We start from the raw sequence: 144,179 nt of genomic DNA, 5'->3' as shown, positions 1-144,179 counted from the left end.
GCGACGCAATTTCCGTGTGAATTCGTCAATGTGTGGGAGTGAGGGATGCAGTAAAGAAGGATTAGTGGATCGGAAATGTGATTGTCGTATCCCAAAAGAAAATCCTGTCGTTTCCATAGGAACGTTACTCGATTCAGAAGGAAATGTCTTAGAACACATAGTACTCGCATTTCATAGCGACGCAATTTCCGTGTGAATTCGTCAATGTGTGGGAGTGAGGGATGCAGTAAAGAAAGATTAGTGGATCGGAAATGAGATTGTCGTATCCCAAAAGAAAATCCAGTCGTTTCCATAGAAACGTTACTCGATTTAGAAAGAAATGTCTTAGACCACAAAGTATTTCATAGCGACGCAATTTCCGTGTGAATTCGTCAATGTTTGGGAGTGAGGGATGCAGTAAAGAAGGGTTAGTGGATCGGAAAAATGATAGTCGTATCCCAAAAGAAAATCCTGTCGTTTCCATAGAAACGTTACTCGATTTAGAAGGAAATGTCTTAGAACACATAGTACTCGTATTTCATAGCGTCGGAATTTCCGTGTGAATTCGTCAATGTTTGGGAGTGAGGGATGCAGTAAAGAAGAATTAGTGGATCGGAAATGAGATTGTCGTATCGCAAAAGAAAATCCTGTCGTTTCCATAGAAACGTTACTCGATGTAGAAGGAAATGTCTTAGAACACATAGTACTCGTATTTCATAGCGACGGAATTTCCGTGAGAATTCGTCAGTGTTTGGGAGTGAGGGATGCAGTAAAGAAGGATTAGTGGATCGGAAATGAGATTGTCGTATCCCAAAAGAAAATCCTGTCGTTTCCATAGAAACGTTACTCGATTTAGAAGGAAATGTCTTCGAACACATAGTACTGGTATTTCGTAGCGACGCAGTTTCCGTGTGAATTAGTCAATGTTTGGGAGTGAGGGATGCAGTAAAGAAGGATTAGTGGATCGGAAATGTGATTGTCGTATCCCAAAAGAAAATCCTGTCGTTTCCATAGATACGTTACTCGATTTAGAAGGAAATGTCTTAGAACACATAGTACTCGTATTTCATAGCGTTGGAATTTCCATGTTAATTCGTCAATGTTTGGGAGTGAGGGATGCAGTAAAGAAGGATTAGTGGATCGGAAATGTGATTGTCGTATCCCAAAAGAAAATCCTGTCGTTTCCATAGAAATGTTACTCGATTTAGATGGAAATGTCTTAGAACACATAGTATCTCATAGCGACGCAATATCCGTGTGAATTCGTCAATGTTTGGGAGTGTGGGATGCAGTAAAGAAAGATTAGTGGATCGGAAATGAGATTGTCGTATCCCAAAAAAAAAGTCCTGTCGTTTCCATAGAAACGTTACTTGATTTAGAAGGAGAAGTCATAGAACCCATAGTAATTCATATCGACGCAATTTCCGTGTGAATTCGTCAATGTGTGGGAGTGAGGGATGCAGTAAAGAAGGATATATGGATCGGAAATGCGATTGTCGTATCCCAAAAGAAAATCCTGTCGTTTCCATAGAAACGTTACTCGATTTAGAAGGAAATGTCTTAGAACACATAATACTCGTATTTCATAGCGACGCAATTTCCGTGTGAATTCGTCAATGTATGGGAGTGAGGGATGCAGTGAAGAAGGATTAGTGGATCGGAAATGTGTTTGTCGTATCCCAAAAGAAAATCCTGTCGTTTCCATAGAAACGTTACTCGATTTAGAATAAAATATCTTAGAACACATAGTACTCGTATTTCATAGCGACGGAATTACCGTGTGAATTCGTAAATGTTTGGGAGTGAGGGATGCAGTAAAGAAGGATTAGTGGATCGGAAATGAGATTGTCGTATCCCAAAAGATAATTTTGTCGTTTCCATAGAAACGTTACTCGATTTAGAAGGAAATGTCTTAGAACACATTGTATTTCATAGCGACATAATTTCCATGTGAATTCGTCAATGTGTGGGAGTGAGGGATGCAGTTAAGAAGGATTAGTGGATCGGAAATGTGATTGTCGTATCTCAAAAAAAAATCCTGTCGTTTCCATAGAAACGTTACTCGATTTAGAAGGAAATGTGTTAGAACACATAGTACTCGTATTTCATAGCGACGCAATTTCCGTGTGAATTCGTCAATGTGTGGGAGTGAGGGATGCAGTAAAGAAGGATTATTGGATCGGAAATGATTGTTGTCGTATCCCAAAAGAAAATCCTGTCGTTTCCATAGAAACGTTACTCGATCTAGAAAGAAATGTCTTAGAACACATAGTATTTCATAGCGACGCAATTTCCGTGTGAATTCGTCAATGTTTGGGAGTGAGGGATGCATTAAAGAAGGATTAGTGGATCGGAAATGTGATTGTCGTATCCCAAAAGAAAGTCCTGTCGTTTCCATAGAAACGTTACTTGATTTAGAAGGAGAAGTCATAGAACCCATAGTAATTCATAGCGACGGAATTTCCGTGTGAATTCGTCAATGTGTGGGAGTGAGGGATGCAGTAAAGAAGGATTAGAGGATCGGACATGTGATTGTCGTATCCCAAAAGAAAATCGTTGTGTTTCCATAGAAACGTTACTCGATTTAGAAGGAAATGCCTTAGAACACATAGTACTCGTATTTCATAGCGACGCAATTTACGTGTGAGTTCGTCAATGTTTGGGAGTGGGGGATGCAGTAAAGAACGATTAGTGGATCGGAAATGAGATTGTCGTATCCCAAAAAAAAGTCCTGTCGTTTCCATAGAAACGTTACTTGATTTAGAAGGAGAAGTCATAGAACCCATAGTAATTCATAGCGACGCAATTTCCGTGTGAATTCGTCAATGTGTGGGAGTGAGGGATGCAGTAAAGAAGGATTAGTGGATCGGAAATGTGATTGTCGTATCCCAAAAGAAAATCCTGTCGTTTCCATTGGAACGTTACTCGATTCAGAGGGAAATGTCTTAGAACACATAGTACTCGTATTTCATAGCGACGCAATTTCCGTGTGAATTCGTCAATGTGTGGGAGTGAGGGATGCAGTAAAGAAGAATTAGTGGATCGGAAATGAGATTGTCGTATCCCAAAAGAAAATCCAGTCGTTTCCATAGAAACGTTACTCGATTTAGAAATAAATGTCTTAGAACACAAAGTATTTCATAGCGACGCAATTTCCGTGTGAATTCGTCAATGTTTGGGAGTGAGGGATGCAGTAAAGAAGAATTAGTGGATCGGAAATGAGATTGTCGTATCCCAAAAGAAAATCCTGTCGTTTCCATAGAAACGTTACTCGATGTAGAAGGAAATGTCTTAGAACACATAGTACTCGTATTTCATAGCGTCGGAATTTCCGTGTGAATTCGTCAGTGTTTGGGAGTGAGGGATGCAGTGAAGAAGGATTAGTGGATCGGAAATGAGATTGTCGTATCCCAAAAGAAAATCCTGTCGTTTCCATAGAAACGTTACTCGATTTAGAAGGAAATGTCTTAGAACACATAGTACTCGTATTTCATAGCGACGCAATTTCCGTGTGAATTAGTCAATGTTTGGGAGTGAGGGATGCAGTAAAGAAGGATTAGTGGATCGGAAATGTGATTGTCTTATCCCAAGAGAAAATCCTGTCGTTTCCATAGAAACGTTACTCGATTTAGAAGGAAATGTCTTAGAACTCAAAGTACTCGTATTTCATGGCGACGCAATTTCCGTGTGAATTCGTCAATGTGTGGGAGTGAGGGATGCAGTAAAGAAGGATTAGTGGATCAAAAATGTGATTGTCGTATCCCAAAAGAAAATCCTGTCGTTTCCATAGAAACGTTACTCGATTTAGAAGGAAATGTCTTAGAACACATAGTATTTCATAGCGACGCAATTTCCGTGTGAATTCGTCAATGTGTGGGAGTGAGGGACGCAGTAAAGAAGGATTAGTGGATCGGAAATGAGATTGTCGTATCCCAAAAGAAAATCCTGTCGTTTCCATAGAAACGTTACTCAATTTAGAAAGAAATGTCTTAGAACACATAGTATTTCATAGCGACCCAATTTCCGTGTGAATTCGTCAATATTTCGGAGTGAGGGATGCAGTAAAGAAGGATTAGTGGATCGGAAATGTGATTGTCGTATCCCAAAAGAAAATCCTGTCGTTTCCATAGAAACGTTACTCGATTTAGAAAGAAATGTCTTAGAACACATAGTACTCGTATTTCATAGCGACGGAATTTCCGTGTGAATTCGTCAATGTTTTGGAGTGAGGGATGCAGTAAAGAAGGATTAGTGGATCGGAAATGAGATTGTCGTATCCCAAAAGAAAATCCTGTCGTTTCCATAGGAACGTTACTCGATTTAGAAGGAAATGTCTTAGAACACATAGTACTCGTATTTCGTAGCGACGCAATTTCCGTGTGAATTTGTCAATGTGTGAGAGTGAGGGATGCAGTAAAGAAGGATTAGTGGATCGGAAATGTGATTGTCGTATCCCAAAAGAAAATCCTGTCGTTTCCATAGAAATGTTACTCGATTTAGAAGGAAATGTCTTAGAACACATAGTACTCGTATTTCATAGCGACGCAATTTCCGTGTGAATTCGTCAATGTGTGGGAGTGAGGGATGCAGTAAAGAAGGATTAGTGGATCGGAAATGATTGTTGTCGTATCCCAAAAGATAATTTTGTCGTTTCCATAGAAACGTTACTCGATTTAGAAGGAAATGTCTTAGAACACATTGTATTTCATAGCGACATAATTTCCATGTGAATTCGTCAATGTGTGGGAGTGAGGGATGCAGTAAAGAAGGATTAGTGGATCGGAAATGTGATTGTCGTATCCCAAAAGAAAGTCCTGTCGTTTCCATAGAAACGTTACTTGATTTAGAAGGAGAAGTCATAGAACCCATAGTAATTCATAGCGATGGAATTTCCGTGTGAATTCGTCAATGTGTGGGAGTGAGGGATGCAGTAAAGAAGGATTAGAGGATCGGACATGTGATTGTCGTATCCCAAAAGAAAATCGTGTCGTTTCCATAGAAACGTTACTCGATTTAGAAGGAAATGCCTTAGAACACATAGTACTCGTATTTCATAGCGACGCAATTTCCGTGTGAATTCGTCAATGTTTGGGAGTCGGGGATGCAGTAAAGAACGATTAGTGGATCGGAAATGAGATTGTCGTATCCCAAAAAAAAGTCCTGTCGTTTCCATAGAAACGTTACTTGATTTAGAAGGAGAAGTCATAGAACCCATAGTAATTCATAGCGACGCAATTTCCGTGTGAATTCGTCAATGTGTGGGAGTGAGGGATGCAGTAAAGAATAATTAGTGGATCGGAAATGTGATTGTCGTATCCCAAAAGAAAATCCTGTCGTTTCCATTGGAACGTTACTCGATTCAGAGGGAAATGTCTTAGAACACATAGTACTCGTATTTCATAGCGACGCAATTTCCGTGTGAATTCGTCAATGTGTGGGAGTGAGGGATGCAGTAAAGAAGAATTAGTGGATCGGAAATGAGATTGTCGTATCCCAAAAGAAAATCCAGTCGTTTCCATAGAAACGTTACTCGATTTAGAAAGAAATGTCTTAGAACACAAAGTATTTCATAGCGACGCAATTTCCGTGTGAATTCGTCAATGTTTGGGAGTGAGGGATGCAGTAAAGAAGAATTAGTGGATCGGAAATGAGATTGTCGTATCCCAAAAGAAAATCCTGTCGTTTCCATAGAAACGTTACTCGATGTAGAAGGAAATGTCTTAGAACACATAGTACTCGTATTTCATAGCGACGGAATTTCCGTGTGAATTCGTCAGTGTTTGGGAGTGAGGGATGCAGTGAAGAAGGATTAGTGGATCGGAAATGAGATTGTCGTATCCCAAAAGAAAATCCTGTCGTTTCCATAGAAACGTTACTCGATTTAGAAGGAAATGTCTTAGAACACATAGTACTCGTATTTCGTAGCGACGCAATTTCCGTGTGAATTAGTCAATGTTTGGGAGTGAGGGATGCAGTAAAGGAGGATTAGTGGATCGGAAATCTGATTGTCGTATCCCTAAAGAAAATCCTGTCGTTTCCATAGAAACGTTACTCGATTTAGAAGGAAATGTCTTAGAACTCAAAGTACTCGTATTTCATGGCGACGCAATTTCCGTGTGAATTCGTCAATGTGTGCGAGTGAGGGATGCAGTAAAGAAGGATTAGTGGATCAAAAATGTGATTGTCGTATCCCAAAAGAAAATCCTGTCGTTTCCATAGAAACGTTACTCGATTTAGAAGGAAATGTCTTAAAACACATAGTATTTCATAGCGACGCAATTTCCGTGTGAATTCGTCAATGTGTGGGAGTGAGGGACGCAGTAAAGAAGGATTAGTGGATCGGAAATGAGATTGTCGTATCCCAAAAGAAAATCCTGTCGTTTCCATAGAAACGTTACTCGATTTAGAAAGAAATGTCTTAGAACACATAGTATTTCATAGCGACCCAATTTCCGTGTGAATTCGTCAATATTTCGGAGTGAGGGATGCAGTAAAGAAGGATTAGTGGATCGGAAATGTTATTGTCGTATCCCAAAAGAAAATCCTGTCGTTTCCATAGAAACGTTACTCGATTTAGAAAGAAATGTCTTAGAACACATAGTACTCGTATTTCATAGCGACGGAATTTCCGTGTGAATTCGTCAATGTTTTGGAGTGAGGGATGCAGTAAAGAAGGATTAGTGGATCGGAAATGAGATTGTCGTATCCCAAAAGAAAATCCTGTCGTTTCCATAGAAACGTTACTCGATTTAGAAGGAAATGTCTTAGAACACATAGTACTCGTATTTCATAGCGACGCAATTTCCGTGTGAATTCGTGAATGTGTGGGAGTGAGGGGTGCAGTAAAGAAGGATTAGTGGATCGGAAATGTGATTGTCGTATCCCAAAAGAAAATCCTGTCGTTTTCATAGAAACGTTACTCGATTTAGAAGGAAATGTCTTAGAACACATAGTATTTCACAGCGACGCAATTTCCGTTTGAATTCGTCAATGTGTGGGAGTGAGGGATGCAGTAAAGAAGGATAAGTGGATCTGAAATGAGATTGTCGTATCCCAAAAGAAAATCCTGTCGTTTCCATAGAAACGTTACTCGATTTAGAAGGAAATGTCTTAGAACACATAGTATTTCATAGCGACGCAATTTCCGTGTGAATTCGTCAATGTTTGGGAGTGAGGGATGCAGTAAAGAAGGATTAGTGGATCGGAAATGAGATTGTCGTATCCCAAAAAAAAGTCCTGTCGTTTCCATAGAAACGTTACTTGATTTAGCAGGAGAAGTCATAGAACCCATTGTAATTCATAGCGACACAATTTCCGTGTGAATTCGTCAATGTGTGGGAGTGAGGGATGCAGTAAAGAAGGATTAGTGGATCCCAAATGTGATTGTCGTATCTCAAAAAAAAAATCCTGTCGTTTCCATAGAAACGTTACTCGATTTAGAAGGAAATGTCTTAGAACACATAGTACTCGTATTTCATAGCGACGCAATTTCCGTGTGAATTCGTCAATGTGTGGGAGTGAGGGATGCAGTAAAGAAGGATTAGTGGATCGGAAATGAGATTGTCGTATCCCAAAAGAAAATCCTGTCGTTTCCATAGAAACGTTACTCGATTTAGAAAGAAATGTCTTAGAACACATAGTATTTCATAGCGACGCAATTTCCGTGTGAATTCGTCAATGTTTGGGAGTGAGGGATGCAGTAAAGAAGGATTAGTGGATCGGAAACGTGATTGTCGTATCCCAAAAGAAAGTCCTGTCGTTTCCATAGAAACGTTACTTGATTTAGAAGGAGAAGTCATAGAACCCATAGTAATTCATAGCGACGGAATTTCCGTGTGAATTCGTCAATGTGTGGGAGTGAGGGATGCAGTAAAGAAGGATTAGTGGATCGGACATGTGATTGTCGTATCCCAAAAGAAAATCCTGTCGTTTCCATAGAAACGTTACTCGATTTAGAAGGAAATGCCTTAGAACACATAGTACTCGTATTTCATAGCGACGCAATTTCCGTGTCAATTCGTCAATGTTTGGGAGTGGGGGATGCAGTAAAGAAGGATTAGTGGATCGGAAATTAGATTGTCATATCCCAAAAAAAAGTCCTTTCGTTTCCATAGAAACTTTACTTGATTTAGAAGGAGAAGTCATAGAACCCATAGTAATTCATAGCGACGGAATTTCCGTGTGAATTCGTCAATGTGTGGGAGTGAGGGATGCAGTAAAGAAGGATTAGTGGATCGGAAATGTGATTGTCGTATCCCAAAAGAAAATCCTGTCGTTTCCATAGGAACGTTACTCGATTCAGAAGGAAATGTCTTAGAACACATAGTACTCGTATTTCATAGCGACGCAATTTCCGTGTGAATTCGTCAATGTGTGGGAGTGAGGGATGCAGTAAAGAGGGATTAGTGGATCGGAAATGAGATTGTCGTATCCCAAAAGAAAATCCAGTCGTTTCCATAGAAACGTTACTCGATTTAGAAAGAAATGTCTTAGAACACAAAGTATTTCATAGCGACGCAATTTCCGTGTGAATTCGTCAATATTTGGGAGTGAGGGATGCAGTAAAGAAGGATTAGTGGATCGGAAATGTGATATTCGTATCCCAAAAGAAAATCCTGTCGTTTCCATAGAAACGTTACTCGATTTAGAAGGAAATGTCTTAGAACACATAGTACTCGTATTTCATAGCGACGGAATTTCCGTGTGAATTCGTCAATGTTTGGGAGTGAGGGATGCAGTAAAGAAGAATTAGTGGATCGGAAATGAGATTGTCGTATCCCAAAAGAAAAACCTGTCGTTTCCATAGAAACGTTATTCGAAGTAGAAGGAAATGTCTTAGAACACATAGTACTCGTATTTCGTAGCGACGCAATTTCCGTGTGAATTCGTCAATGTGTGTGAGTGAGGGATGCAGTAAAGAAGGATTAGTGGATCGGAAATGAGATTGTCGTATCCCAAAAGAAAATCCTGTCGTTTCCATAGAAACGTTACTCGATTTAGAAGGAAATGTCTTAGAACACATAGTACTCGTATTTCATAGCGACGCAATTTCCGTGTGGATTCGTCAATGTTTGGGAGTGAGGAATGCAGTAAAGAAGGATTAGTGGATCGGAAATGTGATTGTCGTATCCCAAAAGAAAATCCTGTCGTTTCCATTGAAACGTTACTCGATTTAGAAGGAAATGTCTTAGAACTCAAAGTACTCGTATTTCATGGCGACGCAATTTCCGTGTGAATTCGTCAATGTGTGGGAGTGAGGGATGCAGTAAAGAAGGATTAGTGGATCGGAAATGTGATTGTCGTATCCCAAAAGAAAATACTGTCGTCTCCATACAAACGTTACTCGATATAGAAGGAAATGTCTTAGAACACATAGTATTTCATAGCGACGCAATTTCCGTGTGAATTCGTCAATGTGTGGGAGTGAGGGACGCAGTAAAGAAGGATTAGTGGATCGGAAATGAGATTGTCGTATCCCAAAAGAAAATCCTGTCGTTTCCATAGAAACGTTACTCGATTTAGAAGGAAATGTCTTAGAACACATAGTACTCGTATTTCATAGCGACGGAATTTCCATGTTAATTCGTCAATGTTTGGGAGTGAGGGATGCATTAAAGAAGGATTTGTGGATCGGAAATGTGATTGTCGTATCCCAAAAGAAAATCCTGTCGTTTCCATAGAAACGTTACTCGATTTAGAAGGAAATGTCTTAGAACACATAGTACTCGTATTTCATAGCGACGCAATTTCCGTGTGAATTCGTCAATGTGTGGGAGTGAGGGATGCAGTAAAGAAGGATTAGTGGATCGGAAATGAGATTGTCGTATCCCAAAAGAAAATCCTGTCGTTTCCATAGAAACGTTACTCGATTTAGAAAGAAATGTCTTAGAGCACACAGTATTTCATAGCGACCCAATTTCCGTGTGAATTCGTCAATATTTGGGAGTGAGGGATGCAGTAAAGAAGAATTAGTGGATCGGAAATGTGATTGTCGTATCCCAAAAGAAAATCCTGTCGTTTCCATAGAAACGTTACTCGATTTAGAAAGAAATGTCTTAGAACACATAGTACTCGTATTTCATAGCGACGGAATTTCCGTGTGAATTCGTCAATGTTTTGGAGTGAGGGATGCAGTAAAGAAGGATTAGTGGATCGGAAATGAGATTGTCGTATCCCACAAGAAAATCCTGTCGTTTCCATAGGAACGTTACTCGATTTAGAAGGAAATGTCTTAGAACACATAGTACTCGTATTTCGTAGCGACGCAATTTCCGTGTGAATTTATCAATGTTTGAGAGTGAGGGATGCAGTAAAGAAAGATTAGTGGATCGGATATGAGATTGTCGTATCCCAAAAGAAAATCCTGTCGTTTCCATAGAAACGTTACTCGATTTAGAAGGAAATGTCTTAGAACACATAGTACTCGTATTTCATAGCGACGCAATTTCCGTGTGAATTCGTGAATGTGTGGGAATGAGGGATGCAGTAAAGAAGGATTAGTGGATCGGAAATGTGATTGTCGTATCCCAAAAGAAAATCCTGTCGTTTCCATAGAAATGTTACTCGATTTAGAAGGAAATGTCTTAGAACACACAGTACTCGTATTTCATAGCGACGCAATTTCCGTGTGAATTCGTCAATGTGTGGGAGTGAGGGATGCAATAAAGATGGATTAGTGGATCGGAAATGAGATTGTCGTATCCCAAAAGAAAATCCTGTCGTTTCCATAGAAACGTTACTCGATTTAGAAGGAAATGTCTTAGAACATATAGTATTTCATAGCGACGCAATTTCCGTTTGAATTCGTCGATGTGTGGGAGTGAGGGATGCAGTAAAGAAGGATTAGTGGATCTGAAATGAGATTGTCGTATCCCAAAAGAAAATCCTGTCGTTTCCATAGAAACGTTACTCGATTTAGAAGGAAATGTCTTAGAACACATAGTATTTCATAGCGACGCAATTTCCGTGTGAATTCGTCAATGTGTGGGAGTGAGGGATGCAGTAAAGAAGGATTAGTGGATCGGAAATGAGATTGTCGTATCCCAAAAAAAAGTCCTGTCGTTTCCATAGAAACGTTACTTGATTTAGAAGGAGAAGTCATAGAACCCATTGTAATTCATAGCGACGCAATTTCCGTGTGAATTCGTCAATGTGAGGGAGTGAGGGATGCAGTAAGGAAGGATTAGTGGATCGGAAATGTGATTGTCGTATCCCAAAAGAAAATCCTGTCGTTTCCATTGAAACGTTACTCGATTTAGAAGGAAATGTCTTGGAACACATAGTACTCGTATTTCATAGCGACGCAATTTCCGTGTGAATTCGTCAATGTTTGGGAGTGAGGGATGCAGTAAAGAAGGATTAGTGGATCGGAAAGTTGATTGTCGTATCCCAAAAGAAAATCCTGTCGTTTCCATAGAAATGTTACTCGATTTAGAAGGACATGTCTTAGAACACATAGTACTCGTATTTCATGGCGACGCAATTTCCGTGTGAATTCGTCAATGTGTGGGTGTGAGGGATGCAGTAAAGAAGGATTAGTGGATCGGAAATGTGATTGTCGTATCCCAAAAGAAAATCCTGTCGTTTCCATAGAAACGTTACTCGATTTAGAAGGAAATGTCTTAGAACACATAGTACTCGTATTTCATATCGACGCAATTTCCGTGTGAAGTCGTCAATGTTTGGGAGTGAGGGATGCAGTAAAGGAGGATTAGTGGATCGGAAATGAGATTGTCGTATCCCAAAAAAAAGTCCTGTCGTTTCCATAGAAACGTTACTTGATTTAGAAGGACAAGTCATAGAACCCATAGTAATTCATAGCGACGGAATTTCCGTGTGAATTCGTCAACGTGTGGGAGTGAGGGATGCAGTAAAGAAGGATTACTGGATCGGACATGTGATTGTCGTATCCCAAAAGAAAATCCTGTCGTTTCCATAGAAACGTTACTCGATTTAGAAGGAAATGCCTTAGAACACATAGTACTCGTATTTCATAGCGACGCAATTTCCGTGTGAATTCGTCAATGTGTGGGAGTGAGGGATGCAGTAAAGAAGGATTAGTGGATCGGAAATAAGATTGTCGTATCCCAAAAGAAAATCCTGTCGTTTCCATAGAAACGTTACTCGATTTAGAAAGAAACGTCTTAGAACCCATAGTAATTCATAGCGACGGAATTTCCGTGTGAATTCGTCAATGTGTGGGAGTGAGGGATGCAGTAAAGAAGGATTAGTGGATGGGACATGTGATTGTCGTATCTCAAAAGAAAATCCTGTCGTTTCCATAGAAACGTTACTCGATTTAGAAGGAAATGCCCTAGAACACATAGTATTCGTATTTCATAGCGACGCAATTTCCGTGTGAATTCGTCAATGTGTGGGAGTGAGGGATGCAGTAAAGAAGGATTAGTGGATCGGAAATGAGATATTCGTATCCCAAAAGAAAATCCTGTCGTTTCCATAGAAACGTTACCCGATTTAGAAGGAAATGTCTTAGAACACATAGTATTTCATAGCGACGCAATTTCCGTGTGAATTCGTCAATGTTTGGGAGTGAGGGATGCAGTAAAGAAGGATTAATGGATCGGAAATGAGATTGTCGTACTCCAAAAAAAAGTCCTGTCGTTTCCATAGAAAAGTTACTTGATTTAGAAGGAGAAGTCATAGAACCCATAGTAATTCATAGCGACGCAATTTCCGTGTGAATTCGTCAATGTGTGTGAGTGAGCGATGCAGTAAAGAAGGATTAGTGGATCGGAAATGAGATTGTCGTATCCCAAAAGAAAATCCTGTCGTTTCCATAGAAACGTTACTCGATTTGGAAGGAAATGTCTTAGAACACATAGTATTTCATAGCGACGCAATTTCCGTGTGAATTCGTCAATGTTTGGGAGTGAGGGATGCAGTAAAGAAGGATTAGTGGATCTGAAATGAGATTGTCGTATCCCAAAAGAAAATCCTGTCGTTTCCATAGAAACGTTACCCTTTTAGAAGGAAATGTCTTAGAACACATAGTATTTCATAGCGACGCAATTTCCGTGTGAATTCGTCAATGTGTGGGAGTGAGGGATGCAGTAAAGAAGGATTAGTGGATCTGAAATGAGATTGTCGTATCCCAAAAAAAAATCCTGTCGTTTCCATAGAAACGTTACTCGATTTAGAAGGAAATGTCTTAGAACACATAGTACTTCATAGCGACGCAATTTCCGTGTGAATTCGTCAATGTTTGGGAGTGAGGGATGCAGTAAAGAAGAATTAGTGGATCGGAAATGAGATTGTCGTATCCCAAAAAATAGTCCAGTCGTTTCCATCGAAACGTTACTTGATTTAGAAGGTGAAGGCATAGAACCCATTGCAATTCATAGCGACGCAATTTCCGAGTGAATTCGTCAATGTGTGGGAGTGAGGGATGCAGTAAAGAAGGATTAGTGGATCGGAAATGTGATTGTCGTGTCCCAAAAGAAAATCCTGTCGTTTCCATAGAAACGTTACTCGATTTAGAAGGAAATGTCTTAGAACACATAGTACTCGTATTTCATAGCGACGCAATTTCCGTGTGAATTCGTCAATGTGTGGGAGTGAGGGATGCAGTAAAGAAGGATTAGTGGATCGGAAATGAGATTGTCGTATCCCAAAAGAAAATCCTGTCGTTTCCATAGAAACGTTACTCGATTTAGAAGGACATGTCTTAGAACACATAGTACTCGTATTTCATGGCGACGCAATTTCCGTGTGAATTCGTCAATGTGTGGGTGTGAGGGATGCAGTAAAGAAGGATTAGTGGATCTGAAATGAGATTGTCGTATCCCAAAAGAAAATCCTGTCGTTTCCATCGAAACGTTACTCGATTTAGAAGGACATGTCTTAGAACACATAGTACTCGTATTTCATGGCGACGCAATTTCCGTGTGAATTCGTCAATGTGTGGGTGTGAGGGATGCAGTAAAGAAGGATTAGTGGATCGGAAATGTGATTGTCGTATCCCAAAAGAAAATCCTGTCGTTTCCATAGAAACGTTACTCGATTTAGAAGGAAATGTCTTAGAACACATAGTATTTCATAGCGACGCAATTTCCGTGTGAATTCGTCAATGTGTGGTAGTGAGGGATGCAGTAAAGAAGGATTAGTGGATCTGAAATGAGATTGTCGTATCCCAAAAGAAAATCCTGTCGTTTCCATAGAAACGTTACTCGAATTAGAAGGAAATGTCTTAGAACACATAGTATTTCACAGCGACGCAATTTCCGTGTGAATTCGTCAATGTTTGGGATTGAGGGATGCAGTAAAGAAGGATTAATGGATCGGAAATGAGATTGTCGTATCGCAAAAAAAAGTCCTGTCGTTTCCAAAGAAACGTTACTTGATTTAGAAGGAGAAGTCATAGAACCCATTGTAATTCATAGCGACGCAATTTCCGTGTGAATTCGTCAATGTGTTGGAGTGAGGGATGCAGTAAAGATGGATTAGTGGATCGGAAATGAGATTGTCGTATCACAAAAAAAAGTCATGTCGTTTCCATAGAAACGTTACTTGATTTAGAAGGAGAAGTCATAGAACCCATTGTAATTCATAGCGTCCCAATTTCCGTGTGAATTCGTCAATGTGTGGGAGTGAGGGATGCAGTAAAGAAGGATTAGTGGATCGGAAATGTGATTGTCGTATCCCAAAAGAAAATCCTGTCGTTTCCATAGAAACGTTACTCGATTTAGAAGGAAATGTCTTAGAACGCATAGTATATCATAGCGACGCAATTTCCGTGTGAATTCGTCAATGATTGGGAGTGAGGGATGCAGTAAAGATGGATTAGTGGATCGGAAATGTGATTGTCGTATCCCAAAAGAAAATCCTGTCTTTTCCATAGAAACGTTACTCGATTTAGAAGGTCATGTCTTACAACACATAGTACTCGTATTTCATGGCGACGCAATTTCCGTGTGAATTCGTCAATGTGTGGGTGTGAGGGATGCAGTAAAGAAGGATTAGTGGATCGGACATGTGATTGTCGTATCCCAAAAGAAAATCCTGTCGTTTCCATAGAAACGATACTCGATTTAGAAGGAAATGCCTTAGAACACATAGTACTCGTATTTCATAGCGACGCAATTTCCGTGTGAATTCGTACTGTGTGGGAGTGAGGGATGCAGTAAAGAAGGATTAGTGGATCGGAAATGAGATTGTCGTATCCCAAAAGAAAAACCTGTCGTTTCCATAGAAACGTTACTCGATGTAGAAGGAAATGTCTTAGAACACATAGTACTCGTATTTCATAGCGACGGAATTTCCGTGTGAATTCGTCAGTGTTTGGGAGTGAGGGATGCAGTAAAGAAGGATTAGTGGATCGGAAATGAGATTGTCGTATCCCAAAAGAAAAACCTGTCGTTTCCACAGAAACGTTACTCGATGTAGAAGGAAATGTCTTAGAACACATAGTACTCGTATTTCATAGCGACGGAATTTCCGTGTGAATTCGTCAATGTGTGGGAGTGAGGGATGCAGTAAAGAAGGATTAGTGGATCGGAAATGAGATTGTCGTATCCCAAAAGAAAATCCTGTCGTTTCCATAGAAACGTTACTCGATTTAGAAAGAAATGTCTTAGAACACATAGTATTTCATAGCGACGCAATTTCCGTGTGAATTCGTCAATGTTTGGGAGTGAGGGATGCAGTAAAAAAAGATTAGTGGATCGGAAATGTGATTGTCGTATCCCAAGAGAAAGTCCTGTCGTTTCCATAGAAACGTTACTTGATTTAGAAGGAGAAGTCATAGAACCCATAGTAATTCATAGCGATGGAATTTCCGTGTGCATTCTTCAATGTGTGGGAGTGAGGGATGCAGTAAAGAAGGATTAGTGGATCGGACATGTGATTGTCGTATCCCAAAAGAAAATCCTGTTAATTCCATAGAAACGTTACTCGATTTAGAAGGAAATGTCTTAGAACACAAAGTACTCGTTTTTCATGGCGACGCAATTTCCGTGTGAATTCGTCAATGTGTGGGAGTGAGGGATGCAGTAAAGAAGGATTAGTGGATCGGAAATGTGATTGTCGTATCCCAAAAGAAAATCCTGTCGTTTCCATAGAAACGTTACTCGATTTAGAAGGAAATGTCTTAGAACAAATAGTATTTCATAGCGACGCAATTTCCGTGTGAATTCGTCAATGTGTGGGAGTGAGGGAAGCAGTAAAGAAGGATTAGTGGATCGGAAATGAGATTGTCGTATCCCAAAAGAAAATCCTGTCGTTTCCATAGAAACGTTACTCGATTTAGAAAGAAATGTCTAAGAACACATAGTATTTCATAGCGACGCAATTTCCGTGTGAATTCGTCAATGATTGGGAGTGAGGGATGCAGTAAAGAAGGATTAGTGGATCGGAAATGTGATTGTCGTATCCCAAGAGAAAGTCCTGTCGTTTCCATAGAAACGTTACTTGATTTAGAAGGAGAAGTCATAGAACCCATAGTAATTCATAGCGACGGAATTTCCGTGTGAATTCGTCAATGTGTGGGAGTGAGGGATGCAGTAAAGAAGGATTAGTGGATCGGAAATGTGATTGTCGTATCCCAAAAGAAAATCCTGTCGTTTCCATAGAAACGTTACTCGATTTAGTAGGAAATGTCTTAGAACACATAGTATTTCATAGCGACGCAATTTCCGTGTGAATTCGTCAATGTGTGGGAGTGAGGGATGCAGTAAAGAAGGATTAGAGGATCGGAAATGAGATTGTCGTATCCCAAAAGAAAATCCTGTCCTTTCCATAGAAACGTTACTCGATTTAGAAGGAAATGTCTTAGATCACATAGTACTCGTATTTCATAGCGACGGGATTTCCATGTTAATTCGTCATTGTTTGGGAGTGAGGGATGCAGTAAAGAAGGATTAGTGGATCGGAAATGTGATTGTCGTATCCCAAAAGAAAATCCTGTCGTTTCCATAGAAACGTTACTCGATTTAGAAGGAAATGTCTTAGAACACATAGTACTCGTATTTCATAGCGACGCAATTTCCGTGTGAATTCGTACTGTGTGGGAGTGAGGGATGCAGTAAAGAAGGATTAGTGGATCGGAAATGAGATTGTCGTATCCCAAAAGAAAAACCTGTCGTTTCCATAGAAACGTTACTCGATGTAGAAGGAAATGTCTTAGAACACATAGTACTCGTATTTCATAGCGACGGAATTTCCGTGTGAATTCGTCAGTGTTTGGGAGTGAGGGATGCAGTAAAGAAGGATTAGTGGATCGGAAATGAGATTGTCGTATCCCAAAAGAAAATCCTGTCGTTTCCATAGAAACGTTACTCGATGTAGAAGGAAATGTCTTAGAACACATAGTACTCGTATTTCATAGCGACGCGATTTCCGTGTGAATTCGTCAATGTGTGTGAGTGAGGGATGCTGTAAAGAAGGATTAGTGGATCGGAAATGAGGTTGTCGTATCCCAAAAGAAAATCCTGTCGTTTCCATAGAAACGATACTCGATTTAGAAGGAAATGTCTTAGAACACATAGTACTCGTATATCATAGCGACGCAATTTCCGTGTGAATTCGTCAATGTTTGGGAGTGAGGGATGCAGTAAAGAAGGATTAGTGGATCGGAAATGTGATTGTCGTATCCCAAAAGAAAATCCTGTCGTTTCCATAGAAACGTTACTCGATTTAGAAGGAAATGTCTTAGAACACAAAGTACTCGTTTTTCATGGCGACGCAATTTCCGTGTGAATTCGTCAATGTGTGGGAGTGAGGGATGCAGTAAAGAGGGATTAGTGGATCGGAAATGTGATTGTCGTATCCCAAAAGAAAATCCTGTCGTTTCCATAGAAACGTTACTCGATTTAGTAGGAAATGTCTTAGAACACATAGTATTTCATAGCGCCGCAATTTCCGTGTGAATTCGTCAATGTGTGGGAGTGAGGGATGCAGTAAAGAAGGATTAGAGGATCGGAAATGAGATTGTCGTAACCCAAAAGAAAATCCTGTCGTTTCCATAGAAACGTTACTCGATTTAGAAGGAAATGTCTTAGAACACATAGTACTCGTATTTCATAGCGACGCAATTTCCGTGTGAATTCGTACTGTGTGGGAGTGAGGGATGCAGTGAAGAAGGATTAGTGGATCGGAAATGAGATTGTCGTATCCCAAAAGAAAAACCTGTCGTTTCCATAGAAACGTTACTCGATGTAGAAGGAAATGTCTTAGAACACATAGTACTCGTATTTCATAGCGACGGAATTTCCGTGTGAATTCGTCAGTGTTTGGGAGTGAGGGATGCAGTAAAGAAGGATTAGTGGATCGGAAATGAGATTGTCGTATCCCAAAAGAAAATTCTGTCGTTTCCATAGAAACGTTACGCGATGTAGAAGGAAATGTCTTAGAACACATAGTACTCGTATTTCATAGCGACGGAACTTCCGTGTGAATTCGTCAGTGTTTGGGAGTGAGGGATGCAGTAAAGAGGGATTAGTGGATCGGAAATGAGATTGTCGTATCCCAAAAGAAAATCCTGTCGTTTCCATAGAAACGTTACTCGATTTAGAAGGAAATGTCTTAGAACACATAGTACTCGTATTTCGTAGCGACGCGATTTCCGTGTGAATTCGTCAATGTGTGTGAGTGAGGGATGCTGTAAAGAAGGATTAGTGGATCGGAAATGAGGTTGTCGTATCCCAAAAGAAAATCCTGTCGTTTCCATAGAAACGATACTCGATTTAGAAGGAAATGTCTTAGAACACATAGTACTCGTATATCATAGCGACGCAATTTCCGTGTGAATTCGTCAATGTTTGGGAGTGAGGGATGCAGTAAAGAAGGATTAGTGGATCGGAAATGTGATTGTCGTATCCCAAAAGAAAATCCTGTCGTTTCCATAGAAACGTTACTCGATTTAGAAGGAAATGTCTTAGAACAAATAGTATTTCATAGCGACGCAATTTCCGTGTGAATTCGTCAATGTGTGGGAGTGAGGGATGCAGTAAAGAAGGATTAGTGGATCGGAAATGAGATTGTCGTATCCCAAAAGAAAATCCTGTCGTTTCCATAGAAACGTTACTCGATTTAGAAAGAAATGTCTAAGAACACATAGTATTTCATAGCGACGCAATTTCCGTGTGAATTCGTCAATGATTGGGAATGAGGGATGCAGTAAAGATGGATTAGTGGATCGGAAATGTGATTGTCGTATCCCAAGAGAAAGTCCTGTCGTTTCCATAGAAACGTTACTTGATTTAGAAGGAGAAGTCATAGAACCCATAGTAATTCATAGCGACGGAATTTCCGTGTGAATTCGCCAATGTGTGGGAGTGAGGGATGCAGTAAAGAAGGATTAGTGGATCGGACATGTGATTGTCGTATCCCAAAAGAAAATCCTGTCGTTTCCATAGAAACGTTACTCGATTTAGAAGGAAATGCCTTAGAACACATAGTATTCGTATTTCATAGCGACGCAATTTCCGTGTGAATTCGTCAACGTGTGGGAGTGAGGGATGCAGTAAAGAAGGATTAGTGGTTCGGAAATGAGATTGTCGTATCCCAAAAGAAAATCCTGTCGTTTCCATAGAAACGTTACTCGATTTAGAAGGAGAAGTCATAGAACCCATAGTAATTCATGGCGACGCAAATTTCCGTGTGAATTCGTCAATGTTTGGGAGTGGGGGATGCAGTAAAGAAGGATTAGTGGATGGGAAATGTGATTGTCGTATCCCAAAAGAAGATCCTGTCGTTTCCATAGAAACGTTACTCGATTTTGAAGGAAATGTCTTTGAACACATAGTACTCGTATTTCATAGCGACGCAATTTCCGTGTGAATTCGTCAATGTGTGGGAGTGAGGGATGCAGTAAAGAAGGATAAGTGGATCGGAAATAAGATTGTCGTATCCCAAAAGAAAATCCTGTCATTTCCATAGAAACGTTACTTGATGTAGAAGGAAATGTCTTAGAACACATGGTACTCGTATTTCATAGCGACGGAACTTCCGTGTGAATTCGTCAGTGTTTGGGAGTGAAGGATGCAGTAAAGAAGGATTAGAGGATCGGAAATGAGATTGTCGTAACCCAAAAGAAAATCCTGTCGTTTCCATAGAAACGTTACTCGATTTAGAAGGAAATGTCTTAGAACACATAGTACTCGTATTTCATAGCGACGCAATTTCCGTGTGAATTCGTACTGTGTGGGAGTGAGGGATGCAGTGAAGAAGGATTAGTGGATCGGAAATGAGATTGTCGTATCCCAAAAGAAAAACCTGTCGTTTCCATAGAAACATTACTCGATGTAGAAGGAAATGTCTTAGAACACATAGTACTCGTATTTCATAGCGACGGAATTTCCGTGTGAATTCGTCAGTGTTTGGGAGTGAGGGATGCAGTAAAGAAGGATTAGTGGATCGGAAATGAGATTGTCGTATCCCAAAAGAAAATTCTGTCGTTTCCATAGAAACGTTACTCGATGTAGAAGGAAATGTCTTAGAACACATAGTACTCGTATTTCATAGCGACGGAACTTCCGTGTGAATTCGTCAGTGTTTGGGAGTGAGGGATGCAGTAAAGAAGGATTAGTGGATCGGAAATGAGATTGTCGTATCCCAAAAGAAAATCCTGTCGTTTCCATAGAAACGTTACTCGATTTAGAAGGAAATGTCTTAGAACACATAGTACTCGTATTTCGTAGCGACGCGATTTCCGTGTGAATTCGTCAATGTGTGTGAGTGAGGGATGCTGTAAAGAAGGATTAGTGGATCGGAAATGAGGTTGTCGTATCCCAAAAGAAAATCCTGTCGTTTCCATGGAAACGATACTCGATTTAGAAGGAAATGTCTTAGAACACATAGTACTCGTATATCATAGCGACGCAATTTCCGTGTGAATTCGTCAATGTTTGGGAGTGAGGGATGCAGTAAAGAAGGATTAGTGGATCGGAAATGTGATTGTCGTATCCCAAAAGAAAATCCTGTCGTTTCCATAGAAACGTTACTCGATTTAGAAGGAAATGTCTTAGAACAAATAGTATTTCATAGCGACGCAATTTCCGTGTGAATTCGTCAATGTGTGGGAGTGAGGGATGCAGTAAAGAAGGATTAGTGGATCGGAAATGAGATTGTCGTATCCCAAAAGAAAATCCTGTCGTTTCCATAGAAACGTTACTCGATTTAGAAAGAAATGTCTAAGAACACATAGTATTTCATAGCGACGCAATTTCCGTGTGAATTCGTCAATGATTGGGAGTGAGGGATGCAGTAAAGATGGATTAGTGGATCGGAAATGTGATTGTCGTATCCCAAGAGAAAGTCCTGTCGTTTCCATAGAAACGTTACTTGATTTAGAAGGAGAAGTCATAGAACCCATAGTAATTCATAGCGACGGAATTTCCGTGTGAATTCGCCAATGTGTGGGAGTGAGGGATGCAGTAAAGAAGGATTAGTGGATCGGACATGTGATTGTCGTATCCCAAAAGAAAATCCTGTCGTTTCCATAGAAACGTTACTCGATTTAGAAGGAAATGCCTTAGAACACATAGTATTCGTATTTCATAGCGACGCAATTTCCGTGTGAATTCGTCAACGTGTGGGAGTGAGGGATGCAGTAAAGAAGGATTAGTGGTTCGGAAATGAGATTGTCGTATCCCAAAAGAAAATCCTGTCGTTTCCATAGAAACGTTACTCGATTTAGAAGGAGAAGTCATAGAACCCATAGTAATTCATGGCGACGCAAATTTCCGTGTGAATTCGTCAATGTTTGGGAGTGGGGGATGCAGTAAAGAAGGATTAGTGGATGGGAAATGTGATTGTCGTATCCCAAAAGAAGATCCTGTCGTTTCCATAGAAACGTTACTCGATTTTGAAGGAAATGTCTTTGAACACATAGTACTCGTATTTCATAGCGACGCAATTTCCGTGTGAATTCGTCAATGTGTGGGAGTGAGGGATGCAGTAAAGAAGGATAAGTGGATCGGAAATAAGATTGTCGTATCCCAAAAGAAAATCCTGTCATTTCCATAGAAACGTTACTTGATGTAGAAGGAAATGTCTTAGAACACATGGTACTCGTATTTCATAGCGACGGAACTTCCGTGTGAATTCGTCAGTGTTTGGGAGTGAAGGATGCAGTAAAGAAGGATTAGTGGATCGGAAATAAGATTGTCGTATCCCAAAAGAAAATCCTGTCGTTTCCATAGAAACGTTACTCGATTTAGAAGGAAATGTCTTAGAACACATAGTACTCGTATTTCGTAGCGACGCGATTTCCGTGTGAATTCGTCAATGTGTGTGAGTGAGGGATGCTGTATAGAAGGATTAGTGGATCGGAAATGAGGTTGTCGTTTCCCAAAAGAAAATCCTGTCGTTTCCATAGAAACGATACTCGATTTAGAAGGAAATGTCTTAGAACACATAGTACTCGTATATCATAGCGACGCAATTTCCGTGTGAATTCGTCAATGTTTGGGAGTGAGGGATGCAGTAAAGAAGGATTAGTGGATCGGAAATGTGATTGTCGTATCCCAAAAGAAAATCCTGTCGTTTCCATAGAAACGTTACTCGATTTAGAAGGAAATGTCTTAGAACACAAAGTACTCGTTTTTCATGGCGACGCAATTTCCGTGTGAATTCGTCAATGTGTGGGAGTGAGGGATGCAGTAAAGAAGGATTAGTGGATCGGAAATGTGATTGTCGTATCCCAAAAGAAAATCCTGTCGTTTCCATAGAAACGTTACTCGATTTAGAAGGAAATGTCTTAGAACAAATAGTATTTCATAGCGACGCAATTTCCGTGTGAATTCGTCAATGTGTGGGAGTGAGGGATGCAGTAAAGAAGGATTAGTGGATCGGAAATGAGATTGTCGTATCCCAAAAGAAAATCCTGTCGTTTCCATAGAAACGTTACTCGATTTAGAAAGAAATGTCTAAGAACACATAGTATTTCATAGCGACGCAATTTCCGTGTGAATTCGTCAATGATTGGGAGTGAGGGATGCAGTAAAGAAGGATTAGTGGATCGGAAAGTCCTGTCGTTTCCATAGAAACGTTACTTGATTTAGAAGGAGAAGTCATAGAACCCATAGTAATTCATAGCGACGGAATTTCCGTGTGAATTCGCCAATGTGTGGGAGTGAGGGATGCAGTAAAGAAGGATTAGTGGATCGGACATGTGATTGTCGTATCCCAAAAGAAAATCCTGTCGTTTCCATAGAAACGTTACTCGATTTAGAAGGAAATGCCTTAGAACACATAGTATTCGTATTTCATAGCGACGCAATTTCCGTGTGAATTCGTCAATGTGTGGGAGTGAGGGATGCAGTAAAGAAGGATTAGTGGTTCGGAAATGAGATTGTCGTATCCCAAAAGAAAATCCTGTCGTTTCCATAGAAACGTTACTCGATTTAGAAGGAGAAGTCATAGAACCCATAGTAATTCATAGCGACGCAAATTTCCGTGTGAATTCGTCAATGTTTGGGAGTGGGGGATGCAGTAAAGAAGGATTAGTGGATGGGAAATGTGATTGTCGTATCCCAAAAGAAGATCCTGTCGTTTCCATAGAAACGTTACTCGATTTTGAAGGAAATGTCTTTGAACACATAGTACTCGTATTTCATAGCGACGCAATTTCCGTGTGAATTCGTCAATGTGTGGGAGTGAGGGATGCAGTAAAGAAGGATAAGTGGATCGGAAATAAGATTGTCGTATCCCAAAAGAAAATCCTGTCGTTTCCATAGAAACGTTACTCGATTTAGAAGGAAATGTCTTAGAACACATAGTATTTCATAGCGACGCAATTTCCGTGTGAATTCGTCAATGTTTGGGAGTGAGGGATGCAGTAAAGAAGGATTAGTGGATCGGAAATGAGATTGTCGTATCCCAAAAAAAAGTCCTGTCGTTTCCATAGAAACGTTACTTGATTTAGAAGGAGAAGTCATAGAACCCATAGTAATTCATAGCGACGCAATTTCCGTGTGAATTCGTCAATGAGTGGGAGTGAGGGATGCAGTAAAGAAGGATTGGTGGATCGGAAATGTGATTGTCGTATCCCAAAAGAAAATCCTGTCGTTTTCATGGAAACGTTACTCGATTTAGAAGGAAATGACTTAGAACACATAGTACTCGTATTTCATAGCGACGCAAATTCCGTGTGAATTCGTCAATGTGTGGGAGTGAGGGATGCAGTAAAGAAGGATTAGTGGATCGGAAATGAGATTGTTGTATCCCAAAAGAAAATCCAGTCGTTTCCACAGAAACGTTACTCGACTTAGAAAGAAATGTCTTAGAACACATAGTATTTCATAGCGACGCAATTTCCGTGTGAATTCGTCAATGTTTGGGAGTGAGGGATGCAGTAAAGAAGGATTAGTGGATCGGAAATGTGATTGTCGTATCCCAAAAGAAAATCCTGTCGTTTCCATAGAAACGTTACTCGATGCAGAAGGAAATGTCTTAGAACACATAGTACTCGTATTTCATAGCGACGGAATTTCCGTGTGAATTCGTCAGTGTTTAGGAGTGAGGGATGCAGTAAAGAAGGATTAGTGGATCGGAAATGAAATTGTCGTATCCCAAAAGAAAATCCTGTCGTTTCCATAGAAACGTTACTCGATTTAGAAGGAAATGTCTTAGAACACATAGTACTCGTATTTCGTAGCGACGCAATTTCCGTGTGATTTCGTCAGTGTGTGTGAGTGAGGGATGCAGTAAAGAAGGATTAGTGGATCGGAAATAAGTTTGTCGTATCCCAAAAGAAAATCCTGTCGTTTCCATAGAAACGTTACTCGATTTAGAAGGAAATGTCTTAGAACACATGGTATTTCATAGCGACGCAATTTCCGTGTGAATTCGTCAATGTGTGGGAGTGAGAGATGCAGTAAAGAAGGATTAGTGGATCGGAAATGAGATTGTCGTATCCCAAAAGAAAATCCTGTCGTTTCCATAGAAACGTTACTCGATTTAGAAGGTAATGTCTTAGAACACATAGTACTCGTATTTCATAGCGACGGAATTTCCGTGTGAATTCGTCAATGTTTGGGAGTGAGGGATGCAGTAAAGAAGGATTAGTGGATCGGAAATGAGATTGTCGTATCCCAAAAGAAAATCCTGTCGTTTCCATAGAAACGTTACTCGATGCAGAAGGAAATGTCTTAGAACACATAGTACTCGTATTTCATAGCGACGGAATTTCCGTGTGAATTCGTCAGTGTTTGGGAGTGAGGGATGCAGTAAAGAAGGATTAGTGGATCGGAAATGAGATTGTCGTATCCCAAAAGAAAATCCTGTCGTTTCCATAGAAACGTTACTCGATTTAGAAGGAAATGTCTTAGAACACATAGTACTCGTATTTCGTAGCGACGCAATTTCCGTGTGATTTCGTCAGTGTGTGTGAGTGAGGGATGCAGTAAAGAAGGATTAGTGGATCGGAAATAAGTTTGTCGTATCCCAAAAGAAAATCCTGTCGTTTCCATAGAAACGTTACTCGATTTAGAAGGAAATGTCTTAGAACACATGGTATTTCATAGCGACGTAATTTCCGTGTGAATTCGTCAATGTGTGGGAGTGAGAGATGCAGTAAAGAAGGATTAGTGGATCGGAAATGAGATTGTCGTATCCCAAAAGAAAATCCTGTCGTTTCCATAGAAACGTTACTCGATTTAGAAGGAAATGTCTTAGAACACATAGTACTCGTATTTCATAGCGACGCAATTTCCGTGTGAATTCGTACTGTGTGGGAGTGAGGGATGCAGTAAAGAAGGATTAGTGGATCGGAAATGAGATTGTCGTATCCCAAAAGAAAAACCTGTCGTTTCCATAGAAACGTTACTCGATGTAGAAGGAAATGTCTTAGGACACATAGTACTCGTATTTCATAGCGACGGAATTTCCGTGTGAATTCGTCAGTGTTTGGGAGTGAGGGATGCAGTAAAGAAGGATTAGTGGATCGGAAATGAGATTGTCGTATCCCAAAAGAAAATCCTGTCGTTTCCATAGAAACGTTACTCGATTTAGAAGGAAATGTCTTAGAACGCATAGTATATCATAGCGACGCAATTTCCGTGTGAATTCGTCAATGATTGGGAGTGAGGGATGCAGTAAAGATGGATTAGTGGATCGGAAATGTGATTGTCGTATCCCAAAAGAAAATCCTGTCGTTTCCATAGAAACGTTACTCGATTTAGAAGGTCATGTCTTACAACACATAGTACTCGTATTTCATGGCGACGCAATTTCCGTGTGAATTCGTCAATGTGTGGGTGTGAGGGATGCAGTAAAGAAGGATTAGTGGATCGGACATGTGATTGTCGTATCCCAAAAGAAAATCCTGTCGTTTCCATAGAAACGATACTCGATTTAGAAGGAAATGCCTTAGAACACATAGTACTCGTATTTCATATCGACGCAATTTCCGTGTGAATTCGTACTGTGTGGGAGTGAGGGATGCAGTAAAGAAGGATTAGTGGATCGGAAATGAGATTGTCGTATCCCAAAAGAAAAACCTGTCGTTTCCATAGAAACGTTACTCGATGTAGAAGGAAATGTCTTAGAACACATAGTACTCGTATTTCATAGCGACGGAATTTCCGTGTGAATTCGTCAGTGTTTGGGAGTGAGGGATGCAGTAAAGAAGGATTAGTGGATCGGAAATGAGATTGTCGTATCCCAAAAGAAAAACCTGTCGTTTCCACAGAAACGTTACTCGATGTAGAAGGAAATGTCTTAGAACACATAGTACTCGTATTTCATAGCGACGGAATTTCCGTGTGAATTCGTCAATGTGTGGGAGTGAGGGATGCAGTAAAGAAGGATTAGTGGATCGGAAATGAGATTGTCGTATCCCAAAAGAAAATCCTGTCGTTTCCATAGAAACGTTACTCGATTTAGAAAGAAATGTCTTAGAACACATAGTATTTCATAGCGACGCAATTTCCGTGTGAATTCGTCAATGTTTGGGAGTGAGGGATGCAGTAAAAAAAGATTAGTGGATCGGAAATGTGATTGTCGTATCCCAAGAGAAAGTCCTGTCGTTTCCATAGAAACGTTACTTGATTTAGAAGGAGAAGTCATAGAACCCATAGTAATTCATAGCGATGGAATTTCCGTGTGCATTCTTCAATGTGTGGGAGTGAGGGATGCAGTAAAGAAGGATTAGTGGATCGGACATGTGATTGTCGTATCCCAAAAGAAAATCCTGTTAATTCCATAGAAACGTTACTCGATTTAGAAGGAAATGTCTTAGAACACAAAGTACTCGTTTTTCATGGCGACGCAATTTCCGTGTGAATTCGTCAATGTGTGGGAGTGAGGGATGCAGTAAAGAAGGATTAGTGGATCGGAAATGTGATTGTCGTATCCCAAAAGAAAATCCTGTCGTTTCCATAGAAATGTTACTCGATTTAGAAGGAAATGTCTTAGAACAAATAGTATTTCATAGCGACGCAATTTCCGTGTGAATTCGTCAATGTGTGGGAGTGAGGGATGCAGTAAAGAAGGATTAGTGGATCGGAAATGAGATTGTCGTATCCCAAAAGAAAATCCTGTCGTTTCCATAGAAACGTTACTCGATTTAGAAAGAAATGTCTAAGAACACATAGTATTTCATAGCGACGCAATTTCCGTGTGAATTCGTCAATGATTGGGAGTGAGGGATGCAGTAAAGAAGGATTAGTGGATCGGAAATGTGATTGTCGTATCCCAAGAGAAAGTCCTGTCGTTTCCATAGAAACGTTACTTGATTTAGAAGGAGAAGTCATAGAACCCATAGTAATTCATAGCGACGGAATTTCCGTGTGAATTCGTCAATGTGTGGGAGTGAGGGATGCAGTAAAGAAGGATTAGTGGATCGGAAATGTGATTGTCGTATCCCAAAAGAAAATCCTGTCGTTTCCATAGAAACGTTACTCGATTTAGTAGGAAATGTCTTAGAACACATAGTATTTCATAGCGACGCAATTTCCGTGTGAATTCGTCAATGTGTGGGAGTGAGGGATGCAGTAAAGAAGGATTAGAGGATCGGAAATGAGATTGTCGTATCCCAAAAGAAAATCCTGTCCTTTCCATAGAAACGTTACTCGATTTAGAAGGAAATGTCTTAGATCACATAGTACTCGTATTTCATAGCGACGGAATTTCCATGTTAATTCGTCATTGTTTGGGAGTGAGGGATGCAGTAAAGAAGGATTAGTGGATCGGAAATGTGATTGTCGTATCCCAAAAGAAAATCCTGTCGTTTCCATAGAAACGTTACTCGATTTAGAAGGAAATGTCTTAGAACACATAGTACTCGTATTTCATAGCGACGCAATTTCCGTGTGAATTCGTACTGTGTGGGAGTGAGGGATGCAGTAAAGAAGGATTAGTGGATCGGAAATGAGATTGTCGTATCCCAAAAGAAAAACCTGTCGTTTCCATAGAAACGTTACTCGATGTAGAAGGAAATGTCTTAGAACACATAGTACTCGTATTTCATAGCGACGGAATTTCCGTGTGAATTCGTCAGTGTTTGGGAGTGAGGGATGCAGTAAAGAAGGATTAGTGGATCGGAAATGAGATTGTCGTATCCCAAAAGAAAATCCTGTCGTTTCCATAGAAACGTTACTCGATGTAGAAGGAAATGTCTTAGAACACATAGTACTCGTATTTCATAGCGACGTGATTTCCGTGTGAATTCGTCAATGTGTGTGAGTGAGGGATGCTGTAAAGAAGGATTAGTGGATCGGAAATGAGGTTGTCGTATCCCAAAAGAAAATCCTGTCGTTTCCATAGAAACGATACTCGATTTAGAAGGAAATGTCTTAGAACACATAGTACTCGTATATCATAGCGACGCAATTTCCGTGTGAATTCGTCAATGTTTGGGAGTGAGGGATGCAGTAAAGAAGGATTAGTGGATCGGAAATGTGATTGTCGTATCCCAAAAGAAAATCCTGTCGTTTCCATAGAAACGTTACTCGATTTAGAAGGAAATGTCTTAGAACACAAAGTACTCGTTTTTCATGGCGACGCAATTTCCGTGTGAATTCGTCAATGTGTGGGAGTGAGGGATGCAGTAAAGAGGGATTAGTGGATCGGAAATGTGATTGTCGTATCCCAAAAGAAAATCCTGTCGTTTCCATAGAAACGTTACTCGATTTAGTAGGAAATGTCTTAGAACACATAGTATTTCATAGCGACGCAATTTCCGTGTGAATTCGTCAATGTGTGGGAGTGAGGGATGCAGTAAAGAAGGATTAGAGGATCGGAAATGAGATTGTCGTAACCCAAAAGAAAATCCTGTCGTTTCCATAGAAACGTTACTCGATTTAGAAGGAAATGTCTTAGAACACATAGTACTCGTATTTCATAGCGACGCAATTTCCGTGTGAATTCGTACTGTGTGGGAGTGAGGGATGCAGTAAAGAAGGATTAGTGGATCGGAAATGAGATTGTCGTATCCCAAAAGAAAAACCTGTCGTTTCCATAGAAACGTTACTCGATTTAGAAGGAAATGTCTTAGAACACATAGTACTCGTATTTCATAGCGACGGAATTTCCGTGTGAATTCGTCAGTGTTTGGGAGTGAGGGATGCAGTAAAGAAGGATTAGTGGATCGGAAATGAGATTGTCGTATCCCAAAAGAAAATCCTGTCGTTTCCATAGAAACGTTACTCGATGTAGAAGGAAATGTCTTAGAACACATAGTACTCGTATTTCATAGCGACGGAACTTCCGTGTGAATTCGTCAGTGTTTGGGAGTGAGGGATGCAGTAAAGAAGGATTAGTGGATCGGAAATGAGATTGTCGTATCCCAAAAGAAAATCCTGTCGTTTCCATAGAAACGTTACTCGATTTAGAAGGAAATGTCTTAGAACACATAGTACTCGTATTTCGTAGCGACGCGATTTCCGTGTGAATTCGTCAATGTGTGTGAGTGAGGGATGCTGTAAAGAAGGATTAGTGGATCGGAAATGAGGTTGTCGTATCCCAAAAGAAAATCCTGTCGTTTCCATAGAAACGATACTCGATTTAGAAGGAAATGTCTTAGAACACATAGTACTCGTATATCATAGCGACGCAATTTCCGTGTGAATTCGTCAATGTTTGGGAGTGAGGGATGCAGTAAAGAAGGATTAGTGGATCGGAAATGTGATTGTCGTATCCCAAAAGAAAATCCTGTCGTTTCCATAGAAACGTTACTCGATTTAGAAGGAAATGTCTTAGAACAAATAGTATTTCATAGCGACGCAATTTCCGTGTGAATTCGTCAATGTGTGGGAGTGAGGGATGCAGTAAAGAAGGATTAGTGGATCGGAAATGAGATTGTCGTATCCCAAAAGAAAATCCTGTCGTTTCCATAGAAACGTTACTCGATTTAGAAAGAAATGTCTAAGAACACATAGTATTTCATAGCGACGCAATTTCCGTGTGAATTCGTCAATGATTGGGAGTGAGGGATGCAGTAAAGATGGATTAGTGGATCGGAAATGTGATTGTCGTATCCCAAGAGAAAGTCCTGTCGTTTCCATAGAAACGTTACTTGATTTAGAAGGAGAAGTCATAGAACCCATAGTAATTCATAGCGACGGAATTTCCGTGTGAATTCGCCAATGTGTGGGAGTGAGGGATGCAGTAAAGAAGGATTAGTGGATCGGAAATGAGATTGTCGTATCCCAAAAGAAAATCCTGTCGTTTCCATAGAAACGTTACTCGATTTAGAAGGAAATGTCTTAGAACACATGGTATTTCATAGCGATGCAATTTCCGTGTGAATTCGTCAATGTGTGGGAGTGAGAGATGCAGTAAAGAAGGATTAGTGGATCGGAAATGAGATTGTCGTATCCCAAAAGAAAATCCTGTCGTTTCCATAGAAACGTTACTCGATTTAGAAGGAAATGTCTTAGAACACATAGTACTCGTATTTCATAGCGACGCAATTTCCGTGTGAATTCGTACTGTGTGGGAGTGAGGGATGCAGTAAAGAAGGATTAGTGGATCGGAAATGAGATTGTCGTATCCCAAAAGAAAAACCTGTCGTTTCCATAGAAACGTTACTCGATGTAGAAGGAAATGTCTTAGGACACATAGTACTCGTATTTCATAGCGACGGAATTTCCGTGTGAATTCGTCAGTGTTTGGGAGTGAGGGATGCAGTAAAGAAGGATTAGTGGATCGGAAATGAGATTGTCGTATCCCAAAAGAAAATCCTGTCGTTTCCATAGAAACGTTACTCGATTTAGAAGGAAATGTCTTAGAACGCATAGTATATCATAGCGACGCAATTTCCGTGTGAATTCGTCAATGATTGGGAGTGAGGGATGCAGTAAAGATGGATTAGTGGATCGGAAATGTGATTGTCGTATCCCAAAAGAAAATCCTGTCGTTTCCATAGAAACGTTACTCGATTTAGAAGGTCATGTCTTACAACACATAGTACTCGTATTTCATGGCGACGCAATTTCCGTGTGAATTCGTCAATGTGTGGGTGTGAGGGATGCAGTAAAGAAGGATTAGTGGATCGGACATGTGATTGTCGTATCCCAAAAGAAAATCCTGTCGTTTCCATAGAAACGATACTCGATTTAGAAGGAAATGCCTTAGAACACATAGTACTCGTATTTCATATCGACGCAATTTCCGTGTGAATTCGTACTGTGTGGGAGTGAGGGATGCAGTAAAGAAGGATTAGTGGATCGGAAATGAGATTGTCGTATCCCAAAAGAAAAACCTGTCGTTTCCATAGAAACGTTACTCGATGTAGAAGGAAATGTCTTAGAACACATAGTACTCGTATTTCATAGCGACGGAATTTCCGTGTGAATTCGTCAGTGTTTGGGAGTGAGGGATGCAGTAAAGAAGGATTAGTGGATCGGAAATGAGATTGTCGTATCCCAAAAGAAAAACCTGTCGTTTCCACAGAAACGTTACTCGATGTAGAAGGAAATGTCTTAGAACACATAGTACTCGTATTTCATAGCGACGGAATTTCCGTGTGAATTCGTCAATGTGTGGGAGTGAGGGATGCAGTAAAGAAGGATTAGTGGATCGGAAATGAGATTGTCGTATCCCAAAAGAAAATCCTGTCGTTTCCATAGAAACGTTACTCGATTTAGAAAGAAATGTCTTAGAACACATAGTATTTCATAGCGACGCAATTTCCGTGTGAATTCGTCAATGTTTGGGAGTGAGGGATGCAGTAAAAAAAGATTAGTGGATCGGAAATGTGATTGTCGTATCCCAAGAGAAAGTCCTGTCGTTTCCATAGAAACGTTACTTGATTTAGAAGGAGAAGTCATAGAACCCATAGTAATTCATAGCGATGGAATTTCCGTGTGCATTCTTCAATGTGTGGGAGTGAGGGATGCAGTAAAGAAGGATTAGTGGATCGGACATGTGATTGTCGTATCCCAAAAGAAAATCCTGTTAATTCCATAGAAACGTTACTCGATTTAGAAGGAAATGTCTTAGAACACAAAGTACTCGTTTTTCATGGCGACGCAATTTCCGTGTGAATTCGTCAATGTGTGGGAGTGAGGGATGCAGTAAAGAAGGATTAGTGGATCGGAAATGTGATTGTCGTATCCCAAAAGAAAATCCTGTCGTTTCCATAGAAACGTTACTCGATTTAGTAGGAAATGTCTTAGAACACATAGTATTTCATAGCGACGCAATTTCCGTGTGAATTCGTCAATGTGTGGGAGTGAGGGATGCAGTAAAGAAGGATTAGAGGATCGGAAATGAGATTGTCGTATCCCAAAAGAAAATCCTGTCCTTTCCATAGAAACGTTACTCGATTTAGAAGGAAATGTCTTAGATCACATAGTACTCGTATTTCATAGCGACGGAATTTCCATGTTAATTCGTCATTGTTTGGGAGTGAGGGATGCAGTAAAGAAGGATTAGTGGATCGGAAATGTGATTGTCGTATCCCAAAAGAAAATCCTGTCGTTTCCATAGAAACGTTGCTCGATTTAGAAGGAAATGTCTTAGAACACATAGTACTCGTATTTCATAGCGACGCAATTTCCGTGTGAATTCGTACTGTGTGGGAGTGAGGGATGCAGTAAAGAAGGATTAGTGGATCGGAAATGAGATTGTCGTATCCCAAAAGAAAAACCTGTCGTTTCCATAGAAACGTTACTCGATGTAGAAGGAAATGTCTTAGAACACATAGTACTCGTATTTCATAGCGACGGAATTTCCGTGTGAATTCGTCAGTGTTTGGGAGTGAGGGATGCAGTAAAGAAGGATTAGTGGATCGGAAATGAGATTGTCGTATCCCAAAAGAAAATCCTGTCGTTTCCATAGAAACGTTACTCGATGTAGAAGGAAATGTATTAGAACACATAGTACTCGTATTTCATAGCGACGCGATTTCCGTGTGAATTCGTCAATGTGTGTGAGTGAGGGATGCTGTAAAGAAGGATTAGTGGATCGGAAATGAGGTTGTCGTATCCCAAAAGAAAATCCTGTCGTTTCCATAGAAACGATACTCGATTTAGAAGGAAATGTCTTAGAACACATAGTACTCGTATATCATAGCGACGCAATTTCCGTGTGAATTCGTCAATGTTTGGGAGTGAGGGATGCAGTAAAGAAGGATTAGTGGATCGGAAATGTGATTGTCGTATCCCAAAAGAAAATCCTGTCGTTTCCATAGAAACGTTACTCGATTTAGAAGGAAATGTCTTAGAACACAAAGTACTCGTTTTTCATGGCGACGCAATTTCCGTGTGAATTCGTCAATGTGTGGGAGTGAGGGATGCAGTAAAGAGGGATTAGTGGATCGGAAATGTGATTGTCGTATCCCAAAAGAAAATCCTGTCGTTTCCATAGAAACGTCACTCGATTTAGTAGGAAATGTCTTAGAACACATAGTATTTCATAGCGACGCAATTTCCGTGTGAATTCGTCAATGTGTGGGAGTGAGGGATGCAGTAAAGAAGGATTAGAGGATCGGAAATGAGATTGTCGTAACCCAAAAGAAAATCCTGTCGTTTCCATAGAAACGTTACTCGATTTAGAAGGAAATGTCTTAGAACACATAGTACTCGTATTTCATAGCGACGCAATTTCCGTGTGAATTCGTACTGTGTGGGAGTGAGGGATGCAGTAAAGAAGGATTAGTGGATCGGAAATGAGATTGTCGTATCCCAAAAGAAAAACCTGTCGTTTCCATAGAAACGTTACTCGATGTAGAAGGAAATGTCTTAGAACACATAGTACTCGTATTTCATAGCGACGGAATTTCCGTGTGAATTCGTCAGTGTTTGGGAGTGAGGGATGCAGTAAAGAAGGATTAGTGGATCGGAAATGAGATTGTCGTATCCCAAAAGAAAATCCTGTCGTTTCCATAGAAACGTTACTCGATGTAGAAGGAAATGTCTTAGAACACATAGTACTCGTATTTCATAGCGACGGAACTTCCGTGTGAATTCGTCAGTGTTTGGGAGTGAGGGATGCAGTAAAGAAGGATTAGTGGATCGGAAATGAGATTGTCGTATCCCAAAAGAAAATCCTGTCGTTTCCATAGAAACGTTACTCGATTTAGAAGGAAATGTCTTAGAACACATAGTACTCGTATTTCGTAGCGACGCGATTTCCGTGTGAATTCGTCAATGTGTGTGAGTGAGGGATGCTGTAAAGAAGGATTAGTGGATCGGAAATGAGGTTGTCGTATCCCAAAAGAAAATCCTGTCGTTTCCATAGAAACGATACTCGATTTAGAAGGAAATGTCTTAGAACACATAGTACTCGTATATCATAGCGACGCAATTTCCGTGTGAATTCGTCAATGTTTGGGAGTGAGGGATGCAGTAAAGAAGGATTAGTGGATCGGAAATGTGATTGTCGTATCCCAAAAGAAAATCCTGTCGTTTCCATAGAAACGTTACTCGATTTAGAAGGAAATGTCTTAGAACAAATAGTATTTCATAGCGACGCAATTTCCGTGTGAATTCGTCAATGTGTGGGAGTGAGGGATGCAGTAAAGAAGGATTAGTGGATCGGAAATGAGATTGTCGTATCCCAAAAGAAAATCCTGTCGTTTCCATAGAAACGTTACTCGATTTAGAAAGAAATGTCTAAGAACACATAGTATTTCATAGCGACGCAATTTCCGTGTGAATTCGTCAATGATTGGGAGTGAGGGATGCAGTAAGGATGGATTAGTGGATCGGAAATGTGATTGTCGTATCCCAAGAGAAAGTCCTGTCGTTTCCATAGAAACGTTACTTGATTTAGAAGGAGAAGTCATAGAACCCATAGTAATTCATAGCGACGGAATTTCCGTGTGAATTCGCCAATGTGTGGGAGTGAGGGATGCAGTAAAGAAGGATTAGTGGATCGGACATGTGATTGTCGTATCCCAAAAGAAAATCCTGTCGTTTCCATAGAAACGTTACTCGATTTAGAAGGAAATGTCTTAGAACACATAGTACTCGTATTTCGTAGCGACGCGATTTCCGTGTGAATTCGTCAATGTGTGTGAGTGAGGGATGCTGTATAGAAGGATTAGTGGATCGGAAATGAGGTTGTCGTTTCCCAAAAGAAAATCCTGTCGTTTCCATAGAAACGATACTCGATTTAGAAGGAAATGTCTTAGAACACATAGTACTCGTATATCATAGCGACGCAATTTCCGTGTGAATTCGTCAATGTTTGGGAGTGAGGGATGCAGTAAAGAAGGATTAGTGGATCGGAAATGTGATTGTCGTATCCCAAAAGAAAATCCTGTCGTTTCCATAGAAACGTTACTCGATTTAGAAGGAGAAGTCATAGAACCCATAGTAATTCACAGCGACGCAAATTTCCGTGTCAATTCGTCAATGTTTGGGAGTGGGGGATGCAGTAAAGAAGGATTAGTGGATGGGAAATGTGATTGTCGTATCCCAAAAGAAGATCCTGTCGTTTCCATAGAAACGTTACTCGATTTTGAAGGAAATGTCTTTGAACACATAGTACTCGTATTTCATAGCGACGCAATTTCCGTGTGAATTCGTCAATGTGTGGGAGTGAGGGATGCAGTAAAGAAGGATAAGTGGATCGGAAATAAGATTGTCGTATCCCAAAAGAAAATCCTGTCATTTCCATAGAAACGTTACTTGATGTAGAAGGAAATGTCTTAGAACACATAGTACTCGTATTTCATAGCGACGGAACTTCCGTGTGAATTCGTCAGTGTTTGGGAGTGAAGGATGCAGTAAAGAAGGATTAGTGGATCGGAAATGAGATTGTCGTATCCCAAAAGAAAATCCTGTCGTTTCCATAGAAACGTTACTCGATTTAGAAGGAAATGTCTTAGAACACATAGTACTCGTATTTCGTAGCGACGCGATTTCCGTGTGAATTCGTCAATGTGTGTGAGTGAGGGATGCTGTATAGAAGGATTAGTGGATCGGAAATGAGGTTGTCGTTTCCCAAAAGAAAATCCTGTCGTTTCCATAGAAACGATACTCGATTTAGAAGGAAATGTCTTAGAACACATAGTACTCGTATATCATAGCGACGCAATTTCCGTGTGAATTCGTCAATGTTTGGGAGTGAGGGATGCAGTAAAGAAGGATTAGTGGATCGGAAATGTGATTGTCGTATCCCAAAAGAAAATCCTGTCGTTTCCATAGAAACGTTACTCGATTTAGAAGGAAATGTCTTAGAACACAAAGTACTCGTTTTTCATGGCGACGCAATTTCCGTGTGAATTCGTCAATGTGTGGGAGTGAGGGATGCAGTAAAGAAGGATTAGTGGATCGGAAATGTGATTGTCGTATCCCAAAAGAAAATCCTGTCGTTTCCATAGAAACGTTACTCGATTTAGAAGGAAATGTCTTAGAACAAATAGTATTTCATAGCGACGCAATTTCCGTGTGAATTCGTCAATGTGTGGGAGTGAGGGATGCAGTAAAGAAGGATTAGTGGATCGGAAAAGAGATTGTCGTATCCCAAAAGAAAATCCTGTCGTTTCCATAGAAACGTTACTCGATTTAGAAAGAAATGTCTAAGAACACGTAGTATTTCATAGCGACGCAATTTCCGTGTGAATTCGTCAATGATTGGGAGTGAGGGATGCAGTAAAGAAGGATTAGTGGATCGGAAAGTCCTGTCGTTTCCATAGAAACGTTACTTGATTTAGAAGGAGAAGTCATAGAACCCATAGTAATTCATAGCGACGGAATTTCCGTGTGAATTCGCCAATGTGTGGGAGTGAGGGATGCAGTAAAGAAGGATTAGTGGATCGGACACGTGATTGTCGTATCCCAAAAGAAAATCCTGTCGTTTCCATAGAAACGTTACTCGATTTAGAAGGAAATGCCTTAGAACACATAGTATTCGTATTTCATAGCGACGCAATTTCCGTGTGAATTCGTCAATGTGTGGGAGTGAGGGATGCAGTAAAGAAGGATTAGTGGTTCGGAAATGAGATTGTCGTATCCCAAAAGAAAATCCTGTCGTTTCCATAGAAACGTTACTCGATTTAGAAGGAGAAGTCATAGAACCCATAGTAATTCATAGCGACGCAAATTTCCGTGTGAATTCGTCAATGTTTGGGAGTGGGGGATGCAGTAAAGAAGGATTAGTGGATGGGAAATGTGATTGTCGTATCCCAAAAGAAGATCCTGTCGTTTCCATAGAAACGTTACTCGATTTTGAAGGAAATGTCTTTGAACACATAGTACTCGTATTTCATAGCGACGCAATTTCCGTGTGAATTCGTCAATGTGTGGGAGTGAGGGATGCAGTAAAGAAGGATAAGTGGATCGGAAATAAGATTGTCGTATCCCAAAAGAAAATCCTGTCGTTTCCATAGAAACGTTACTCGATTTAGAAGGAAATGTCTTAGAACACATAGTATTTCATAGCGACGCAATTTCCGTGTGAATTCGTCAATGTTTGGGAGTGAGGGATGCAGTAAAGAAGGATTAGTGGATCGGAAATGAGATTGTCGTATCCCAAAAAAAAGTCCTGTCGTTTCCATAGAAACGTTACTTGATTTAGAAGGAGAAGTCATAGAACCCATAGTAATTCATAGCGACGCAATTTCCGTGTGAATTCGTCAATGAGTGGGAGTGAGGGATGCAGTAAAGAAGGATTGGTGGATCGGAAATGTGATTGTCGTATCCCAAAAGAAAATCCTGTCGTTTTCATGGAAACGTTACTCGATTTAGAAGGAAATGACTTAGAACACATAGTACTCGTATTTCATAGCGACGCAAATTCCGTGTGAATTCGTCAATGTGTGGGAGTGAGGGATGCAGTAAAGAAGGATTAGTGGATCGGAAATGAGATTGTTGTATCCCAAAAGAAAATCCAGTCGTTTCCACAGAAACGTTACTCGACTTAGAAAGAAATGTCTTAGAACACATAGTATTTCATAGCGACGCAATTTCCGTGTGAATTCGTCAATGTTTGGGAGTGAGGGATGCAGTAAAGAAGGATTAGTGGATCGGAAATGTGATTGTCGTATCCCAATAGAAAATCCTGTCGTTTCCATAGAAACGTTACTCGATTTAGAAGGTAATGTCTTAGAACACATAGTACTCGTATTTCATAGCGACGGAATTTCCGTGTGAATTCGTCAATGTTTGGGAGTGAGGGATGCAGTAAAGAAGGATTAGTGGATCGGAAATGAGATTGTCGTATCCCAAAAGAAAATCCTGTCGTTTCCATAGAAACGTTACTCGATGCAGAAGGAAATGTCTTAGAACACATAGTACTCGTATTTCATAGCGACGGAATATACGTGTGAATTCGTCAGTGTTTGGGAGTGAGGGATGCAGTAAAGAAGGATTAGTGGATCGGAAATGAGATTGTCGTATCCCAAAAGAAAATCCTGTCGTTTCCATAGAAACGTTACTCGATTTAGAAGGAAATGTCTTAGAACACATAGTACTCGTATTTCGTAGCGACGCAATTTCCGTGTGAATTCGTCAGTGTGTGTGAGTGAGGGATGCAGTAAAGAAGGATTAGTGGATCGGAAATAAGTTTGTCGTATCCCAAAAGAAAATCCTGTCGTTTCCATAGAAACGTTACTCGATTTAGAAGGAAATGTCTTAGAACACATGGTATTTCACAGCTACGCAATTTCCGTGTGAATTCGTCAATGTGTGGGAGTGAGAGATGCAGTAAAGAAGGATTAGTGGATCGGAAATGAGATTGTCGTATCCCAAAAGAAAATCCTGTCGTTTCCATAGAAACGTTACTCGATTTAGAAGGAAATGTCTTAGAACACATAGTACTCGTATTTCATAGCGACGCAATTTCCGTGTGAATTCGTACTGTGTGGGAGTGAGGGATGCAGTAAAGAAGGATTAGTGGATCGGAAATGAGATTGTCGTATCCCAAAAGAAAAACCTGTCGTTTCCATAGAAACGTTACTCGATGTAGAAGGAAATGTCTTAGGACACATAGTACTCGTATTTCATAGCGACGGAATTTCCGTGTGAATTCGTCAGTGTTTGGGAGTGAGGGATGCAGTAAAGAAGGATTAGTGGATCGGAAATGAGATTGTCGTATCCCAAAAGAAAATCCTGTCGTTTCCATAGAAACGTTACTCGTTGTAGAAGGAAATGTCTTAGAACACATAGTACTCGTATTTCATAGCGACGGAACTTCCGTGTGAATTCGTCAGTGTTTGGGAGTGAGGGATGCAGTAAAGAGGGATTAGTGGATCGGAAATGAGATTGTCGTATCCCAAAAGAAAATCCTGTCGTTTCCATAGAAACGTTACTCGATTTAGAAGGAAATGTCTTAGAACACATAGTACTCGTATTTCGTAGCGACGCGATTTCCGTGTGAATTCGTCAATGTGTGTGAGTGAGGGATGCTGTAAAGAAGGATTAGTGGATCGGAAATGAGGTTGTCGTATCCCAAAAGAAAATCCTGTCGTTTCCATAGAAACGATACTCGATTTAGAAGGAAATGTCTTAGTACACATACTACTCGTATATCATAGCGACGCAATTTCCGAGTGAATTCGTCAATGTTTGGGAGTGAGGGATGCAGTTAAGGAGGATTAGTGGATCGGAAATCTGATTGTCGTATCCCAAAAGAAAATCCTGTCGTTTCCATAGAAACGTTACTCGATTTAGAAGGAAATGTCTTAGAACACAAAGTACTCGTTTTTCATGGCGACGCAATTTCCGTGTGAATTCGTCAATGTGTGGGAGTGAGGGATGCAGTAAAGAAGGATTAGTGGATCGGAAATGTGATTGTCGTATCCCAAAAGAAAATCCTGTCGTTTCCATAGAAACGTTACTCGATTTAGAAGGAAATGTCTTAGAACAAATAGTATTTCATAGCGACGCAATTTCCGTGTGAATTCGTCAATGTGTGGGAGTGAGGGATGCAGTAAAGAAGGATTAGTGGATCGGAAATGAGATTGTCGTATCCCAAAAGAAAATCCTGTCGTTTCCATAGAAACGTTACTCGATTTAGAAAGAAATGTCTAAGAACACATAGTATTTCATAGCGACGCAATTTCCGTGTGAATTCGTCAATGATTGGGAGTGAGGGATGCAGTAAAGAAGGATTAGTGGATCGGAAATGTGATTGTCGTATCCCAAGAGAAAGTCCTGTCGTTTCCATAGAAACGTTACTTGATTTAGAAGGAGAAGTCATAGAACCCATAGTAATTCATAGCGACGGAATTTCCGTGTGAATTCGCCAATGTGTGGGAGTGAGGGATGCAGTAAAGAAGGATTAGTGGATCGGACATGTGATTGTCGTATCCCAAAAGAAAATCCTGTCGTTTCCATAGAAACGTTACTCGATTTAGAAGATAATGCCTTAGAACACATAGTATTCGTATTTCATAGCGACGCAATTTCCGTGTGAATTCGTCAATGTGTGGGAGTGAGGGATGCAGTAAAGAAGGATTAGTGGTTCGGAAATGAGATTGTCGTATCCCAAAAGAAAATCCTGTCGTTTCCATAGAAACGTTACTCGATTTAGAAGGAGAAGTCATAGAACCCATAGTAATTCATAGCGACGCAAATTTCCGTGTGAATTCGTCAATGTTTGGGAGTGGGGGATGCAGTAAAGAAGGATTAGTGGAAGGGAAATGTGATTGTCGTATCCCAAAAGGAGATCCTGTCGTTTCCATAGAAACGTTACTCGATTTTGAAGGAAATGTCTTTGAACACATAGTACTCGTATTTCATAGCGACGCAATTTCCGTGTGAATTCGTCAATGTGTGGGAGTGAGGCATGCAGTAAAGAAGGATAAGTGGATCGGAAATAAGATTGTCGTATCCCAAAAGAAAATCCTGTCGTTTCCATAGAAACGTTACTCGATTTAGAAGGAAATGTCTTAGAACACATAGTATTTCATAGCGACGCAATTTCCGTGTGTATTCGTCAATGTTTGGGAGTAGGGATGCAGTAAAGAAGGATTAGTGGATCGGAAATGAGATTGTCGTATCCCAAAAAAAAGTCCTGTCGTTTCCATAGAAACGTTACTTGATTTAGAAGGAGAAATCATAGAACCCATAGTAATTCATAGCGACGCAATTTCCGTGTGAATTCGTCAATGAGTGGGAGTGAGGGATGCAGTAAAGAAGGATTAGTGGATCGGAAATGTGATTGTCGTATCCCAAAAGAAAATCCTGTCGTTTCCATGGGAACGTTACTCGATTTAGAAGGAAATGTCTTAGAACACATAGTACTCGTATTTCATAGCGACGCAAATTCCGTGTGAATTCGTCAATGTGTGGGAGTGAGGGATGCAGTAAAGAAGGATTAGTGGATCGGAAATGAGATTGTTGTATCCCAAAAGAAAATCCAGTCGTTTCCATAGAAACGTTACTCGACTTAGAAAGAAATGTCTTAGAACACATAGTATTTCATAGCGACGCAATTTCCGTGTGAATTCGTCAATGTTTGGGAGTGAGGGATGCAGTAAAGAAGGATTAGTGGATCGGAAATGTGATTGTCGTATCCCAATAGAAAATCCAGTCGTTTCCATAGAAACGTTACTCGATTTAGAACCTAATGTCTTAGAACACATAGTACTCGTATATCATAGCGACGGAATTTCCGTGTGAATTCGTCAATGTTTGGGAGTGAGGGATGCAGTAAAGAAGGATTAGTGGATCGGAAATGAGATTGTCGTATCCCAAAAGAAAATCCTGTCGTTTCCATAGAAACGTTACTCGATGCAGAAGGAAATGTCTTAGAACACATAGTACTCGTATTTCATAGCGACGGAATTTCCGTGTGGATTCGTCAGTGTTTGGGAGTGAGGGATGCAGTAAAGAAGGATTAGTGGATCGGAAATGAGATTGTCGTATCCCTAAAGAAAATCCTGTCGTTTCCATAGAAACGTTACTCGATTTAGAAGGAAATGTCTTAGAACACATAGTACTCGTATTTCATAGTTATGCAATTTCCGTGTGAATTCGTCAATGTGTGTGAGTGAGGGATGCAGTAAAGAAGGATTAGTGGATCGGAAATAAGTTTGTCGTATCCCAAAAGAAAATCCTGTCGTTTCCATAGAAACGTTACTCGATTTAGAAGGAAATGTCTTAGAACAAATAGTATTTCACAGCGACGCAATTTCCGTGTGAATTCGTCAATGTGTGGGAGTGAGGGATGCAGTAAAGAAGGATTAGTGGATCGGAAATGAGATTGTCGTATCCCAAAAGAAAATCCTGTCGTTTCCATAGAAACGTTACTCGATTTAGAAGGAAATGTCTTAGAACACATAGTACTCGTATTTCATAGCGACGGAATTTCCATGTTAATTCGTCAATGTTTGGGAGTGAGGGATGCAGTAAAGAAGGATTAGTGGATCGGAAATGTGATTGTCGTATCCCAAAAGAAAATCCTGTCGTTTCCATAGAAACGTTACTCGATTTAGAAGGAAATGTCTTAGAACACATAGTACTCGTATTTCATATCGACGCAATTTCCGTGTGAATTCGTACTGTGTGGGAGTGAGTGATGCAGTAAAGAAGGATTAGTGGATCGGAAATGAGTTTGTCGTATCCCAAAAGAAAATCCTGTCGTTTCCATAGAAACGTTACTCGATTTAGAAGGAAATGTCTTAGGACACATAGTATTTCATAGCGACGCAATTTCCGTGTGAATTCGTCAATGTTTGGGAGTGAGGGATGCAGTAAGGAAGGATTAGTGGATCGGAAATGAGATTGTCGTATCCCAAAAAAAAGTCCTGTCGTTTCCATAGAAACGTTACTTGATTTAGAAGGAGAAGTCATAGAACCCATAGTATTTCATAGCGACGCAATTTCCGTGTGAATTCGTCAATGTGTGGGACTGAGGGATGCAGTAAAGAAGTATTAGTGGATCGGAAATGAGACTGTTGTATCCCAAAAGAAAATCCAGTCGTTTCCAAAGAAACGTTACTCGATTTAGAAAGAAATGTCTTAGAACACATAGTATTTCATAGCGACGCAATTTCCGTGTGAATTCGTCAATGTTTGGGAGTGAGGGATGCAGGAAAGAAGGATTAGTGGATCGGAAATGTGATTGTCGTATCCCAAAAGAAAATCCTGTGGTTTCCATAGAAACGTTACTCGATTTAGAAGGAAATGTCTTAGAACACATAGTACTCGTATTTCATAGCGACGGAATTTCCGTGTGAATTCGTCAATGTTTGGGAGTGAGGGATGCAGTAAAGAAGGATTAGTGGATCGGAAATGAGATTGTCGTATCCCAAAAGAAAATCCTGTCGTTTCCATAGAAACGTTACTCGATGTAGAAGGAAATGTCTTAGAACACATAGTACTCGTATTTCATAGCGACGGAATTTCCGTGTGAATTCGTCAGTGTTTGGGAGTGAGGGATGCAGTAACGAAGGATTAGTGGATCGGAAATGAGATTGTCGTATCCCAAAAGAAAATCCTGTCGTTTCCATAGAAACGTTACTCGATTTAGAAGGAAATGTCTTAGAACACATAGTACTCGTATTTCATAGCGACGCAATTTCCGTGTGAATTCGTACTGTGTGGGAGTGAGGGATGCAGTAAAGAAGGATTAGTGGATCGGAAATGTGATTGTCGTATCCCAAAAGAAAATCCTGTCGTTTCCATAGAAACGTTACTCGATTTAGAAGGAAATGTCTTAGAACACATAGTATTTCATAGCGACGCAATTTCCGTGTGAATTCTTCAATGTTTGGGAGTGAGGGATGCAGTAAAGAAGGATTAGTGGATCTGAAATGAGATTGTCGTATCCCAAAAGAAAATCCTGTCGTTTCCATAGAAACGTTACTCGATTTAGAAGGAAATGTCTTAGAACACATAGTATTTCATAGCGACGCAATTTCCGTGTGAATTCGTCAATGTTTGGGAGTGAGGGATGCAGTAAAGAAGGATTAGTGGATCGGAAATGTGATTGTCGTATCCCAAGAGAAAGTCCTGTCGTTTCCATAGAAACGTTACTTGATTTAGAAGGAGAAGTCATAGAACCCAGAGTAATTCATAGCGACGGAATTTCCGTGTGAATTCGTCAATGTGTGGGAGTGAGGGATGCAGTAAAGAAGGATTAGTGGATCGGACATGTGATTGTCGTATCCCAAAAGAAAATCCTGTCGTTTCCATAGAAACGTTACTCGATTTAGAAGGAAATGTCTTAGAACACATAGTACTCGTATTTCATAGCGACGCAATTTCCGTGTGAAATCGTCAATGTGTGGGAGTGAGGGATGCAGTAAAGAAGGATTAGTGGATCGGAAATAAGATTGTCGTATCCCAAAAGAAAATCCTGTCGTTTCCATAGAAACGTTACTAGATTTAGAAGGAAATGTCTTAGAACACATAGTATTTCATAGCGACGCAATTTCCGTGTGAATTCGTCAATGTTTGGGAGTTAGGGATGCAGTAAAGAAGGATTAGTGGATCGGAAATGAGATTGTCGTATCCCAAAAAAAAGTCAAGTTGTTTCCATAGAAACGTTACTTGATTTAGAAGGAGAAGTCATAGAACCCATAGTAATTCATAGCGACGGAATTTCCGTGTGAATTCGTCAATGTGTGGGAGTGAGGGATGCAGTAAAGAAGGATTAGTGGATCGGAAATGTGATTGTCGTATCCCAAAAGAAAATCCTGTCGTTTCCATAGAAACGTTACTCGATTTAGAAGGAAATGTCTTAGAACACATAGTACTCGTATTTCGTAGCGACGCAATTTCCGTGTGAATTCGTCAATGTGTGTGAGTGAGGGATGCAGTAAAGAAGGATTAGTTGATCGGAAATGAGATTGTCGTATCCCAAAAGAAAATCCTGTCGTTTCCATAGAAACGTTACTCGATTTAGAAGGAAATGTCTTAGAACACATGGTACTCGTATTTCATAGCGACGCAATTTCCGTGTGAATTCGTCAATGTTTGGGAGTGAGGGATGCAGTAAAGCAGGATTAGTGGATCGGAAATGTGATTGTCGTATCCCAAAAGAAAATCCTGTTGTTTCCATAGAAACGTTACTCGATTTAGAAAGAAATGTCTTAGAACACGTAGTATTTCATAGCGACGCAATTTTCGTGTGAATTCGTCAATGTTTGGGAGTGAGGGATGCAGTAAAGAAGGATTAGTGGATCGGAAATGTGATTGTCGTATCCCAAAAGAAAATCCTGTCGTTTCCATAGAAACGTTACTCGATTTAGAAGGAAATGTCTTAGAACACATAGTACTCGTATTTCATAGCGACGGAATTTCCGTGTGAATTCGTCAATGTTTGGGAGTGAGGGATGCAGTAAAGAAGGATTAGTGGATCGGAAATGAGATTGTCGTATCCCAAAAGAAGATCCTGTCGTTTCCATAGAAACGTTACTCGATGCAGAAGGAAATGTCTTAGAACACATAGTACTCGTATTTCATAGCGACGGAATTTCCGTGTGAATTCGTCAGTGTTTGGTAGTGAGGGATGCAGTAAAGAAGGATTAGTGGATCGGAAATGAGATTGTCGTATCCCAAAAGAAAATCCTGTCGTTTCCATTGAAACGTTACTCGATTTAGAAGGAAATGTCTTAGAACACATAGTACTCGTATTTCGTAGCGACGCAATTTCCGTGTGAATTCGTCAGTGTGTGTGAGTGAGGGATGCAGTAAAGAAGGATTAGTGGATCGGAAATGAGTTTGTCGTATCCCAAAAGAAAATCCTGTCGTTTCCATAGAAACGTTACTCGATTTAGAAGGAAATGTCTTAGAACACATAGTATTTCATAGCGACGCAATTTCCGTGTGAATTCGTCAATGTGTGGGAGTGAGGGATGCAGTAAAGAAGGATTAGTGGATCGGAAATGAGATTGTCGTATCCCAAAAGAAAATCCTGTCGTTTCCATAGAAACGTTACACGATTTAGAAGGAAATGTCTTAGAACACATAGTACTCGTATTTCATAGCGACGGAATTTCCATGTTAATTCGTCAATGTTTGGGAGTGAGGGATGCAGTAAAGAAGGATTAGTGGATCGGAAATGTGATTGTCGTATCCCAAAAGAAAATCCTGTCGTTTCCATAGAAACGTTACTCGATTTAGAAGGAAATGTCTTAGAACACATAGTACTCGTATTTCATAGCGACGCAATTTCCGTGTGAATTCGTACTGTGTGGGAGTGAGGGATGCAGTAAAGAAGGATTAGTGGATCGGAAATGAGATTGTCGTATCCCAAAAGAAAATCCTGTCGTTTCCATAGAAACGTTACTCGATTTAGAAGGAAATGTCTTAGGACACATAGTATTTCATAGCGACGCAATTTCCGTGTGAATTCGTCAATGTTTGGGAGTGAGGGATGCAGTAAAGAAGGATTAGTGGATCGGAAATGAGATTGTCGTATCCCAAAAAAAAAGTCCTGTCGTTTCCATAGAAACGTTACTTGATTTAGAAGGAGAAGTCATAGAACCCATAGTATTTCATAGCGACGCAATTTCCGTGTGAATTCGTCATTGTGTGGGAGTGAGGGATGCAGTAAAGAAGGATTAGTGGATCGGAAATGAGATTGTCGTAACCCAAAAGAAAATCCAGTCGTTTCCATAGAAACGTTACTCGATTTAGAAAGAAATGTTTTAGAACACATAGTATTTTATAGCGACGTAATTTCCGTGTGAGTTCGTCAATGTTTGGGAGTGAGGGATGCAGGAAAGAAGGATTAGTGGATCGGAAATGTGATTGTCGTATCCCAAAAGAAAATCCTGTCGTTTCCATAGAAACGTTACTCGATTTAGAAGGAAATGTCTTAGAACACATAGTACTCGTATTTCATAGCGACGGAATTTCCTTTTGAATTCGTCAATGTTTGGGAGTGAGGGATGCAGTAAAGAAGGATTAGTGGATCGGAAATGAGATTGTCGTATCCCAAAAGAAAATCCTGTCGTTTCCATAGAAACGTTACTCGATGTAGAAGAAAATGTCTTAGAACACATAGTACTCGTATTTCATAGCGACGGAATTTCCGTGTGAATTCGTCAGTGTTTGGGAGTGAGGGATGCAGTAAAGAAGGATTAGTGGATCGGAAATGTGATTGTCGTATCCCAAAATTAAATCCTGTCGTTTCCATAGAAACGTTACTCGATTTAGAAGGAGAAGTCATAGAACCCATTGTAATTCATAGCGACGCTATTTCCGTGTGAATTCGTCAATGTGTGGGAGTGAGGGATGCAGTAAAGAAGGATTAGTGGATCGGAAATGTGATTGTCGTATCCCAAAAGAAAATCCTGTCGTTTCCATAGAAACGTTACTCGATTTAGAAGGAAATGTCTTAGAACACATAGTACTCGTATTTCATAGCGACGCAATTTCCGTGTGAATTCGTCAATGTTTGGGAGTGAGGGATGCAGTAAAGAAGGATTAGTGGATCGGAAATGTGATTGTCGTATACCAAAAGAAAATCCTGTCGTTTCCATAGAAACATTACTCGATTTAGAAGGACATGTCTTAGAACACATAGTACTCGTATTTCATGGCGACGCAATTTCCGTGTGAATTCGTCAATGTGTGGGTGTGAGGGATGCAGTAAAGAAGGATTAGTGGATCGGAAATGTGATTGTCGTATCCCAAAAGAAAATCCTGTCGTTTCCATAGAAACGTTACTCGTTTTAGAAGGAAATGTCTTAGAACACATAGTACTCGTATTTCATAGCGACGCAATTTCCGTGTGAATTCGTCAATGTGTGGGAGTGAGGGATGCAATAAAGAAGGATTAGTGGATCGGAAATGAGATTGTCGTATCCCAAAGAAAAGTCCTGTCGTTTCCATAGAAACGTTACTTGATTTAGAAGGAGAAGTCATAGAACCCATAGTAATTCATAGCGACGGAATTTCCGTGTGAATTCGTCAATGTGAGGGAGTGAGGGATGCAGTAAAGAAGGATTAGTGGATCGGACATGTGATTGTCGTATCCCAAAAGAAAATCCTGTCGTTTCCATAGAGACGTTACTCGATTTAGAAGGAAATGCCTTAGAACACATAGTACTCGTATTTCATAGCGACGCAATTTCCGTGTAAATTCGTCAATGTGTGGGAGTGAGGGATGCAGTAAAGAAAAATTAGTGGATCGGAAATGAGATTGTCGTATCCCAAAAGAAAATCCTGTCGTTTCCATAGAAACGTTACTCGATTTAGAAAGAAATGTCTTAGAACACATAGTATTTCATAGCGACGCAATTTCCGTGTGAATTCGTCAATGTTTGGGAGTGAGGGATGCAGTAAAGAAGGATTAGTGGATCGGAAATGTGATTGTCGTATCCCAAGAGAAAGTCCTGTCGTTTCCATAGAAACGTTACTTGATTTAGAAGGAGAAGTCATAGAACCCATAGTAATTCATAGCGACGGAATTTCCGTGTGAATTCGTCAATGTGAGGGAGTGAGGGATGCAGTAAAGAAGGATTAGTGTATCGGACATGTGATTGTCGTATCCCAAAAGAAAATCCTGTCGTTTCCATAGAAACGTTACTCGATTTAGAAGGAAATGCCTTAGAACTCATAGTATTCGTATTTCATAGCGACGCAATTTCCGTGTGAAATCGTCAATGTGTGGGAGTGAGGGATGCAGTAAAGAAGGATTAGTGGATCGGAAATAAGATTGTCGTATCCCAAAAGAAAATCCTGTCGTTTCCATGGAAACGTTACTCGATTTAGAAGGAAATGTCTTAGAACACATAGTATTTCATAGCGACGCAATTTCCGTGTGAATTCGTCAATGTTTGGGAGTTAGGGATGCAGTAAAGAAGGATTAGTGGATCGGAAATGAGATTGTCGTATCCCAAAAGAAAATCCAGTCGTTTCCATAGAAACGTTACTCGATTTAGAAAGAAATGTCTTAGAACACATAGTATTTCATAGCGACGCAATTTCCGTGTGAATTCGTCAATGTTTGGGAGTGAGGGATGCAGTAAAGAAGGATTAGTGGATCGGAAATGAGATTGTCGTATCCCAAAAGAAAGTCCTATCGTTTCCATAGAAACGTTAATCGATGTAGAAGGAAATGTCTTAGAACACATAGTACTCGTATTTCATAGCGACGGAATTTCCGTGTGAATTCGTCAGTGTTTGGGAGTGAGGGATGCAGTAAAGAAGGATTAGTGGATCGTAAATGAGATTGTCGTATCCCAAAAGAAAATCCTGTCGTTTCCATAGAAACGTTACTCGATTTAGAAGGAAATGTCTTGGAACACATAGTACTCGTATTTCGTAGCGACGCAATTTCCGTGTGAATTCGTCAATGTGTGTGAGTGAGGGATGCAGTAAAGAAGGATTAGTTGATCGGAAATGAGATTGTCGTATCCCAAAAGAAAATCCTGTCGTTTCCATAGAAACGTTACTCGATTTAGAAGGAAATGTCTTAGAACACATGGTACTCGTATTTCATAGCGACGCAATTTCCGTGTGAATTCGTCAATGTTTGGGAGTGAGGGATGCAGTAAAGAAGGATTAGTGGATCGGAAATGTGATTGTCGTATCCCAAAAGAAAATCCTGTCGTTTCCATAGGAACGTTACTCGATTTAGAAGGAAATGTCTTAGAACACAAAGTACTTGTTTTTCATGGCGACGCAATTTCCGTGTGAATTCGTCAATGTGTGGGAGACAGGGATGCAGTAAAGAAGGATTAGTGGATCGGAAATGTGATTGTCGTATCCCAAAAGAAAATCCTGTCGTTTCCATAGAAACGTTACTCGATTTAGAAGGAAATGTCTTAGAACACATAGTATTTCATAGCGACGCAATTTCCGTGTGAATTCGTCAATGTGTGGGAGTGAGGGATGCAGTAAAGAAGGATTAGTGGATCGGAAATGAGATTGTCGTATCCCAAAAGAAAATCCTGTCGTTTCCATAGAAACGTTACTCGATTTAGAAGGAAATGTCTTAGAACACATAGTACTCGTATTTTATAGCGACGGAATTACCATGTTAATTCGTCAATGTTTGGGAGTGAGGGATGCAGTAAAGAAGGATTAGTGGATCGGAAATGTGATTGTCGTATCCCAAAAGAAAATCCTGTCGTTTCCATAGAAACGTTACTCGATTTAGAAGGAAACGTCTTAGAACACATAGTATTTCATAGCGTCGCAATTTCCGTGTGAATTCGTCAATGTTTGGGAGTGAGGGATGCAGTAAAGAAGGATTAGTGGATCGGAAATGAGATTGTCGTATCCCAAAAAAAAGTCCTGTCGTTTCCATAGAAACGTTACTTGATTTAGAAGGAGAAGTCATAGAACCCATAGTAATTCATAGCGACGCAATTTCCGTGTGAATTCGTCAATGTGTGGGAGTGAGGGATGCAATAAAGAAGGATTAGTGGATCGGAAATGAGATTGTCGTATCCCAAAGAAAAGTCCTGTCGTTTCCATAGAAACGTTACTTGATTTAGAAGGAGAAGTCATAGAACCCATAGTAATTCATAGCGACGGAATTTCCGTGTGAATTCGTCAATGTGAGGGAGTGAGGGATGCAGTAAAGAAGGATTAGTGGATCGGACATGTGATTGTCGTATCCCAAAAGAAAATCCTGTCGTTTCCATAGAGACGTTACTCGATTTAGAAGGAAATGCCTTAGAACACATAGTACTCGTATTTCATAGCGACGCAATTTCCGTGTAAATTCGTCAATGTGTGGGAGTGAGGGATGCAGTAAAGAAGGATTAGTGGATCGGAAATGAGATTGTCGTATCCCAAAAGAAAATCCTGTCGTTTCCATAGAAACGTTACTCGATTTAGAAAGAAATGTCTTAGAACACATAGTATTTCATAGCGACGCAATTTCCGTGTGAATTCGTCAATGTTTGGGAGTGAGGGATGCAGTAAAGAAGGATTAGTGGATCGGAAATGTGATTGTCGTATCCCAAGAGAAAGTCCTGTCGTTTCCATAGAAACGTTACTTGATTTAGAAGGAGAAGTCATAGAACCCATAGTAATTCATAGCGACGGAATTTCCGTGTGAATTCGTCAATGTGAGGGAGTGAGGGATGCAGTAAAGAATGATTAGTGTATCGGACATGTGATTGTCGTATCCCAAAAGAAAATCCTGTCGTTTCCATAGAAACGTTACTCGATTTAGAAGGAAATGCCTTAGAACTCATAGTATTCGTATTTCATAGCGACGCAATTTCCGTGTGAAATCGTCAATGTGTGGGAGTGAGGGATGCAGTAAAGAAGGATTAGTGGATCGGAAATAAGATTGTCGTATCCCAAAAGAAAATCCTGTCGTTTCCATAGAAACGTTACTCGATTTAGAAGGAAATGTCTTAGAAAACATAGTATTTCATAGCGACGCAATTTCCGTGTGAATTCGTCAATGTTTGGGAGTTAGGGATGCAGTAAAGGAGGATTAGTGGATCGGAAATGAGATTGTCGTATCCCAATAGAAAATCCAGTCGTTTCCATAGAAACGTTACTCGATTTAGAAAGAAATGTCTTAGAACACATAGTATTTCATAGCGACGCAATTTCCGTGTGAATTCGTCAATGTTTGGGAGTGAGGGATGCAGTAAAGAAGGATTAGTGGATCGGAAATGAGATTGTCGTATCCCAAAAGAAAGTCCTATCGTTTCCATAGAAACGTTAATCGATGTAGAAGGAAATGTCTTAGAACACATAGTACTCGTATTTCATAGCGACGGAATTTCCGTGTGAATTCGTCAGTGTTTGGGAGTGAGGGATGCAGTAAAGAAGGATTAGTGGATCGTAAATGAGATTGTCGTATCCCAAAAGAAAATCCTGTCGTTTCCATAGAAACGTTACTCGATTTAGAAGGAAATGTCTTGGAACACATAGTACTCGTATTTCGTAGCGACGCAATTTCCGTGTGAATTCGTCAATGTGTGTGAGTGAGGGATGCAGTAAAGAGGGATTAGTTGATCGGAAATGAGATTGTCGTATCCCAAAAGAAAATCCTGTCGTTTCCATAGAAACGTTACTCGATTTAGAAGGAAATGTCTTAGAACACATGGTACTCGTATTTCATAGCGACGCAATTTCCGTGTGAATTCGTCAATGTTTGGGAGTGAGGGATGCAGTAAAGAAGGATTAGTGGATCGGAAATGTGATTGTCGTATCCCAAAAGAAAATCCTGTCGTTTCCATAGGAACGTTACTCGATTTAGAAGGAAATGTCTTAGAACACAAAGTACTCGTTTTTCATGGCGACGCAATTTCCGTGTGAATTCGTCAATGTGTGGGAGACAGGGATGCAGTAAAGAAGGATTAGTGGATCGGAAATGTGATTGTCGTATCCCAAAAGAAAATCCTGTCGTTTCCATAGAAACGTTACTCGATTTAGAAGGAAATGTCTTAGAACACATAGTATTTCATAGCGACGCAATTTCCGTGTGAATTCGTCAATGTGTGGGAGTGAGGGATGCAGTAAAGAAGGATTAGTGGATCGGAAATGAGATTGTCGTATCCCAAAAGAAAATCCTGTCGTTTCCATAGAAACGTTACTCGATTTAGAAGGAAATGTCTTAGAACACATAGTACTCGTATTTCATAGCGACGGAATTACCATGTTAATTCGTCAATGTTTGGGAGTGAGGGATGCAGTAAAGAAGGATTAGTGGATCGGAAATGTGATTGTCGTATCCCAAAAGAAAATCCTGTCGTTTCCATAGAAACGTTACTCGATTTAGAAGGAAACGTCTTAGAACACATAGTATTTCATAGCGACGCAATTTCCGTGTGAATTCGTCAATGTTTGGGAGTGAGGGATGCAGTAAAGAAGGATTAGTGGATCGGAAATGAGATTGTCGTATCCCAAAAAAAAGTCCTGTCGTTTCCATAGAAACGTTACTTGATTTAGAAGGAGAAGTCATAGAACCCATAGTAATTCATAGCGACGCAATTTCCGTGTGAATTCGTCAATGTGTGGGAGTGAGGGATGCAGTAAAGAAGGATTAGTGGATCGGAAATGTGATTGTCGTATCCCAAAAGAAAATCCTGTCGTTTACATGGGAACGTTACTCGATTTAGAAGGAAATGTCTTAGAACACATAGTACTCGTATTTCATAGCGACGCAATTTCCGTGTGAATTCGTCAATGTTTGGGAGTGAGGGATGCAGTAAAGAAGGATTAGTGAATCGGAAATGAGATTGTCGTATCCCAAAAGAAAATCCTGTCGTTTCCATGGAAACGTTACTCGATTTAGAAGGAAATGTCTTAGAACACATAGTACTCGTATTTCATAGCGACGCAATTTCCGTGTGAATTCGTCAATGTGTGGGAGTGAGGGATGCAGTAAAGAAGGATTAGTGGATCGGAAATGAGATTGTCGTATCCCAAAAGAAAATCCAGTCGTTTCCATAGAAACGTTACTCGATTTAGAAAGAAATGTCTTAGAACACATAGTATTTCATAGCGACGCAATTTCCGTGTGAATTCGTCAATGTTTGGGAGTGAGGGATGCAGTAAAGAAGGATTAGTGGATCGGAAATGTGATTGTCGTATCCCAAAAGAAAATCCTGTCGTTTCCATAGAAACGTTACTCGATTTAGAAGGAAATGTCTTAGAACACATAGTACTCGTATTTCATAGCGACGGAATTTCCGTGTGAATTCGTCAATGTTTGGGAGTGAGGGATGCAGTAAAGAAGGATTAGTGAATCGGAAATGAGATTGTCGTATCCCAAAAGAAAATCCTGTCGTTTCCATAGAAACGTTACTCTATGCAGAAGGAAATGTCTTAGAACACGTAGTACTCGTATTTCATAGCGACGGAATTTCCGTGTGAATTCGTCAGTGTTTGGTAGTGAGGGATGCAGTAAAGAAGGATTAGTGGATCGGATATGAGATTGTCGTATCCCAAAAGAAAATCCTGTCGTTTCCATAGAAACGTAACTCGATTTAGAAGGAAATGTCTTAGAACACATAGTACTCGTATTTCGTAGCGACGCAATTTCCGTGTGAATTCGTCAGTGTGTGTGAGTGAGGGATGCAGTAAAGAAGGATTAGTGGATCGGAAATGAGTTTGTCGTATCCCAAAAGAAAATCCTGTCGTTTCAATAGAAACGTTACTCGATTTAGATGGAAATGTCTTAGAACACATAGTACTCGTATTTCATAGCGACGCAATTTCCGTGTGAATTCGTACTGTGTGGGAGTGAGGGATGCAGTAAAGAAGGATTAGTGGATCGGAAATGAGATTGTCGTATCCCAAAAGAAAATCCTGTCGTTTCCATAGAAACGTTACTCGATTTAGAAGAAAATGTCTTAGAACACATAGTACTCGTATTTCATAGCGACGGAATTTCCATGTTAATTCGTCAATGTTTGGGAGTGAGGGATGCAGTAAAGAAGGATTAGTGGATCGGAAATGTGATTGTCGTATCCCAAAAGAAAATCCTGTCGTTTCCATAGAAACGTTACTCGATTTAGAAGGAAATGTCTTAGAACACATAGTACTTGTATTTCATAGCGACGCAATTTCCGTGTGAATTCGTACTGTGTGGGAGTGAGGGATGCAGTAAAGAAGGATTAGTGGATCGGAAATGAGATTGTCGTATCCCAAAAGAAAATCCTGTCGTTTCCATAGAAACGTTACTCGATTTAGAAGGAAATGTCTTAGGACACATAGTATTTCATAGCGACGCAATTTCCGTGTGAATTCGTCAGTGTTTGGGAGTGAGGGATGCAGTAAAGAAGGATTAGTGGATCGGAAATGAGATTGTCGTATCCCAAAAGAAAATCCTGTCGTTTCCATAGAAACGTTACTCGATTTAGAAGGAAATGTCTTAGAACACATAGTACTCGTATTTCATAGCGACGCAATTTCCGTGTGAATTCGTACTGTGTGGGAGTGAGGGATGCAGTAAAGAAGGATTAGTGGATCGGAAATGTGATTGTCGTATCCCAAAAGAAAATCCTGTCGTTTCCATAGAAACGTTACTCGATTTAGAAGGAAATGTCTTAGAACACATAGTATTTCATAGCGTCGCAATTTCCGTGTGAATTCGTCAATGTTTGGGAGTGAGGGATGCAGTAAAGAAGGATTAGTGGATCTGAAATGAGATTGTCGTATCCCAAAAGAAAATCCTGTCGTTTCCAAAAACGTTACTCGGTTTAGAAGGAAATGTCTTAGAACACATAGTACTCGTATTTCATAGCGACGCAATTTCCGTGTGAATTCGTCAATGTGTGGGAGTGAGGGATGCAATAAAGAAGGATTAGTGGATCGGAAATGAGATTGTCGTATCCCAAAAAAAAGTCCTGTCGTTTCCATAGAAACGTTACTTGATTTAGAAGGAGAAGTCATAGAACCCATAGTAATTCATAGCGACGGAATTTCCGTGTGAATTCGTTAATGTGAGGGAGTGAGGGATGCAGTAAAGAAGGATTAGTGGATCGGACATGTGATTGTCGTATCCCAAAAGAAAATCCTGTCGTTTCCATAGAAACGTTACTAGATTTAGAAGGAAATGCCTTAGAACACATAGTACTCGTATTTCATAGCGACGCAATTTCCTTGTGAATTCGTCAATGTGTGGGTGTGAGGGATGCAGTAAAGAAGGATTAGTGGATCGGACATGTGATTGTCGTATCCCAAAAGAAAATCCTGTCGTTTCCATAGAAACGTTACTCGATTTAGAAGGAAATGCCTTAGAACACATAGTATTCGTATTTCATAGCGACGCAATTTCCGTGTGAATTCGTCAATGAGTGGGAGTGAGGGATGCAGTAAAGAAGGATTAGTGGATCGGAAATGAGATTGTCGTATCCCAAAAGAAAATCCTGTCGTTTCCATAGAAACGTTACTCGATTTAGAAGGAAATGTCTTAGAACACATAGTACTCGTATTTCATAGCGACGCAATTTCCGTGTGAAATCATCAATGTGTGGGAGTGAGGGATGCAGTAAAGAAGGATTAGTGGATCGGAAATAAGATTGTCGTATCCCAAAAGAAAATTTTGTCGTTTCCATAGAAACGTTACTCGATTTAGAAGGAAATGTCTTAGAACACATAGTATTTCATAGCGACGCAATTTCCGTGTGAATTCGTCAATGTTTGGGAGTTAGGGATGCAGTAAAGAAGGATTAGTGGATCGGAAATGAGATTGTCGAATCCCAAAAAAAAGTCCTGTCGTTTCCATAGTAACGTTACTTGATTTAGAAGGAGAAGTCATAGAATCCATAGTAATTCATACCGACGCAATTTCCGTGTGAATTCGTCAATGTGTGGGAGTGAGGGATGCAGTAAAGAAGGATTAGTGGATCGGAAATGTGATTGTCGTATCCCAAAAGAAAATCCTGTCGTTTCCATAGGAACGTTACTCGATTTAGAAGGAAATGTCTTCGAACACATAGTACCCGTATTTCATAGCGACGCAATTTCCGTGTGAATTCGTCAATGTGTGCGAGTGAGGGATGCAGTACAGAAGGATTAGTGGATCGGAAATGCGATTGTCGTATCCCAAAAGAAAATCCAGTCGTTTCCATAGAAACGTTACTCGATTTAGAAAGAAATGTCTTAGAACACATAGTATTTCATAGCGACGCAATTTCCGTGTGAATTCGTCAATGTTTGGGAGTGAGGGATGCAGTAAAGAAGGATTAGTGGATCGGAAATGAGATTGTCGTATCCCAAAAGAAAGTCCTATCGCTTCCATAGAAACGTTACTCGAAGTAGAAGGAAATGTCTTAGAACACATAGTACTCGTATTTCATAGCGACGGAATATCCGTGTGAATTCGTCAGTGTTTGGGAGTGAGGGATGCAGTAAAGAAGGATTAGTGGATCGGAAATGAGATTGTCGCATCCCAAAAGAAAATCCTGTCGTTTCCATAGAAACGTTACTCGATTTAGAAGGAAATGTCTTAGAACACATAGTACTCGTATTTCGTAGCGACGCAATTTCCGTGTGAATTCGTTTAATGTGTGTGAGTGAGGGATGCAGTGAAGAAGGATTAGTTGATCGGAAATGAGATTGTCGTATCCCAAAAGAAAATCCTGTCGTTTCCATAGAAACGTTACTCGATTTAGAAGGAAATGTCTTAGAACACATGGTACTCGTATTTCATAGCGATGCAATTTCCGTGTGAATTCGTCAATGTTTGGGAGTGAGGGATGCAGTAAAGAAGGATTAGTGGATCGGAAATGTGATTGTCGTATCCCAAAAGAAAATCCTGTCGTTTCCATAGAAACGTTACTCGATTTAGAAGAAAATGTCTTAGAACACAAAGTACTCGTTTTTCATGGCGACGCAATTTCCGTGTGAATTCGTCAATGTGTGGGAGAGAGGGATGCAGTAAAGAAGGATTAGTGGATCGGAAATGTGATTGTCGTATCCCAAAAGAAAATCCTGTCGTTTCCATAGAAACGTTACTCGATTTAGAAGGAAATGTCTTAGAACACATAGTATTTCATAGCGACGCAATTTCCGTGTGAATTCGTCAATGTGTGGGAGTGAGGGATGCAGTAAAGAAGGATTAGTGGATCGGATATGAGATTGTCGTATCCCAAAAGAAAATCCTGTCGTTTCCATAGAAACGTTACTCGATTTAGAAGGAAATGTCTTAGAACACATAGTACTCGTATTTCATAGCGACGGAATTTCCATGTTAATTCGTCAATGTTTGGGAGTGAGGGATGCAGTAAAGAAGGATTAGTGGATCGGAAATGTGATTGTCGTATCCCAAAAGAAAATCCTGTCGTTTCCATAGAAACGTTACTCGATTTAGAAGGAAATGTCTTAGAACACATAGTACTCGTATTTCATAGCGACGCAATTTCCGTGTGAATTCGTCAATGTGTGGGAGTGAGGGATGCAGTAAAGAAGGATTAGTGGATCAGAAATGAGATTGACGTATCCCAAAAGAAAATCCAGTCGTTTCCATAGAATCGTTACTCGATTTAGAAAGAAATGTCTTAGAAGACATAGTATTTCATAGCGACGCAATTTCCGTGTGAATTCGTCAATGTTTGGGAGTGAGGGATGCAGTAAAGAAGGATTAGTGGATCGGAAATGAGATTGTCGTATCCCAAAAAAAAGTCCTGTCGTTTCCATAGAAACGTTACTTGATTTAGAAGGAGAAGTCATAGAACCCATAGTAATTCATAGCGACGCAATTTCCGTGTGAATTCGTGAATGTGTGGGTGTGAGGGATGCAGTAAAGAAGGATTAGTGGATCGGAAATGTGATTGTCGTATCCCAAAAGAAAATCCTGTCGTTTCCATAGGAACGTTACTCGATTTAGAAGGAAATGTCTTAGAACACATAGTACTCGTAATTCGTAGCGACGCAATTTCCGTGTGAATTCGTCAATGTGTGGGAGTGAGGGATGCAGTAAAGAAGGATTAGTGGATCAGAAATGAGATTGTCGTATCCCAAAAGAAAATCCTGTCGTTTCCATAGAATCGTTACTCGATTTAGAAAGAAATGTCTTAGAACACATAGTATTTCATAGCGACGCAATTTCCGTGTGAATTCGTCAATGTTTGGGAGTGAGGGATGCAGTATAGAAGGATTAGTGGATCGGAAATGAGATTGTCGTATCCCAAAAGAAAGTCCTGTCGTTTCCATAGAAACGTTACTTGATTTAGAAGGAGAAGTCATAGAACCCATAGTAATTCATAGCGACGGAATTTCCGTGTGACTTCGTTAATGTGTGGGAGTGAGGGATGCAGTAAAGAAGGATTAGTGGATCGGACATGTGATTGTCGTATCCCAAAAGAAAATCCTGTCGTTTACATAGAAACGTTACTCGATTTAGAAGGAAATGCCTTAGAACACATAGTATTCGTATTTCATAGCGACGCAATTTCCGTGTGAATTCGTCAATGAGTGGGAGTGAGGGATGCAGTAAAGAAGGATTAGTGGATCGGAAATGAGATTGTCGTATCCCAAAAGAAAATCCTGTCGTTTCAATAGAAACGTTACTCGATTTAGAAGGAGAAGTCATAGAACCCATAGTAATTCATAGCGACGCAAATTTCCGTGTGAATTCGTCAATGTTTGGGAGTGGGGGATGCAGTAAAGAAGGATAAGTGGATGGGAAATGTGATTGTCGTATCCCAAAAGAAGATCCTGTCGTTTCCATAGAAACGTTACTCGATTTAGAAGGAAATGTCTTAGAACACATAGTACTCGTATTTCATAGCGACGCAATTTCCGTGTGAAATCATCAATGTGTGGGAGTGAGGGATGCAGTAAAGAAGGATTAGTGGATCGGAAATAAGATTGTCGTATCCCAAAAGAAAATCCTGTCGTTTCCATAGAAACGTTACTCGATTTAGAAGGAAATGTCTTAGAACACATAGTATTTCATAGCGACGCAATTTCCGTGTGAATTCGTCAATGTTTGGGAGTGAGGGATGCAGTAAAGAAGGATTAGTGGATCGGAAATGAGATTGTCGTATCCCAAAAGAAAGTCCTGTCGTTTCCATAGAAACGTTACTCGATGTAGAAGAAAATGTCTTAGAACACATAGTACTCGTATTTCATAGCGACGGAATTTCCGTGTGAATTCGTCAGTGTTTGGGAGTGAGTTATGCAGTAAAGAAGGATTAGTGGATCGTAAATGAGATTGTCGTATCCCAACAGAAAATCCTGTCGTTTCCATAGAAACGTTACTCGATTTAGAAGGAAATGTCTTAGAACACATAGTATTTCATAGCGACGCAATTTCCGTGTGAATTCGTCAATGTGTGGGAGTGAGGGATGCAGTAAAGAAGGATTAGTGGATCGGAAATGAGATTGTCGTATCCCAAAAGAAAATCCTGTCGTTTCCATAGAAACGTTACTCGATTTAGAAGGAAATGTCTTAGAACACATAGTACTCGTATTTCATAGCGACGGAATTTCCATGTTAATTCGTCAATGTTTGGGAGTGAGGGATGCAGTAAAGAAGGATTAGTGGATCGGAAATGTGATTGTCGTATCCCAAAAGAAATTCCTGTCGTTTCCATAGAAACGTTACTCGATTTAGAAGGAAATGTCTTAGAACACATAGTACTCGTATTTCATAGCGACGCAATTTCCGTGTGAATTCGTACTGTGTGGGAGTGAGGGATGCAGTAAAGAAGGATTAGTGATCGGAAATGAGATTGTCGTATCCCAAAAGAAAATCCTCTCGTTTCCATAGAAACGTTACTCGATTTAGAAGGAAATGTCTTAGAACACATAGTATTTCATAGCGACGCAGTTTCCGTGTGAATTCGTCAATGTGTGGGAGTGAGGGATGCAGTAAAGAAGGATTAGTGGATCGGAAATGTGATTGTCGTATCCCAAAATAAAATCCTGTCGTTTCCATAGGAACGTTACTCGATTTAGAAGGAAATGTCTTAGAACACATAGTACTCGTATTTCATAGCGACGCAATTTCCGTGTGAATTCGTCAATGTGTGGGAGTGAGGGATGCAGTAAAGAAGGATTAGTGGATCAGAAATGAGATTGACGTATCCCAAAAGAAAATCCAGTCGTTTCCATAGAATCGTTACTCGATTTAGAAAGAAATGTCTTAGAAGACATAGTATTTCAAAGCGACGCAATTTCCGTGTGAATTCGTCAATGTTTGGGAGTGAGGGATGCAGTAAAGAAGGATTAGTGGATCAGAAATGAGATTGACGTATCCCAAAAGAAAATCCAGTCGTTTCCATAGAATCGTTACTCGATTTAGAAAGAAATGTCTTAGAAGACATAGTATTTCATAGCGACGCAATTTCCGTGTGAATTCGTCAATGTTTGGGAGTGAGGGATGCAGGAAAGAAGGATTAGTGGATCGGACATGTGATTGTCGTATCCCAAAAGAAAATCCTGTCGTTTCCATAGAAACGTTACTAGATTTAGAAGGAAATGCCTTAGAACACATAGTACTCGTATTTCATAGCGACGCAATTTCCTTGTGAATTCGTCAATGCGTGGGTGTGAGGGATGCAGTAAAGAAGGATTAGTGGATCGGACATGTGATTGTCGTATCCCAAAAGAAAATCCTGTCGTTTCCATAGAAACGTTACTCGATTTAGAAGGAAATGCCTTAGAACACATAGTATTCGTATTTCATAGCGACGCAATTTCCGTGTGAATTCGTCAATGAGTGGGAGTGAGGGATGCAGTAAAGAAGGATTAGTGGATCGGAAATGAGATTGTCGTATCCCAAAAGAAAATCCTGTCGTTTCCATAGAAACGTTACTCGATTTAGAAGGAAATGTCTTAGAACACATAGTACTCGTATTTCATAGCGACGCAATTTCCGTGTGAAATCATCAATGTGTGGGAGTGAGGGATGCAGTAAAGAAGGATTAGTGGATCGGAAATAAGATTGTCGTATCCCAAAAGAAAATTTTGTCGTTTCCATAGAAACGTTACTCGATTTAGAAGGAAATGTCTTAGAACACATAGTATTTCATAGCGACGCAATTTCCGTGTGAATTCGTCAATGTTTGGGAGTTAGGGATGCAGTAAAGAAGGATTAGTGGATCGGAAATGAGATTGTCGAATCCCAAAAAAAAGTCCTGTCGTTTCCATAGTAACGTTACTTGATTTAGAAGGAGAAGTCATAGAATCCATAGTAATTCATACCGACGCAATTTCCGTGTGAATTCGTCAATGTGTGGGAGTGAGGGATGCAGTAAAGAAGGATTAGTGGATCGGAAATGTGATTGTCGTATCCCAAAAGAAAATCCTGTCGTTTCCATAGGAACGTTACTCGATTTAGAAGGAAATGTCTTCGAACACATAGTACCCGTATTTCATAGCGACGCAATTTCCGTGTGAATTCGTCAATGTGTGCGAGTGAGGGATGCAGTACAGAAGGATTAGTGGATCGGAAATGCGATTGTCGTATCCCAAAAGAAAATCCAGTCGTTTCCATAGAAACGTTACTCGATTTAGAAAGAAATGTCTTAGAACACATAGTATTTCATAGCGACGCAATTTCCGTGTGAATTCGTCAATGTTTGGGAGTGAGGGATGCAGTAAAGAAGGATTAGTGGATCGGAAATGAGATTGTCGTATCCCAAAAGAAAGTCCTATCGCTTCCATAGAAACGTTACTCGAAGTAGAAGGAAATGTCTTAGAACACATAGTACTCGTATTTCATAGCGACGGAATATCCGTGTGAATTCGTCAGTGTTTGGGAGTGAGGGATGCAGTAAAGAAGGATTAGTGGATCGGAAATGAGATTGTCGCATCCCAAAAGAAAATCCTGTCGTTTCCATAGAAACGTTACTCGATTTAGAAGGAAATGTCTTAGAACACATAGTACTCGTATTTCGTAGCGACGCAATTTCCGTGTGAATTCGTTTAATGTGTGTGAGTGAGGGATGCAGTGAAGAAGGATTAGTTGATCGGAAATGAGATTGTCGTATCCCAAAAGAAAATCCTGTCGTTTCCATAGAAACGTTACTCGATTTAGAAGGAAATGTCTTAGAACACATGGTACTCGTATTTCATAGCGATGCAATTTCCGTGTGAATTCGTCAATGTTTGGGAGTGAGGGATGCAGTAAAGAAGGATTAGTGGATCGGAAATGTGATTGTCGTATCCCAAAAGAAAATCCTGTCGTTTCCATAGAAACGTTACTCGATTTAGAAGAAAATGTCTTAGAACACAAAGTACTCGTTTTTCATGGCGACGCAATTTCCGTGTGAATTCGTCAATGTGTGGGAGAGAGGGATGCAGTAAAGAAGGATTAGTGGATCGGAAATGTGATTGTCGTATCCCAAAAGAAAATCCTGTCGTTTCCATAGAAACGTTACTCGATTTAGAAGGAAATGTCTTAGAACACATAGTATTTCATAGCGACGCAATTTCCGTGTGAATTCGTCAATGTGTGGGAGTGAGGGATGCAGTAAAGAAGGATTAGTGGATCGGATATGAGATTGTCGTATCCCAAAAGAAAATCCTGTCGTTTCCATAGAAACGTTACTCGATTTAGAAGGAAATGTCTTAGAACACATAGTACTCGTATTTCATAGCGACGGAATTTCCATGTTAATTCGTCAATGTTTGGGAGTGAGGGATGCAGTAAAGAAGGATTAGTGGATCGGAAATGTGATTGTCGTATCCCAAAAGAAAATCCTGTCGTTTCCATAGAAACGTTACTCGATTTAGAAGGAAATGTCTTAGAACACATAGTACTCGTATTTCATAGCGACGCAATTTCCGTGTGAATTCGTCAATGTGTGGGAGTGAGGGATGCAGTAAAGAAGGATTAGTGGATCAGAAATGAGATTGACGTATCCCAAAAGAAAATCCAGTCGTTTCCATAGAATCGTTACTCGATTTAGAAAGAAATGTCTTAGAAGACATAGTATTTCATAGCGACGCAATTTCCGTGTGAATTCGTCAATGTTTGGGAGTGAGGGATGCAGTAAAGAAGGATTAGTGGATCGGAAATGAGATTGTCGTATCCCAAAAAAAAGTCCTGTCGTTTCCATAGAAACGTTACTTGATTTAGAAGGAGAAGTCATAGAACCCATAGTAATTCATAGCGACGCAATTTCCGTGTGAATTCGTGAATGTGTGGGTGTGAGGGATGCAGTAAAGAAGGATTAGTGGATCGGAAATGTGATTGTCGTATCCCAAAAGAAAATCCTGTCGTTTCCATAGGAACGTTACTCGATTTAGAAGGAAATGTCTTAGAACACATAGTACTCGTAATTCGTAGCGACGCAATTTCCGTGTGAATTCGTCAATGTGTGGGAGTGAGGGATGCAGTAAAGAAGGATTAGTGGATCAGAAATGAGATTGTCGTATCCCAAAAGAAAATCCTGTCGTTTCCATAGAATCGTTACTCGATTTAGAAAGAAATGTCTTAGAACACATAGTATTTCATAGCGACGCAATTTCCGTGTGAATTCGTCAATGTTTGGGAGTGAGGGATGCAGTATAGAAGGATTAGTGGATCGGAAATGAGATTGTCGTATCCCAAAAGAAAGTCCTGTCGTTTCCATAGAAACGTTACTTGATTTAGAAGGAGAAGTCATAGAACCCATAGTAATTCATAGCGACGGAATTTCCGTGTGACTTCGTTAATGTGTGGGAGTGAGGGATGCAGTAAAGAAGGATTAGTGGATCGGACATGTGATTGTCGTATCCCAAAAGAAAATCCTGTCGTTTACATAGAAACGTTACTCGATTTAGAAGGAAATGCCTTAGAACACATAGTATTCGTATTTCATAGCGACGCAATTTCCGTGTGAATTCGTCAATGAGTGGGAGTGAGGGATGCAGTAAAGAAGGATTAGTGGATCGGAAATGAGATTGTCGTATCCCAAAAGAAAATCCTGTCGTTTCAATAGAAACGTTACTCGATTTAGAAGGAGAAGTCATAGAACCCATAGTAATTCATAGCGACGCAAATTTCCGTGTGAATTCGTCAATGTTTGGGAGTGGGGGATGCAGTAAAGAAGGATAAGTGGATGGGAAATGTGATTGTCGTATCCCAAAAGAAGATCCTGTCGTTTCCATAGAAACGTTACTCGATTTAGAAGGAAATGTCTTAGAACACATAGTACTCGTATTTCATAGCGACGCAATTTCCGTGTGAAATCATCAATGTGTGGGAGTGAGGGATGCAGTAAAGAAGGATTAGTGGATCGGAAATAAGATTGTCGTATCCCAAAAGAAAATCCTGTCGTTTCCATAGAAACGTTACTCGATTTAGAAGGAAATGTCTTAGAACACATAGTATTTCATAGCGACGCAATTTCCGTGTGAATTCGTCAATGTTTGGGAGTGAGGGATGCAGTAAAGAAGGATTAGTGGATCGGAAATGAGATTGTCGTATCCCAAAAGAAAGTCCTGTCGTTTCCATAGAAACGTTACTCGATGTAGAAGAAAATGTCTTAGAACACATAGTACTCGTATTTCATAGCGACGGAATTTCCGTGTGAATTCGTCAGTGTTTGGGAGTGAGTTATGCAGTAAAGAAGGATTAGTGGATCGTAAATGAGATTGTCGTATCCCAACAGAAAATCCTGTCGTTTCCATAGAAACGTTACTCGATTTAGAAGGAAATGTCTTAGAACACATAGTATTTCATAGCGACGCAATTTCCGTGTGAATTCGTCAATGTGTGGGAGTGAGGGATGCAGTAAAGAAGGATTAGTGGATCGGAAATGAGATTGTCGTATCCCAAAAGAAAATCCTGTCGTTTCCATAGAAACGTTACTCGATTTAGAAGGAAATGTCTTAGAACACATAGTACTCGTATTTCATAGCGACGGAATTTCCATGTTAATTCGTCAATGTTTGGGAGTGAGGGATGCAGTAAAGAAGGATTAGTGGATCGGAAATGTGATTGTCGTATCCCAAAAGAAATTCCTGTCGTTTCCATAGAAACGTTACTCGATTTAGAAGGAAATGTCTTAGAACACATAGTACTCGTATTTCATAGCGACGCAATTTCCGTGTGAATTCGTACTGTGTGGGAGTGAGGGATGCAGTAAAGAAGGATTAGTGATCGGAAATGAGATTGTCGTATCCCAAAAGAAAATCCTCTCGTTTCCATAGAAACGTTACTCGATTTAGAAGGAAATGTCTTAGAACACATAGTATTTCATAGCGACGCAGTTTCCGTGTGAATTCGTCAATGTGTGGGAGTGAGGGATGCAGTAAAGAAGGATTAGTGGATCGGAAATGTGATTGTCGTATCCCAAAATAAAATCCTGTCGTTTCCATAGGAACGTTACTCGATTTAGAAGGAAATGTCTTAGAACACATAGTACTCGTATTTCATAGCGACGCAATTTCCGTGTGAATTCGTCAATGTGTGGGAGTGAGGGATGCAGTAAAGAAGGATTAGTGGATCAGAAATGAGATTGACGTATCCCAAAAGAAAATCCAGTCGTTTCCATAGAATCGTTACTCGATTTAGAAAGAAATGTCTTAGAAGACATAGTATTTCAAAGCGACGCAATTTCCGTGTGAATTCGTCAATGTTTGGGAGTGAGGGATGCAGTAAAGAAGGATTAGTGGATCAGAAATGAGATTGACGTATCCCAAAAGAAAATCCAGTCGTTTCCATAGAATCGTTACTCGATTTAGAAAGAAATGTCTTAGAAGACATAGTATTTCATAGCGACGCAATTTCCGTGTGAATTCGTCAATGTTTGGGAGTGAGGGATGCAGGAAAGAAGGATTAGTGGATCGGAAATGTGATTGTCGTATCCCAAAAGAAAATCCTGTCGTTTCCATAGAAACGTTACTCGATTTAGAAGGAAATGTCTTAGAACACATAGTACTCGTATTTCATAGCGACGGAATTTCCGTGTGAATTCGTCAATGTTTGGGAGTGAGGGATGCAGTAAAGAAGGATTAGTGGATCGGAAATGAGATTGTCGTATCCCAAAAGAAAATCCTGTCGTTTCCATTGAAACGTTACTCGATGTAGAAGGAAATGTCTTAGAACACATAGTACTCGTATTTCATAGCGACGGAATTTCCGTGTGAATTCGTCAGTGTTTGGGAGTGAGGGATGCAGTAAAGAAGGATTAGTGGATCGGAAATGAGATGGTCGTATCCCAAAAGAAAATCCTGTCGTTTCCATAGAAACGTTACTCGATTTAGAAGGAAATGTCTTAGAACACATAGTACTCGTATTTCGTAGCGACGCGATTTCCGTGTGAATTCGTCAATGTGTGTGAGTGAGGGATGCAGTAAAGAAGGATTAGTGGATCGGAAATGAGATTGTCGTATCCCAAAAGAATATCCTGTCGTTTCCATAGAAACGTTGCTCGATTTAGAAGGAAATGTCTTAGAACACAAAGTACTCGTTTTTCATGGCGACGCAATTTCCGTGTGAATTCGTCAATGTGTGGGAGTGAGGGATGCAGTAAAGAAGGATTAGTGGATCGGAAATGTGATTGTCGTATCCCAAAAGAAAATCCTGTCGTTTCCATAGAAACGTTACTCGATTTAGAAGGAAATGTCTTAGAACACATAGTATTTCATAGCGACGCAATTTCCGTGTGAATTCGTCAATGTGTGGGAGTGAGGGATGCAGTAAAGAAGGATTAGTGGATCGGAAATGTGATTGTCGTATCCCAAAAGAAAATCCTGTCGTTTCCATAGAAACGTTACTCGATTTAGAAGGAAATGTCTTAGAACACATAGTTCTCGTATTTCATAGCGACGCAATTTCCGTATGAATTCGTCAATGTGTGGGAGTGAGGGATGCAGTAGAGACGGATTAGTGGATCGGAAATGAGATTGTCGTATCCCAAAAGAAAATCCTGTCGTTTCCATAGAAACGTTACTCGATTTAGATAGAGAAGTCATAGAACCCATAGTAATTCATAGCGACGCAAATTTCCGTGTGAATTCGTCAATGTTTGGGAGTGGGGAATGCAGTAAAGAAGGATTAGTGGATGGGAAATGTGATTGTCGTATCCCAAAAGAAAATCCTGTCGTTGCCATAGAAACGTTACTCGATTTAGAAGGAAATGTCTTAGAACACATAGTACTCGTATTTCATAGCGACGCAATTTCCGTGTGAATTCGTCAATCTGTGGGAGTGAGGGATGCAGTAAAGAAGGATTAGTGGATCGGAAATGAGATTGTCGTATCCCAAAAGAAAATCCTGTCGTTTCCATAGAAACGTTACTCGATTTAGAAGGAGAAGTCATAGAACCCATAGTAATTCATTGCGACGCAAATTTCCGTGTGAATTCGTCAGTGTTTGGGAGTGGGGGATCCAGTAAAGAAGGATTAGTGGTTGGGAAATGTGATTGTCGTATCCCAAAAGAAGATCCTGTCGTTTCCATAGAAACGTTACTCGATTTAGAAGGAAATGTCTTAGAACACATAGTACTCGTATTTCATAGCGACGCAATTTCCGTGTGAATTCGTCAATGTGTGGGAGTGAGGGTTGCAGTAAAGAAGGATTAGTGGATCGGAAATAAGATTGTCATATCCCAAAAGAAAATCCTGTCGTTTCTATAGAAACGTTACTCGATTTAGAAAGAAATGTCATAGAACACATAGTATTTCATAGCGACGCAATTTCCGTGTGAATTCGTCAATGTTTGGGAGTGAGGGATGCAGTAAAGAAGGATTAGTGGATCGGAAATGAGATTGTCGTATCCCAAAAAAAAGTCCTGTCGTTTCCATAGAAACGTTACTTGATTTAGAAGGAGAAGTCATAGAACCCATTGTAATTCATAGCGACGCAATTTCCGTGTGAATTCTCAATGTGTGGGAGTGAGGGATGCAGTAAAGAAGGATTAGTGGATCGGAAATGTGATTGTCTTATCCCAAAAGAAAATCCTGTCGTTTCCATAGGAACGTTACTCGATTTAGAAGGAAATGTCTAAGAACACATAGTACTCGTATTTCATAGCGACGCAATTTCCGTGTGAATTCGTCAATGTGTGGGAGTGAGGGATGCAGTAAAGAAGGATTAGTGGATCGGAAATGAGATTGTCGTATCCCAAAAGAAAATCCAGTCGTTTCCATAGAAACGTTACTCGGTTTAGAAAGAAATGTCTTAGAACACATAGTATTTCATAGCGACGCAATTTCCGTGTGAATTCGTCAATGTTTGGGAGTGAGGGATGCAGTAAAGAAGGATTAGTGGATCGGAAATGTGATTGTCGTATCCCAAAAGAAAATCCTGTCGTTTCCATAGAAACGTTACTCGATTAGGAAGGAAATGTCTTAGAACCCATAGTACTCGTATTTCATAGCGACGGAATTTCCGTGTGAATTCGTCAATGTTTGGGAGTGAGGGATGCAGTAAAGAAGGATTAGTGGATCGGAAATGAGATTGTCGTATCCCAAAAGAAAATCCTGTCGTTTCCATAGAAACGTTACTCGATGTAGAAGGAAATGTCTTAGAACACATAGTACTCGTATTTAATAGGACGGAATTTCCGTGTGAATTCGTCAGTGTTTGGGGGTGAGGGATGCAGTAAAGAAGGATTAGTGGATCGGAAATGAGATTGTCGTATCCCAAAAGAAAATCATGTCGTTTCCATAGAAACGTTACTCGATTTAGAAGGAAATGTCTTAGAACACATAGTACTCGTATTTCGTAGCGACGCAATTTCCGTGTGAATTCGTCAATGTGTGTGAGTGAGGGATGCAGTAAAGAAGGATTAGAGGATCGGAAATGAGATTGTCGTATCCCAATAGAAAATCCTGTCGTTTCCATAGAAACGTTACTCGATTTAGAAGGAAATGTCTTAGAACACATAGTACTCGTATTTCATAGCGACGCAATTTCCGCGTGAATTCGTCAATGTTTGGGAGTGAGGGATGCAGTAAAGAAGGATTAGTGGATCGGAAATGTGATTGTCGTATCCCAAAAGAAAATCCTGTCGTTTCCATAGAAACGTTACTCGATTTAGAAGGAAATGTCTTAGAACACATAGTACTCGTATTTCATAGCGACGGAATTTCCGTGTGAATTCGTCAATGTTTGGGAGTGAGGGATGCAGCAAAGAAGGATTAGTGGATCGGAAATGTGATTGTCGTATCCCAAAAGAAAATCCTGTCGTTTCCATAGAAATGTTACTCGATTTAGAAGGAAATGTCTTAGAACACAAAGTACTCGTCTTTAATGGCGACGCAATTTCCGTGTGAATTCGTCAATGTGTGGGAGTGAGGGATGCAGTAAAGAAGGATTAGTGGATCGGAAATGAGATTGTCGTATCCCAAAAGAAAATCCTGTCGTTTCCATAGAAACGTTACTCGATTTAGTAGGAAATCTCTTAGAACACATAGTATTTCATAGCGACGCAATTTCCGTGTGAATTCGTCAATGTTTGGGTGTGAGGGATGCAGTAAAGAAGGATTAGTGGATCGGAAATGAGATTGTCGTATCCCAAAAAAAAGTCCTGTAGTTTCCATAGAAACGTTACTTGATTTAGAAGGAGAAGTCATAGAACCCATAGTAATTCATAGCGACGCAATTTCCGTGTAAATTCGAGAATGTGTGGGTGTGAGGGATGCCGTAAAGAAGGATTAGTGGATCGGAAATGTGATTGTCGTATCCCAAAAGAAAATCCTCTCGTTTCCATAGCAACGTTACTCGATTTAGAAGGAAATGTCTTAGAACACATAGTACTCGTATTTCATAGCGACGCAATATCCGTGTGAATTCGTCAATGTGTGTGAAAGAGGGATGCAGTAAAGAAGGATTAGTGGATCGGAAATGAGATTGTCGTATCCCAAAAGAAAATCCAGTCGTTTCCATAGAAACGTTACTCGATGTAGAAAGAAATGTCTTAGAACACATAGTATTTCATAGCGACGCAATTTCCGTGTGAATTCGTCAATGTTTGGGAGTGAGGGATGCAGGAAAGAAGGATTAGTGGATCGGAAATGTGATTGTCGTATCCCAAAAGAAAATCCTGTCGTTTCCATAGAAACGTTACTCGATTTAGAAGGAAATGTCTTAGAACACATAGTACTCGTATTTCATAGCGACGGAATTTCCGTGTGAATTCGTCAATGTTTGGGAGTGAGGGATGCAGCAAAGAAGGATTAGTGGATCGGAAATGAGATTGTCGTATCCCAAAAGAAAATCCTGTCGTTTCCATAGAAACGTTACTCGATTTAGAAGGAAATGTCTTAGAACACATAGTATTTCATAGCGACGCAATTTCCGTGTGAATTCGTCAATGTGTGGGAGTGAGGGATGCAGTATAGAAGGATTAGTGGATCGGAAATGAGATTGTCGTATCCCAAAAGAAAATCCTGTCGTTTCCATAGAAACGTTACTCGATTTAGAAGGAAATGTCTTAGAACACATAGTACTCGTATTTCATAGCGACGCAATTTCCGTGTGAATTCGTACTGTGTGGGAGTGAGGGATGCAGTAAAGAAGGATTAGTGGATCGGAAATGAGATTGTCGTATCCCAAAAAAAAAGTCCTGTAGTTTCCATAGAAACGTTACTTGATTTAGAAGGAGAAGTCATAGAACCCATAGTAATTCATAGCGACGCAATTTCCGTGTAAATTCGTCAATGTGTGGGTGTGAGGGATGCCGTAAAGAAGGATTAGTGGATCGGAAATGTGATTGTCGTATCCCAAAAGAAAATCCTGTCGTTTCCATAGCAACGTTACTCGATTTAGAAGGAAATGTCTTAGAACACATATTACTCGTATTTTATAGCGACGCAATATCCGTGTGAATTCCTCAATGTGTGTGAGCGAGGGATGCAGTAAAGAAGGATTAGTGGATCGGAAATGAGATTGTCGTATCCCAAAAGAAAATCCAGTCGTTTCCATAGAAACGTTACTCGATTTAGAAAGAAATGTCTTAGAACACATAGTATTTCATAGCGACGCAATTTCCGTGTGAATTCGTCAATGTTTGGGAGTGAGGGATGCAGGAAAGAAGGATTAGTGGATCGGAAATGTGATTGTCGTATCCCAAAAGAAAATCCTGTCGTTTCCATAGAAACGTTACTCGATTTAGAAGGAAATGTCTTAGAACCCATAATACTCGTATTTCATAGCGACGGAATTTCCGTGTGAATTCGTCAATGTTTGGGAGTGAGGGATGCAGTAAAGAAGGATTAGTGGATCGGAAATGAGATTGTCGTATCCCAAAAGAAAATCCTGTCGTTTCCATAGAAACGTTACTCGATGTAGAAGGAAATGTCTTAGAACACATAGTATTTCATAGCGACGCAATTTCCGTGTGAATTCGTCAATGTTTGGGAGTGAGGGATGCAGTAAAGAAGGATTAGTGGATCGGAAATGTGATTGTCGTATCCCAAAAGAAAATCCTGTCGTTTCCATAGAAACGTTACTCGATTTAGAAGGAAATGTCTTAGAACCCATAGTACTCGTATTTCATAGCGACGGAATTTCCGTGTGAATTCGTCAATGTTTGGGAGTGAGGGATGCAGTAAAGAAGGATTAGTGGATCGGAAATGAGATTGTCGTATCCCAAAAGAAAATCATGTCGTTTCCATAGAAACGTTACTCGATTTAGAAGGAAATGTCTTAGAACACATAGTACTCGTATTTCGTAGCGACGCAATTTCCGTGTGAATTCGTCAATGTGTGTGAGTGAGGGATGCAGTAAAGAAGGATTAGAGGATCGGAAATGAGATTGTCGTATCCCAATAGAAAATCCTGTCGTTTCCATAGAAACGTTACTCGATTTAGAAGGAAATGTCTTAGAACACATAGTACTCGTATTTCATAGCGACGCAATTTCCGTGTGAATTCGTCAATGTTTGGGAGTAAGGGATGCAGTAAAGAAGGATTAGTGGATCGGGAATGTGATTGTCGTATCCCAAAAGAAAATCCTGTCGTTTCCATAGAAATGTTACTCGATTTAGAAGGAAATGTCTTAGATCACAAAGTACTCGTCTTTAATGGCGACGCAATTTCCGTGTGAATTCGTCAATGTGTGGGAGTGAGGGATGCAGTAAAGAAGGATTAGTGGATCGGAAATGAGATTGTCGTATCCCAAAAGAAAATCCTGTCGTTTCCATAGAAATGTTACTCGATTTAGAAGGAAATGTCTTAGAACACAAAGTACTCGTCTTTAATGGCGACGCAATTTCCGTGTGAATTCGTCAATGTGTGGGAGTGAGGGATGCAGTAAAGAAGGATTAGAGGATCGGAAATGAGATTGTCGTATCCCAATAGAAAATCCTGTCGTTTCCATAGAAACGTTACTCGATTTAGAAGGAAATGTCTTAGAACACATAGTACTCGTATTTCATAGCGACGCAATTTCCGTGTGAATTCGTCAATGTTTGGGAGTGAGGGATGCAGTAAAGAAGGATTAGTGGATCGGAAATGTGATTGTCGTATCCCAAAAGAAAATCCTGTCGTTTCCATAGAAATGTTACTCGATTTAGAAGGAAATGTCTTAGAACACAAAGTACTCGTCTTTAATGGCGACGCAATTTCCGTGTGAATTCGTCAATGTGTGGGAGTGAGGGATGCAGTAAAGAAGGATTAGTGGATCGGAAATGAGATTGTCGTATCCCAAAAGAAAATCCTGTCGTTTCCATAGAAACGTTACTCGATTTAGTAGGAAATCTCTTAGAACACATAGTATTTCATAGCGACGCAATTTCCGTGTGAATTCGTCAATGTTTGGGTGTGAGGGATGCAGTAAGGAAGGATTAGTGGATCGGAAATGAGATTGTCGTATCCCAAAAAAAAGTCCTGTAGTTTCCATAGAAACGTTACTTGATTTAGAAGGAGAAGTCATAGAACCCATAGTAATTCATAGCGACGCAATTTCCGTGTAAATTCGACAATGTGTGGGTGTGAGGGATGCCGTAAAGAAGGATTAGTGGATCGGAAATGTGATTGTCGTATCCCAAAAGAAAATCCTCTCGTTTCCATAGCAACTTTACTCGATTTAGAAGGAAATGTCTTAGAACACATAGTACTCGTATTTCATAGCGACGCAATATCCGTGTGAATTCGTCAATGTGTGTGAGTGAGGGATGCAGTAAAGAAGGATTAGTGGATCGGAAATGAGATTGTCGTATCCCAAAAGAAAATCCAGTCGTTTCCATAGAAACGTTACTCGATGTAGAAAGAAATGTCTTAGAACACATAGTATTTCATAGCGACGGAATTTCCGTGTGAATTCGTCAATGTTTGGGAGTGAGGGATGCAGGAAAGAAGGATTAGTGGATCGGAAATGTGATTGTCGTATCCCAAAAGAAAATCCTGTCGTTTCCATAGAAACGTTACTCGATTTAGAAGGAAATGTCTTAGAACACATAGTACTCGTATTTCATAGCGACGGAATTTCCGTGTGAATTCGTCAATGTTTGGGAGTGAGGGATGCAGCAAAGAAGGATTAGTGGATCGGAAATGAGATTGTCGTATCCCAAAAGAAAATCCTGTCGTATCCATAGAAACGTTACTCGATGTAGAAGGAAATGTCTTAGAACACATAGTACTCGCATTGCATAGCGACGGAATTTCCGTGTGAATTCGTCAGTGTTTCAGAGTGAGGGATGCAGTAAAGAAAGATTAGTGGATCGGAAATGAGATTGTCGTATCCTAAAAGAAAATCCGGTCGTTTCCATAGAAACGTTAGTCGATTTAGAAGGAAATATCTTAGAACACATAGTACTCGTATTTCGTAGCGACGCGATTTCCGTGTGAATTCGTCAATGTGTGTGAGTGAGGGATGCAGTAAAGAAGGATTAGTGGATCGGAAATGAGATTGTCGTATCCCAAAAGAAAATCCTGTCGTTTCCATAGAAACGTTAGTCGATTTAGAAGGAAATGTCTTAGAACACATAGTACTCGTATTTCGTAGCGACGCGATTTCCGTGCGAATTCGTCAATGTGTGTGAGTGAGGGATGCAGTAAAGAAGGATTAGTGGATCGGAAATGAGATTGTCGTATCCCAAAAGAAAATCCTGTCGTTTCCATAGAAACGTTACTCGATTTAGAAGGAAATGTCTTAGAACACATAGTACTCGTATTCCATAGCGACGGAATTTCCATGCTAATTCGTCAATGTTTGGGAGTGAGGGATGCAGTAAAGAAGGATTAGTGGATCGGAAATGAGATTGTCGTATCCCAAAAAAAAGTCCTGTCGTTTCCATAGAAACGTTACTTGATTTAGAAGGAGAAGTCATAGAACCCATTGTAATTCATAGCGACGCAATTTCCGTGTGAATTCGTCAATGTGTGGGAGTGAGGGATGCAGTAAAGAAGGATTAGTGGATCGGAAATGTGATTGTCGTATCCCAAAAGAAAATCGTGTCGTTTCCATAGAAACGTTACTCGATTTAGAAGGAAATGTCTTAGAACACATAGTACTCGTATTTCATAGCGACGCAATTTCCGTGTGAATTCGTCAATGTGTGGGAGTGAGGGATGCAGTAAAGAAGGATTAGTGGATCGGAAATGAGATTGTCGTATCCCAAAAGAAAATCCAGTCGTTTCCATAGAAACGTTACTCGATTTAGAAAGAAATGTCTTAGAACACATAGTATTTCATAGCGACGCAATTTCCGTGTGAATTCGTCAATGTTTGGGAGTGAGGGATGCAGTAAAGAAGGATTAGTGGATCGGAAATGTGATTGTCGTATCCCAAAAGAAAATCCTGTCGTTTCCATAGAAACGTTACTCGATTTAGAAGGAAATGTCTTAGAACCCATAGTACTCGTATTTCATAGCGACGGAATTTCCGTGTGAATTCGTCAATGTTTGGGAGTGAGGGATGCAGTAAAGAAGGATTAGTGGATCGGAAATGAGATTGTCGTATCCCAAAAGAAAATCCTGTCGTTTCCATAGAAACGTTACTCGATGTAGAAGGAAATGTCTTAGAACACATAGTACTCGTATTTCATAGCGACGGAATTTCCGTGTGAATTCGTCAGTGTTTGGGCGTGAGGGATGGAGTAAAGAAGGATTAGTGGATCGGAAATGAGATTGTCGTATCCCAAAAGAAAATCATGTCGTTTCCATAGAAACGTTACTCGATTTAGAAGGAAATGTCTTAGAACACATAGTACTCGTATTTCGTAGCGACGCAATTTCCGTGTGAATTCGTCAATGTGTGTGAGTGAGGGATGCAGTAAAGAAGGATTAGTGGATCGGAAATGAGATTGTCGTATCCCAATAGAAAATCCTGTCGTTTCCATAGAAACGTTACTCGATTTAGAAGGAAATGTCTTAGAACACATAGTACTCGTATTTCATGGCGACGCAATTTCCGTGTGAATTCGTCAATGTTTGTAAGTGAGGGATGCAGTAAAGAAGGATTAGGGGATCGGAAATGTGATTGTCGTATCCCAAAAGAAAATCCTGTCGTTTCCATAGAAATGTTACTCGATTTAGAAGGAAATGTCTTAGAACACAAAGTACTCGTTTTTCATGGCGAAGCAATTTCCGTGTGAATTCGTCAATGTGTGGGAGTGAGGGATGCAGTAAAGAAGGATTAGTGGATCGGAAATGTGATTGTCGTATCCCAAAAGAAAATCCTGTCGTTTCCATAGAAACGTTACTCGATTTAGAAGGAAATGTCTTAGAGCACATAGTATTTCATAGCGACGCAATTTCCGTGTGAATTCGTCAATGTGTGGGAGTGAGGGATGCAGTAAAGAAGGATTAGTGGATCGGAAATGAGATTGTCGTATCCCAAAAGAAAATCCTGTCGTTTCCATAGAAACGTTACTCGATTTAGAAGGAAATGTCTTAGAACACATAGTACTCGTATTTCATAGCGACGGAATTTCCATGTTAATTCGTCAATGTTTGGGAGTGAAGGATGCAGTAAAGAAGGATTAGTGGATCGGAAATGTGATTGTCGTATCCCAAAAGAAAATCCTGTCGTTTCCATAGAAACGTTACTCGATATAGAAGGAAATGTCTTAGAACACCTAGTACTCGTATTTCATAGCGACGCAATTTCCGTGTGAATTCGTACTGTGTGGGAGTGAGGGATGCAGTAAAGAAGGATTAGTGGATCGGAAATGAGATTGTCGTATCCCAAAAGAAAATCCTGTCGTTTCCATAGAAACGTTACTCGATTTAGAAGGAAATGTCTTAGAACACATAGTATTTCATAGCGACGCAATTTCCGTGTGAATTCGTCAATGTTTGGGAGTGAGGGATGCAGTAAAGAAGGATTAGTGGATCGGAAATGAGACTGTCGTATCCCAAAAAAAAGTCCTGTAGTTTCCATAGAAACGTTACTTGATTTAGAAGGAGAAGTCATAGAACCCATAGTAATTCATAGCAACGCAATTTCCGTGTAAATTCGTCAATGTGTGGGTGTGAGGGATGCCGTAAAGAAGAATTAGTGGATCGGAAATGTGATTGTCGTATCCCAAAAGAAAATCCTGTCGTTTCCATAGCAACGTTACTCGATTGAGAAGGAAATGTCTTAGAACACATAGTACTCGTATTTCATAGCGACGCAATATCCGTGTGAATTCGTCAATGTGTGTGAGTGAGGGATGCAGTAAAGAAGGATTAGTGGATCGGAAATGAGATTGTCGTATCCCAAAAGAAAATCCAGTCGTTTCCATAGAAACGTTACTCGATTTACAAAGAAATGTCTTAGAACACATAGTATTTCATAGCGACGCAATTTCCGTGTGAATTCGTCAATGTTTGGGAGTGAGGGATGCAGGAAAGAAGGATTAGTGGATCGGAAATGTGATTGTCGTATCCCAAAAGAAAATCCTGTCGTTTCCATAGAAACGTTACTCGATTTAGAAGGAAATGTCTTAGAACACATAGTACTCGTATTTCATAGCGACAAAATTTCCGCGTGAATTCGTCAATGTTTGGGAGTGAGGGATGCAGTAAAGAAGGATTAGTGGATCGGAAATGAGATTGTCGTATCCCAAAAGAAAATCCTGTCGTTTCCATAGAAACGTTACTCGATGTAGAAGGAAATGTCTTAGAACACATAGTACTCGTATTTCATAGCGACGGAATTTCCGTGTGAATTCGTCAGTGTTTGGGAGTGAGGGATGCAGTAAAGGAGGATTAGTGGATCGGAAATGTGATTGTCGTATCCCAAAAGAAAATCGTGTCGTTTCCATAGAAACGTTACTCGATTTAGAAGGAAATGTCTTAGAACACATAGTACTCGTATTTCATAGCGACGCAATTTCCGTGTGAATTCGTCAATGTGTGGGAGTGAGGGATGCAGTAAAGTCGGATTAGTGGATCGGAAATGAGATTGTCGTATCCCAAAAGAAAATCCTGTCGTTTCCATAGAAACGTTACTCGATTTAGAAGGAAATGTGTTAGAACACATAGTACTCGTATTTCATAACGACGCAATTTCCGTGTGAATTCGTCAATGTTTGGGAGTGAGGGATGCAGTAAAGAAGGATTAGTGGATCGGAAATGATATTGTCGTATCCCAAAAAAAAGTCCTGTCGTTTCCATAGAAACGTTACTTGATTTAGAAGGAGAAGTCATAGATCCCACAGTAATTCATAGCGACGCAATTTCCGTGTGAATTCGTCAATGTTTGGGAGTGAGGGATGCAGTAAAGAAGGATTAGTGGATCGGAAATGTGATTGTCGTATCCCAAAAGAAAATCCTGTCGTTTCCATAGGAACGTTACTCGATTTAGAAGGAAATGTCTTAGAACACATAGTACTCGTATTTCATAGCGACGCAATTTCCGTGTGAATTCGTCAATGTGTGGGAGTGAGGGATGCAGTAAAGAAGGATTAGTGGATCGGAAATGAGATTGTCGTATCCCAAAAGAAAATCCAGTCGTTTCCATAGAAACGTTACACGATTTAGAAAGAAATGTCTTAGAACACATAGTATTTCATAGCGACGCAATTTCCGTGTGAATTCATCAATGTTTGGAAGTAAGGGATGCAGTAAAGAAGGATTAGTGGATCGGAAATGTGATTGTCGTATCCCAAAAGAAAATCCTGTCGTTTCCATAGAAATGTTACTCGATTTAGAAGGAAATGACTTAGAACACATAGTACTCGTATTTCATAGCGACGGAATTTCCGTGTGAATTCGTCAGTGTTTGGGAGTCAGGGATGCAGTAAAGAAGGATTAGTGGATCGGAAATGAGATTGTCGTATCCCAAAAGAAAATCCTGTCGTTTCCATAGAAACGTTACTCGATTTAGAAGGAAATGTCTTAGAACACATAGTACTCGTATTTCGTAGCGACGCAATTTCCGTGTGAATTCGTCAATGTGTGTGAGTGAGGGATGCAGTAAAGAAGGATTAGTGGATCGAAAATGAGATTGTCGTATCCCAAAAGAAAATCCCGTCGTTTCCATAGAAACGTTACTCGATTTAGAAGGAAATGTCTTAGAACACATAGTACTCGTATTTCATAGCGACGCAATTTCCGTGTGAAATCGTCAATGTTTGGGAGTGAGGGATGCAGTGAAGAAGGATTAGTGGATCGGAAATGTGATTGTCGTATCCCAAAAGAAAATCCTGTCGTTTCCATAGAAACGTTACTCGATTTAGAAGGAAATGTCTTAGAACACATAGTACTCGTATTTCATAGCGACGCAATTTCCGTGTGAATTCGTCAATGTGTGGGAGTGAGGGATGCAGTAAAGAAGGATTAGTGGATCGGAAATGAGATTGTCGTATCCCAAAAGAAAATCCTGTCCTTTCCATAGAAACGTCACTCGATTTAGAGGGAAATGTCTTAGAACACATAGTATTTCATAGCGACGCAATTTCCGTGTGAATTCGTCAATGTTTGGGAGTGAGGGATGCGGGTAAAGATGGATTAGTGGATCGGAAATGTAATTGTCGTATCCCACAAGAAAATCCTGTCGTTTCCATAGAAACGTTACTCGATTTAGAAGGAAATGTCTTAGAACACATAGTACTCGTATTTCATAGCGACGCAATTTCCGTGTGAATTCGTCAATGTGTGGGAGTGAGGGATGCAGTAAAGAAGGATTAGTGGATCGGAAATGAGATTGTCATATCCCAAAAGAAAATCCTGTCGTTTCCATAGAAACGTTACTCGATTTAGAGGGAAACGTCTTAGAACACATAGTATTTCATAGCGACGCAATTTCCGTGTGAAGTCGTCAATGTGTGGGAGTGAGGGATGCAGTAAAGAAGGATTAGTGGATCTGAAATGAGATTGTCGTATCCCAAAAGAAAATCCTGTCGTTTCCATAGAAACGTTACTCGATTAAGAAGGAAATGTCTTAGAACACATAGCATTTCATAGCGACGCAATTTCCGTGTGAATTCGTCAATGTTTGCGAGTGAGGGATGCAGTAAAGAAGGATTAGTGGATCGGAAATGAGATTGTCGTATCCCAAAAAAAAGTCCTGTCGTTTCCATAGAAACGTTACTTGATTTAGAAGGAGAAGTCATAGAACCCATTGTAATTCATAGCGACGCAATATCCGTGTGAATTCGTCAATGTGTGGGAGTGAGGGATGCAGTAAAGAAGGATTAGTGGATCGGAAATGTGATTGTCGTATCCCAAAAGAAAATCCTGTCGTTTCCATAGGAACGTTACTCGATTTAGAAGGAAATGTCTTAGAACACATAGTACTCGTATTTCATTGCGACGCAATTTCCGTGTGAATTCGTCAATGTGTGGGAGTGAGGGATGCAGTAAAGAAGGATTAGTGGATCGGAAATGAGATTGTCGTATCCCAAAAGAAAATCCAGTCGTTTCCATAGAAACGTTACTCGATTTAGAAAGAAATGTCTTAGAACACATAGTATTTCATAGCGACGCAATTTCCGTGTGAATTCGTCAATGTTTGGGAGTGAGGGATGCAGTAAAGAAGGATTAGTGGATCGGAAATGTGATTGTCGTATCCCAAAAGAAAATCCTGTCGTTTCCATAGAAACGTTACTCGATTTAGAAGGAAATGTCTTAGAACCCATAGTACTCGTATTTCATAGCGACGGAATTTCCGTGTGAATTCGTCAATGTTTGGGAGTGAGGGATGCAGTAAAGAAGGATTAGTGGATCGGAAATGAGATTGTCGTATCCCAAAAGAAAATCCTGTCGTTTCCATAGAAACGTTACTCGATGTAGAAGGAAATGTCTTAGAACACATAGTACTCGTATTTCATAGCGACGGAATTTCCGTGTGAATTCGTCAGTGTTTGGGCGTGAGGGATGGAGTAAAGAAGGATTAGTGGATCGGAAATGAGATTGTCGTATCCCAAAAGAAAATCATGTCGTTTCCATAGAAACGTTACTCGATTTAGAAGGAAATGTCTTAGAACACATAGTACTCGTATTTCGTAGCGACGCAATTTCCGTGTGAATTCGTCAATGTGTGTGAGTGAGGGATGCAGTAAAGAAGGATTAGTGGATCGGAAATGAGATTGTCGTATCCCAATAGAAAATCCTGTCGTTTCCATAGAAACGTTACTCGATTTAGAAGGAAATGTCTTAGAACACATAGTACTCGTATTTCATGGCGACGCAATTTCCGTGTGAATTCGTCAATGTTTGGGAGTGAGGGATGCAGTAAAGAAGGATTAGGGGATCGGAAATGTGATTGTCGTATCCCAAAAGAAAATCCTGTCGTTTCCATAGAAATGTTACTCGATTTAGAAGGAAATGTCTTAGAACACAAAGTACTCGTTTTTCATGGCGAAGCAATTTCCGTGTGAATTCGTCAATGTGTGGGAGTGAGGGATGCAGTAAAGAAGGATTAGTGGATCGGAAATGTGATTGTCGTATCCCAAAAGAAAATCCTGTCGTTTCCATAGAATCGTTACTCGATTTACAAGGAAATGTCTTAGAGCACATAGTATTTCATAGCGACGCAATTTCCGTGTGAATTCGTCAATGTGTGGGAGTGAGGGATGCAGTAAAGAAGGATTAGTGGATCGGAAATGAGATTGTCGTATCCCAAAAGAAAATCCTGTCGTTTCCATAGAAACGTTACTCGATTTAGAAGGAAATGTCTTAGAACACATAGTACTCGTATTTCATAGCGACGGAATTTCCATGTTAATTCTTCAATGTTTGGGAGTGAAGGATGCAGTAAAGAAGGATTAGTGGATCGGAAATGTGATTGTCGTATCCCAAAAGAAAATCCTGTCGTATCCATAGAAACGTTACTCGATTTAGAAGGAAATGTCTTAGAACACATAGTACTCGTATTTCATAGCGACGCAATTTCCGTGTGAATTCGTACTGTGTGGGAGTGAGGGATGCAGTAAAGAAGGATTAGTGGATCGGAAATGAGATTGTCGTATCCCAAAAGAAAATCCTGTCGTTTCCATAGAAACGTTACTCGATTTAGAAGGAAATGTCTTAGAACACATAGTATTTCATAGCGACGCAATTTCCGTGTGAATTCGTCAATGTTTGGGAGTGAGGGATGCAGTAAAGAAGGATTAGTGGATCGGAAATGAGACTGTCGTATCCCAAAAAAAAGTCCTGTAGTTTCCATAGAAACGTTACTTGATTTAGAAGGAGAAGTCATAGAACCCATAGTAATTCATAGCGACGCAATTTCCGTGTAAATTCGTCAATGTGTGGGTGTGAGGGATGCCGTAAAGAAGAATTAGTGGATCGGAAATGTGATTGTCGTATCCCAAAAGAAAATCCTGTCGTTTCCATAGCAACGTTACTCGATTGAGAAGGAAATGTCTTAGAACACATAGTACTCGTATTTCATAGCGACGCAATATCCGTGTGAATTCGTCAATGTGTGTGAGTGAGGGATGCAGTAAAGAAGGATTAGTGGATCGGAAATGAGATTGTCGTATCCCAAAAGAAAATCCAGTCGTTTCCATAGAAACGTTACTCGATTTACAAAGAAATGTCTTAGAACACATAGTATTTCATAGCGACGCAATTTCCGTGTGAATTCGTCAATGTTTGGGAGTGAGGGATGCAGGAAAGAAGGATTAGTGGATCGGAAATGTGATTGTCGTATCCCAAAAGAAAATCCTGTCGTTTCCATAGAAACGTTACTCGATTTAGAAGGAAATGTCTTAGAACACATAGTACTCGTATTTCATAGCGACAAAATTTCCGTGTGAATTCGTCAATGTTTGGGAGTGAGGGATGCAGTAAAGAAGGATTAGTGGATCGGAAATGAGATTGTCGTATCCCAAAAGAAAATCCTGTCGTTTCCATAGAAACGTTACTCGATGTAGAAGGAAATGTCTTAGAACACATAAAACTCGTATTTCATAGCGACGGAATTTCCGTGTGAATTCGTCAGTGTTTGGGAGTGAGGGATGCAGTAAAGGAGGATTAGTGGATCGGAAATGTGATTGTCGTATCCCAAAAGAAAATCGTGTCGTTTCCATAGAAACGTTACTCGATTTAGAAGGAAATGTCTTAGAACACATAGTACTCGTATTTCATAGCGACGCAATTTCCGTGTGAATTCGTCAATGTGTGGGAGTGAGGGATGCAGTAAAGTCGGATTAGTGGATCGGAAATGAGATTGTCGTATCCCAAAAGAAAATCCTGTCGTTTCCATAGAAACGTTACTCGATTTAGAAGGAAATGTGTTAGAACACATAGTACTCGTATTTCATAGCGACGCAATTTCCGTGTGAATTCGTCAATGTTTGGGAGTGAGGGATGCAGTAAAGAAGGATTAGTGGATCGGAAATGATATTGTCGTATCCCAAAAATAAGTCCTGTCGTTTCCATAGAAACGTTACTTGATTTAGAAGGAGAAGTCATAGATCCCACAGTAATTCATAGCGACGCAATTTCCGTGTGAATTCGTCAATGTTTGGGAGTGAGGGATGCAGTAAAGAAGGATTAGTGGATCGGAAATGTGATTGTCGTATCCCAAAAGAAAATCCTGTCGTTTCCATAGGAACGTTACTCGATTTAGAAGGAAATGTCTTAGAACACATAGTACTCGTATTTCATAGCGACGCAATTTCCGTGTGAATTCGTCAATGTGTGGGAGTGAGGGATGCAGTAAAGAAGGATTAGTGGATCGGAAATGAGATTGTCGTATCCCAAAAGAAAATCCAGTCGTTTCCATAGAAACGTTACACGATTTAGAAAGAAATGTCTTAGAACACATAGTATTTCATAGCGACGCAATTTCCGTGTGAATTCATCAATGTTTGGAAGTAAGGGATGCAGTAAAGAAGGATTAGTGGATCGGAAATGTGATTGTCGTATCCCAAAAGAAAATCCTGTCGTTTCCATAGAAATGTTACTCGATTTAGAAGGAAATGACTTAGAACACATAGTACTCGTATTTCATAGCGACGGAATTTCCGTGTGAATTCGTCAGTGTTTGGGAGTCAGGGATGCAGTAAAGAAGGATTAGTGGATCGGAAATGAGATTGTCGTATCCCAAAAGAAAATCCTGTCGTTTCCATAGAAACGTTACTCGATTTAGAAGGAAATGTCTTAGAACACATAGTACTCGTATTTCGTAGCGACGCAATTTCCGTGTGAATTCGTCAATGTGTGTGAGTGAGGGATGCAGTAAAGAAGGATTAGTGGATCGAAAATGAGATTGTCGTATCCCAAAAGAAAATCCCGTCGTTTCCATAGAAACGTTACTCGATTTAGAAGGAAATGTCTTAGAACACATAGTACTCGTATTTCATAGCGACGCAATTTCCGTGTGAATTCGTCAATGTTTGGGAGTGAGGGATGCAGTGAAGAAGGATTAGTGGATCGGAAATGTGATTGTCGTATCCCAAAAGAAAATCCTGTCGTTTCCATAGAAACGTTACTCGATTTAGAAGGAAATGTCTTAGAACACATAGTACTCGTATTTCATAGCGACGCAATTTCCGTGTGAATTCGTCAATGTGTGGGAGTGAGGGATGCAGTAAAGAAGGATTAGTGGATCGGAAATGAGATTGTCGTATCCCAAAAGAAAATCCTGTCCTTTCCATAGAAACGTCACTCGATTTAGAGGGAAATGTCTTAGAACACATAGTATTTCATAGCGACGCAATTTCCGTGTGAATTCGTCAATGTTTGGGAGTGAGGGATGCGGGTAAAGATGGATTAGTGGATCGGAAATGTAATTGTCGTATCCCACAAGAAAATCCTGTCGTTTCCATAGAAACGTTACTCGATTTAGAAGGAAATGTCTTAGAACACATAGTACTCGTATTTCATAGCGACGCAATTTCCGTGTGAATTCGTCAATGTGTGGGAGTGAGGGATGCAGTAAAGAAGGATTAGTGGATCGGAAATGAGATTGTCATATCCCAAAAGAAAATCCTGTCGTTTCCATAGAAACGTTACTCGATTTAGAGGGAAACGTCTTAGAACACATAGTATTTCATAGCGACGCAATTTCCGTGTGAAGTCGTCAATGTGTGGGAGTGAGGGATGCAGTAAAGAAGGATTAGTGGATCGGAAATGAGATTGCCGTATCCCAAAAGAAAATCCAGTCGTTTCCATAGAAACGTTACTCGATTTAGAAAGAAATGTCTTAGAACACGTAGTATTTCATAGCGACGCAATTTCCGTGTGAATTCGTCAATGTTTGGGAGTGAGGGATGCAGTGAATAAGGATTAGTGGATCGGAAATGTGATTGTCATATCCCAAGAGAAAATCCTGTCGTTTCCATAGAAACGTTACTCGATTTAGAAGGAAATGTCTTGGAACACATAGTACTCGTATTTCATAGCGACGGAATTTCCGTGTGAATTCGTCAATGTGTGTGAGTGAGGGATGCAGTAAAGAAGGATTAGTGGATCGGAAATGAGATTGTCGAATCCCAAAAGAAAATCCTGTCGTTTCCATAGAAACGTTACTCGATTTAGAAGGAAATGTCTTAGAACACATAGTACTCGTATTTCATAGCGACGCAATTTCCGTGTGAATTCGTCAATGTTTGGGAGTGAGGGATGCAGTAAAGAAGGATTAGTGGATCGGAAATGTGATTGTCGTATCCCAAAAGAAAATCCTGTCGTTTCCATAGAAACGTTACTCGATTTAGAAGGAAATGTCTTAGAACTTATAGTACTCGTATTTCATAGCGACGCAATTTCCGTGTGAATTCGTCAATGTGTGGGAGTGAGGGATGCAGTAAAGAAGTATTAGTGGATCGGAAAAGAGATTGTCGTATATCAAAAGAAAATCCTCCCGTTTCCACAGAAACGTTACTCGATTTAGAAGGAATTGTCTTAGAACACATAGCATTTCATAGCGACGCAATTTCCGTGTGAATTCGTCAATGTTTGGGAGTGAGGGATGCAGTAAAGAAGGATTAGTGGATCGGAAATGAGATTGTCGTATACAAAAAAAAGTCCTGTCGTTTCCATGGAAACGTTACTTGATTTAGAAGGAGAAGTCATAGAACCCATTGTAATTCATAGAGACGCAATTTCCGTGTGAATTTGTCAATGTGTGGGAGTGAGGGATGCAGTAAAGAAGGATTAGTGGATCGGAAATGTGATTGTCGTATCCCACAAGAAAATCCTGTCGTTTCCATAGAAACGTTACTCGATTTAGAAGGAAATGTCTTAGAACACATAGTACTCGTATTTCATAGCGACGGAATTTCCGTGTGAATTCGTCAGTGTTTGGGAGTGAGGGATGCAGTAAAGAAGGATTAGTGGATCGGAAATGAGATTGTCGTATCCCAAAAGAAAATCTGGTCGTTTCCATAGAAACGTTACTCGATTTAGAAGGAAATGTCTTAGAACACATAGTACTCGTATCTCGTAGCGACGCAATTTCCGTGTGAATTCGTCAATGTGTGTGAGTGAGGGATGCAGTAAAGAAGGATTAGTGGATCGGAAATGAGATTGTCGTATCCCAAGAGAAAATCCTGTCGTTTCCATAGAAACGTTACTCGATTTAGAAGGAAATGTCTTAGAACACATAGTACTCGTATTTCATAGCGACGCAATTTCCGTGTGAATTCGTCAATGTGTGGGAGTGAGGGATGCAGTAAAGAAGGATTAGTGGATCGGAAATGAGATTGTCGTATCCCAAACAAAAGTCCTGTCGTTTCCATAGAAACGTTACTTGATTTAGAAGGAGAAGTTATAGAACCCAGAGTAATTCATAGCGACGCAATTTCCGTGTGAATTCGTCAATGTGTGGGAGTGAGGGATGCAGTAAAGAAGGATTAGTGGATCGGAAATGAGATTGCCGTATCCCAAAAGAAAATCCAGTCGTTTCCATAGAAACGTTACTCGATTTAGAAAGAAATGTCTTAGAACACGTAGTATTTCATAGCGACGCAATTTCCGTGTGAATTCGTCAATGTTTGGGAGTGAGGGATGCAGTGAATAAGGATTAGTGGATCGGAAATGTGATTGTCGTATCCCAAGAGAAAATCCTGTCGTCTCCATAGAAACGTTACTCGATTTAGAAGGAAATGTCTTAGAACACATAGTACTCGTATTTCATAGCGACGGAATTTCCGTGTGAATTCGTCAGTGTTTGGGAGTGAGGGATGCAGTAAAGAAGGATTAGTGGATCGGAAATGTGATTGTCGTATCCCAAAAGAAAATCCTGTCGTTTCCATAGAAACGTTACTCGATTTAGAAGGAAATGTCTTAGAACACATAGTACTCGTATTTCATAGCGACGCAATTTCCGTGTGAATTCGTCAATGTGTGGGAGTGAGGGATGCAGTAAAGAAGTATTAGTGGATCGGAAATGAGATTGTCGTATCCCAAAAGAAAATCCTGCCGTTTCCATAGAAACGTTACTCGATTTAGAAGGAATTGTCTTAGAACACATAGCATTTCATAGCGACGCAATTTCCGTGTGAATTCGTCAATGTTTGGGAGTGAGGGATGCAGTAAAGATGGATTAGTGGATCGGAAATGAGATTGTCGTATACAAAAAAAGTCCTGTCGTTTCCATAGAAACGTTACTTGATTTAGAAGGAGAGGTCATAGAACCCATTGTAATTCATAGAGACGCAATTTCCGTGTGAATTTGTCAATGTGTGGGAGTGAGGGATGCAGTAAAGAAGGATTAGTGGATCGGAAATGTGATTGTCGTATCCCACAAGAAAATCCTGTCGTTTCCATAGAAACGTTACTCGATTTAGAAGGAAATGTCTTAGAACACATAGTACTCGTATTTCATAGCGACGGAATTTCCGTGTGAATTCGTCAGTGTTTGGGAGTGAGGGATGCAGTAAAGAAGGATTAGTGGATCGGAAATGAGATTGTCGTATCCCAAAAGAAAATCCTGTCGTTTCCATAGAAACGTTACTCGATTTCGAAGGAAATGTCTTAGAACACATAGTACTCGTATCTCGTAGCGACGCAATTTCCGTGTGAATTCGTCAATGTGTGTGAGTGAGGGATGCAGTAAAGAAGGATTAGTGGATCGGAAATGAGATTGTCGTATCCCAAAAGAAAATCCTGTCGTTTCCATAGAAACGTTACTCGATTTAGAAGGAAATGTCTTAGAACACATAGTACTCGTATTTCATAGCGACGCAATTTCCGTGTGAATTCGTCAATGTTTGGGAGTGAGGGATGCAGTAAAGAAGGATTAGTGGATCGGAAATGTGATTGTCGTATCCCAAAAGAAAATCCTGTCGTTTCCATAGAAACGTTACTCGATTTAGAAGGAAATGTCTTAGAACACATAGTACTCGTATTTCATAGCGACGCAATTTCCGTGTGAATTCGTCAATGTGTGGGAGTGAGGGATGCAGTAAAGAAGTATTAGTGGATCGGAAATGAGATTGTCGTTTCCCAAAAGAAAATCCTGCCGTTTCCATAGAAACGTTACTCGATTTAGAAGGAATTGTCTTAGAACACATAGCATTTCATAGCGACGCAATTTCCGTGTGAATTCGTCAATGTTTGGGAGTGAGGGATGCAGTAAAGATGGATTAGTGGATCGGAAATGAGATTGTCGTATACAAAAAAAAGTCCTGTCGTTTCCATAGAAACGTTACTTGATTTAGAAGGAGAAGTCATAGAACCCATTGTAATTCATAGAGACGCAATTTCCGTGTGAATTTGTCAATGTGTGGGAACGAGGGATGCAGTAAAGAAGGATTAGTGGATCGGAAATGTGATTGTCGTATCCCACAAGAAAATCCTGTCGTTTCCATAGAAACGTTACTCGATTTAGAAGGAAATGTCTTAGAACACATAGTACTCGTATTTCATAGCGACGGAATTTCCGTGTGAATTCGTCAGTGTTTGGGAGTGAGGGATGCAGTAAAGAAGGATTAGTGGATCGGAAATGAGATTGTCGTATCCCAAAAGAAAATCTTGTCGTTTCCATAGAAACGTTACTCGATTTAGAAGGAAATGTCTTAGAACACATAGTACTCGTATCTCGTAGCGACGCAATTTCCGTGTGAATTCGTCAATGTGTGTGAGTGAGGGATGCAGTAAAGAAGGATTAGTGGATCGGAAATGTGATTGTCGTACCCCAAAAGAAAATCCTGTCGTTTCCATAGAAACGTTACTCGATTTAGAAGGAAATGTCTTAGAACACATAGTACTCGTATTTCATAGCGACGCAATTTCCGTGTGAATTCGTCAATGTGTGGGAGTGAGGGATCCAGTAAAGAAGGATTAGTGGATCGGAAATGAGATTGTCGTATCCCAAAAGAGAATCCTGTCGTTTCCATAGAAACGTTACTCGATTTAGAGGGAAATGTCTTAGAACACATAGTATTTCATAGCGACGCAATTTCCGTGTGAATTCGTCAATTTTTGGGAGTGAGGGATGCGGGTAAAGATGGATTAGTGGATCGGAAATGTAATTGTCGTATCCCACAAGAAAATCCTGTCGTTTACATAGAAACGTTACTCGATTTAGAAGGAAATGTCTTAGAACACATAGTACTCGTATTTCATAGCGACGCAATTTCCGTGTGAATTCGTCAATGTGTAGGTGTGAGGGATGCAGTAAAGAAGGATTAGTGGATCGGAAATGAGATTGTCGTATCCCAAAAGAAAATCCTGTCGTTTCCATAGAAACGTTACTCGATTTAGAAGGAAATGTCTTAGAAGACATAGTATTTCATAGAGACGCAATTTCCTTGTGAATTCGTCAATGTTTGGGAGTGAGGGATGCGGGCAAAGATGGATTAGTGGATCGGAAATGTAATTGTCGTATCCCAAAAGTTAATCCTGTCGTTTCCATAGAAACGTTACTCGATTTAGAAGGAAATGTCTTAGAACACATAGTACTCGTATTTCATAGCGACGCAATTTCCGTGTGAATTCGTCAATGTGTGGGAGTGAGGGATGCAGTAAAGAAGGATTAGTGGATCGGAAATGAGATTGTCGTATCCCAAAAGAAAATCCTGTCGTTTCCATAGAAACGTTACTCGATTAAGAAGGAAATGTCTTAGAACACATAGTATTTTATAGCGACGCAATTTCCGTGTGAATTCGTCAATGTTTGCGAGTGAGGGATGCAGTAAAGAAGGATTACTGGATCGGAAATGAGATTGTCGTATCCCAAAAAAAAGTCCTGTCGTTTCCATAGAAACGTTACTTGATTTAGAAGGAGAAGTCATAGAACCCAGAGTCATTCATAGCGACGCAATTTCCGTGTGAATTCGTCAGTGTGCGGGAGTGAGGGATGCAGTAAAGAAGGATTAGTGATTCGGAAATGTGATTGTCGTATCCCAAAAGAAAATCCTGTCGTTTCCATAGAAACGTTACTCGATTTAGAAGGAAATGTCTTAGAACACATATTACTCGTATTTCATAGCGACGCAATTTCCGTGTGAATTCGTCAATGTGTGGGAGTGAGGGATGCAGTAAAGAAGGATTAGTGGATCGGAAATGAGATTGTCGTATCCCAAAAGAAAATCCTGTCGTTTCCATAGAAACGTTACTCGATTTAGAAGGAAATGTCTTAGAACACATAGTACTCGTATTTCATAGCGACGCAATTTCCGTGTGAATTCGTCAATGTGTGGGAGTGAGGGATGCAGTAAAGAAGGATTAGTGGATCGGAAATGAGATTGTCGTATCCCAAAAGAAAATCCTGTCGTTTCCATAGAAACGTTACTCGATTTAGAAGGAAATGTCTTAGAACACATGGTACTCGTATTTCATAGCGACGTAATTTCCGTGTGAATTCGTCAATGTTTGGGACTGAGGGATGCAGTAAAATAGGGTTAGTGGATCGGAAATGTGATTGTCGTATCCCAAAAGAAAATCCTGTCGTTTCCATAGAAACGTTACTCGATTTAGAAGGAAATGTCTTAGAACACATAGTACTCTTATTTCATAGCGACGGAATTTCCGTGTGAATTCGTCAATGTGTGGGAGTGAGGGATGCAGTAAAGAAGAATTAGTGGATCGGAAATGAGATTGTCGTATCCCAATAGAAAACACTGTCGATTCCATAGAAACGTTACTCGATTTAGAAGGGGAAGTCATAGAACCCATAGTAATTCATAGCGACGCAATTTCCGCGTGAATTCGTCAATATTTGGGAGTGAGGGATGCAGTAAAGAAGGATTAGTGGATCGGAAATGAGATTGTCGTATCCCAAAAGAAAATCCTGTCGTTTCCATAGAAACGTTACTCGATTTAGAAGAAAATGTCTTAGAACACATAGTATTTCATAGCGACGCAATTTCCGTGTGAATTCGTCAATGTTTGGGAGTGTGGGATGCAGTAAAGAAGGATTAGTGGATCGGAAATGTGATTGTCGTCTCCCAAAAGAAAATCCTGTCGTTTCCATAGAAACGTTACTCCATTTAGAAGGAAATGTCTTAGAACACATAGTACTCGTATTTCATAGCGACGCAATTTCCGTGTGAATTCGTCAATGTGTGGGATTGAGGGATGCAGTAAAGAGGGATTAGTAGATCGGAAATGAGATTGTCGTATCCCAAAAGAAAATCCTGTCGTTTCCATAGAAACGTTACTCGATTTAGAAGGAAATGTCTTAGAACACATAGTATTTCATAGCGACGCAATTTCCGTGTGAATTCGTCAATGTGTGGGAGTGAGGGATGCAGTAAAGTCGGATTAGTGGATCTGAAATGAGATTGTCGTATCCCAAAAGAAAATCCAGTCGCTTCCATAGAAACGTTACTCGATTTAGAAGGAAATGTCTTAGAACACATAGTACTCGTATTTCATAGCGACGCAATTTCCGTGTGAATTCGTCAATGTTTGGGAGTGAGGGATGCAGTAAAGAAGGATTAGTGGATCGGAAATGAGATTGTCATATCCCAAAAAAAACTCCTATCGTTTCCATAGAAACGTTAATTGATTTAGAAGGAGAAGTCATAGAACACATAGTAATTCATAGCTACGCAATTTCCGTGTGAATTCGTCCTTGTTTGGGAGTGAGTTATGCAGTAAAGAAGGATTAGTGGATCGGAAATGAGATTGTCGTATCCCAAAAGAAAATCCTGTCGTTTCCATAGAAACGTTACTCGATTTAGAAGGAAATGTCTTAGAACACATGGTACTCGTATTTCATAGCGACGCAATTTCCGTGTGAATTCGTCAATGTTTGGGACTGAGGGATGCAGTAATATAGGATTAGTGGATCGGAAATGTGATTGTCGTATACCAAAAGAAAATCCTGTCGTTTCCATAGAAACGTTACTCGATTTAGAAGGAAATGTCTTAGAACACATGGTACTCGTATATCATAGCGACGCAATTTCCGTGTGAATTCGTCAATGTTTGGGACTGAGGGATGCAGTAAAATAGGATGAGTGGATCGGAAATGTGATTGTCGTATCCCAAAAGAAAATCCTGTCGTTTCCATAGAAACGTTACTCGATTTAGAAGAAATTGTCTTAGAACACATAGTATTTCATAGCGACGCAATTTCCGTGTGAATTCGTCAATGTTTGGGAGTGAGGGATGCAGTAAAGAAGGATTAGTGGATCGGAAATGTGATTGTCGTATCCCAAAAGAAAATCCTGTCGTTTCCATAGAAACGTTACTCCATTTAGAAGGAAATGTCTTAGAACACATAGTACTCGTATTTCATAGCGACGCAATTTCCGTGTGAATTCGTCAATGTGTGGGAGTGAGGGATGCAGTAAAGAGGGATTAGTGGATCGGAAATGAGATTGTCGTATCCCAAAAGAAAATCCTGTCGTTTCCATAGAAACGTTACTCGATTTAGAAGGAAATGTCTTAGAACACACAGTACTCGTATTTCATAGCGACGGAATTTCCGTGTGAATTCGTCAATGTTTGGGAGTGAGGGATGCAGTAAAGAAGGATTAGTGGATCGGAAATGTGATTGTCGTATCCCAAAAGAAAATCCTGTCGTTTCCATAGAAACGTTACTCGATTTAGAAGGAAATGTCTTAGAACACATAGTACTCGTATTTCATAGCGACGCAATTTCCGTGTGAATTCGTCAATGTGTGGGATTGAGGGATGCAGTAAAGAAGGATTAGTGGATCGGAAATGAGATTGTCGTATCCCAAAAGAAAATCCTGTCGTTTCCATAGAAACGTTACTCGATTAAGAAAGAAATGTCTTAGAACACATAGTATTTCATAGCGACGCAATTTCCGTGTGAATTTGTCAATGTTTGGGAGTGAGGGATGCGGGTAAAGATGGATTAGTGGATCGGAAATGTGATTGTCGTATCCCAAAAGAAAATCCTGTCGTTTCCATAGAAACGTTACTCGATTTAGAAGGAAATGTCTTAGAACACACAGTACTCGTATTTCATAGCGACGGAATTTCCATGTGAATTCGTCAATGTTTGGGAGTGAGGGATGCAGTAAAGTAGGATTAGTGGATCGAAAATGTGATTGTCGTATCCCAAAAGAAAATCCTGTCGTTTCCAGAGAAACGTTACTCGATTTAGAAGGAAATGTCTTAGAACACATAGTACTCGTATTTCATAGCGACGCAATTTCCGTGTGAAATCGTCAATGTGTGGGAGTGAGGGATGCAGTAAAGAAGGATTAGTGGATCGGAAATGAGATTGTCGTATCCCAAAAGAAAACCCTGTCGATTCCATAGAAACGTTACTCGATTTAGAAGGAGAAGTCATAGAACCCATAGTAATTCATAGCGACGCAATTTCCGTGTGAATTCGTCAATGTTTGGGAGTGAGGGATGCAGTAAAGAAGGATTAGTGGATCGGAAATGTGATTGTCGTATCCCAAAAGAAAATCCTGTCGTTTCCATAGAAACGTTACTCGATTTAGAAGGAAATGTCTTAGAAGACATAGTACTCGTATTTCATAGCGACGCAATTTCAGTGTGAATTCGTCAATGTGTGGGAGTGAGGGATGCAGTAAAGAAGGATTAGTGGATCGGAAATGTGATTGTCTTATGCCAAAAGAAAATCCTGTCGTTTCCATTGAAACGTTACTCGATTTAGAAGGAAATGTCTTAGAACACATAGTACACGTATTTCATAGCGACGCAATTTCCGTGTGAATCGTCAATGTGTGGGAGTGAGGGATGCAGTAAAGAAGGGTTAGTGGATCGGAAATGTGATTGTCGTATCCCAAAAGAAAATTCTGTCGTTTCTATAGAAACGTTACTCGATTTAGAAGGAAATGTCTTAGAACACATAGTACTCGTATTTCATAGCGACGGAATTTCCGTGTGAATTCGTCAATGTTTGGGAGTGAGGGATGCAGTAAGGAAGGATTAGTGGATCGGAAATGAGATTGTCGTATCCCAAAAAAAAATCCTGTCGTTTCCATAGAAACGTTACTCGATTTAGAAGGAAATGTCTTAGAACTAATAGTACTCGTATTTCATAGCGACGGAATTTCCGTGTGAAATCGTCAATGTGTGGGAGTGAGGGATGCAGTAAAGAAGGATTAGTGGATCGGAAATGTGATTGTCGTATCCCAAAAGAGAATCCTGTCGTTTCCATAGAAACGTTACTTGATTTAGAAAAAGAAGTCATAGAACACATAGTACTCGTATTTCATAGCGACGCAATTTCCGTGTGAATTCGTCAATGTGTGGGAGTGAGGGATGCAGTAAAGAAGGATTAGTGGATCGGAAATGGGATTGTCGTATCCCAAAAGGAAATCCTGTCGTTTCCATAGAAACGTTACTCGATTTAGAAAGAAATGTCTTAGAACACATAGTATTTCATAGCGACGCAATTTCCGTGTGAATTCGTCAATGTTTGGGAGTGAGGGATGCAGTAAAGAAGGAGTAGTGGATCGGTAATGTGATTGTCGTATTCCAAAAGAAAATCCTGTCGTTTCCATAGAAACGTTACTCGATTTAGAAAGAAATGTCTTAGAACACATAGTATTTCATAGCGACGCAATTTCCGTGTGAATTCGTCAATGTTTGGGAGTGAGGGATGCAGTAAAGAAGGATTAGTGGATCGGAAATGTGATTGTCGTATCCCAAAAGAAAATCCTGTCGTTTCCATAGAAACGTTACTCGATTTAGAAAGAAATGTCTTAGAACACATAGTATTTCAGAGCGACGCAATTTCCGTGTGAATTCGTCAATGTTTGGGAGTGAGGGATGCAGTAAAGAAGGAGTAGTGGATCGGAAATGTTATTGTCGTATCCCAAAAGAAAATCCTGTCGTTTCCATAGAAACGTTACTTGATTTAGAAAAAGAAGTCATAGAACACATAGTACTCGTATTTCATAGCGACGCAATTTCCGTGTGAATTCGTCAATGTGTGGGAGTGAGGGATGCAGTAAAGAAGGGTTAGTGGATCGGAAATGTGATTGTCGTATCCCAAAAGAAAATTCTGTCGTTTCTATAGAAACGTTACTCGATTTAGAAGGAAATGTCTTAGAACACATAGTACTCGTATTTCATAGCGACGGAATTTCCGTGTGAATTCGTCAATGTTTGGGAGTGAGGGATGCAGTAAGGAAGGATTAGTGGATCGGAAATGAGATTGTCGTATCCCAAAAGAAAATCCTGTCGTTTCCATAGAAACGTTACTCGATTTAGAAGGAAATGTCTTAGAACACATAGTACTCGTATTTCATAGCGACGGAATTTCCGTGTGAATTCGTCAATGTGTGGGAGTGAGGGATGCAGTAAAGAAGGATTAGTGGATCGGAAATGTGATTGTGGTATCCCAAAAGAAAATCCTGTCGTTTCCATAGAAACGTTACTCGATTTAGAAAGAAATGTCTTAGAACACATAGTATTTCATAGCGACGCAATTTCCGTGTGAATTCGTCAATGTTTGGGAGTGAGGGATGCAGTAAAGAAGGATTAGTGGATCGGAAATGAGATTGTCGTATCCCACAAGAAAGTCCTGTCGTTTCCATAGAAACGTTACTTGATTTAGAAGGAGAAGTCATAGAACCCATAGTAATTCATAGCGACGCAATTTCCGTGTGAATTCGTGAATGTGTGGGAGTGAGGGATGCAGTAAAGAAGGATTAGTGGATCGGAAATGTGATTGTAGTATCCCAAAAGAAAATCCTGTCGTTTCCATAGAAACGTTACTCGAATTAGAAAGAAATGTCTTAGAACACATAGTACTCGTATTTCATAGCGACGCAATTTCCGTGTGAATTCGTCAATGTGTGGGAGTGAGGGATGCAGTAAAGAAGGGTTAGTGGATCGGAAATGTGATTGTCGTATCCCAAAAGAAAATCCAGTCGTTTCCATAGAAACGTTACTCGATTTAGAAGGAAATGTCTTAGAACACATAGTACTCGTATTTCATAGCGACGCAATTTCCGTGTGAATTCGTCAGTGTGTGGGAGTGAGGGATGCAGTAAAGAAGGATTAGTGGATCGGAAATGAGATTGTCGTATCCCAAAAGAAAATCCTGTCGTTTCCATAGAAACGTTACTCGATTTAGAAGGAAATGTCTTAGAACACATAGTACTCGTATTTCATAGCGACGGAATTTCCGTGTGAATTCGTCAATGTGTGGGAGTGAGGGATGCAGTAAAGAAGGATTAGTGGATCGGAAATGTGATTGTCGTATCCCAAAAGAAAATCCTGTCGTTTCCATAGAAACGTTACTCGATTTGGAAGGAAATGTCTTAGAACACATAGTATTTCATAGCGACGCAATTTCCGTGTGAATTCGTCAATGTTTGGGAGTGAGGGATGCAGTAAAGAAGGATTAGTGGATCGGAAATGAGATTGTCGTATCCAAAAAAAAGTCCTGTCGTTTCCATAGAAACGTTACTTGATTTAGAAGGAGAAGTCATAGAACCCATTGTAATTCATAGAGACGCAATTTCCGTGTGAATTTGTCAATGTGTGGGAGTGAGGGATGCAGTAAAGAAGGATTAGTGGATCGGAAATGTGATTGTCGTATCCCAAAAGAAAATCCTGTCGTTTCCATAGAAACGTTACTCGATTTAGAAGGAAATGTCTTAGAACACATAGTAATCGTATTTCATAGCGACGCAATTTCCGTGTGAATTCGTCAATGTGTGGGAGTGAGGGATGCAGTAAAGAAGGATTAGTGGATCGGAAATGTGATTGTGGTATCCCAAAAGAAAATCCTGTCGTTTCCATAGAAACGTTACTCGATTTAGAAAGAAATGTCTTAGAGCACATAGTATTTCATAGCGACGCAATTTCCGTGTGAATTCGTCAATGTTTGGGAGTGAGGGATGCAGTAAAGAAGGATTAGTGGATCGGAAATGAGATTGTCGTATCCCAAAAAAAAGCCCTGTCGTTTCCATAGAAACGTTACTTGATTTAGAAGGAGAAGTCATAGAACCCATAGTAATTCATAGCGACGCAATTTCCGTGTGAATTCGTGAATGTGTGGGAGTGAGGGATGCAGTAAAGAAGGATTAGTGGATCGGAAATGTGATTGTCGTATCCCAAAAGAAAATCCTGTCGTTTCCATAGAAACGTTACTCGATTTAGAAGGAAATGTCTTAGAACACATAGTACTAGTATTTCATGGCGACGCAATTTCCGTGTGAATTCGTCAATGTGTGGGAGTGAGGGATGCAGTAAAGAAGGATTAATGGATCGGAAATGTGATTGTCGTATCCCAAAAGAAAATCCTGTCGTTTCCATAGAAACGTTACTCGATTTAGAAGGTAATGTCTTAGAACACATAGTACTCGTATTTCATAGCGACGCAATTTCCGTGTGAATTCGTCAATGTGTGGGAGTGAGGGATGCAGTAAAGAAGGGTTAGTGGATCGGAAATGTGATTGTCGTACCCCAAAAGAAAATTCTGTCGTTTCTATAGAAACGTTACTCGATTTAGAAGGAAATGTCTTAGAACACATAGTACTCGTATTTCATAGCGACGGAATTTCCGTGTGAATTCGTCAATGTTTGGGAGTGAGGGATGCAGTAAGGAAGGATTAGTGGATCGGAAATGAGATTGTCGTATCCCAAAAGAAAATCCTGTCGTTTCCATAGAAACGTTACTCGATTTAGAAGGAAATGTCTTAGAACACATAGTACTCGTATTTCATAGCGACGGAATTTCCGTGTGAATTCGTCAATGTGTGGGAGTGAGGGATGCAGTAAAGAAGGATTAGTGGATCGGAAATGTGATTGTGGTATCCCAAAAGAAAATCCTGTCGTTCCCATAGAAACGTTACTCGATTTAGAAAGAAATGTCTTAGAACACATAGTATTTCATAGCGACGCAATTTCCGTGTGAATTCGTCAATGTTTGGGAGTGAGGGATGCAGTAAAGAAGGATTAGTGGATCGGAAATGAGATTGTCGTATCCCACAAGAAAGTCCTGTCGTTTCCATAGAAACGTTACTTGATTTAGAAGGAGAAGTCATAGAACCCATAGTAATTCATAGCGACGCAATTTCCGTGTGAATTCGTGAATGTGTGGGAGTGAGGGATGCAGTAAAGAAGGATTAGTGGATCGGAAATGTGATTGTAGTATCCCAAAAGAAAATCCTGTCGTTTCCATAGAAACGTTACTCGAATTAGAAAGAAATGTCTTAGAACACATAGTACTCGTATTTCATAGCGACGCAATTTCCGTGTGAATTTGTCAATGTGTGGGAGTGAGGGATGCAGTAAAGAAGGGTTAGTGGATCGGAAATGTGATTGTCGTATCCCAAAAGAAAATCCAGTCGTTTCCATAGAAACGTTACTCGATTTAGAAGGAAATGTCTTAGAACACATAGTACTCGTATTTCATAGCGACGCAATTTCCGTGTGAATTCGTCAGTGTGTGGGAGTGAGGGATGCAGTAAAGAAGGATTAGTGGATCGGAAATGAGATTGTCGTATCCCAAAAGAAAATCCTGTCGTTTCCATAGAAACGTTACTCGATTTAGAAGGAAATGTCTTAGAACACATAGTACTCGTATTTCATAGCGACGGAATTTCCGTGTGAATTCGTCAATGTGTGGGAGTGAGGGATGCAGTAAAGAAGGATTAGTGGATCGGAAATGTGATTGTCGTATCCCAAAAGAAAATCCTGTCGTTTCCATAGAAACGTTACTCGATTTGGAAGGAAATGTCTTAGAACACATAGTATTTCATAGCGACGCAATTTCCGTGTGAATTCGTCAATGTTTGGGAGTGAGGGATGCAGTAAAGAAGGATTAGTGGATCGGAAATGAGATTGTCGTATCCAAAAAAAAGTCCTGTCGTTTCCATAGAAACGTTACTTGATTTAGAAGGAGAAGTCATAGAACCCATTGTAATTCATAGAGACGCAATTTCCGTGTGAATTTGTCAATGTGTGGGAGTGAGGGATGCAGTAAAGAAGGATTAGTGGATCGGAAATGTGATTGTCGTATCCCAAAAGAAAATCCTGTCGTTTCCATAGAAACGTTACTCGATTTAGAAGGAAATGTTTTAGAACACATAGTATTTCATAGCGACGCAATTTCCGTGTGAATTCGTCAATGTGTGGGAGTGACTGATGCAGTAAAGAAGGATTAGTGGATCTGCAATGAGATTGTCGTATCCCAAAAGATAATCCTGTCGTTTCCATAGAAACGTTACTCGTTTAAGAAGGAAATGTCTTAGAACACATAGTATTTCATAGCGACGCAATTTCCGTGTGAATTCGTCAATGTGTGGGAGTGAGGGATGCAGTAAAGAAGGAATAGTGGATCGGAAATGTGAATGTCGTATCCCAAAAGAAAATCCTGTCGTTTCCATAGAAACGTTACTTGATTTAGAAAAAGATGTCATAGAACACATAGTACTCGTATTTCATAGCGACGCAATTTCCGTGTGAATTCGTCAATGTGTGGGAGTGAGGGATGCAGTAAAGAAGGATTAGTGGATCGGAAATGAGATTGTCGTATCCCAAAAAGAAATCCCGTCGTTTCCATAGAAACGTTACTCGATTTAGAAAGAAATGTCTTAGAACACATAGTATTTCATTGCGACGCAATTTCCGTGTGAATTCGTCAATGTTTGGGAGTGAGGGATGCAGTAATGAAGGATTAGTGGATCGGAAATGTGATTGTCGTATCCCAAAAAAAAGTCCTGTCGTTTCCATAGAAACGTTTCTTGATTTAGAAGGAGAAGTCATAGAACCCATAGTAATTCATAGCGACGCAATTTCCGTGTGAATTCGTCAATGTGTGGGAGTGAGGGATGCAGTAAAGAAGGATTAGTGGATCGGAAATGAGATTGTCGTATCCCAAAAGAAAATCCTGTCGTTTCCATAGAAACGTTACTCGATTTAGAAGGAAATGTCTTAGAACACATAGTAATCGTATTTCATAGCGACGCAATTTCCGTGTGAATTCGTCAATGTGTGGGAGTGAGGGATGCAGTAAAGAAGGATTAGTGGATCGGAAATGTGATTGTGGTATCCCAAAAGAAAATCCTGTCGTTTCCATAGAAACGTTACTCGATTTAGAAAGAAATGTCTTAGAACACATAGTATTTCATAGCGACGCAATTTCCGTGTGAATTCGTCAATGTTTGGGAGTGAGGGATGCAGTAAAGAAGGATTAGTGGATCGGAAATGAGATTGTCGTATCCCAAAAAAAAGTCCTGTCGTTTCCATAGAAACGTTACTTGATTTAGAAGGAGAAGTCATAGAACCCATAGTAATTCATAGCGACGCAATTTCCGTGTGAATTCGTGAATATGTGGGAGTGAGGGATGCAGTAAAGAAGGATTAGTGGATCGGAAATGTGATTGTCGTATCCCAAAAGAAAATCCTGTCGTTTCCATAGAAACGTTACTCGATTTAGAAGGAAATGTCTTAGAACACATAGTACTCTTATTTCATAGCGACGCAATTTCCGTGTGAATTCGTCAATGTGTGGGAGTGAGGGATGCAGTAAAGAAGGGTTAGTGGATCGGAAATGTGATTGTCGTATCCCAAAAGAAAATTCTGTCGTTTCTATAGAAACGTTACTCGATATAGAAGGAAATGTCTTAGAACACATAGTACTCGTATTTCATAGCGACGGAATTTCCGTGTGAATTCGTCAATGTTTGGGAGTGAGGGATGCAGTAAAGAAGGATTAGTGGATCGGAAATGAGATTGTCGTATCCCAAAAGAATATCATGTCGTTTCCATAGAAACGTTACTCGATTTAGAAGGAAATGTCTTAGAACACATAGTACTAGTATTTCATGGCGACGCAATTTCCGTGTGAATTCGTCAATGTGTGGGAGTGAGGGATGCAGTAAAGAAGGATTAGTGGATCGGAAATGTGATTGTCGTATCCCAAAAGAAAATCCTGTCGTTTCCTTAGAAACGTTACTCGATTTAGAAGGAAATGTCTTAGAACACATAGTACTCGTATTTCATAGCGACGCAATTTCCGTGTGAATTCGTCAATGTGTGGGAGTGAGGGATGCAGTAAAGAAGGATTAGTGGATCGGAAATGAGATTGTCGTATCCCAAAAGAAAATCCTGTCGTTTCCTTAGAAACGTTACTCGATTTAGAAGGAAATGTCTTAGAACACATAGTACTCGTATTTCATAGCGACGGAATTTCCGTGTGAATTCGTCAATGTGTGGGAGTGAGGGATGCAGTAAAGAAGGATTAGTGGATCGGAAATGTGATTGTCGTATCCCAAAAGAAAATCCTGTCGTTTCCATAGAAACGTTACTCGATTTGGAAGGAAATGTCTTAGAACACATAGTATTTCATAGCGACGCAATTTCCGTGTGAAGTCGTCAATGTTTGGGAGTGAGGGATGCAGTAAAGAAGGATTAGTGGATCGGAAATGAGATTGTCGTATCCAAAAAAAAGTCCTGTCGTTTCCATAGAAACGTTACTTGATTTAGAAGGAGAAGTCATAGAACCCATTGTAATTCATAGAGACGCAATTTCCGTGTGAATTTGTCAATGTGTGGGAGTGAGGGATGCAGTAAAGAAGGATTAGTGGATCGGAAATGTGATTGTCGTATCCCAAAAGAAAATCCTGTCGTTTCCATAGAAACGTTACTCGATTTAGAAGGAAATGTCTTAGAACACATAGTACTCGTATTTCATAGCGACGCAATTTCCGTGTGAATTCGTCAATGTGTGGGAGTGAGGGATGCAGTAAAGAAGGATTAGTGGATCGGAAATGAGATTGTCGTATCCCAAAAGAAAATCCTGTCGTTTCCATAGAAACGTTACTCGATTTAGAAAGAAATGTCTTAGAACACATAGTATTTCATAGCGACGCAATTTCCGTGTGAATTCGTCAATGTTTGGGAGTGAGGGATGCGGGTAAAGATGGTTTAGTGGATCGGAAATGTAATTGTCGTATCCCAAAAGATAATCCTGTCGTTTCCATAGAAACGTTACTCGATTTAGAAGGAAATGTCTTAGAAGACATAGTACTCGTATTTCATAGCGACGCAATTTCCGTGTGAATTCGTCAATGTGTGGGAGTGAGGGATGCAGCAAAGAAGGATTAGTGGATCGGAAATGAGATTGTCATATCCCAAAAGAAAATCCTGTCGTTTCCATAGAAACGTTACTCGATTTAGAAGGAAATGTTTTAGAACACATAGTATTTCATAGCGACGCAATTTCCGTGTGAATTCGTCAATGTGTGGGAGTGACTGATGCAGTAAAGAAGGATTAGTGGATCTGAAATGAGATTGTCGTATCCCAAAAGATAATCATGTCGTTTCCATAGAAACGTTACTCGATTAAGAAGGAAATGTCTTAGAACGCATAGTATTTAATAGCGACGCAATCTCCGTGTGAATTCGTCAATGTTTGCGAGTGAGGGATGCAGTAAAGAAGGATTAGTGGATCGGAAATGAGATTGTCGTATCCCAAAAGAAAACCCTGTCGTTTCCATAGAAACGTTACTCGATTTAGAAGGAAATGTCTTAGAACACATAGTAATCGTATTTCATAGCGACGCAATTTCCGTGTGAATTCGTCAATGTGTGGGAGTGAGGGATGCAGTAAAGAAGGATTAGTGGATCGGAAATGTGATTGTGGTATCCCAAAAGAAAATCCTGTCGTTTCCATAGAAACGTTACTCGATTTAGAAAGAAATGTCTTAGAGCACATAGTATTTCATAGCGACGCAATTTCCGTGTGAATTCGTCAATGTTTGGGAGTGAGGGATGCAGTAAAGAAGGATTAGTGGATCGGAAATGAGATTGTCGTATCCCAAAAAAAAGTCCTGTCGTTTCCATAGAAACGTTACTTGATTTAGAAGGAGAGGTCATAGAACCCATAGTAATTCATAGCGACGCAATTTCCGTGTGAATTCGTGAATGTGTGGGAGTGAGGGATGCAGTAAAGAAGGATTAGTGGATCGGAAATGTGATTGTCGTATCCCAAAAGAAAATCCTGTCGTTTCCATAGAAACGTTACTCGATTTAGAAGGAAATGTCTTAGAACACATAGTACTAGTATTTCATGGCGACGCAATTTCCGTGTGAATTCGTCAATGTGTGGGAGTGAGGGATGCAGTAAAGAAGGATTAGTGGATCGGAAATGTGATTGTCGTATCCCAAAAGAAAATCCTGTCGTTTCCATAGAAACGTTACTCGATTTAGAAGGAAATGTCTTAGAACACATAGTACTCGTATTTCATGGCGACGCAATTTCCGTGTGAATTCGTCAATGTGTGGGAGTGAGGGATGCAGTAAAGAAGGATTAGTGGATCGGAAATGAGATTGTCGTATCCCAAAAGAAAATCCTGTCGTTTCCTTAGAAACGTTACTCGATTTAGAAGGAAATGTCTTAGAACACATAGTACTCGTATTTCATAGCGACGGAATTTCCGTGTGAATTCGTCAATGTGTGGGAGTGAGGGATGCAGTAAAGAAGGATTAGTGGATCGGAAATGTGATTGTCGTATCCCAAAAGAAAATCCTGTCGTTTCCATAGAAACGTTACTCGATTTAGAAGGAAATGTCTTAGAAGACATAGTACTCGTATTTCATAGCGACGCAATTTCCGTGTGAATTCGTCAATGTGTGGGAGTGAGGGATGCAGTAAAGAAGGATTAGTGGATCGGAAATGAGATTGTCGTATCCCAAAAGAATATCCTGTCGTTTCCATAGAAACGTTACTCGATTTAGAAAGAAATGTCTTAGAACACATAGTATTTCATAGCGACGCAATTTCCGTGTGAATTCGTCAATGTTTGGGAGTGAGGGATGCGGGTAAAGATGGATTAGTGGATCGGAAATGTAAATGTCGTATCCCAAAAGAAAATCCTGTCGTTTCCATAGAAACGTTACTCGATTTAGAAGGAAATGTCTTAGAAGACATAGTACTCGTATTTCATAGCGACGCAATTTCCGTGTGAATTCGTCAATGTGTGTGAGTGAGGGATGCAGTAAAGAAGGATTAGTGGATCGGAAATGAGATTGTCATATCCCAAAGGAAAATCCTGTCGTTTCCATAGAAACGTTACTCGATTTAGAAGGAAATGTTTTAGAACACATAGTATTTCATAGCGACGCAATTTCCGTGTGAATTCGTCAATGTTTGCGAGTGAGGGATGCAGTAAAGAAGGATTATTGGATCTGAAATGAGATTGTCGTATCCCAAAAGAAAACCCTGTCGATTCCATAGAAACGTTACTCGATTTAGAAAGAAATGTCTTAGAACACATAGTATTTCATAGCGACGCAATTTCCGTGTGAATTCGTCAATGTTTGGGAGTGAGGGATGCAGTAAAGAAGGATTAGTGGATCGGAAATGAGATTGTCGTATCCCAAAAAAAAGTCCTGTCGTTTCCATAGAAACGTTACTTGATTAGAAGGAGAAGTCAGAGAACCCATAGTAATTCATAGCGACGCAATTTCCGTGTGAATTCGTGAATATGTGATAGTGAGGGATGCAGTAAAGAAGGATTAGTGGATCGGAAATGTGATTGTCGTATCCCAAAAGAAAATCCTGTCGTTTCCATAGAAACGTTACTCGATTTAGAAGGAAATGTCTTAGAACACATAGTACTCTTATTTCATAGCGACGCTATTTCCGTGTGAATTCGTCAATGTGTGGGAGTGAGGGATGCAGTAAAGAAGGGTTAGTGGATCGGAAATGTGATTGTCGTATCCCAAAAGAAAATTCTGTCGTTTCTATAGAAACGTTACTCGATTTAGAAGGAAATGTCTTAGAACACATAGTACTCGTATTTCATAGCGACGGAATTTCCGTGTGAATTCGTCAATGTTTGGGAGTGAGGGATGCAGTAAAGAAGGATTAGTGGATCGGAAATGAGATTGTCGTATCCCAAAAGAATATCATGTCGTTTCCATAGAAACGTTACTCGATTTAGAAGGAAATGTCTTAGAACACATAGTACTAGTATTTCATGGCGACGCAATTTCCGTGTGAATTCGTCAATGTGTGGGAGTGAGGGATGCAGTAAAGAAGGATTAGTGGATCGGAAATGTGATTGTCGTATCCCAAAAGAAAATCCTGTCGTTTCCTTAGAAACGTTACTCGATTTAGAAGGAAATGTCTTAGAACACATAGTACTCGTATTTCATAGCGACGCAATTTCCGTGTGAATTCGTCAATGTGTGGGAGTGAGGGATGCAGTAAAGAAGGATTAGTGGATCGGAAATGAGATTGTCGTATCCCAAAAGAAAATCCTGTCGTTTCCTTAGAAACGTTACTCGATTTAGAAGGAAATGTCTTAGAACACATAGTACTCGTATTTCATAGCGACGGAATTTCCGTGTGAATTCGTCAATGTGTGGGAGTGAGGGATGCAGTAAAGAAGGATTAGTGGATCGGAAATGTGATTGTCGTATCCCAAAAGAAAATCCTGTCGTTTCCATAGAAACGTTACTCGATTTGGAAGGAAATGTCTTAGAACACATAGTATTTCATAGCGACGCAATTTCCGTGTGAAGTCGTCAATGTTTGGGAGTGAGGGATGCAGTAAAGAAGGATTAGTGGATCGGAAATGAGATTGTCGTATCCAAAAAAAAGTCCTGTCGTTTCCATAGAAACGTTACTTGATTTAGAAGGAGAAGTCATAGAACCCATTGTAATTCATAGAGACGCAATTTCCGTGTGAATTTGTCAATGTGTGGGAGTGAGGGATGCAGTAAAGAAGGATTAGTGGATCGGAAATTTGATTGTCGTATCCCAAAAGAAAATCCTGTCGTTTCCATAGAAACGTTACTCGATTTAGAAGGAAATGTCTTAGAACACATAGTACTCGTATTTCATAGCGACGCAATTTCCGTGTGAATTCGTCAATGTGTGGGAGTGAGGGATGCAGTAAAGAAGGATTAGTGGATCGGAAATGAGATTGTCGTATCCCAAAAGAAAATCCTGTCGTTTCCATAGAAACGTTACTCGATTTAGAAACAAATGTCTTAGAACACATAGTATTTCATAGCGACGCAATTTCCGTGTGAATTCGTCAGTGTTTGGGAGTAAGGGATGCGGGTAAAGATGGTTTAGTGGATCGGAAATGTAATTGTCGTATCCCAAAAGAAAAACCTGTCGTTTCCATAGAAACGTTACTCGATTTAGAAGGAAATGTCTTAGAAGACATAGTACTCGTATTTCATAGCGACGCAATTTCCGTGTGAATTCGTCAATGTGTGGGAGTGAGGGATGCAGTAAAGAAGGATTAGTGGATCGGAAATGAGATTGTCATATCCCAAAAGAAAATCCTGTCGTTTCCATAGAAACGTTACTCGATTTAGAAGGAAATGTTTTAGAACACATAGTATTTCATAGCGACGCAATTTCCGTGTGAATTCGTCAATGTGTGGGAGTGACTGATGCAGTAAAGAAGGATTAGTGGATCTGAAATGAGATTGTCGTATCCCAAAAGATAATCATGTCGTTTCCACAGAAACGTTACTCGATTAAGAAGGAAATGTCTTAGAACGCATAGTATTTCATAGCGACGCAATTTCCGTGTGAATTCGTCAATGTTTGCGAGTGAGGGATGCAGTAAAGAAGGATTAGTGGATCGGAAATGAGATTGTCGTATCCCAAAAGAAAACCCTGTCGTTTCCATAGAAACGTTACTCGATTTAGAAGGAAATGTCTTAGAACACATAGTAATCGTATTTCATAGCGACGCAATTTCCGTGTGAATTCGTCAATGTTTGCGAGTGAGGGATGCAGTAAAGAAGGATTAGTGGATCGGAAATGTGATTGTGGTATCCCAAAAGAAAATTTTGTCGTTTCCATAGAAACGTTACTCGATTTAGAAAGAAATGTCTTAGAGCACATAGTATTTCATAGCGACGCAATTTCCGTGTGAATTCGTCAATGTTAGGGAGTGAGGGATGCAGTAAAGAAGGATTAGTGGATCGGAAATGAGATTGTCGTATCCCAAAAAAAAGTCCTGTCGTTTCCATAGAAACGTTACTTGATTTAGAAGGAGAAGTCATAGAACCCATAGTAATTCATAGCGACGCAATTTCCGTGTGAATTCGTGAATGTGTGGGAGTGAGGGATGCAGTAAAGAAGGATTAGTGGATCGGAAATGTGATTGTCGTATCCCAAAAGAAAATCCTGTCGTTTCCATAGAAACGTTACTCGATTTAGAAGGAAATGTCTTAGAACACATAGTACTAGTATTTCATGGCGACGCAATTTCCGTGTGAATTCGTCAATGTGTGGGAGTGAGGGATGCAGTAAAGAAGGATTAGTGGATCGGAAATGTGATTGTCGTATCCCAAAAGAAAATCCTGTCGTTTCCATAGAAACGTTACTCGATTTAGAAGGAAATGTCTTAGAACACATAGTACTCGTATTTCATAGCGACGCAATTTCCGTGTGAATTCGTCAATGTGTGGGAGTGAGGGATGCAGTAAAGAAGGATTAGTGGATCGGAAATGAGATTGTCGTATCCCAAAAGAAAATCCTGTCGTTTCCTTAGAAACGTTACTCGATTTAGAAGGAAATGTCTTAGAACACATAGTACTCGTATTTCATAGCGACGGAATTTCCGTGTGAATTCGTCAATGTGTGGGAGTGAGGGATGCAGTAAAGAAGGATTAGTGGATCGGAAATGTGATTGTCGTATCCCAAAAGAAAATCCTGTCGTTTCCATAGAAACGTTACTCGATTTAGAAGGAAATGTCTTAGAAGACATAGTACTCGTATTTCATAGCGACGCAATTTCCGTGTGAATTCGTCAATGTGTGGGAGTGAGGGATGCAGTAAAGAAGGATTAGTGGATCGGAAATGAGATTGTCGTATCCCAAAAGAATATCCTGTCGTTTCCATAGAAACGTTACTCGATTTAGAAAGAAATGTCTTAGAACACATAGTATTTCATAGCGACGCAATTTCCGTGTGAATTCGTCAATGTTTGGGAGTGAGGGATGCGGGTAAAGATGGATTAGTGGATCGGAAATGTAAATGTCGTATCCCAAAAGAAAATCCTGTCGTTTCCATAGAAACGTTACTCGATTTAGAAGGAAATGTCTTAGAAGACATAGTACTCGTATTTCATAGCGACGCAATTTCCGTGTGAATTCGTCAATGTGTGTGAGTGAGGGATGCAGTAAAGAAGGATTAGTGGATCGGAAATGAGATTGTCATATCCCAAAGGAAAATCCTGTCGTTTCCATAGAAACGTTACTCGATTTAGAAGGAAATGTTTTAGAACACATAGTATTTCATAGCGACGCAATTTCCGTGTGAATTCGTCAATGTGTGGGAGTGACTGATGCAGTAAAGAAGGATTAGTGGATCTGAAATGAGATTGTCGTATCCCAAAAGATAATCCTGTCGTTTCCATAGAAACGTTACTCGATTAAGAAGGAAATGTCTTAGAACGCATAGTATTTCATAGCGACGCAATTTCCGTGTGAATTCGTCAATGTTTGCGAGTGAGGGATGCAGTAAAGAAGGATTATTGGATCTGAAATGAGATTGTCGTATCCCAAAAGAAAACCCTGTCGATTCCATAGAAACGTTACTCGATTTAGAAAGAAATGTCTTAGAACACATAGTATTTCTGAGCGACGCAATTTCCGTGTGAATTCGTCAATGTTTGGGAGTGAGGGATGCAGTAAAGAAGGATTAGTGGATCGGAAATGAGATTGTCGTATCCCAAAAGAATATCATGTCGTTTCCATAGAAACGTTACTCGATTTAGAAGGAAATGTCTTAGAACACATAGTACTAGTATTTCATGGCGACGCAATTTCCGTGTGAATTCGTCAATGTGTGGGAGTGAGGGATGCAGTAAAGAAGGATTAGTGGATCGGAAATGTGATTGTCGTATCCCAAAAGAAAATCCTGTCGATTCCTTAGAAACGTTACTCGATTTAGAAGGAAATGTCTTAGAACACATAGTACTCGTATTTCATAGCGACGCAATTTCCGTGTGAATTCGTCAATGTGTGGGAGTGAGGGATGCAGTAAAGAAGGATTAGTGGATCGGAAATGAGATTGTCGTATCCCAAAAGAAAATCCTGTCGTTTCCTTAGAAACGTTACTCGATTTAGAAGGAAATGTCTTAGAACACATAGTACTCGTATTTCACAGCGACGGAATTTCCGTGTGAATTCGTCAATGTGTGGGAGTGAGGGATGCAGTAAAGAAGGATTAGTGGATCTGAAATGAGATTGTCGTATCCCAAAAGATAATCCTGTCGTTTCCATAGAAACGTTACTCGATTAAGAAGGAAATGTCTTAGAACGCATAGTATTTCATAGCGACGCAATTTCCGTGTGAATTCGTCAATGTTTGGGAGTGAGGGATGCAGTAAAGAAGGATTAGTGGATCGGAAATGAGATTGTCGTATCCCAAAAGAATATCATGTCGTTTCCATAGAAACGTTACTCGATTTAGAAGGAAATGTCTTAGAACACATAGTACTAGTATTTCATGGCGACGCAATTTCCGTGTGAATTCGTCAATGTGTGGGAGTGAGGGATGCAGTAAAGAAGGATTAGTGGATCGGAAATGTGATTGTCGTATCCCAAAAGAAAATCCTGTCGATTCCTTAGAAACGTTACTCGATTTAGAAGGAAATGTCTTAGAACACATAGTACTCGTATTTCATAGCGACGCAATTTCCGTGTGAATTCGTCAATGTGTGGGAGTGAGGGATGCAGTAAAGAAGGATTAGTGGATCGGAAATGAGATTGTCGTATCCCAAAAGAAAATCCTGTCGTTTCCTTAGAAACGTTACTCGATTTAGAAGGAAATGTCTTAGAACACATAGTACTCGTATTTCATAGCGACGGAATTTCCGTGTGAATTCGTCAATGTGTGGGAGTGAGGGATGCAGTAAAGAAGGATTAGTGGATCGGAAATGTGATTGTCGTATCCCAAAAGAAAATCCTGTCGTTTCCATAGAAACGTTACTCGATTTGGAAGGAAATGTCTTAGAACACATAGTATTTCATAGCGACGCAATTTCCGTGTGAAGTCGTCAATGTTTGGGAGTGAGGGATGCAGTAAAGAAGGATTAGTGGATCGGAAATGAGATTGTCGTATCCAAAAAAAAGTCCTGTCGTTTCCATAGAAACGTTACTTGATTTAGAAGGAGAAGTCATAGAACCCATTGTAATTCATAGAGACGCAATTTCCGTGTGAATTTGTCAATGTGTGGGAGTGAGGGATGCAGTAAAGAAGGATTAGTGGATCGGAAATGTGATTGTCGTATCCCAAAAGAATATCCTGTCGTTTCCATAGAAACGTTACTCGATTTAGATGGAAATGTCTTAGAACACATAGTACTCGTATTTCATAGCGACGCAATTTCCGTGTGAATTCGTCAATGTGTGGGAGTGAGGGATGCAGTAAAGAAGGATTAGTGGATCGGAAATGAGATTGTCGTATCCCAAAAGAAAATCCTGTCGTTTCCATAGAAACGTTACTCGATTTAGAAAGAAATGTCTTAGAACACATAGTATTTCATAGCGACGCAATTTCCGTGTGAATTCGTCAATGTTTGGGAGTGAGGGATGCGGGTAAAGATGGATTAGTGGATCGGAAATGTAATTGTCGTATCCCAAAAGAAAAACCTGTCGTTTCCATAGAAACGTTACTCGATTTAGAAGGAAATGTCTTAGAAGACATAGTACTCGTATTTCATAGCGACGCAATTTCCGTGTGAATTCGTCAATGTGTGGGAGTGAGGGATGCAGTAAAGAAGGATTAGTGGATCGGAAATGAGATTGTCATATCCCAAAAGAAAATCCTGTCGTTTCCATAGAAACGTTACTCGATTAAGAAGGAAATGTCTTAGAACGCATAGTATTTCATAGCGACGCAATTTCCGTGTGAATTCGTCAATGTTTGCGAGTGAGGGATGCAGTAAAGAAGGATTAGTGGATCTGAAATGAGATTGTCGTATCCCAAAAGAAAACCCTGTCGATTCCATAGAAACGTTACTCGATTTAGAAAGAAATGTCTTAGAACACATAGTATTTCATAACGACGCAATTTCCGTGTGAATTCGTCAATGTTTGGGAGTGAGGGATGCAGTAAAGAAGGATTAGTGGATCGGAAATGAGATTGTCGTATCCCAAAAAAAAGTCCTGTCGTTTCCATAGAAACGTTACTTGATTTAGAAGGAGAAGTCATAGAACCCATAGTAATTCATAGCGACGCAATTTCCGTGTGAATTCGTGAATATGTGGGAGTGAGGGATGCAGTAAAGAAGGATTAGTGGATCGGATATGTGATTGTCGTATCCCAAAAGAAAATCCTGTCGTTTCCATAGAAACGTTACTCGATTTAGAAGGAAATGTCTTAGAACACATAGTACTAGTATTTCATGGCGACGCAATTTCCGTGTGAATTCGTCAATGTGTGGGAGTGAGGGATGCAGTAAAGAAGGATTAGTGGATCGGAAATGTGATTGTCGTATCCCAAAAGAAAATCCTGTCGTTTCCTTAGAAACGTTACTCGATTTAGAAGGAAATGTCTTAGAACACATAGTACTCGTATTTCATAGCGACGCAATTTCCGTGTGAATTCGTCAATGTGTGGGAGTGAGGGATGCAGGAAAGAAGGATTAGTGGATCGGAAATGAGATTGTCGTATCCCAAAAGAAAATCCTGTCGTTTCCTTAGAAAAGTTACTCGATCTAGAAGGAAATGTCTTAGAACACATAGTACTCGTATTTCATGGCGACGGAATTTCCGTGTGAATTCGTCAATGTTTGGGAGTGAGGGATGCAGTAAAGAAGGATTAGTGGATCGGAAATGTGATTGTCGTATCCCAAAAGAAAATCCTGTCGTTCCCATAGAAACGTTACTCGATTTGGAAGGAAATGTCTTAGAACACATAGTATTTCATAGCGACGCAATTTCCGTGTGAAGTCGTCAATGTTTGGGAGTGAGGGATGCAGTAATGAAGGATTAGTGGATCGGAAATGAGATTGTCGTATCCTAAAAAAAGTCCTGTCGTTTCCATAGAAACGTTACTTGATTTAGAAGGAGAAGTCATAGAACCCATTGTAATTCATAGAGACGCAATTTCCGTGTGAATTTGTCAATGTGTGGGAGTGAGGGATGCAGTAAAGAAGGATTAGTGGATCGGAAATGTGATTGTCGTATCCCAAAAGAAAATCCTGTCGTTCCCATAGAAACGTTACTCGATTTGGAAGGAAATGTCTTAGAACACATAGTGTTCGAATTTCATAGCGACGCAATTTCCGTGTGAATTCGTCACTGTGTGGGAGTGAGGGATGCAGTAAAGAAGGATTAGTGGATCGGAAATGAGATTGTCGTATCCCAAAAGAAAATCCTGTCGTTTCCATAGAAACGTTACTCGATTTAGAAGGAAATGTCTTAGAACACATAGTACTCGTATTTCATAGCGACGGAATTTCCGTGTGAATTCGTCAATGTGTTGGAGTGAGGGATGCAGAAAAGAAGGATTAGTGGATCGGAAATGTGATTGTCGTATCCCAAAAGAAAATCCTGTCGTTTCCATAGAAACGTTACTCGATTAAGAAGGAAATGTCTTAGAACGCATAGTATTTCATAGCGACGCAATTTCCGTGTGAATTCGTCAATGTTTGCGAGTGAGGGATGCAGTAAAGAAGGATTAGTGGATCTGAAATGAGATTGTCGTATCCCAAAAGAAAACCCTGTCGATTCCATAGAAACGTTACTCGATTTAGAAAAAAATGTCCTAGAACACATAGTATTTCATAGCGACGGAATTTCCGTGTGAATTCGTCAATGTTTGGGAGTGAGGGATGCAGTAAAGAAGGATTAGTGGATCGGAAATGAGATTGTCGTATCCCAAAAAAAAGTCCTGTCGTTTCCATAGAAACGTTACTTGATTTAGAAGGAGAAGTCATAGAACCCATAGTAATTCATAGCGACGCAATTTCCGTGTGAATTCGTGAATATGTGGGAGTGAGGGATGCAGTAAAGAAGGATTAGCGGATCGGAAATGTGATTGTCGTATCCCAAAAGAAAATCCTGTCGTTTCCATAGAATCGTTACTCGATTTAGAAGGAAATGTCTTAGAACACATAGTACTCTTATTTCATAGCGACGCAATTTCCGTGTGAATTCGTCAATGTGTGGGAGTGAGGGATGCAGTAAAGAAGGGTTAGTGGATCGGAAATGTGATTGTCGTATCCCAAAAGAAAATTCTGTCGTTTCTATAGAAACGTTACTCGATTTAGAAGGAAATGTCTTAGAACACATAGTACTCGTATTTCATAGCGACGGAATTTCCGTGTGAATTCGTCAATGTTTGGGAGTGAGGGATGCAGTAAAGAAGGATTAGTGGATCGGAAATGAGATTGTCGTATCCCAAAAGAAAATCCTGTCGTTACCATAGAAACGTTACTCGATTTAGAAGGAAATGTCTTAGAACACATAGTACTAGTATTTCATGGCGACGCAATTTCCGTGTGAATTCGTCAATGTGTGGGAGTGAGGGATGCAGTAAAGAAGGATTAGTGGATCGGAAATGTGATTGTCGTATCCCAAAAGAAAATCCTGTCGTTTCCATAGAAACGTTACTCGATTTAGAAGGAAATGTCTTAGAACACATAGTACTCGAATTTCATAGCGACGCAATTTCCGTGTGAATTCGTGAATGTGTGGGAGTGAGGGATGCAGTAAAGAAGGATTAGTGGATCGGAAATGTGATTGTCGTATCCCAAAAGAAAATCCTGTCGTTTCCATAGAAACGTTACTTGATTTAGAAAAAGAAGTCATAGAACACATAGTACTCGTATTTCATAGCGACGCAATTTCCGTGTGAATTCGTCAATGTGTGGGAGTGAGGGATGCAGTAAAGAAGGATTAGTCTATCGGAAATGAGATTGTCGTATCCCAAAAAAAAGTCCTGTCGTTTCCATAGAAACGTTACTTGATTTAGAAGGAGAAGTCATAGAACCCATAGTAATTCATAGCGACGCAATTTCCGTGTGAATTCGTGAATGTGTGGGAGTGAGGGATGCAGTAAAGAAGGATTAGTGGATCGGAAATGAGATTGTCGTATCCCAAAAAAAAGTCCTGTCGTTTCCATAGAAACGTTACTTGATTTAGAAGGAGAAGTCATAGAACCCATAGTAATTCATAGCGACGCAATTTCCGTGTGAATTCGTGAATGTGTGGGAGTGAGGGATGCAGTAAAGAAGGATTAGTGGATCGGAAATGTGATTGTCGTATCCCAAAAGAAAATCCTGTCGTTTCCATAGAAACGTTACTCGATTTAGAAGGAAATGTCTTAGAACACATAGTACTCGTATTTCATAGCGACGCGATTTCCGTGTGAATTCGTCAATGTGTGGGAGTGAGGGATGCAGTAAAGAAGGGTTAGTAGATCGGAAATGTGATTGTCGTATCCCAAAAGAAAATTCTGTCGTTTCTATAGAAACGTTACTCGATTTAGAAGGAAATGTCTTAGAACGCATAGTACTCGTATTTCATAGCGACGGTATTTCCGTGTGAATTCGTCAATGTTTGGGAGTGAGGGATGCAGTAAAGAAGGATTAGTGGATCGGAAATGTGATTGTCGTATCCCAAAAGAAAATCCTGTCGTTTCCATAGAAACGTTACTTGATTTAGAAAAAGAAGTCATAGAACACATAGTACTCGTATTTCATAGCGACGCAATTTCCGTGTGAATTCGTCAATGTGTGGGAGTGAGGGATGCAGTAAAGAAGGATTAGTGGATCGGAAATGAGATTGTCGTATCCCAAAAGAAAATCCTGTCGTTTCCTTAGAAACGTTACTCGATTTAGAAGGAAATGTCTTAGAACACATAGTACTCGTATTTCATAGCGACGGAATTTCCGTGTGAATTCGTCAATGTGTGGGAGTGAGGGATGCAGTAAAGAAGGATTAGTGGATCGGAAATGTGATTGTCGTATCCCAAAAGAAAATCCTGTCGTTTCCATAGAAACGTTACTCGATTTAGAAGGAAATGTCTTAGAAGACATAGTACTCGTATTTCATAGCGACGCAATTTCCGTGTGAATTCGTCAATGTGTGGGAGTGAGGGATGCAGTAAAGAAGGATTAGTGGATCGGAAATGAGATTGTCGTATCCCAAAAGAATATCCTGTCGTTTCCATAGAAACGTTACTCGATTTAGATTGAAATGTCTTAGAACACATAGTATTTCATAGCGACGCAATTTCCGTGTGAATTCGTCAATGTTTGGGAGTGAGGGATGCGGGTAAAGATGGATTAGTGGATCGGAAATGTAATTGTCGTATCCCAAAAGAAAATCCTGTCGTTTCCATAGATACGTTACTCGATTTAGAAGGAAATGTCTTAGAAGACATAGTACTCGTATTTCATAGCGACGCAATTTCCGTGTGAATTCGTCAATGTGTGTGAGTGAGGGATGCAGTAAAGAAGGATTAGTGGATCGGAAATGAGATTGTCATATCCCAAAGGAAAATCCTGTCGTTTCCATAGAAACGTTACTCGATTTAGAAGGAAATGTTTTAGAACACATAGTATTTCATAGCGACGCAATTTCCGTGTGAATTCGTCAATGTGTGGGAGTGACTGATGCAGTAAAGAAGGATTAGTGGATCTGAAATGAGATTGTCGTATCCCAAAAGATAATCCTGTCGTTTCCATAGAAACGTTACTTGATTTAGAGGGAGAAGTCATAGAACCCATAGTAATTCATAGCGACGCAATTTCCGTGTGAATTCGTGAATATGTGGGAGTGAGGGATGCAGTAAAGAAGGATTAGCGGATCGGAAATGTGATTGTCGTATCCCAAAAGAAAATCCTGTCGTTTCCATAGAAACGTTACTCGATTTAGAAGGAAATGTCTTAGAACACATAGTACTCTTATTTCATAGCGACGCAATTTCCGTGTGAATTCGTCAATGTGTGGGAGTGAGGGATGCAGTAAAGAAGGGTTAGTGGATCGGAAATGTGATTGTCGTATCCCAAAAGAAAATTCTGTCGTTTCTATAGAAACGTTACTCGATTTAGAAGGAAATGTCTTAGAACACATAGTACTCGTATTTCATAGCGACGGAATTTCCGTGTGAATTCGTCAATGTTTGGGAGTGAGGGATGCAGTAAAGAAGGATTAGTGGATCGGAAATGAGATTGTCGTATCCCAAAAGAAAATCCTGTCGTTACCATAGAAACGTTACTCGATTTAGAAGGAAATGTCTTAGAACACATAGTACTAGTATTTCATGGCGACGCAATTTCCGTGTGAATTCGTCAATGTGTGGGAGTGAGGGATGCAGTAAAGAAGGATTAGTGGATCGGAAATGTGATTGTCGTATCCCAAAAGAAAATCCTGTCGTTTCCATAGAAACGTTACTCGATTTAGAAGGAAATGTCTTAGAACACATAATACTCGAATTTCATAGCGACGCAATGTCCGTGTGAATTCGTGAATGTGTGGGAGTGAGGGATGCAGTAAAGAAGGATTAGTGGATCGGAAATGTGATTGTCGTATCCCAAAAGAAAATCCTGTCGTTTCCATAGAAACGTTACTTGATTTAGAAAAAGAAGTCATAGAACACATAGTACTCGTATTTCATAGCGACGCAATTTCCGTGTGAATTCGTCAATGTGTGGGAGTGAGGGATGCAGTAAAGAAGGATTAGTGGATCGGAAATGAGATTGTCGTATCCCAAAAAAAAGTCCTGTCGTTTCCATAGAAACGTTACTTGATTTAGAAGGAGAAGTCATAGAACCCATAGTAATTCATAGCGACGCAATTTCCGTGTGAATTCGTGAATGTGTGGGAGTGAGGGATGCAGTAAAGAAGGATTAGTGGATCGGAAATGAGATTGTCGTATCCCAAAAAAAAGTCCTGTCGTTTCCATAGAAACGTTACTTGATTTAGAAGGAGAAGTCATAGAACCCATAGTAATTCATAGCGACGCAATTTCCGTGTGAATTCGTGAATGTGTGGGAGTGAGGGATGCAGTAAAGAAGGATTAGTGGATCGGAAATGTGATTGTCGTATCCCAAAAGAAAATCCTGTCGTTTCCATAGAAACGTTACTCGATTTAGAAGGAAATGTCTTAGAACACATAGTACTCGTATTTCATAGCGACGCGATTTCCGTGTGAATTCGTCAATGTGTGGGAGTGAGGGATGCAGTAAAGAAGGGTTAGTAGATCGGAAATGTGATTGTCGTATCCCAAAAGAAAATTCTGTCGTTTCTATAGAAACGTTACTCGATTTAGAAGGAAATGTCTTAGAACGCATAGTACTCGTATTTCATAGCGACGGTATTTCCGTGTGAATTCGTCAATGTTTGGGAGTGAGGGATGCAGTAAAGAAGGATTAGTGGATCGGAAATGTGATTGTCGTATCCCAAAAGAAAATCCTGTCGTTTCCATAGAAACGTTACTTGATTTAGAAAAAGAAGTCATAGAACACATAGTACTCGTATTTCATAGCGACGCAATTTCCGTGTGAATTCGTCAATGTGTGTGAGTGAGGGATGCAGTAAAGAAGGATTAGTGGATCGGAAATGAGATTGTCATATCCCAAAGGAAAATCCTGTCGTTTCCATAGAAACGTTACTCGATTTAGAAGGAAATGTTTTAGAACACATAGTATTTCATAGCGACGCAATTTCCGTGTGAATTCGTCAATGTGTGGGAGTGACTGATGCAGTAAAGAAGGATTAGTGGATCTGAAATGAGATTGTCGTATCCCAAAAGATAATCCTGTCGTTTCCATAGAAACGTTACTCGATTAAGAAGGAAATGTCTTAGAACGCATAGTATTTCATAGCGACGCAATTTCCGTGTGAATTCGTCAATGTTTGCGAGTGAGGGATGCAGTAAAGAAGGATTATTGGATCTGAAATGAGATTGTCGTATCCCAAAAGAAAACCCTGTCGATTCCATAGAAACGTTACTCGATTTAGAAAGAAATGTCTTAGAACACATAGTATTTCATAGCGACGCAATTTCCGTGTGAATTCGTCAATGTTTGGGAGTGAGGGATGCAGTAAAGAAGGATTAGTGGATCGGAAATGAGATTGTCGTATCCCAAAAAAAAGTCCTGTCGTTTCCATAGAAACGTTACTTGATTTAGAGGGAGAAGTCATAGAACCCATAGTAATTCATAGCGACGCAATTTCCGTGTGAATTCGTGAATATGTGGGAGTGAGGGATGCAGTAAAGAAGGATTAGTGGATCGGAAATGTGATTGTCGTGTCCCAAAAGAAAATCCTGTCGTTTCCATAGAAACGTTACTCGATTTAGAACGAAATGTCTTAGAACACATAGTACTCTTATTTCATAGCGACGCAATTTCCGTGTGAATTCGTCAATGTGTGGGAGTGAGGGATGCAGTAAAGAAGGGTTAGTGGATCGGAAATGTGATTGTCGTATCCCAAAAGAAAATTCTGTCGTTTCTATAGAAACGTTACTCGATTTAGAAGGAAATGTCTTAGAACACATAGTACTCGTATTTCATAGCGACGGAATTTCCGTGTGAATTCGTCAATGTTTGGGAGTGAGGGATGCAGTAAAGAAGGATTAGTGGATCGGAAATGAGATTGTCGTATCCCAAAAGAATATCATGTCGTTTCCATAGAAACGTTACTCGATTTAGAAGGAAATGTCTTAGAACACATAGTACTAGTATTTCATGGCGACGCAATTTCCGTGTGAATTCGTCAATGTGTGGGAGTGAGGGATGCAGTAAAGAAGGATTAGTGGATCGGAAATGTGATTGTCGTATCCCAAAAGAAAATCCTGTCGATTCCTTAGAAACGTTACTCGATTTAGAAGGAAATGTCTTAGAACACATAGTACTCGTATTTCATAGCGACGCAATTTCCGTGTGAATTCGTCAATGTGTGGGAGTGAGGGATGCAGTAAAGAAGGATTAGTGGATCGGAAATGAGATTGTCGTATCCCAAAAGAAAATCCTGTCGTTTCCTTAGAAACGTTACTCGATTTAGAAGGAAATGTCTTAGAACACATAGTACTCGTATTTCATAGCGACGGAATTTCCGTGTGAATTCGTCAATGTGTGGGAGTGAGGGATGCAGTAAAGAAGGATTAGTGGATCGGAAATCTGATTGTCGTATCCCAAAAGAAAATCCTGTCGTTTCCATAGAAACGTTACTCGATTTGGAAGGAAATGTCTTAGAACACATAGTATTTCATAGCGACGCAATTTCCGTGTGAAGTCGTCAATGTTTGGGAGTGAGGGATGCAGTAAAGAAGGATTAGTGGATCGGAAATGAGATTGTCGTATCCAAAAAAAAGTCCTGTCGTTTCCATAGAAACGTTACTTGATTTAGAAGGAGAAGTCATAGAACCCATTGTAATTCATAGAGACGCAATTTCCGTGTGAATTTGTCAATGTGTGGGAGTGAGGGATGCAGTAAAGAAGGATTAGTGGATCGGAAATGTGATTGTCGTATCCCAAAAGAAAATCCTGTCGTTTCCATAGAAACGTTACTCGATTTAGAAGGAAATGTCTTAGAACACATAGTACTCGTATTTCATAGCGACGCAATTTCCGTGTGAATTCGTCAATGTGTGGGAGTGAGGGATGCAGTAAAGAAGGATTAGTGGATCGGAAATGAGATTGTCGTATCCCAAAAGAAAATCCTGTCGTTTCCATAGAAACGTTACTCGATTTAGAAAGAAATGTCTTAGAACACATAGTATTTCATAGCGACGCAATTTCCGTGTGAATTCGTCAATGTTTGGGAGTGAGGGATGCGGGTAAAGATGGATTAGTGGATCGGAAATGTAATTGTCGTATCCCAAAAGAAAATCCTGTCGTTTCCATAGAAACGTTACTCGATTTAGAAGGAAATGTCTTAGAAGACATAGTACTCGTATTTCATAGCGACGCAATTTCCGTGTGAATTCGTCAATGTGTGGGAGTGAGGGATGCAGTAAAGAAGGATTAGTGGATCGGAAATGAGATTGTCATATCCCAAAAGAAAATCCTGTCGTTTCCATAGAAACGTTACTCGATTAAGAAGGAAATGTCTTAGAACGCATAGTATTTCATAGCGACGCAATTTCCGTGTGAATTCGTCAATGTTTGCGAGTGAGGGATGCAGTAAAGAAGGATTAGTGGATCTGAAATGAGATTGTCGTATCCCAAAAGAAAACCCTGTCGATTCCATAGAAACGTTACTCGATTTAGAAAGAAATGTCTTATAACACATAGTATTTCATAACGACGCAATTTCCGTGTGAATTCGTCAATGTTTGGGAGTGAGGGATGCAGTAAAGAAGGATTAGTGGATCGGAAATGAGATTGTCGTATTACAAAAAAAAGTCCTGTCGTTTCCATAGAAACGTTACTTGATTTAGAAGGAGAAGTCATAGAACCCATAGTAATTCATAGCGACGCAATTTCCGTGTGAATTCGTGAATATGTGGGAGTGAGGGATGCAGTAAAGAAGGATTAGTGGATCGGATATGTGATTGTCGTATCCCAAAAGAAAATCCTGTCGTTTCCATAGAAACGTTACTCGATTTAGAAGGAAATGTCTTAGAACACATAGTACTAGTATTTCATGGCGACGCAATTTCCGTGTGAATTCGTCAATGTGTGGGAGTGAGGGATGCAGTAAAGAAGGATTAGTGGATCGGAAATGTGATTGTCGTATCCCAAAAGAAAATCCTGTCGTTTCCTTAGAAACGTTACTCGATTTAGAAGGAAATGTCTTAGAACACATAGTACTCGTATTTCATAGCGACGCAATTTCCGTGTGAATTCGTCAATGTGTGGGAGTGAGGGATGCAGGAAAGAAGGATTAGTGGATCGGAAATGAGATTGTCGTATCCCAAAAGAAAATCCTGTCGTTTCCTTAGAAACGTTACTCGATTTAGAAGGAAATGTCTTAGAACACATAGTACTCGTATTTCATGGCGACGGAATTTCCGTGTGAATTCGTCAATGTGTGGGAGTGAGGGATGCAGTAAAGAAGGATTAGTGGATCGGAAATGTGATTGTCGTATCCCAAAAGAAAATCCTGTCGTTTCCATAGAAACGTTACTCGATTTGGAAGGAAATGTCTTAGAACACATAGTATTTCGTAGCGACGCAATTTCCGTGTGAAGTCGTCAATGTTTGGGAGTGAGGGATGCAGTAATGAAGGATTAGTGGATCGGAAATGAGATTGTCGTATCCAAAAAAAAGTCCTGTCGTTTCCATAGAAACGTTACTTGATTTAGAAGGAGAAGTCATAGAACCCATTGTAATTCATAGAGACGCAATTTCCGTGTGAATTTGTCAATGTGTGGGAGTGAGGGATGCAGTAAAGAAGGATTAGTGGATCGGAAATGTGATTGTCGTATCCCAAAAGAAAATCCTGTCGTTTCCATAGAAACGTTACTCAATTAGAAGGAAATGTCTTAGAACACATAGTACTCGTATTTCATAGCGACGCAATTTCCGTGTGAATTCGTCAATGTGTGGGAGTGAGGGATGCAGTAAAGAAGGATTAGTGGATCGGAAATGAGATTGTCGTATCCCAAAAGAAAATCCTGTCGTTTCCATAGAAACGTTACTCGATTTAGAAAGAAATGTCTTAGAACACATAGTATTTCATAGCGACGCAATTTCCGTGTGAATTCGTCAATGTTTGGGAGTGAGGGATGCGGGTAAAGATGGATTAGTGGATCGGAAATGTAATTGTCGTATCCCAAAAGAAAATCCTGTCGTTTCCATAGAAACGTTACTCGATTAAGAAGGAAATGTCTTAGAACGCATAGTATTTCATAGCGACGCAATTTCCGTGTGAATTCGTCAATGTTTGCGAGTGAGGGATGCAGTAAAGAAGGATTAGTGGATCTGAAATGAGATTGTCGTATCCCAAAAGAAAACCCTGTCGATTCCATAGAAACGTTACTCGATTTAGAAAAAAATGTCTTAGGACACATAGTACTTCATAGCGACGCAATTTCCGTGTGAATTCGTCAATGTTTGGGGGTGAGGGATGCAGTAAAGAAGGATTAGTGGATCGGAAATGAGATTGTCGTATCCCAAAAAAAAGTCCTGTCGTTTCCATAGAAACGTTACTTGATTTAGAAGGAGAAGTCATAGAACCCATAGTAATTCATAGCGACGCAATTTCCGTGTGAATTCGTGAATATGTGGGAGTGACTGATGCAGTAAAGAAGGATTAGTGGATCTGAAATGAGATTGTCGTATCCCAAAAGATAATCCTGTCGTTTCCATAGAAACGTTACTCGATTAAGAAGGAAATGTCTTAGAACGCATAGTATTTCATAGCGACGCAATTTCCGTGTGAATTCGTCAATGTTTGCGAGTGAGGGATGCAGTAAAGAAGGATTAGTGGATCTGAAATGAGATTGTCGTATCCCAAAAGAAAACCCTGTCGATTCCATAGAAACGTTACTCGATTTAGAAAGAAATGTCTTAGAACACATAGTATTTCATAGCGACGCAATTTCCGTGTGAATTCGTCAAAGTTTGGGAGTGAGGGATGCAGTAAAGAAGGATTAGTGGATCGGAAATGCGATTGTCGTATCCCAAAAAAAAGTCCTGTCGTTTCCATAGAAACGTTACTCGATTTAGAAGGAGAAGTCATAGAACCCATAGTAATTCATAGCGATGCAATTTCCGTGTGAATTCGTGAATATGTGGGAGTGAGGGATGCAGTAAAGAAGGATTAGTGGATCGGAAATGTGATTGTCGTATCCCAAAAGAAAATCGTGTCGTTTCCATAGAAACGTTACTCGATTTAGAAGGAAATGTCTTAGAACACATAGTACTCTTATTTCATAGCGACGCAATTTCCGTGTGAATTCGTCAATGTGTGGGAGTGAGGGATGCAGTAAAGAAGGGTTAGTGGATCGGAAATGTGATTGTCGTATCCCAAAAGAAAATTCTGTCGTTTCTATAGAAACGTTACTCGATTTAGAAGGAAATGTCTTAGAACACATAGTACTCGTATTTCATAGCGACGCAATTTCCGTGTGAATTCGTCACTGTGTGGGAGTGAGGGATGCAGTAAAGAAGGATTAGTGGATCGGAAATGAGATTGTCGTATCCCAAAAGAAAATCCTGTCGTTTCCATAGAAACGTTACTCGATTTAGAAGGAAATGTCTTAGAACACATAGTACTCGTATTTCATAGCGACGGAATTTCCGTGTGAATTCGTCAATGTGTGGGAGTGAGGGATGCAGAAAAGAAGGATTAGTGGATCGGAAATGTGATTGTCGTATCCCAAAAGAAAATCCTGTCGTTTCCATAGAAACGTTACTCGATTAAGAAGGAAATGTCTTAGAACGCATAGTATTTCATAGCGACGCAATTTCCGTGTGAATTCGTCAATGTTTGCGAGTGAGGGATGCAGTAAAGAAGGATTAGTGGATCTGAAATGAGATTGTCGTATCCCAAAAGAAAACCCTGTCGATTCCATAGAAACGTTACTCGATTTAGAAAAAAATGTCTTAGAACACATAGTATTTCATAGCGACGCAATTTCCGTGTGAATTCGTCAATGTTTGGGAGTGAGGGATGCAGTAAAGAAGGATTAGTGGATCGGAAATGAGATTGTCGTATCCCAAAAAAAAGTCCTGTCGTTTCCATAGAAACGTTACTTGATTTAGAAGGAGAAGTCATAGAACCCATAGTAATTCATAGCGACGCAATTTCCGTGTGAATTCGTGAATATGTGGGAGTGAGGGATGCAGTAAAGAAGGATTAGCGGATCGGAAATGTGATTGTCGTATCCCAAAAGAAAATCCTGTCGTTTCCATAGAAACGTTACTCGATTTAGAAGGAAATGTCTTAGAACACATAGTACTCTTATTTCATAGCGACGCAATTTCCGTGTGAATTCGTCAATGTGTGGGAGTGAGGGATGCAGTAAAGAAGGGTTAGTGGATCGGAAATGTGATTGTCGTATCCCAAAAGAAAATTCTGTCGTTTCTATAGAAACGTTACTCGATTTAGAAGGAAATGTCTTAGAACACATAGTACTCGTATTTCATAGCGACGGAATTTCCGTGTGAATTCGTCAATGTTTGGGAGTGAGGGATGCAGTAAAGAAGGATTAGTGGATCGGAAATGAGATTGTCGTATCCCAAAAGAAAATCCTGTCGTTACCATAGAAACGTTACTCGATTTAGAAGGAAATGTCTTAGAACACATAGTACTAGTATTTCATGGCGACGCAATTTCCGTGTGAATTCGTCAATGTGTGGGAGTGAGGGATGCAGTAAAGAAGGATTAGTGGATCGGAAATGTGATTGTCGTATCCCAAAAGAAAATCCTGTCGTTTCCATAGAAACGTTACTCGATTTAGAAGGAAATGTCTTAGAACACATAGTACTCGAATTTCATAGCGACGCAATTTCCGTGTGAATTCGTGAATGTGTGGGAGTGAGGGATGCAGTAAAGAAGGATTAGTGGATCGGAAATGTGATTGTCGTATCCCAAAAGAAAATCCTGTCGTTTCCATAGAAACGTTACTTGATTTAGAAAAAGAAGTCATAGAACACATAGTACTCGTATTTCATAGCGACGCAATTTCCGTGTGAATTCGTCAATGTGTGGGAGTGAGGGATGCAGTAAAGAAGGATTAGTGGATCGGAAATGAGATTGTCGTATCCCAAAAAAAAGTCCTGTCGTTTCCATGGAAACGTTACTTGATTTAGAAGGAGAAGTCATAGAACCCATAGTAATTCATAGCGACGCAATTTCCGTGTGAATTCGTGAATGTGTGGGAGTGAGGGATGCAGTAAAGAAGGATTAGTGGATCGGAAATGAGATTGTCGTATCCCAAAAAAAAGTCCTGTCGTTTCCATAGAAACGTTACTTGATTTAGAAGGAGAAGTCATAGAACCCATAGTAATTCATAGCGACGCAATTTCCGTGTGAATTCGTGAATGTGTGGGAGTGAGGGATGCAGTAAAGAAGGATTAGTGGATCGGAAGTGTGATTGTCGTATCCCAAAAGAAAATCCTGTCGTTTCCATAGAAACGTTACTCGATTTAGAAGGAAATGTCTTAGAACACATAGTACTCGTATTTCATAGCGACGCGATTTCCGTGTGAATTCGTCAATGTGTGGGAGTGAGGGATGCAGTAAAGAAGGGTTAGTAGATCGGAAATGTGATTGTCGTATCCCAAAAGAAAATTCTGTCGTTTCTATAGAAACGTTACTCGATTTAGAAGGAAATGTCTTAGAACGCATAGTACTCGTATTTCATAGCGACGGTATTTCCGTGTGAATTCGTCAATGTTTCGGAGTGAGGGATGCAGTAAAGAAGGATTAGTGGATCGGAAATGTGATTGTCGTATCCCAAAAGAAAATCCTGTCGTTTCCATAGAAACGTTACTTGATTTAGAAAAAGAAGTCATAGAACACATAGTACTCGTATTTCATAGCGACGCAATTTCCGTGTGAATTCGTCAATGTGTGGGAGTGAGGGATGCAGTAAAGAAGGATTAGTGGATCGGAAATGAGATTGTCGTATCCCAAAAGAAAATCCTGTCGTTTCCATAGAAACGTTACTCGATTTAGAAAGAAATGTCTTAGAACACATAGTATTTCATAGCGACGCAATTTCCGTGTGAATTCGTCAATGTTTGGGAGTGAGGGATGCAGTAAAGAATGATTAGTGGATCGGAAATGAGATTGTCGTATCCCAAAAGATAATCATGTAGTTTCCATAGAAACGTTACTCGATTAAGAAGGAAATGTCTTAGAGCACATAGTTTTTCATAGCGACGCAATTTCCGTGTGAATTCGTCAATGTGTGGGAGTGAGGGATGCAGTAAAGAAGGATTAGTGGATCGGAAATGTGATTGTCGTATCCCAAAAGAAAATCCTGTCGTTTCCATAGAAACGTTACTTGATTTAGAAAAAGAAGTCATAGAACACATAGTACTCGTATTTCATAGCGACGCAATTTCCGTGTGAATTCGTCAATGTGTGGGAGTGAGGGATGCAGTAAAGAAGGATTAGTGGATCGGAAATGAGATTGTCGTATCCCAAAAGAAAATCCTGTCGTTTCCATAGAAACGTTACTCGATTTAGAAAGAAATGTCTTAGAACACATAGTATTTCATAGCGACGCAATTTCCGTGTGAATTCGTCAATGTTTGGGAGTGAGGGATGCAGTAAAGAAGGATTAGTGGATCGGAAATGAGATTGTCGTATCCCAAAAAAAAGTCCTGTCGTTTCCATAGAAACGTTACTTGATTTAGAAGGAGAAGTCATAGAACGCATAGTAATTCATAGCGACGCAATTTCCGTGTGAATTCGTGAATGTGTGGGAGTGAGGGATGCAGTAAAGAAGGATTAGTGGATCGGAAATGTGATTGTCGTATCCCAAAGGAAAATCCTGTCGTTTCCATAGAAACGTTACTCGATTTAGAAGGAAATGTCTTAGAACACATAGTACTCGTATTTCATAGCGACGCGATTTCCGTGTGAATTCGTCAATGTGTGGGAGTGAGGGATGCAGTAAAGAAGGGTTAGTAGATCGGAAATGTGATTGTCGTATCCCAAAAGAAAATTCTGTCGTTTCTATAGAAACGTTACTCGATTTAGAAGGAAATGTCTTAGAACGCATAGTACTCGTATTTCATAGCGACGGTATTTCCGTGTGAATTCGTCAATGCTTGGGAGTGAGGGATGCAGTAAAGAAGGATTAGTGGATCGGAATTGATATTGTCGTATCCCAAAAGAAAATCCTGTCGTTTCCATAGAAACGTTACTCGATTTAGAAGGAAATGTCTTAGAACACATAGTACTAGTATTTCATGGCGACGCAATTTCCGTGTGAATTCGTCAATGTGTGGGAGTGAGGGATGCAGTAAAGAAGGATTAATGGATCGGAAATGTGATTGTCGTATCCCAAAAGAAAATCCTGTCGTTTCCTTAGAAACGTTACTCGATTTAGAAGGAAATGTCTTAGAACACATAGTACTCGTATTTCATAGCGACGCAATTTCCGTGTGAATTCGTCAATGTGTGGGAGTGAGGGATGCAGTAAAGAAGGATTAGTGGATCGGAAATGAGATTGTCGTATCCCAAAAGAAAATCCTGTCGTTTCCTTAGAAACGTTACTCGATTTAGAAGGAAATGTCTTAGAACACATAGTACTCGTATCTCATAGCGACGGAATTTCCGTGTGAATTCGTCAATGTGTGGGAGTGAGAGATGCAGTAAAGAAGGATTAGTGGATCGGAAATGTGATTGTCGTATCCCAAAAGAAAATCCTGTCGTTTCCATAGAAACGTTACTCGATTTGGAAGGAAATGTCTTAGAACACATAGTATTTCATAGCGACGCAATTTCCGTGTGAATTCGTCAATGTTTGGGAGTGAGGGATGCAGTAAAGAAGGATTAGTGGATCGGAAATGAGATTGTCGTATCCAAAAAAAAGTCCTGTCGTTTCCATAGAAACGTTACTTGATTTAGAATGAGAAGTCGTAGAACCCATTGTAATTCTCAGAGACGCAATATCCGTGTAAATTTGTCAATGTGTGGGAGTGAGGGATGCAGTAAAGAAGGATTAGTGGATCGGAAATGTGATTGTCGTATCCCAAAAGAAAATCCTGTCGTTTCCATAGAAACGTTACTCGATTTAGAAGGAAATGTCTTATAAGACATAGTACTCGTATTTCATAGCGACGCAATTTCCGTGTGAATTCGTCAATGTGTGGGAGTGAGGGATGCAGTAAAGAAGGATTAGTGGATCGGAAATGAGATTGTCATATCCCTAAAGAAAATCCTGTCGTTTCCATAGAAACGTTACTCGATTTAGAAGGAAATGTTTTAGAACACATAGTATTTCATAGCGACGCAATTTCCGTGTGAATTCGTCAATGTGTGGGAGTGACTGATGCAGTAAAGAAGGATTAGTGGATCTGAAATGAGATTGTCGTATCCCAAAAGATAATCCTGTCATTTCCATAGAAACGTTACTCGATTAAGAAGGAAATGTCTTAGAACACATAGTATTTCATAGCAACGCAATTTCCGTGTGAATTCGTCAATGTTTGCGAGTGAGGGATGCAGTAAAGAAGGATTAGTGGATCTGAAATGAGATTGTCGTATCCCAAAAGATAATTCTGTCGTTTCCATAGAAACGTTACTCGATTTAGAAGGAAATGTCTTAGAACACATAGTATTTCATAGCGACGCAATTTCCGTGTGAATTCGTCAATGTGTGGGAGTGAGGGATGCAGTAAAGAAGGATTAGTGGATCGGAAATGTGATTGTCGTATCCCAAAAGAAAATCCTGTCGTTTCCATAGAAACGTTACTTGTTTCAGAAAAAGAAGTCATAGAACACATAGTACTCGTATTTCATAGCGACGCAATTTCCGTGTCAATTCGTCAATGTGAGGGAGTGAGGGATGCAGTAAAGAAGGATTAGTGGATCGGAAATGTGATTGTGGTATCCCAAAAGAAAATCCTGTCGTTTCCATAGAAACGTTACTCGATTTAGAAAGAAATGTCTTAGAACACATAGTATTTCATAGCGACCCAATTTCCGTGTGAATTCGTCAATGTTTGGGAGTGAGGGATGCAGTAAAGAAGGATTAGTGGATCGGAAATGAGATTGTCGTATCCCATAAAAAAGTCCTGTCGTTTCCATAGAAACGTTACTTGATTTAGAAGGAGAAGTTATAGAACCCATAGTAATTCATACCGACGCAATTTCCGTGTGAATTCGTGAATGTGTGGGAGTGAGGGATGCAGTAAAGAAGGATTAGTGGATCGGAAATGTGATTGTCGTATCCCAAAAGAAAATCCTGTCGTTTCCATAGAAACCTTACTCGATTTAGAAGGAAATGTCTTAGAACACATAGTACTCGTATTTCATAGCGACGCGATTTCCGTGTGAATTCGTCAATGTGTGGGAATGAGGGATGCAGTAAAGAAGGGTTAGTAGATCGGAAATGTGATTGTCGTATCCCAAAAGATAATTCTGTCGTTTCTATAGAAACGTTACTCGATTTAGAAGGAAATGTCAGAACACATAGTACTCGTATTTCATAGCGACGCAATTTCCGTGTGAATTCGTCAATGTTTGGGAGTGAGGGATGCAGTAAAGAAGGATCAGTGGATCTGAAATGAGATTGTCGTATCCCAAAAGAAAACCCTGTCGATTCCATAGAAACGTTACTCGATTTAGAAAAAAATGTCTTAGAACACATAGTATTTCATAGCGACGCAATTTCCGTGTGAATTCGTCAATGTTTGGGAGTGAGGGATGCAGTAAAGAAGGATTAGTGGATCGGAAATGAGATTGTCGTATCCCATAAAAAAGTCCTGTCGTTTCCATAGAAACGTTACTTGATTTAGAAGGAGAAGTTATAGATCCCATAGTAATTCATACCGACGCAATTTCCGTGTGAATTCGTGAATGTGTGGGAGTGAGGGATGCAGTAAAGAGGGATTAGTGGATCGGAAATGTGATTGTCGTATCCCAAAAGAAAATCCTGTCGTTTCCATAGAAACGTTACTCGATTTAGAAGGAAATGTCTTAGAACACATAGTACTCGTATTTCATAGCGACGCGATTTCCGTGTGAATTCGTCAATGTGTGGGAATGAGGGATGCAGTAAAGAAGGGTTAGTAGATCGGAAATGTGATTGTCGTATCCCAAAAGATAATTCTGTCGTTTCTATAGAAACGTTACTCGATTTAGAAGGAAATGTCAGAACACATAGTACTCGTATTTCATAGCGTCGGAATTTCCGTGTGAATTCGTCAATGTTTGGGAGTGAGGGATGCAGTAAAGAAGGATTAGTGGATCTGAAATGAGATTGTCGTATCCCAAAAGAAAACCCTGTCGATTCCATAGAAACGTTACTCGATTTAGAAAAAAATGTCTTAGAACACATAGTATTTCATAGCGACGCAATTTCCGTGTGAATTCGTCAATGTTTGGGAGTGAGGGATGCAGTAAAGAAGGATTAGTGGATCGGAAATGAGATTGTCGTATCCGAAAAAAAAGTCCTGTCGTTTCCATAGAAACGTTACTTGATTTAGAAGGGGAAGTCATAGAACCCATAGTAATTCATAGCGACGCAATTTCCGTGTGAATTCGTGAATATGTGGGAGTGAGGGATGCAGTAAAGAAGGATTAGCGGATCGGAAATGTGATTGTCGAATCCCAAAAGAAAATCCTGTCGTTTCCATAGAAACGTTACTCGATTTAGAAGGAAATGTCTTAGAACACATAGTACTCTTATTTCATAGCGACGCAATTTCCGTGTGAATTCGTCAATGTGTGGGAGTGAGGGATGCAGTAAAGAAGGGTTAGTGGATCGGAAATGTGATTGTCGTATCCCAAAAGAAAATTCTGTCGTTTCTATAGAAACGTTACTCGATTTAGAAGCAAATGTCTTAGAACACATAGTACTCGTATTTCATAGCGACGGAATTTCCGTGTGAATTCGTCAATGTTTGGGAGTGAGGGATGCAGTAAAGAAGGATTAGTGGATCGGAAATGAGATTGTCGTATCCCAAAAGAAAATCCTGTCGTTACCATAGAAACGTTACTCGATTTAGAAGGAAATGTCTTAGAACACATAGTACTAGTATTTCATGGCGACGCAATTTCCGTGTGAATTCGTCAATGTGTGGGAGTGAGGGATGCAGTAAAGAAGGATTAGTGGATCGGAAATGTGATTGTCGTATCCCAAAAGAAAATCCTGACGTTTCCATAGAAACGTTACTCGATTTAGAAGGAAATGTTTTAGAACACATAGTATTTCATAGCGACGCAATTTCCGTGTGAATTCGTCAATGTGTGGGAGTGACTGATGCTATAAAGAAGGATTAGTGGATCTGAAATGAGATTGTCGTATCCCAAAAGATAATCATGTCGTTTCCATAGAAACGTTACTCGATTAAGAAGGAAATGTCTTAGAGCACATAGTTTTTCATAGCGACGCAATTTCCGTGTGAATTCGTCAATGTGTGGGAGTGAGGGATGCAGTAAAGAAGGATTAGTGGATCGGAAATGAGATTCTCATATCCCAAAAGAAAATCCTGTCGTTTCCATAGAAACGTTACTCGATTTAGAAGGAAATGTTTTAGAGCACATAGTATTTCATAGCGACGCAATTTCCGTGTGAATTCGTCAATGTGTGGGAGTGACTGATGCTATAAAGAAGGTTTAGTGGATCTGAAATGAGATTGTCGTATCCCAAAAGATAATCATGTCGTTTCCATAGAAACGTTACTCGATTAAGAAGGAAATGTCTTAGAGCACATAGTTTTTCATAGCGACGCAATTTCCGTGTGAATTCGTCAATGTGTGGGAGTGAGGGATGCAGTAAAGAAGGATTAGTGGATCGGAAATGTGATTGTCGTATCCCAAAAGATAATCCTGTCGTTTCCATAGAAACGTTACTTGATTTAGAAAAAGAAGTCATAGAACACATAGTACTCGTATTTCATAGCGACGCAATTTCCGTGTGAATTCGTCAATGTGTGGGAGTGAGGGATGCAGTAAAGAAGGATTAGTGGATCGGAAATGAGATTGTCGTATCCCAAAAGAAAATCCTGTCGTTTCCATAGAAACGTTACTCGATTTAGAAAGAAATGTCTTAGAACACATAGTATTTCATAGCGACGCAATTTCCGTGTGAATTCGTCAATGTTTGGGAGTGAGGGATGCAGTAAAGAAGGATTAGTGGATCGGAAATGAGATTGTCGTATCCCAAAAAAAAGTCCTGTCGTTTCCATAGAAACGTTACTTGATTTAGAAGGAGAAGTCATAGAACCCATAGTAATTCATAGCGACGCAATTTCCGTGTGAATTCGTGAATGTGTGGGAGTGAGGGATGCAGTAAAGAAGGATTAGTGGATCGGAAATGTGATTGTCGTATCCCAAAAGAAAATCCTGTCGTTTCCATAGAAACGTTACTCGATTTAGTAGGAAATGTCTTAGAACACATAGTACTCGTATTTCATAGCGACGCGATTTCCGTGTGAATTCGTCAATGTGTGGGAGTGAGGGATGCAGTAAAGAAGGGTTAGTAGATCGGAAATGTGATTGTCGTATCCCAAAAGAAAATTCTGTCGTTTCTATAGAAACGTTACTCGATTTAGAAGGAAATGTCTTAGAACGCATAGTACTCGTATTTCATAGCGACGGAATTTCCGTGTGAATTCGTCAATGTTTGGGAGTGAGGGATGCAGTAAAGAAGGATTAGTGGATCGGAATTGATATTGTCGTATCCCAAAAGAAAATCCTGTCGTTTCCATAGAAACGTTACTCGATTTAGAAGGAAATGTCTTAGAACACATAGTACTAGTATTTCATGGCGACGCAATTTCCGTGTGAATTCGTCAATGTGTGGGAGTGAGGGATGCAGTAAAGAAGGATTAATGGATCGGAAATGTGATTGTCGTATCCCAAAAGAAAATCCTGTCGTTTCCTTAGAAACGTTACTCGATTTAGAAGGAAATGTCTTAGAACACATAGTACTCGTATTTCATAGCGACGCAATTTCCGTGTGAATTCGTCAATGTGTGGGAGTGAGGGATGCAGTAAAGAAGGATTAGTGGATCGGAAATGAGATTGTCGTATCCCAAAAGAAAATCCTGTCGTTTCCTTAGAAACGTTACTCGATTTAGAAGGAAATGTCTTAGAACACATAGTACTCGTATCTCATAGCGACGGAATTTCCGTGTGAATTCGTCAATGTGTGGGAGTGAGGGATGCAGTAAAGAAGGATTAGTGGATCGGAAATGTGATTGTCGTATCCCAAAAGAAAATCCTGTCGTTTCCATAGAAACGTTACTCGATTTGGAAGGAAATGTCTTAGAACACATAGTATTTGATAGCGACGCAATTTCCGTGTGAATTCGTCAATGTTTGGGAGTGAGGGATGCAGTAAAGAAGGATTAGTGGATCGGAAATGAGATTGTCGTATCCAAAAAAAAGTCCTGTCGTTTCCATAGAAACGTTACTTGATTTAGAAGGAGAAGTCATAGAACCCATTGTAATTCTCAGAGACGCAATATCCGTGTAAATTTGTCAATGTGTGGGAGTGAGGGATGCAGTAAAGAAGGATTAGTGGATCGGAAATGTGATTGTCGTATCCCAAAAGATAATCCTGTCGTTTCCATAGAAACGTTACTCGATTTAGAAGGAAATGTCTTATAAGACATAGTACTCGTATTTCATAGCGACGCAATTTCCGTGTGAATTCGTCAATGTGTGGGAGTGAGGGATGCAGTAAAGAAGGATTAGTGGATCGGAAATGAGATTGTCATATCCCAAAAGAAAATCCTGTCGTTTCCATAGAAACGTTACTCGATTTAGAAGGAAATGTTTTAGAACACATAGTATTTCATAGCGACGCAATTTCCGTGTGAATTCGTCAATGTGTGGGAGTGACTGATGCAGTAAAGAAGGATTAGTGGATCTGAAATGAGATTGTCGTATCCCAAAAGATAATCCTGTCATTTCCATAGAAACGTTACTCGATTAAGAAGGAAATGTCTTAGAACACATGGTATTTCATAGCGACGCAATTTCCGTGTGAATTCGTCAATGTTTGCGAGTGAGGGATGCAGTAAAGAAGGATTAGTGGATCTGAAATGAGATTGTCGTATCCCAAAAGATAATCCTGTCGTTTCCATAGAAACGTTACTCGATTTAGAAGGAAATGTCTTAGAACACATAGTATTTCATAGCGACGCAATTTCCGTGTGAATTCGTCAATGTGTGGGAGTGAGGGATGCAGTAAAGAAGGATTAGTGGATCGGAAATGTGATTGTCGTATCCCAAAAGAAAATCCTGTCGTTTCCATAGAAACGTTACTTGTTTTAGAAAAAGAAGTCATAGAACACATAGTACTCGTATTTCATAGCGACGCAATTTCCGTGTGAATTCGTCAATGTGTGGGAGTGAGGGATGCAGTAAAGAAGGATTAGTGGATCGGAAATGAGATTGTCGTATCCCAAAAGAAAATCCTGTCGTTTCCATAGAAACGTTACTCGATTTAGAAGGAAATGTCTCAGAACACATAGTACTCGTATTTCATAGCGACGCAATTTCCGTGTCAATTCGTCAATGTGAGGGAGTGAGGGATGCAGTAAAGAAGGATTAGTGGATCGGAAATGTGATTGTGGTATCCCAAAAGAAAATCCTGTCGTTTCCATAGAAACGTTACTCGATTTAGAAAGAAATGTCTTAGAACACATAGTATTTCATAGCGACGCAATTTCCGTGTGAATTCGTCAATGTTTGGGAGTGAGGGATGCAGTAAAGAAGGATTAGTGGATCGGAAATGAGATTGTCGTATCCCATAAAAAAGTCCTGTCGTTTCCATAGAAACGTTACTTGATTTAGAAGGAGAAGTTATAGAACCCATAGTAATTCATACCGACGCAATTTCCGTGTGAATTCGCGAATGTGTGGGAGTGAGGGATGCAGTAAAGAAGGATTAGTGGATCGGAAATGTGATTGTCGTATCCCAAAAGAAAATCCTGTCGTTTCCATAGAAACGTTACTCGATTTAGAAGGAAATGTCTTAGAACACATAGTACTCGTATTTCATAGTGACGCGATTTCCGTGTGAATTCGTCAATGTGTGGGAATGAGGGATGCAGTAAAGAAGGGTTAGTAGATCGGAAATGTGATTGTCGTATCCCAAAAGATAATTCTGTCGTTTCTATAGAAACGTTACTCGATTTAGAAGGAAATGTCAGAACACATAGTACTCGTATTTCATAGCGACGGAATTTCCGTGTGAATTCGTCAATGTTTGGGAGTGAGGGATGCAGTAAAGAAGGATTAGTGGAACGGAAATGAGATTGTCGTATCCCAAAAGAAAATCCTGTCGTTTCCATAGAAACGTTACTCGATTTAGATGGAAATGTCTTAGAACACATAGTACTAGTATTTCATGGCGACGCAATTTCCGTGTGAATTCGTCAATGTGTGGAAGTGAGGGATGCAGTAAAGAAGGATTAGTGGATCGGAAATGTGATTGTCGTATCCCAAAAGAAAATCCTGTCGTTTCCATAGAAACGTTACTCGATTTAGAAGGAAATGTCTTAGAACACATAGTACTCGTATTTCATAGCGACGCAATTTCCGTGTGAATTCGTCAATGTGTGGGAGTGAGGGATGCAGTAAAGAAGGATTAGTGGATCGGAAATGAGATTCTCATATCCCAAAAGAAAATCCTGTCGTTTCCTTAGAAACGTTACTCTATTTAGAAGGAAATGTTTTAGAACACATAGTATTTCATAGCGACGCAATTTCCGTGTGAATTCGTCAATGTGTGGGAGTGACTGATGCTATAAAGAAGGATTAGTGGATCTGAAATGAGATTGTCGTATCCCAAAAGATAATCATGTCGTTTCCATAGAAACGTTACTCGATTAAGAAGGAAATGTCTTAGAGCACATAGTTTTTCATAGCGACGCAATTTCCGTGTGAATTCGTCAATGTGTGGGAGTGAGGGATGCAGTAAAGAAGGATTAGTGGATCGGAAATGTGATTGTCGTATCCCAAAAGAAAATCCTGTCGTTACCATAGAAACGTTACTTGATTTAGAAAAAGAAGTCATAGAACACATAGTACTCGTATTTCATAGCGACGCAATTTCCGTGTGAATTCGTCAATGTGTGGGAGTGAGGGATGCAGTAAAGAGGGATTAGTGGATCGGAAATGAGATTGTCGTATCCCAAAAGAAAATCCTGTCGTTTCCATAGAAACGTTACTCGATTTAGAAAGAAATGTCTTAGAACACATAGTATTTCATAGCGACGCAATTTCCGTGTGAATTCGTCAATGTTTGGGAGTGAGGGATGCAGTAAAGAAGGATTAGTGGATCGGAAATGAGATTGTCGTATCCCAAAAAAAAGTCCTGTCGTTTCCATAGAAACGTTACATGATTTAGAAGGAGAAGTCATAGAACCCATAGTAATTCATAGCGACGCAATTTCCGTGTGAATTCGTGAATGTGTGGGAGTGAGGGATGCAGTAAAGAAGGATTAGTGGATCGGAAATGTGATTGTCGTATCCCAAAAGAAAATCCTGTCGTTTCCATAGAAACGTTACTCGATTTAGAAGGAAATGTCTTAGAACACATAGTACTCGTATTTCATAGCGACGCGATTTCCGTGTGAATTCGTCAATGTGTGGGAGTGAGGGATGCAGTAAAGAGGGGTTAGTAGATCGGAAATGTGATTGTCGTATCCCAAAAGAAAATTCTGTCGTTTCTATAGAAACGTTACTCGATTTAGAAGGAAATGTCTTAGAACGCATAGTACTCGTATTTCATAGCGACGGAATTTCCGTGTGAATTCGTCAATGTTTGGGAGTGAGGGATGCAGTAAAGAAGAATTAGTGGATCGGAATTGATATTGTCGTATCCCAAAAGAAAATCCTGTCGTTTCCATAGAAACGTTACTCGATTTAGAAGGAAATGTCTTAGAACACATAGTACTAGTATTTCATGGCGACGCAATTTCCGTGTGAATTCGTCAATGTGTGGGAGTGAGGGATGCAGTAAAGAAGGATTAATGGATCGGAAATGTGATTGTCGTATCCCAAAAGAAAATCCTGTCGTTTCCTTAGAAACGTTACTCGATTTAGAAGGAAATGTCTTAGAACACATAGTACTCGTATTTCATAGCGACGCAATTTCCGTGTGAATTCGTCAATGTGTGGGAGTGAGGGATGCAGTAAAGAAGGATTAGTGGATCGGAAATGAGATTGTCGTATCCCAAAAGAAAATCCTGTCGTTTCCTTAGAAACGTTACTCGATTTAGAAGGAAATGTCTTAGAACACATAGTACTCGTATCTCATAGCGACGGAATTTCCGTGTGAATTCGTCAATGTGTGGGAGTGAGGGATGCAGTAAAGAAGGATTAGTGGATCGGAAATGTGATTGTCGTATCCCAAAAGAAAATCCTGTCGTTTCCATAGAAACGTTACTCGATTTGGAAGGAAATGTCTTAGAACACATAGTATTTCATAGCGACGCAATTTCCGTGTGAATTCGTCAATGTTTGGGAGTGAGGGATGCAGTAAAGAAGGATTAGTGGATCGGAAATGAGATTGTCGTATCCAAAAAAAAGTCCTGTCGTTTCCATAGAAACGTTACTTGATTTAGAAGGAGAAGTCATAGAACCCATTGTAATTCTCAGAGACGCAATATCCGTGTAAATTTGTCAATGTGTGGGAGTGAGGGATGCAGTAAAGAAGGATTAGTGGATCGGAAATGTGATTGTCGTATCCCAAAAGAAAATCCTGTCGTTTCCATAGAAACGTTACTCGATTTAGAAGGAAATGTCTTATAAGACATAGTACTCGTATTTCATAGCGACGCAATTTCCGTGTGAATTCGTCAATGTGTGGGAGTGAGGGATGCAGTAAAGAAGGATTAGTGGATCGGAAATGAGATTGTCATATCCCAAAAGAAAATCCTGTCGTTTCCATAGAAACGTTACTCGATTTAGAAGGAAATGTCTTAGAACACATAGTATTTCATAGCGACGCAATTTCCGTGTGAATTCGTCAATGTGTGGGAGTGACTGATGCAGTAAAGAAGGATTAGTGGATCTGAAATGAGATTGTCGTATCCCAAAAGATAATCCTGTCATTTCCATAGAAACGTTACTCGATTAAGAAGGAAATGTCTTAGAACACATAGTATTTCATAGCGACGCAATTTCCGTGTGAATTCGTCAATGTTTGCGAGTGAGGGATGCAGTAAAGAAGGATTAGTGGATCTGAAATGAGATTGTCGTATCCCAAAAGATAATCCTGTCGTTTCCATAGAAACGTTACTCGATTTAGAAGGAAATGTCTTAGAACACATAGTATTTCATAGCGACGCAATTTCCGTGTGAATTCGTCAATGTGTGGGAGTGAGGGATGCAGTAAAGAAGGATTAGTGGATCGGAAATGTGATTGTCGTATCCCAAAAGAAAATCCTGTCGTTTCCATAGAAACGTTACTTGTTTTAGAAAAAGAAGTCATAGAACACATAGTACTCGTATTTCATAGCGACGCAATTTCCGTGTGAATTCGTCAATGTGTGGGAGTGAGGGATGCAGTAAAGAAGGATTAGTGGATCGGAAATGAGATTGTCGTATCCCAAAAGAAAATCCTGTCGTTTCCATAGAAACGTTACTCGATTTAGAAGGAAATGTCTCAGAACACATAGTACTCGTATTTCATAGCGACGCAATTTCCGTGTCAATTCGTCAATGTGAGGGAGTGAGGGATGAAGTAAAGAAGGATTAGTGGATCGGAAATGTGATTGTGGTATCCCAAAAGAAAATCCTGTCGTTTCCATAGAAACGTTACTCGATTTAGAAAGAAATGTCTTAGAACACATAGTATTTCATAGCGACGCAATTTCCGTGTGAATTCGTCAATGTTTGGGAGTGAGGGATGCAGTAAAGAAGGATTAGTGGATCGGAAATGAGATTGTCGTATCCCATAAAAAAGTCCTGTCGTTTCCATAGAAACGTTACTTGATTTAGAAGGAGAAGTTATAGAACCCATAGTAATTCATACCGACGCAATTTCCGTGTGAATTCGTGAATGTGTGGGAGTGAGGGATGCAGTAAAGAAGGATTAGTGGATCGGAAATGTGATTGTCGTATCCCAAAAGAAAATCCTGTCGTTTCCATAGAAACGTTACTCGATTTAGAAGGAAATGTCTTAGAACACATAGTACTCGTATTTCATAGCGACGCGATTTCCGTGTGAATTCGTCAATGTGCGGGAATGAGGGATGCAGTAAAGAAGGGTTAGTAGATCGGAAATGTGATTGTCGTATCCCAAAAGATAATTCTGTCGTTTCTATAGAAACGTTACTCGATTTAGAAGGAAATGTCAGAACACATAGTACTCGTATTTCATAGCGACGGAATTTCCGTGTGAATTCGTCAATGTTTGGGAGTGAGGGATGCAGTAAAGAAGGATTAGTGGATCGGAAATGAGATTGTCGTATCCCAAAAGAAAATCCTGTCGTTTCCATAGAAACGTTACTAGATTTAGATGGAAATGTCTTAGAACACATAGTACTAGTATTTCATGGCGACGCAATTTCCGTGTGAATTCGTCAATGTGTGGAAGTGGGGGATGCAGTAAAGAAGGATTAGTGGATCGGAAATGTGATTGTCGTATCCCAAAAGAAAATCCTGTCGTTTCCATAGAAACGTTACTCGATTTAGAAGGAAATGTCTTAGAACACATAGTACTCGTATTTCATAGCGACGCAATTTCCGTGTGAATTCGTCAATGTGTGGGAGTGAGGGATGCAGTAAAGAAGGATTAGTGGATCGGAAATGAGATTGTCGTATCCCAAAAGAAAATCCTGTCGTTTCCTTAGAAACGTTACTCGATTTAGAAGGAAATGTCTTAGAACACATAGTACTCGTATTTCATAGCGACGGAATTTCCGTGTGAATTCGTCAATGTGTGGGAGTGAGGGATGCAGTAAAGAAGGATTAGTGGATCGGAAATGTGATTGTCGTATCCCAAAAGAAAATCCTGTCGTTTCCATAGAAACGTTACTCGATTTGGAAGGAAATGTCTTAGAACACATAGTATTTCATAGCGACGCAATTTCCGTGTGAATTCGTCAATGTTTGGGAGTGAGGGATGCAGTAAAGAAGGATTAGTGGATCGGAAATGAGATTGTCGTATCCAAAAAAAAGTCCTGTCGTTTCCATAGAAACGTTACTTGATTTAGAAGGAGAAGTCATAGAACCCATTGTAATTCTCAGCGACGCAATTTCCGTGTGAATTTGTCAATGTGTGGGAGTGAGGGATGCAGTAAAGAAGGATTAGTGGATCGGAAATGTGATTGTCGTATCCCAAAAGAAAATCCTGTCGTTTCCATAGGAACGTTACTCGATTTAGAAGGAAATGTCTTAGAACACATAGTACTCGTATTTCATAGCGACGCAATTTCCGTGTGAATTCGTCAATGTGTGGGAGTGAGGGATGCAGTAAAGAAGGATTAGTGGATCGGAAATGAGATTGTCATATCCCAAAAGAAAATCCTGTCGTTTCCACAGAAACGTTACTCGATTTAGAAGGAAATGTTTTAGAACACATAGTATTTCATAGCGACGCAATTTCCGTGTGATTTCGTCAATGTGTGGGAGTGACTGATGCTGTAAAGAAGGATTAGTGGATCTGAAATGAGATTGTCGTATCCCAAAAGATAATCCTGTCGTTTCCATAGAAACGTTACTCGATTAAGAAGGAAGTGTCTTAGAACACATAGTATTTCATAGCGACGCAATTTCCGTGTGAATTCGTCAATGTTTGCGAGTGAGGGATGCAGTAAAGAAGGATTAGTGGATCTGAAATGAGATTGTCGTATCCCAAAAGATAATCCTGTCGTTTCCATAGAAACGTTACTCGATTAAGTAGGAAATGTCTTAGAACACATAGTATTTCATAGCGACGCAATTTCCGTGTGAATTCGTCAATGTGTGGGAGTGAGGGAAGCAGTAAAGAAGGATTAGTGGATCGGAAATGTGATTGTCGTATCCCAAAAGAAAATCCTGTCGTTTCCATAGAAACGTTACTTGATTTAGAAAAAGAAGTCATAGAACACATAGTACTCGTATTTCATAGCGACGCAATTTCCGTGTGAATTCGTCAATGTGTGGGAGTGAGGGATGCAGTAAAGAAGGATTAGTGGATCGGAAATGAGATTGTCGTATCCCAAAAGAAAATCCTGTCGTTTCCATAGAAACGTTACTCGATTTAGAAAGAAATGTCTTAGAACACATAGTACTTCATAGCGACGCAATTTCCGTGTGAATTCGTCAATGTTTGGGAGTGAGGGATGCAGTAATGAAGGATTAGTGGATCGGAAATGTGATTGTCGTATCCCAAAAAAAAGTCCTGTCGTTTCCATAGAAACGTTACTTGATTTAGAAGGAGAAGTCATAGAACCCATAGTAATTCATAGCGACGCAATTTCCGTGTGAATTCGTCAATGTGTGGGAGTGAGGGATGCAGTAAAGAAGGATTAGTGGATCGGAAATGAGATTGTCGTATCCCAAAAAAAAGTCCTGTCGTTTCCATAGAAACGTTACTTGATTTAGAAGGAGAAGTCATAGAACCCATAGTAATTCATAGCGACGCAATTTCCGTGTGAATTCGTGAATGTGTGGGAGTGAGGGATGCAGTAAAGAAGGATTAGTGGATCGGAAATGTGATTGTCGTATCCCAAAAGAAAATCCTGTCGTTTCTATAGAAACGTTACTCGATTTAGAAGGAAATGTCTTAGAACACATAGTACTCGTATTTCATAGCGACGGAATTTCCGTGTGAATTCGTCAATGTTTGGGAGTGAGGGATGCAGTAAAGAAGGATTAGTGGATCGGAAATGAGATTGTCGTATCCCAAAAGAAAATCCTGTCGTTTCCATAGAAACGTTACTCGATTTAGAAGGAAATGTCTTAGAACACATAGTACTAGTATTTCATGGCGACGCAATTTCCGTGTGAATTCGTCAATGTGTGGGAGTGAGGGATGCAGTAAAGAAGGATTAGTGGATCGGAAATGTGATTGTCGTATCCCAAAAGAAAATCCTGTCGTTTCCATAGAAACGTTACTCGATTTAGAAGGAAATGTCTTAGAACACATAGTACTCGTATTTCATAGCGACGCAATTTCCGTGTGAATTCGTCAATGTGTGTGAGTGAGGGATACAGTAAAGAAGGATTAGTGGATCGGAAATGAGATTGTCGTATCCCAAAAGAGAATCCTGTCGTTTCCTTAGAAACGTTACTCGATTTAGAAGGAAATGTCTTAGAACACATAGTACTCGTATTTCATAGCGACGGAATTTCCGTGTGAATTCGTCAATGTGTGGGAGTGAGGGATGCAGTAAAGAAGGATTAGTGGATCGGAAATGTGATTGTCGTATCCCAAAAGAAAATCCTGTCGTTTCCATAGAAACGTTAGTCGATTTGGAAGGAAATGTCTTAGAACACATAGTATTTCATAGCGACGCAATTTCCGTGTGAATTCGTCAATGTTTGGGAGTGAGGGATGCAGTAAAGAAGGATTAGTGGATCGGAAATGAGATTGTCGTATCCAAAAAAAAGTCCTGTCGTTTCCATAGAAACGTTACTTGATTTAGAAGGAGAAGTCATAGAACCCATTGTAATTCTCAGAGACGCAATTTCCGTGTGAATTTGTCAATGTGTGGGAGTGAGGGATGCAGTAAAGGAGGATTAGTGGATCGGAAATGTGATTGTCGTATCCGAAAAGAAAATCCTGTCGATTCCATAGAAACGTTACCCGATTTAGAAGGAAATGTCTTAGAACACATAGTATTTCATAGCGACGCAATTTCCGTGTGAATTCGTCAGTGTTTGGGAGTGAGGGATGCAGTAAAGAAGGATTAGTGGATCGGAAATGAGACTGTCGTATCCCAAAAAAAAGTCCTGTCGTTTCCATAGAAACGTTACTTGATTTAGAAGGAGAAGTCATAGAACCCATAGTAATTCATAGCGACGCAATTTCCGTGTGAATTCGTGAATGTGTGGGAGTGAGGGATGCAGTAAAGAAGGATTAGTGGATCGGAAATGTGATTGTCGTATCCCAAAAGAAAATCCTGTCGTTTCCATAGAAACGTTACTCGATTTAGAAGGAAATGTCTTAGAACACATAGTACTCGTATTTCATAGCGACGCAATTTCCGTGTGAATTCGTCAATGTATGGGAGTGAGGGATGCAGTAAAGAAGCGTTAGTGGATCGGAAATGTGATTGTCGTATCCCAAAAGAAAATTCTGTCGTTTCTATAGAAACGTTACTCGATTTAGAAGGAAATGTCTTAGAACACATAGTACTCGTATTTCATAGCGACACAATTTCCGTGTGAATTCGTCAATGTGTGGGAGTGAGGGATGCAGTAAAGAAGGATTAGTGGATCAGAAATGAGATTGTCATATCCCAAAAGAAAATCCTGTCGTTTCCATAGTAACGTTACTCGATTTAGAAGGAAATGTTTTAGAACACATAGTATTTCATAGCGACGCAATTTCCGTGTGAATTCGTCAATGTGTGGGAGTGACTGATGCAGTAAAGAAGGATTAGTGGATCTGAAATGAGATTGTCGTATCCCAAAAGATAATCCTGTCGTTTCCATAGAAACGTTACTCGATTAAGAAGGAAATGTCTTAGAACACATAGTATTTCATAGCGACGCAATTTCCGTGTGAATTCGTCAATGTGTGGGAGTGAGGGATGCAGTAAAGAAGGATTAGTGGATCGGAAATGTGATTGTCGTATCCCAAAAGAAAATCCTGTCGTTTCCATAGAAACGTTACTCGATTTAGGAGGAAATGTCTTAGAACACATAGTACTCGAATTTCATAGCGACGCAATTTCCGTGTGAATTCGTCAATGTGTGGGAGTGAGGGATGCAGTAAAGAAGGATTAGTGGATCGGAAATGAGATTGTCGTATCCCAAAAGAAAATCCTGTCGTTTCCATTGAAACGTTACTCGATTTAGAAGGAAATGTCTTAGAACACATAGTACTCGTATTTCATAGCGACGCAATTTCCGTGTGAATTGGTCAATGTGTGGGAGTGAGGGATGCAGTAAAGAAGGATTAGTGGATCGGAAATGTGATTGTGGTATCCCAAAAGAAAATCCTGTCGTTTCCATAGAAACGTTACTCGATTTAGAAAGAAATGTCTTAGAACACATAGTACTCGTATTTCATAGCGACGCAATTTCCGTGTGAATTCGTCAATGTTTGGGAGTGAGGGATGCAGTAAAGAAGGATTAGTGGATCGGAAATAAGATTGTCGTATCCCAAAAAAAAGTCCTGTCGTTTCCATAGAAACGTTACTTGATTTAGAAGGAGAAGTCAT

The sequence above is a fragment of the Schistocerca serialis genome, chromosome 7 (assembly GCF_023864345.2).
Source record: "Schistocerca serialis cubense isolate TAMUIC-IGC-003099 chromosome 7, iqSchSeri2.2, whole genome shotgun sequence".
Taxonomy (NCBI): Eukaryota; Metazoa; Arthropoda; class Insecta; order Orthoptera; family Acrididae; genus Schistocerca; species Schistocerca serialis.
The sequence above is the reverse complement of the archived record's forward strand: the minus strand, read 5'-3'. Positions refer to the sequence as shown.